Source organism: Astatotilapia calliptera, chromosome 20 (genome assembly GCF_900246225.1).
Source record: "Astatotilapia calliptera chromosome 20, fAstCal1.2, whole genome shotgun sequence".
In the NCBI taxonomy this organism is placed as follows: domain Eukaryota; kingdom Metazoa; phylum Chordata; class Actinopteri; order Cichliformes; family Cichlidae; genus Astatotilapia; species Astatotilapia calliptera.
Window position 1 is genome coordinate 10,367,202 of NC_039321.1, and position 142,127 is coordinate 10,509,328.

The 142,127-nt window shown below is 41.7% G+C and overlaps 7 protein-coding genes and 1 non-coding gene across 14 annotated transcripts; 3 read left to right on the forward strand and 5 right to left on the reverse strand.

Moving 5' to 3' along the window:
• The first annotated feature begins 3,572 nt into the window (after nt 1–3,572).
• Nucleotides 3,573–17,711, forward strand: zhx3b (zinc fingers and homeoboxes 3b). Its single transcript, XM_026153663.1, has 7 exons — nt 3,573–3,684; nt 9,756–10,669; nt 10,785–10,892; nt 10,968–12,536; nt 13,142–13,858; nt 15,676–15,961; nt 16,437–17,711. Exons 2-7 carry the CDS (start codon nt 9,929–9,931, stop codon nt 16,445–16,447), a joined length of 3,432 nt encoding a protein of 1,143 aa, XP_026009448.1. The 5' UTR covers nt 3,573–3,684; nt 9,756–9,928; the 3' UTR covers nt 16,448–17,711.
• Nucleotides 17,712–22,345: 4,634 nt separating this feature from the next.
• On the reverse strand, nt 22,346–50,434 carry plcg1 (phospholipase C, gamma 1). The gene is made up of 33 exons (XM_026153710.1): nt 50,131–50,434; nt 48,786–49,073; nt 40,287–40,439; nt 40,014–40,107; nt 39,868–39,915; nt 39,245–39,329; nt 39,002–39,085; nt 38,641–38,663; nt 38,483–38,552; nt 38,291–38,392; nt 36,535–36,653; nt 35,945–36,030; nt 35,405–35,525; nt 34,974–35,142; nt 34,754–34,876; nt 34,299–34,400; nt 33,938–34,125; nt 33,314–33,514; nt 33,103–33,222; nt 32,809–32,989; nt 32,580–32,657; nt 32,378–32,481; nt 32,065–32,158; nt 31,843–31,912; nt 30,490–30,653; nt 30,271–30,367; nt 29,940–30,164; nt 29,678–29,826; nt 28,934–29,048; nt 27,779–27,940; nt 24,223–24,311; nt 22,686–22,951; nt 22,346–22,581 (listed from the first exon to the last, which is right to left on the reverse strand). The coding sequence occupies exons 2-33, from the start codon at nt 49,000–49,002 to the stop codon at nt 22,545–22,547; spliced, it is 3,936 nt and encodes a 1,311-aa protein (XP_026009495.1). The 5' UTR covers nt 49,003–49,073; nt 50,131–50,434; the 3' UTR covers nt 22,346–22,544.
• A 2,229-nt stretch (nt 50,435–52,663) lies between these two features.
• On the reverse strand, nt 52,664–68,478 carry top1b (DNA topoisomerase Ib). The gene is made up of 21 exons (XM_026154477.1): nt 68,300–68,478; nt 67,963–67,987; nt 65,840–65,936; nt 65,158–65,290; nt 64,808–64,863; nt 63,822–63,926; nt 63,648–63,738; nt 63,459–63,544; nt 63,223–63,338; nt 63,015–63,136; nt 62,807–62,929; nt 62,545–62,732; nt 61,504–61,648; nt 61,198–61,341; nt 59,797–59,982; nt 59,209–59,277; nt 58,973–59,087; nt 57,151–57,278; nt 56,893–56,987; nt 56,500–56,649; nt 52,664–53,885 (listed from the first exon to the last, which is right to left on the reverse strand). The coding sequence occupies exons 1-21, from the start codon at nt 68,330–68,332 to the stop codon at nt 53,783–53,785; spliced, it is 2,310 nt and encodes a 769-aa protein (XP_026010262.1). The 5' UTR covers nt 68,333–68,478; the 3' UTR covers nt 52,664–53,782.
• Nucleotides 68,479–72,032: 3,554 nt separating this feature from the next.
• ncoa6 (nuclear receptor coactivator 6) lies at nt 72,033–86,794 on the reverse strand. 2 transcript variants are annotated; one of them, XM_026153820.1, is made up of 18 exons: nt 86,685–86,794; nt 86,131–86,207; nt 83,184–83,521; nt 82,590–82,745; nt 82,322–82,444; nt 81,955–82,077; nt 81,052–81,858; nt 80,804–80,935; nt 78,393–79,689; nt 78,171–78,289; nt 77,410–77,921; nt 77,080–77,316; nt 73,920–76,947; nt 73,505–73,561; nt 73,361–73,391; nt 72,866–72,907; nt 72,484–72,617; nt 72,033–72,393 (listed from the first exon to the last, which is right to left on the reverse strand). In XM_026153820.1, the coding sequence occupies exons 3-18, from the start codon at nt 83,479–83,481 to the stop codon at nt 72,347–72,349; spliced, it is 7,143 nt and encodes a 2,380-aa protein (XP_026009605.1). In that variant the 5' UTR covers nt 83,482–83,521; nt 86,131–86,207; nt 86,685–86,794; the 3' UTR covers nt 72,033–72,346. The 2 variants fall into 2 exon arrangements, with proteins under 2 accessions (XP_026009605.1, XP_026009604.1); XM_026153819.1 differs by lacking the exon at nt 86,131–86,207.
• A 2,497-nt stretch (nt 86,795–89,291) lies between these two features.
• ggt7 (gamma-glutamyltransferase 7) lies at nt 89,292–101,491 on the reverse strand. Of its 4 annotated transcripts, XM_026154635.1 has the most exons (17): nt 100,853–101,189; nt 100,312–100,538; nt 99,949–100,199; nt 99,606–99,832; nt 99,272–99,423; nt 99,065–99,182; nt 98,887–98,954; nt 98,313–98,386; nt 98,018–98,211; nt 95,492–95,579; nt 94,945–95,072; nt 94,749–94,837; nt 94,497–94,649; nt 94,261–94,375; nt 94,028–94,165; nt 93,823–93,922; nt 89,292–90,953 (listed from the first exon to the last, which is right to left on the reverse strand). In XM_026154635.1, the coding sequence occupies exons 3-17, from the start codon at nt 100,163–100,165 to the stop codon at nt 90,781–90,783; spliced, it is 2,034 nt and encodes a 677-aa protein (XP_026010420.1). In that variant the 5' UTR covers nt 100,166–100,199; nt 100,312–100,538; nt 100,853–101,189; the 3' UTR covers nt 89,292–90,780. The 4 variants fall into 4 exon arrangements, with proteins under 4 accessions (XP_026010420.1, XP_026010421.1, XP_026010419.1 ...); XM_026154636.1 differs by lacking the exons at nt 100,312–100,538; nt 100,853–101,189 and adding an exon at nt 101,220–101,491 and having other exon boundaries at nt 99,949–100,242; XM_026154634.1 differs by lacking the exon at nt 100,853–101,189 and adding an exon at nt 101,220–101,491 and having other exon boundaries at nt 99,949–100,538.
• Nucleotides 101,492–106,251: 4,760 nt separating this feature from the next.
• On the reverse strand, nt 106,252–116,219 carry tp53inp2b (tumor protein p53 inducible nuclear protein 2b). 3 transcript variants are annotated; one of them, XM_026154015.1, is made up of 4 exons: nt 115,937–116,219; nt 111,290–111,628; nt 110,009–110,165; nt 106,252–109,914 (listed from the first exon to the last, which is right to left on the reverse strand). In XM_026154015.1, exons 2-4 carry the CDS (start codon nt 111,411–111,413, stop codon nt 109,650–109,652), a joined length of 546 nt encoding a protein of 181 aa, XP_026009800.1. In that variant the 5' UTR covers nt 111,414–111,628; nt 115,937–116,219; the 3' UTR covers nt 106,252–109,649. The 3 variants fall into 3 exon arrangements, with proteins under 3 accessions (XP_026009800.1, XP_026009799.1, XP_026009798.1); XM_026154014.1 differs by having other exon boundaries at nt 110,009–110,579; XM_026154013.1 differs by having other exon boundaries at nt 110,009–110,582.
• A 6,876-nt stretch (nt 116,220–123,095) lies between these two features.
• On the forward strand, nt 123,096–123,167 carry trnaa-ugc (transfer RNA alanine (anticodon UGC)). Its single transcript has one exon. It is a non-coding gene; the product is annotated as a tRNA-Ala (tRNA).
• A 9,906-nt stretch (nt 123,168–133,073) lies between these two features.
• On the forward strand, nt 133,074–134,890 carry snai1b (snail family zinc finger 1b). Its single transcript, XM_026154205.1, has 3 exons — nt 133,074–133,433; nt 133,756–134,292; nt 134,617–134,890. Exons 1-3 carry the CDS (start codon nt 133,352–133,354, stop codon nt 134,796–134,798), a joined length of 801 nt encoding a protein of 266 aa, XP_026009990.1. The 5' UTR covers nt 133,074–133,351; the 3' UTR covers nt 134,799–134,890.
• Nucleotides 134,891–142,127: the final 7,237 nt, after the last annotated feature.

Below are 142,127 nucleotides of genomic sequence, written 5' to 3' on the forward strand. Positions count from 1 at the left end.
ATGATTATTCAGAGATCTCCACATCAGAGACTTCCACAAATAGCACATGTTAGCTCATGGAGCGGCACCTAATGACTAATCAACTGATCTGTTGATCTCAATAAGCCAACCTTTCATTTGGTCTGTGAGACCGCTGCTTTTTCTTGTTTGCTGAAGAACTGTGGCAGCTCTGAAGTATATTGCAAAACTAAGGGATAGTAATAAGGACAGTGTTCTGCATGTCTTGTGGTGAGAAAACATCAAAAGCGCTTCAGTGGATGTGAGCATGTATAAAAACAGAGAAAGGTGTTTCCCTGCATGCTGTGTCAGGACTTCTCCAAGGTATCAAAATAATTACAAGAGGGGGTTTTTGGTCTTTTTTTTTCATGTGAAATCCTGGATTTTTTTCTTCTCTAGCACCAGGTTGTTATATAAATAATACATCATAAAAAATGGTCATTAAATAAAAAGTTTGGGATCTATAGTTATATATAGCCTATGCAGAGATTTCCTAAAATAGCATTTACCACAAGCAAGCTGTAAGATTTATATGTTTTGATTAAAAAATGAAATCACAGAAATAATGTGTGACTTAACGAGCTTGCAAAGAAAAGCGTCTGGACTTCTTTAGTTCTCCTGTGCATAAAGAAGTCCAGACGCTTTTCTTTGCAAGCTCCTTTGACTACGATGACCTGGATGACTGAGAACCTTCACAGACGTGTGACTTAACTGTAATAACTGATGTAATATGAGTTTTTTAGCTGACAAATTGATGAATGGATGCTTGCTTACTTCTCTCACTGGCTGCTCTGACAGTCATAGAGGTACTTCTCTATACTGTCCAGCAGAGGGCTTCATTTGTTTTGATTGAGCTTCACCCCATTGAGTTCAAGTCATATCTCATAGCAACCCCAACGTATACCATGATAACTACAGTAATCGTGATTGTTTAACCTAAACTGACTTATTCGATTAATAAATTAATCAGTGTAAAATAGTTTATTCCTCTTCTTGTTCTTTTGGCTGCTCCTTTTGCCTGCATTTCACCCTATCTCTACCGTCCTTAGGCAACACCCACACATCTTTGTGGTCTTACTCTTTTCTTCGAGCCTGGAACTCCACATCCTGCATCCTATATCCACTCTTTCTAATCAGGAAATGTCCAAGCCTTCTCCAACTTTGTCTCCGAACAGCTCAACCTGAGCTGTCCCTCTGACATATTCATCATGTCCAACCCCATTCCCTTCTCACCCCCACCTCCATCTCTTCTTCCTGCCTTGTTGTCAGTGCCACTATCTTCAAACCTACACCAAAGCAGGTCTCACTAACATACTATAAACCTTCTCTTTCACTCTTGCTGCAAACCTTCTGTCACAAATCACCCCTAGTCTTGTCTCCACCCACTCCACCCTGCCTGCACTCTCTTCTTCACCTCTCCTGTGCACTGTGTATTAGTTTGGGTGGTTGTATTTAAACTCCTTCACTTTCACTACCTCTGATCCTTGCATCATTACTGTTACACCCACCTTTATCTCATTAGCACAAGTATTCTATCTTGTTTGAATTTCATTCCTCTTTTTTCCAGAGCATACCTCCACCTCTCCAGGCTCTCCTCCACCTGCTCCTTACTCTCGCTACAGATCACAATGTTGTCTGTGAACATTATAGCAGTGTCTCACTGTCCCCATACGTGTGCTGCACCATCCTCACGTATTTCTCAGCCAGTTCTGACTCCCTCATTCAGTACCACAGCCCGTCTCTCAGCACCCTATCTTATGTTTTGTCTACATCCACAAAGGTGGTGCAGCTCCTTCTGACTTTCTCTGTACTTCCCCATCAGCACTCTCAAAGCAAGCATTGTACCTGTGGAGCTCTTTCTCAGAATGAAACCATACTGCTGCTCACTGATCACCTTCTTAACCTAGCTTCAGCAACTCTTTACCATTTCTTCATGTTGTGGCTCATCAGCTCTGTAGTTACTACAGCTCTGCACATCACCCTTATTCTTGAAAATCTGTCTCATCACACGTCTTCTCACGCACTCCGGCATCCTCTCACACTCCAAGATTGTGTTAAACAATGTGGTCAACAAGTGCACTGCCCTCTCTCCTAAACATCTCCTCTATACGTATGTCAGCTGAACAACTAATGTAGTCACTGCAAATAAAGCAGTTTGGCAAAATAATTGATTAATGTGTCTGACTAGTGACTCCAATATATTATTAATGGGTCTCTAATGTTAGCTACAGTTTATTTGTTGCACTATTGAAAACCATTAAGAGAATTTCACTTTGACTCTTTTAAGTTGACCCACTGAGCAGTGACTCATTCAGAAAGATGTGGGGGATGTGACATCGTGTTTAATTTGAAGCTTACTGAACATACATATAACAAACAGGGCCCAATGGAAAATCAGTAACACTAGAATACTATATGATGTGTTTTATCTGCTTTATCAGCTACAAATGAGTTTACACGAATGTCTTTAAAGTGATGCTCCCATGCAGCTGCTTTTTGCCGACTGGCTTTGCACTGTGGTCCATTTTGTGAGCATTTCTGACTTTGCTGGGTTTTGGTTGTCTTTCTACTTTAGTCAGTTTAGGGATTTGTGATGCGAGTTCACCAACGTGCATGGAAAGCTCTCAGGTTTAACAAAATACCCGTTACAATGCAACAGGCAGCAAAACTAAATTCTTTTAAAGTTGCCTCAAGTGCTGGGCCAGCTGAGGATGTGGTTTATGTTGCAGTTGAATTGTAACACCAATGTAGAGGATATGCTGGTCTCTGTCCTTTTATATAACAAATGTTTTCAATCCCTTGCACCAACCTCCAAACCTATGGGAACAGAGCCTTCAGTATGCTTTGCAGCACCTCATCACTTCACCAAAGCCTTTAATTTCTAGCCTTTCTGTTAATTTATATACTTTTGTTTATTTGGACTCTTTTTTTTAAAGCTATAAAGAGTTATTATTATTAAACTTTATTGTTAAAGTCAAAGCTGGTGGCAAAGTCAAAGTCATTATTATTATAGTCATTGTTGTGAACAAAGGAAGACTATACAGCAGCCTGACGAAAAGAAATTAGCTTTTACCTCACCTGTACTTAATAAACTGTCATTTGAGTGGTCACCCGGCAAATTTAAATATTTGTCCACTCAGCTTCAAAGCTCGCCACTCTCACAGCACAGATAACTGCCCGCTCAGTGAAATCCATAAATTGCAGGCTATGTAAACTGAGATTTGCGTAATTACAGCTAAAAGGTCACGTGGACTAAAACACGTCTAACTGTAGTGGGTGTTTAATATGTTTGAATGGAGCTTTAAGAGCAGATTCATATTTATTGTGCGTCTTTATTAACCTTTTGCCACGCACCCGTTTGGCTCTATCTCTTTAAGAGCGGCTAGCCCACCTGGGAGGGGAGAGGAGAGGGGGGGGGGGGGACAGGTGTGATGTGTTGTAACCGTTACCGTGCACGGTTAACGGTGCTGTGACCCTTTCAAAACCTCAAACACGGACCCCCCACCTGTGTAGATAGGATGGGATGGGGTGGGGTGATGGTGTTGCTGGGTGAGGAAGGGGGCGTAGGGGGTCAAAGTCAGTACGGGATACGTGAGTCACTTCATACTCTGTGCTCGGCGGAGCTCGAGCTCTCACGCCAATTCCACCGTCAGTGACGTCGGCGTCACGTGTCTGCCTCTTCCCTCGGTACGTCCGTCGTATTTTCCTCCCCTTTCACTGCCTGCTGTAACACAGAGCCACTCGAAATAAACAAGCGCAAAAAAATAAGAGAGGGGCCGTTGTTGTTGTGAGAGGGAGGGGGGACCGGTCCGGCTCCAGTCACGTTTATTATTATCAGCGGCCGATTGTCAGAGGGGTCCTTACACCTATAAGTTACCATCAGAGAAGCCCAAAGCCGACCCCGTCCGTGTCTGGCTCCACTGAACCCGCACCAGTGTAAACTTTTTAATACCTGCGATGCATACGCTGAGCTCCGACGAAGCGAGGTGAGTGTGCTTCACTGATACGCATTTACTTAAGTGTTCACCTTTCCTAAACTTGTGCGCGAGCTGTCTTACCTTTACGGGCTTGTGGCTCAGCGGCGCTGGCCAGCTGCATGTCGCCTGCTTAAAATGGCGACAGCCAACCTGGGGGGGTGGTAGAGAGAGTAGTTTTTTTAAAAGCTTGGAGGGGGGCACGGCTTACCTTTTTTCCTCTCTCTCCGGTATGAATTGGTCGTAGTGTTCAAACCTATAATGCAGACAAGCCCTTTAAGTTGGGGCTCACTCCGCCTAACTTGAGCGGAAGATGAACACGCATCATTTTTCGGAAATATCTGACGCTGCTGCGCTCAGGGACCGAAACATTGCAGCGCAGACTCTTATTGTACCTCCCATTTTCGCGGAATATCGCCGATTAATCACCAAATTAGCGCCAATTAGATGTTGTCAGGGTGCACTGTAGCCCCCACCCGCTTACCCGGAAAAAATCCTGTAATATGTCCTGTAAACAATGCGCTGAATTTCCAAAATTTCTTCCAATCCGTCAATCCGTGCTATGAATGAAGTTTGGGAGTCATTTTTAAAAGTCCCAGTCACTTCCATCATATATCTACCATCTATTTAAATTTTTTTTTAATTTAGCTTGAAAAATCTATGTGTGTGGACCTTGGTTTTAAATGAAAATCACACCTTTTTCTTTTCTTCCACCAGCTGAGTTTATTGTTGTTGTTCTCTAGCAGCCACTTGTCTTATTTGTTATTTCACTGTTGTCATGAGTGAGTTTGACTGCAGGGATTAGAGCAAAGATTTCCCACACCGCTAATTTGTGTCTGATGTCCACGTGAGTCCCAGGCACGGACACTTAGCTTAATCCAGCTCACCTTTTTACACTTTTAGAAACGGGCCAGGTTTTCCACACTGCTGCTCAGATCACACGTGGATCAGCTGTGAGGGGAGCTGTAGGTGATGATTAGTATTGTTATTGTTGTTACTATCTTGCTGTATTTCTTTGTGCTGGTGTGCTGATGGCTGTAGATTTCAGTCAATAGTACACTCTACCCCCCTCCTCTTCTGCCATCATCATCACTACCACCTCCACCTCCTGGGCCCTGTTTCCCTCCCTCCTTTCTCCTCCCTTTCTCTTCCTCAGATTTAGGTTAGTAGCTGACACAGGTTGAGTGGCTTTGTGTGGAAGGATTAATCAGTACGTCACTTATTTAAAATCCATGGTGCCTTTGCATATTTTAGACAACTTTTTAAATGCTTTACTGGCAACCCTTGTTAAGTATTAAATGTTGTGCTGATGATTTAATAAAGCTGAACAATTCTTGGAGGGTGTCAGTCTGTAGGTAATGACTTCCCATCACATCTGTGCCTGCAGACCCATGTAAGACAGTTTATTTACAGATCTCTACCAAGTATGGCCACACAAAAAAAATCAAAAACAGGAGTCATCTGCTACTGAAGAGCCTTTTCACGTTGTTGGGGAAGAGCAGAGTAAGCCACTCGCACAGCCACAGCATTCAGGTCTGGGTCAGCAGCGGCAGCAGCCTCTTGGCTCTGCTTGGCTGGTTAACAGCTTGTGATGTCAGCCATTTTAGGTTGGACAGCACAGAGGCATGGTGCTCCGCCATTTTTCTCTCCCTCCCCTCTCAGCAACCCAATTTTAACGCATGCACCGGCAGCGGCCACAGCAATGCGGCCGTGCACAACCCACACAGCCACACGCTCCCTTGACCTGAGACTCAGGATCACATGAAAATGACACTGCGCTGTCACTGAGGCTCAGAGGCGCTCTGATTGTTGCCTGCATTGTGTGCGAGCCGAAGAGGGAGTGGAAAGAAGTTGGGCTGCAGAGAACCTGTGAGCATTTCTAGTGGTGGGTTGTTCGAGAGCAGGGGTGTATGAGCGAACAAGACCCTGAAAATGATTGATGAGAGAAGGTTAGCAGCTTAAGTCGTTTTTTGTTTGTTTGTTTTGAGGCAGAACAAAACAGCGTAGGATTTTTATTTATTTTTTTGAGGGTGGGCTTGGGGAAAACGCACAGGGGCGAGAGGTTGTCATCTCCTGAAAGGATAGCATCTGGCAGATAGGCCAGGCCTGTTTATGCGCTCATGGCTGCATTGCCTACAGTGACTACAGGAGCCCTGCGTGACTTTAGGGCCCTGTAGGCTGAAACACAGGAGCCCCCAGAGCAGTAGCCCGGGCAGATGCCTGAACCAAGACTCACAGACACTGAGTTAACAGGAAGAGACGCCATCAGCTTTGGAGAGTAGTGTGCCTTGGCGACGGCGACCACACCTACCAGGGAGACATGAACACTGCGTGAGGGAGGCACTGAAATAGGAGCAGGGCAGGGACTCTCCAAATACCACTGACAGGGGCGTGTGGAACAAACAAGCCCCACTAGAGCCAGAGACTGGATGGCATAGGAGACGTGTGCGTGTTTACCCACATGCGTGTACTTCAGAGAAATGAGCTGGTAGGAGAGAGAAAGAGGGGGTAGGAGGTGGTTGCCATGGGGACAGTAACACACCAGTGGCGCTGCCGACCTGTCTCCCTGGGCCAAACTTGCTCTGAGAGGAGGAAGCGGAGGGAGGGGAAGCAGAGGGTGCAGAGGCTGTTGGAGAAAGGGAGGGGGAGTGAGGGTGAAGAAGACGAGGAAGAGCGAGGAAACTAGGAGAAAGCTGCCTGTGCTGTACACCTTTTCGTCATCCTACTGGGAGAACATTTGTTACACGCACACATCAGTGTTACACCTGCATTCTCAGCGAGGTGACGAGATGACTAGTTTAGTTTGTGTGAAGCTATACAAAGGTGTGCGTGCGAGAGAGAGCTATTATTGGTCTGTGCTCAGAGGATCCATCCCCAGCCTAGAGGAGAGTCAGGCCACCGGATGAAAGGAGGTCACGCCTTGCTGAGCCAATGATGACATTAAGAATAATACAGGTTATGAACCGTGAGGTCAAAAATAATGTCTTTGTGTGTCACTGGGAGAGCTCTCTGACTCTCACACACAGGAAAAATTGCAGCCTGACTACCTCGATAAACAAGCCTCACACAGAGGCATTTAGCCAGCCTCCCCCACACGCCACACACACACATACACACACTCACCAAGAGCTCACACGCACCCCACTCCTACCCCCCACCCCCTTTACTCTCAATCTCACAGGAAACCAACACATGCAAATGCTAACACACACACATATAACAGACACGAACCCACGGTCCCCTGCATGGTCAGTCAACGCATGTGCGGCATTCAAATGAAAAGTTTTCAGCTGATGCGCTCACACCCATGAGTCAACAGAGAGCTCATCTGATCCTGGCATGAGCTGCCCATTTCGACTCGCCAATTATAGCTCGGGCTTGTGCTGTTTTGATGCTCACCTGTGTGCGGCTGTATGTGTGTGTGAAAGAGAGTGAGAGAGGCCTCTGCGTCTCTGCTGGTTGCTTTCGCATTCGCTGAGGCCCAGGGCTTATCTGGAGTTGTGTTCGCACAGATGTGGTTTTTGATTTTTCACAGGCCCATCACAGTGTGATGTGTAAAGTTGGTAGTTGCTGTCTGTCAGTCAGAGTTTGCAGCTTTTGATCAGTCGTGGAAATAGGATTACATACTTAGCAGCTCTGACATTGTGTTTTGCTGGGTGTCTTAGTGTTAGTGATTATTTTGCACATGCCTGCTGACTGCCCGGGTGTGCACGCCACATGCAGGCGCTGAAGCAGGACTCCAGGTTATGTCCGCTGGCTGAATGTTCTGGGCTTTTGCAGTGCAGCAGGGAGGGAGGAGAGGGAAGGACTGTGATTGTAGTTTGGAGCTAGAAGGGGGCTTTGAAGCGCGGGGGAAGGCAGGGTTGGGCAGGCTAGTTGGAGGGGGGTATCGGGTAGGAAAATTCCTCACTGAAACACCTCAGTGCTTCCTCAACGATAGTTAACAACTCTCCTCACCCCATACCGACTCGCCCATCCCCCACCGTCCTTTCCCATTCGCTGTCCCTCTCCTCTCGCCTGCCATCCGCACCCAGCAGAACCACGTGATTGATGGTTGAGACTGCCCACCCATAAGCCTTTGTGTCGGTCATGTGACCAGCCAGCCTTGGCAGAGTGGTGCCCCCTGATGCAGAACCCAATGGCAGGGGGAGTCGAAGGGGTGCACAACAGCCCAAGTTGGTGCACGCGGGGTGGGGGACAAGGGGCATCACGTTCCTTCCACAGTAGCAAACTTAATTTGCCTGTTAACCCCTCACATTCAGATCCAAAGAGAGGGGAGCAGTCTTACTGTTCAAAAAAATAAAATACAATAAACAAAGAAGATACTATTTGTTTTGAGTCCAGCAATGTTTTCAGAGACTGCTCAGAAAACATTTTACTATTAGCAGTACTAAGGCAGACAGCAGATGATGGGAACTTTAACTTGCTTTTGCCGCCTCTGTCTGGGTTGTCATAGGCTTCTGAGTGCAGGAGAGTCAACTCTGCATACCTGTGCTCGGTCACAGTTGGAGCCCTCGTCCTGCAATAGTTAACTGGGTTTTGAATTAGTGTACTGTGATCTTTTCTATGGCAAATCGAAGATCTGCTAATGTGTCTGTGGGCACTTTAGAAAGAGGACATTCATCATTAGCGGATTTGTCGAATGGAGACATCGAGCTTGCTGCTCACCTTGTCATAAGTGAACAGCCTCGTGCACAATGAGGCTAAGCATCTGAAGGTATACCACCCCCTCACCCCCCAGCCAAGTTTAATATGAGCATGGAGTTGTTCTGCTTGCATGCACGAAAGGGTTTAAGCTTTTGAGCGCTGAAATGTGAAAACTGGATGTGTTTGTGAAGTATCTGGGCTGGACTGGGTGAGATTTTAAGCATTTTCCTGTTGTGTTTCTCTAAGCCGCTGAACTTTGTTGAGCTTTTGCTGCTCTGCGCATGAGGTGTCATGTCAGGGCAGAGTGACTGGGAGAGTAATTGCCCTAGAGCTGTCCTCTAGTACTGCATCACTACCTCTCTGTGCAAAGGAAGGAAGGAGAGGGAAAAGACGAAGCTTTTTTTTTCTTAATGGAGACAAAGAATCTAAGAGGTGTTGTGAAGGTTTTAAGATTTGAATTCTTATATAGGTGTGATTCCTGTCTGTACAGTGTGTACCATTGTTAGGATGGAGCCATTTTTCCGCAGAACATCTGTTCATCTGAACTGCTCAACTGCCCAGATGTTACGTGCACTATATTGCTGTAGGAATTTAAATAAAGATATTCAGTTAAACTACAGAGGCCCTGGATTAAAAAAAAAAACCAGAATGTGCCCTCTCTGTTGGGGGTGTGTCTGAAAGAGGGGAAGTGAGACCGAGTTGTGTGGGGGGAGGGGAAAGAAGGGGGTAGGACAGGAGCTCTCTCTACAAGCCATCAGTGAAGATGCAGAGTGAGCTTGTGTGTAGGCCTTCATAAGAGAGACAGCCCTGGGTTTCTCTGATCAGAGGTTTTGAGCAGCAAGATCTGTGGATTTTAAAGCGCTCGAGCTCAATCTTTCCACGAGGTGTCCTTTATTACCTGTGCTGTTGACATTTTACCTGGAAACGGTGTCAGCAATGATGTGTTTTCCTCTGCTGAGATGGACCTGGGTTTTGCTGCGCTGAGTAAGATATTTCATTTGCTCTCAGTCGCCCAACTCATTTGCACTTAAAATGTAAATTTTCTCTCTTTTGTGTGTTTGTAACTCACCAAACCACTTGACTAAACTGTTGGCTGGTGATTGACAAACTAATCAGTGTTTCACTCTCTTTTTGCAGGATTTCCCGAAAAACTCAAGTGATAACCACAAGTGGACCCACGGACAAGACCCGCCACCCCCCTTCCCCCATGCCTGGTCTATAGTCAACGAGAAACCCATATTCTTTTTCACACCTCACTCTCAGCCATTTGACCACTCCTCCCACCCCCAGCCCCATTTTTTTTTCACACCATGGCCAGCAAAAGGAAGTCGTCCACTCCCTGTATGATACCTAGCAAGATTATTCGCCCCTTAGAGGAGGTTGAGCAGGACTCTCCTGCTCTCCGTCAGCCAAGGGTTTCTGGCAGTGACACACAGAGCCCCTTAGACCCTGGAGAGTCTTCCAAACCAGAGGCGGGGGATGCAGTCAAAGATGGTGCAGGCAGTTACACATGTAAGCCTTGTAATTTCGAAACGCATGACCTTAACTTATTTTTGGATCACGTCTACTCCGGGCACCCAGACTTCCGTGCTGACCCCAGCTTCTTTTGTGTCAGCTGTGGGGTTTCAGCACCCAAGTTTGAGGGCCTAGCATTGCACAACGCCAGGGTTCACCCCAGCACATTGAACACCACTCTGCGGCTGAGAAAGAGAGACAGGAGGCTGGTGGTGGAGCAACATCTGGTGGCTGGGCCAGAGAGCGGGAAGGACAGTGAGATTTCTATCACTAAAACCCCAATTATGCGGATGCTGAAGGGCAAATCGGAGCCTAAACGGATTGTGGTGTGTCACCCAGTCTCCGATGAGGCGTCCTCAGACCCACACACTATCTCTGCATCTAGAGAGACTGAGAGAAAAGAAACTGCCTCAGTAACAGTCGCCCATGTTCCTACGATTGTCCACAATGGAACAACTAAGGTCACACTTCCTTCAGCAATCCAGATAGTGAATGGCTCAGGAGCATTACCCATGTTAAAGACACCAATCACACAGGTAAATGTCAGTTTTTATTTCTCCTGGGGTTTTTTTTAGATAAAACATGTTTAAAAAAAAAAAAAATTTTTATTGGAGTCACTTGTTCTGATTCTTGAATGTTTTTTTTTTCCAGGTGGTTTCAGTAGTTCAAAACAGAAACCTTCATCATTCTGCGCCAGTCACCGCCTCCTCAAATATTTCCTCCAGTTCCTCAACTTCCTCCTCAGAAAATCTCCCAAAGGTAATTCTTTCTATCCAAATCTTATGAATTTTTAAATGTAAAATCAGTGGCTGATATTCAACCTTTCTCTCTCAGGTAATGATTCCTTTGAGCAGCATCCCTACCTACAGTGCCTCCATGGATTCCTCTTCCTTCCTGAAGACCTCCTTCAGCAAATTTCCGTACCCCACGAAAGCTGAGCTCTGCTACCTGACTGTGGTCACAAAGTTCCCAGAAGAGCAGATCAAGATCTGGTTCACAGCCCAGAGACTGAAGCAAGGCATCAGCTGGTCTCCTGAAGAGATAGAGGAGGCCAGGAGGAAGATGTTCAACACCATAATTCAAACGGCACCTTCCAACTCTCACAACCAGCCACAGAGTCACCACAGCCCAGCCCAGCAAACCATCACAGTCCTGCCTGCATCGCTTGGGGCCACAGGGATCCCTCACATCCTGCAGGGGTCTCTCGTCGGCCAAGGAGGGGTAATCGTCACACAGCCGGTCATGGCAAACGGTATCCAGGTTAACAGTACTCCTGTTGCCCTAGCTGTCACACCTAAGCCCCAGGCAGCAGCGCGGCCTATGATGCAGGCCCGACCTGCAGCGGCCCTGGTGGCAGACAAAGGCGTGAGCATGGTGGTGGGGTCAGTGGGAAGCAGCAGCACAGGAACGAATATCATTAGCAGCTGTAATAGTAGTAGGAGTGGGGGAGGGGGCACTAGCAGTGCTCTTAGCAGCAGTCAAACTAGCGTGATCAACCTCAGCTTGGGAAGCAGTAGTCATAGTAATGCTAAGGCGAGCAGTGTCAATGGTAAAGACAGCAGCGGTAATGTTGACTCCAGCGATAAGGGCAACGGTGATGCAACTGGGCATGTAAATGCCAAGAACACAGATGTCAGCAATGCCAACAACACCAGCGTGCTGCAGAGTGACAACAAAGTAACCACAGAAAGCAAAAACATCACAGACATCAAAACCGTCAATGGCAACAGTTTACCGAAGAGCAAAGATGCTAATGGGAGCAGCAGCAAAAATAGTGAGACAAGCGCAGATGACGTCGACCCCTCTGCCAGTGACTCCCCACCCATGAAGATGGAGGAGGCTTCTTCCCCTGCCTCCAAGTCTTCTTCCCCATCCCCTGCATCTGCTTCGAGCAGCACGCTGGGATCCAGGACGCCCGTCAACCCCTTCCTGGATCCCAGCTTTTACAAAGGCAAAAAGTCTCAGGAGCAGCTCAATGCCCTAAAGGACAGTTTTCAGGTGTGCCAGTTTCCCGACCAGGAGGAGGTGGACCGGCTCATTGCGTTGACGGGGCTCACAGTGCGAGAAGTTCGCAAGTGGTTTAGTGACCGGCGCTACCACTTTCGCAACCTGAAAGGTACACGTGCCGGCTCAGGACCGCAGACTAAACCCGCCACCACACCCGGAACGGGCAGCAGTCCGAGTACGCCAGGAACAAGCGCCGCTGGCAGTGCCAACCCCATCGATCTGTCAGAAAGTAGCAACAACTCTGGTGCGAAAACTCCCCAACACAGCGCTGCACCCCTGAGCCCATCTGCATCATCACAGACACCCACCTCTCCCACCACACCTTCCCGCCGACTCCCCAGGCCACCGTCACCTGATTTCACAGCCATCCGCTACAAGGAGAGAGAACCCCACCAGGTGAGGCCTTACTACGCCAGCTTCCTGTGTAATATAAGTGTAATAAGCTTAGCAGGTGGCCAGGTTTCCTCACTGTTTTTTGTCGTGATTACTCAGTTCTGTGGATTTCCACATCAAAGTCTGTTTATAAATGCAGGGGAGATCAGCTTTCTATTTGTAAGAGTTTACTTTTGTGGCTCCAGATGGAGCTGCACAAAATTAGATAAATAGTGTGTCTCCGGGGGTGTAGACTTCATCTACATTAGCTGCTACTACCACAACAATCTTGAATGTGCAAGTGAAATGTAAACAGTAAAGTTCAAACCTAAAAGAGGATATGTTTTATTTTCTTTCCATGCACAGCTTATAAGATGAATAAGTGAATTAGTTTTTGGTCTTGGAAGGCTTGAAAAATTGTAAAATGAGGTATTCAGAGTTTTGTTTTGTTTTTTAAACTACAAAGATGATGTCTTTAAATATCTCACTCTGTCTGAACTGTTACAGATGCTAGTTTTATTTTTAACTTGAATAACAAAATCATTAATCAAATATCTCACACATGCCAGTTCTTTGTCTTCATTGAAAAAAAGACGATACTAATAATTAACTTGCGTTTATTATGTTAGGTTAAAGCCCTAGAGGGCAGCTTTTCCCAGAACTCAGACCCATCAGGCGAGGAAGTGGATAGACTGCGGTCTGAGACCAAGATGACCAGAAGAGAAATCCACGGCTGGTTTGCTGAGAGGAGGAAGAGAGTGGCAGCTGAGAAAAAGAAAGAGGAGGCTGAGCGGGCAATGCGAGAGGAGGAGGAGGGTGAGGATATCGGGGTTGATGGAGAAGAGAGGCAGAGAGATGAAAGTTCAGGGGAACCAAAAGTCAACCCTATTAAAATAAATCTGAAGATGCTGAAGGTGACAGAGGCCAATGGGAAAACTGAGAGCGAAGGGCTGGATAGTACGGCCGCATCCTCCCTGGGTCCTGCCTCATCTGCCACCCCCAAAACATCGCAGACCTCCACGCCAACACCCAAACCAGCTCACTCCCCCAAACCCACAGGCGTCCGAGGTAAGAAGACAGCGGACCAGCTGCATCTGCTGAAACAAGTTTACGCTCGGACCCAGTGGCCCAGCGCCACTCAGTACGATGAACTCATCTCAAGCACTGGGCTGCCCAGGCCTGAAGTGGTGCGCTGGTTCGGAGATTGCCGTTATGTGCAGAAGAATGGGCAGCTGAAGTGGCTGGAGTCGTACCAGAACATGGCTCTGGAGGAAGACCTACAGAAGGGGAACGTGCACGTCCTCCAGGCTCACCTTGACGTCCACGGAAGGCTGGAAGACTCACAGGTATCAACAGCACCAAACATTTTTTTTATAGCTCAGTAGCTGAGAAACACAGGAACCTGAGAATCAAACGATTTCTCTGTACTATTGCTTTTATAAAAGCTGACAGCATATCCTCTAATTATACAGGCATGTCACTCCTGAAAGTCACACTAGGCTTTTAGAGTTCCACTTTCAAAATGCTTCTGTTGCATTAGATAGATATTTTGGGGATTTTAGGTGTAAATAACTGAAACCTCATATGTGATAGAAAAACCCTGACTCACTTCCTGTTATATCAATGTTAGGGGCATTCGCTATTTTAGCAAATCATCTCCTCTGGTTGGTGTGTGTGGTTTACTCATGATTAAAGTGTTATTTTCCCATCAATTCTTTCAGTGTTGACCTGCGAAGGCAAAAGTATTGCTTTATATATTTTAATTTACATGTTTTTCTGGCAACACACTTCAAACAAAATTAACCCCACTCATTTTTCTATACACTCCTGTATATAATCCAGGAAGTGGATATGGGATTATGTGCTTGATTGGAGATGTTGTGAGGTCATAAGGAAGGTTTTGGGTTGCAAACAGTGAAAATGTTGGATGCATTCAAGGGTCTGTTGGAATTTGATTGGTAGAACTGGGGTCATACCTCAGGAGGGCTCGAGCTTGTGCTTTTTAGAAGAAAAAAACATGTTGGCTAATTGATGCTTTTGTTTATTTGTTTCGTGGTCATTTTACTTTTACATGAAGTAAAATGCATTTATTCCAAACCAAGAAAAGGAAATGCAGGATACAACGGTATCATGTGATGTAATTCTGGATACAGTTCACCAACAAAGCAGTGTGTGGATTATATCTTATTTTATAAGTAAATATATGTAAATGTCTCTGAAGCCACTCTGACACATGCATTCCTTTCTATTAATCTGTCAGTGTGTCACCTAGTAGCATTTGCAAATCGATTTCAATCCACGTACGTTTTAGTGAACAACTAATCCAGCCTGTTTCTAAATTGCAATAAAAATGTATTTATTCATTCATTTTTTTAATGCATTCTTCATGTCCTGTCTGGACAGGAGTGAGACCTCTCGATCTCTCTCAGAACTCGTTCTTGGTGTCAGGAGGAACTAAAACAAAGTCATAGCTACAAGTGCACCAATTTTTTATTTTTTATTTTTTTATTTTTGCACATGTGGCTAAAATTTGATCGTGTTGCTCTCTCCATCTCTGTAAGTAGCTTTAAAGAGCTTTGACAAAAAAGTGAAAGAGATGAAAAAAAGGCATTGTGTGAACAGAAGCAAGCAGTGCTACTTGAAGAGTTTCATTATTACAACATAACATTTTTGTTCAAATTTACACTTGTGTTCACGAGTCACGTAAACTGAGCTGCAGGCTCCTGTGAACATCAGGATCTTTGATGAACATTTTCAAATTGCAAAAAATCTTCAAATTTGATCCTTTTTTTTTTTTTTTGGCCTTAATATAATTGTTGCCATTTAGCATCAGCATCTGTCTTCAGATTTTCATTGATTCCTAAATAAATATGAACTAAATATGTACATGTATATGCAACTATGATATAAAAATGATATTAAAAACTTTAGAGTTCATTGAAAATCAAATAAGACGTTTTAGACTAGTGTAAGATGTAATATTATTGCAATATATTGAGGGTATTTTCAATAACATGTCATTAAAGGAAAACTGTCTAAATTCTAAAAGAACTGGGTTGCAAACAGGTATGAGTATGAAAAGGTGAAATGTGTCATCTAAGTGTCCACTTTGCACCTCAAATAACCGTGAACCTTCCTCTTGATTCCCCTTCTGTATGCACAGTTGCAGGAACTTGCTCAGAGTAGCAGTTTGACAACAGACTTGGTGCGACACTGGTTTACCACTAAGGCGTCTTTGCAACAAACTGCCGCCGCCAGTGCCGCTGCTCATACAACAGGAACGCGACCGGTTGCACCGGGTGTGGCTGCAGAGCCACCTACAACAGGATCCTCCCCTCCGGAGTCGCAGGCAGGAGGTGGGATGGAGGAGAAAACTGAGGCATCGGTGTGCAGTGTCGCATCAGAAGCAGAGGACGCAAACGCTGACGAGACTGTGAATGCTACTAAAGGTAATCTTCATCAGCGTGAGCGTAAGCTCTCCCTGCAGGGTCTGACCAAATATCCTGATTTGAGCAACTAAACACCTAAAGAAAAGCTGCAGAACTTCTAAAAGCAGAAGCAGAAGGTGTTTCATTATGAAAATATTATTTGCGCCTCCGTAACAATTAATTTTATTCGTGGCAGGGTTTAGGTGTTAAAAGGTGATAATTAAACACACCTAAATGTTTATGATCGTCACTCAGGTGATACAGAAGCGCTAAGATAGAATATACAAACACACACATTCATCATAATTATGAGTAATGAGGCATGCTGTGGCAGGTTTGTGTTTCAAACCAGTGCGTGTGTAACTCCAGCACACTGTGTAGCAATGAAGGAAATTCAGACGTGTTTTCTGGAGCGTGTTGTCAGGGTGACAGATTTTTAATTTCTTTTTCCGCTTTTTTTTAAAATTCTTTCTTCTTCTTTTTTTAATTGCAACAGGAACTGATTGAAGAGGCCTTTTTGTGCGAGGATGGAGTTGACATCGCAGGTGGTCTTTGTTCCGGGAGCCTGACTAAAAGACGGCAGATGCGTTTGTAACAAGATCACTGGAAGGAAATGGATCTTGGAGCCACCTCCACCCACCCCTCCTTACTCCCCCCCCACCCATCTCTCCCTCTCTCTGTCTCTCCTTACCGCTTACACCCCTCGAGGTGGGCATGACACCCCACATCCCCCAAACCGCCTACATGAGATGGACGCTATAGCAGCCCCCCCCCCCCCGCCAAAATCCACCCACCCAGCCGCCCACTCCCTTCTCTCCTTCTCCAGTTTTGTCTAGATCTCCACTACAACTCTCCACTATTCTCCCCTCCGCCATTTTCCCTTCAGGAGAAAGTAGACACTGAGGTGCAGGAGTGGAGGTGGCAGTGTAGGCGTTCAGGCTGACAGCGTTTTGCTGCCATGTTTTTTCCAACTGCCTGCTGTGATGGGGGTAAAGGAAGGGGTGGGAAGGAAAAAAAGAGAGGGGTGGATGTGTGGAAGCAGAAGAAGAGGGAGAAAAAAGTGTTTGAGACTGCAAACTTGGCAGATGTTGATCAGGTGGGGGTTGGGTTTGGACTCTTATCGACTAAGCTGAGACACGATTCAGTGAAGCGTTGAGACTGTTCATTGTTTGTTTTTTTTGGGGTACGAAAAACTGCAGTTTTGCTGCAGGGTGCTTGCCTAGGCCTTAATCGTAAATCAAATCAACCTTATTTTCCCATTGTGCCGTCTTCATGCTGCTTTTTTTTTTTTTTCCTGCATCACAAACTCTGACTTCATGCTTGCAGTTTATTTTAGAAATGTGCTAGCTGCCCTGTTCACAGCAACAAATGTGAAAAGCAGCACTGACGCTCATTCAACCCGAGGTTATTTTGGAACATGTTTTTGTTCACACTTTTTGTATCTGTACATACTTTTCATTTAACATGAAATTGCTCAGCGTGGGACGACATCGGGGATTGTTTCATCCAAAGAGGGCAAGCACCCTTTAGGGTCTAAAACAAACAAACGAACAAACAAAAAAGTGACACAGTATATTAGACTACATGACATACGGTTTGTGTTGTAGCATCAAGTGCTTCTTTACCTATCGGATATGTACGTATATTTGTTTTTATGAGACTTTGTTATGAAATAAATCACACTGTAAACAAACTGTGAACTACCAGAGTTCCATAGGCTTGATGTATAATTTTTACAGATGGCATTTCAGAATAAAAGCAATGTCAGAAAGCTGTGGCTCAGTGTGTCTGTTCATAAGTAAAGTTTTCTACATGGCTTACAGCACTGAGGCAAATTAAGAGGACTAAACCTCAAATAAGAACACTGAGGCCTTATGATGAAAGATTTACCTCATAAGTAATTTTAAGTCCCTGTCGAGCTAGCTTTGTTGCAAACACTCAGCCACTTTTTTTAGGTACTGTTGTAATTGCTCATTAACACAAATCTTTAATCAGTCAATGTAAACATGGTCAAGATGACATGCTTGGGTTCAAACTGACTTTAAGTGACTTTAAAAGTAGTGTGTTGTATGGGCTAGTTTAGGGGTGTCCAACTCTAGTCCTCAAGAGCTACTGTCCTGCAGCTTTTAGATGCATCCCTACTCCAACACAGTTGAATCAAATGGTTGGATTACCTCTTCAGCATGCCATCACGTTTGGCAAAGGCCCGATAAACAATCCATTTATTTGATTCAGGTGTGTCTTAGTAGGGATGCATCTAAAAGCTCCAGGACCGTAGCTCTTGAGGACTGGAGTGGACACCCGCTGGCTAGTCTGAGTATATGAAAAACTGCTGATTTACTGTGATTTTTTTTCTTTCTCCGTACAACCATGTCTAGGGTCAGAAAAAGAATATCCAGAGCAGCAGTTGGGTGAAAATGCCTTTTGGTGCCAGAGGAGAATGGTTCGACTGCTTTGAGTGGGAGGCAACAGCCACAAAAGTAACCACTTGTTACAACGAGGGTATGGGGAAGAGCATCTTTGGGCGGCAGAAGACCACACTGGGTGCCAATCCTCTGAGCTAAGATTAGGAAACTGGGGCTACAATACGCACATGACTCCATCCTCCCTTTTATCAAAGGTTCAGGTTGGGAGTGATGATGTAATGAATGGTGTGAGGGATGTAGTCTTGTCACACTTTGGGTCCGTTATTACCGAGTTCAGCGCCACAGCCCAAGTATTGCTGCGGTCTATCCCAGATCTTCCAATGGCTTCTGATGGCTGATAATGCGCCATATCACAAAGCTTCTTGAACATGACAATGACTTCAGTGTACTGAAATCAGGCGCCAGCTCTCAACCCAATAATTTTCCCACAAAGAATTACACCAGTTTAGCAAGAACGCAAGTCTAACTCAATACGAGTAATAATGGATTGGATTTATATAGCGCTTTTCAAGGCACCCAAAGCGCTTTACAATACCACTATTCATTCACTCTCACATTCACACACTGGTGGAGGCAGCTACAGTTGTAGCCACAGCTGCCCTGGGGCAGACTGACAGAAGCGAGGCTGCCATATCGCCCCTCTGGCCAACACCAGTAGGCAAGTAGGGTAAAGTGTCTTGCCCAAGGACACAACGACCAGAACAGAGAGCCCAGGGATCGAATCTGCGACCTTCCGGTTACAGATGCGATTCCCAACCCCCTGAGCCACGGTCGCCCCCCTGGTGTATCTACCACAACGTGGCCTTTTGCCCTGTTTTCCAATAATGTACTTATGTTTCTTTTACAGTAGAATTGCCTTCAGATCGTTGGGTTTAAGGTATTGATAATAAACTTTCAGCACAGCAACACTTTGGTCACTTTCAGGCTGCTGTTCACACATTCTCATATTGAAACTACAGTACAGATTTCCTGTGGCGTAGTGTAGTTAGTGACACCTGTTGCAGTTACATTTTGGTCTTGGAACTGAAAAGAATTAACCTCACTGAGTCACACCAGCACATTTTAAAAAAGAAAGGCTAACAAAGATGTATAAGTAATAAGTATTTTATTTACTTTTCAGGCTTGAATATGTTTCATATGAAAGGCAAAATTAAGATGAATACTCTTCCTCTCCATATTTAGGCACATTACAGAAAGGCGGTTGTAAATGGAGCTGTCACTAACTAAACAGACAAGACTGGAGAAAAACAAAAATGCAAAACTCAAATTACAGTTAAGGGCTCTGTGCACCCACACAGGTGTTCTCGGTTATTCTGGCAGATTAGAGCTCATTACAGGTTGGCGGGAGTACGTTTTGTCTCGACAGAAGTGAACAGTACAGTCGGGGGCATGTCAGTCAAACGTGGTCTGCAGAGGCTCACACGGTGCAGAGAAGCAAAGTGACAGCACCTGTGTGGGTGTACCATGGCTGTGCAGGTGATTTATGCCCAGCGGGGCAGGTGAAAGACGTGGCTTCAATGTGATGTGTACACAGATCGAGGCACATAGACATTAGCAGACAGTTCAGCAATGAGAGCAATGCAGCATTGGAGGGTGAGCTCTTATCCATCGGAGAAATAAATGTTACACAGAGGAGCTTTGGGATTAGTATGGGGGTGCAAATGCAACATTTGTCTTTTTCTTTGAGACCTCAAGTATTCACTCCTGACCCTGCCTTTACCTCTAATCATAGCATATGGCTTAGGTGTGCCCCAGTGACTGAACACTGAGCAAGAATATTGAGCTTACATCATATAGTCACCACGTACAAGCAAAGAAAACACTGTTTCGAGTACAAACCTAGAAAGATAACACCATAAGTGCTCCTTCTGGGTTCAATGAAGGCGCAGATTACCTTTGTCATCCATGACTAAGCTACAGAAAAAAACAAAGAAAAATTCAAGCTTTAACTCTGCCTGTTCATGTCAATCTTGCTCTTACCCCAGAATCACAGGAAAGAACATCTCCCTGAACTTAATGCACAAGGGAGGTCCTGATCCACCAGCTGGACAAACGTTCACAATAATGAAATGTAGCATTCTGCATTCGCTTCGATCCATCAGTCAGTGTTTTGCACAAAGCCTCCATTTCTTTCCCTCTTGTTTTGTTTGCACATTTCATTACAAATAAAACCAAGGGCAGTGGCAATTTAATTACCTCTTAGGCAGTGTAATCCTCACTGGATTCTGGGAAGCAGCATGTAGCTATGACAAAGCTGCCCAAAAATACCACAACAGCACAAACACGAACGGTCCTTTATGTCGCTGTGGCCCAGTGATGGGTACCAGATGGCACGATTACTTTATTCCCAACACTGGCAACTCAACCCTTCTCACTCAACCACTGCTGGTCAATACAGATTTCCTTTTTAACTAAAAAACAAAACAAAACAAGAAACAAAGAATATCTAAAACTGTTTGGTTACAGTAAAACACTTTCTTAGAACCATTTGAATACATATTTGTTGTAATCAAAACACACTTTCTTTAATATGAACTGTCCCCGATCTGTGGCCATTACGCCAAGAGATAATGTGAACAAATTAAAATGCTCAGAATAAAGTGGCCAGACATAGTTTTACGACGTGAAATCTGAGTTCAAAGGAGTATCCACTGCTTCATAAATCCTGGCAACAAAGGGCTGCATAGTTAAAAGGGTAACTATTACAATCATCATAATTACAGTAATCATGGCGCACTGACAAATTTAAAACATTTACAGTGTTCCCTGTAAATTAATCTAATTAGATTATTTTTATAGTAGTTTGAGGCACACATTCATGTCCCTCATATGAAGTCTGACTGCGACTGTAAATAATAACCACTGCTGAGGGGAGTGAACAGGATAATGTTTTGGCTGTAACCCACAGCCCTGTGACTCGTCCCTCTGAGTGACAGGACATCTGTAAATATGGCCTGTAACACATTGGTAGTACAAGTAAGAAGTGGAAGGAAAAAAAAAAAATAAAAAGCACATTTCTCACAATAAGACCTTTTTTTTTTTGGCTTAACGTTTATCCCTGGTCCTGCTTCATCACACAGTGAGGTGTTGGATTCCCAGGACATGTCTCAATGTGTCACACTGGCTTGTAAATGCGTGTGAAACGCAGCAAACACGGAATGATGTGCACTTTTTGTTTTTCCTGGAATGTAGGTTAGAAATAAGTGTGTATATGTGCAGGCATAACATATGATCTGCTCTCTCACTGCTCCAAACACAAACAGGAAAAAAAAACAAAACATAAAATAAAAATTTAATATCACTCCAAGTTTAGGGTAGGAGATATGCTGGAGGCACACCATTTCCTCTGCAAAAAAACCCCGAAAAAACCCCCCAAAACAAAAGAAGAGAATTTTTTTTTAAAGCAGTGAGAGCCCTCATGTTTTACACATGTACATAAAAAAAGAAATCACATTATGAATGTTTAAAGGTTTAAATAATCGTAATAATTAAAAACATAGAGACAGGAGCTCTTTGAGAGCAGGTGAGCTGGTGCTGTTCTCTGGCCAACAGCACAGCAGGAATAAATATATATGTGTATATATACATATACATATATATATATATTCATATTCGCCAAATAGAGAAGAGCAAAGAAACTTAACTGGAAACAGTTTCAAACTGATACCTTCTATAACTGTCCCCTTTCTTCATCTTAGCCTTCAAATTAAGCAGCTGTGCACACTGAAAACACGAGAGATTACAAACAGTCAGGCCAGAGCTGGAACTTTTTCAGTCTTGCTTTTTGTTCTACTGTGAATGTCGTTTCTTCTTCTTGCCCACAGCGGTCAGCTTCCTCTTAGTGACCCCCCCTCGCCCCTCTAATGTCCGAGTATGCTCCCTTCACCTTCTCGTCTGGCAAGTGGTGAAGAGAGGCTGGGCAGCAGGCAGGGAGGGGCAGAGACAGAAAGACAGTGTGGGAGAGAGAGAGAGAGGGGGGGGGGGGGGGGGGGGGGGTTGGGCGAATGGAGGGAGAGAGAGCTGCCTGAAATGTAGGCCAAAGCGGTGGTGGGCGTTTCCATGGAAACTGTTCACAGCAGTCAGTGACATCATCGGTACGGGGGAGAGGCGACTGGGTGGTGGGGATGGGGAGGAGGAAGGGGGGGTTGCAACAGAAATGCGTCCTGATTGGCTTGGACTTAGACACGGTTCTCCACTCTGGTCCTCCGCGGGATCCTGAAGTGAAGACAAAGACAGGATAATGTCTGTAATCTTCTACACGTCCAAAACACTCTGGACAGGCATCTAACACCACAAAGAGAGACACACCACACACACACCTTCTGTTTTGCGCGTCCATGTCCAGCAGTGTCTCCTGGGACACCCTGAAGTCATCTATGGGGGACTGGTAGCGGGATTCAAAAGAGCCTTCCCTCCCTCTGTAGGCCATGGCCTGGGCTGGAGACTGAGGCAAAGGAGACATGCTGGAGGACGTTGAGGAGACTGAGCTCAGCTCCCCAAAACGCTCCCGCACTGACTGAGCTGTTGCCGACACTGATGAGGCCCCGACTGCAGCGAATGGGCTGAGAACCTCACCGTTTTCATCCTGAAATAAAAAACAAAACAAAGGAGTAAACACTAGTGGTTCTCTGTATAATCAAAGATGAGCTTAAAGTCTTGCATTTATAATTTTGTCAGGTCATTCAAGAACATAAGATGAACTATAAAGGCAAAAGTAAATGGGAAGAAAAGCTGGGGAGGGATTAAGAAATAATTTGAGGGAGGCAGCTACAGACAAAGAACATACAAGCACTTAACTCAGACAAGCAGAAGTGTTTTTTAAAAGGACTCATTTTTCCAAATCTGTGCTTTATATTGATGCTCGAGATAAAAGCAGTAGAGTCCCCTGCAACAATGTCCACTAATAGCAAATTCTGGGACCGCTAATGAAGCATTAGCTTTAAACAAAAATAATTGCGTTCACCTTTCGTACACAGAAACATCAGTCCACTGTACTGAGAGGCCCAAGGGAGATATTTTTTCATACATGGAAGCCTTTTATGGCCCATTTGGGTGTTTTTCACCATTCACTATCTGACGAATCTCATTGCAGACCTGCCGGCTAATGTGTGACTATACATTTGGTGGTTTGTTTTTGTTTTTTTGTTTGTGGCTGCTCGTATTTCAATTGTGCGATCCCACCCGAAGCTCAGTCAGCCTGGGGTGGTGGGCTGAGTTAAACGAAGGGTTATGTTTGTATACACAGGGTGTGATGGGGTCGGGGCTCATGGTTTAAGTGTTAAAATAGTGATGCATTTCTTCTTCTTTTAATGTCACTGCCTTTACATTTTTGCACCAGTTAGTAGCTAATTGTTTTTCATACAAATCATGTAATTCAGAAACATGTACAGTATACTATCACTACTAAGACATGAGGTACACTCACCCCTGCTTTTAAAGTAAGAATCAAAAAAAGAGGCTGTCCTGTGGTATTATTAACATACAGGAAATTAAACACGATGGAAATTAAAACCTAGGTTAGATGCAAAAAGTAAAAGCACTCTCATGTTTGTTCAGTAACTGTACAGCTACATGTTCACCTAGCTTTACATAAAGTCATGAAACAGGGTAGGAGTACGTTTACCTCGATCCAAAGGTAACGAAATCTGTGTAAAGCTCATTTGACTATTTATCCTTCCATAAAAAAAATTAAAAATTTTTAAAAAGCAGAAAATAAAAAAAATAAAAAAAAATCAAGATCTGGCTTTCACAGCACTCATTACTAATTTGTCAGCAATATGTCTGCTTGGCCTTCTTCAAGTTGTGTCTGCATGTTTTTGAGTGGTTTGTTGACAGTACAAACATTGTGGAGCTCACCCTTCCTCTGGTTATGTCCATGTGGACTAACAGAGAAGCTAACTCCAGGTCCTCGTTGTAGCTGTTCGTCAGAGGTACTGACCGGTAACCTATAAAGACAGAAGCAAAAGATTTATTTATTTATTTTTTATTAGTGGTCTGCAAAAAGATCCATCCATCCATTTTTTGCCAATTGGGGAGGCAGTCTAAGCAGGGAGGCCCACACCACCTCCTCCAGGTCTTATGGGGAGATACCCTAACTAGTCAGATATGTGAAACTCCTCAGCTGGCTCCTTTGAATATGAAAGAGTAGCGGCCTTCTCTATGGAAGATATCTGCCACACTACAGGGAGTGCAGAATTATTAGGCAAGTTGTATTTTTGAGGAATAATTTTATTATTGAACAACAACCATGTTCTCAATGAACCCAAAAATCTCATTAATATCAAAGCTGAATGTTTTTGGAAGTAGTTTTTAGTTTTAGCTATTTTAGGGGGATATCTGTGTGTGCAGGTGACTATTACTGTGCATAATTATTAGGCAACTTAACAAAAAACTAATATATACCCATTTCAATTATTTATTTTTACCAGTGAAACCAATATAACATCTCCACATTCACAAATATACATTTCTGACATTCAAAAACAAAACAAAAACAAATCAGCGACCAATATAGCCACCTTTCTTTGCAAGGACACTCAAAAGCCTGCCATCCATGGATTCTGTCAGTGTTTTGATCTGTTCACCATCAACATTGCGTGCAGCAGCAACCACAGCCTCCCAGACACTGTTCAGAGAGGTGTACTGTTTTCCCTCCTTGTAAATCTCACATTTGATGATGGACCACAGGTTCTCAATGGGGTTCAGATCAGGTGAACAAGGTGGCCATGTCATTAGTTTTTCTTCTTTTATACCCTTTCTTGCCAGCCACGCTGTGGAGTACTTGGACGCGTGTGATGGAGCATTGTCCTGCATGAAGATCATGTTTTTCTTGAACGATGCAGACTTCTTCCTGTACCACTGCTTGAAGAAGGTGTCTTCCAGAAACTGGCAGTAGGACTGGGAGTTGAGCTTGACTCCATCCTCAACCCGAAAAGGCCCCACAAGCTCATCTTTGATGATACCAGCCCAAACCAGTACTCCACCTCCACCTTGCTGGCGTCTGCGTCGGACTGGAGCTCTCTGCCCTTTACCAATCCAGCCACGGGCCCATCCATCTGGCCCATCAAGACTTGCTCTCATTTCATCAGTCCATAAAACCTTAGAAAAACCAGTCTTGAGATATTTCTTGGCCCAGTCTTGACGTTTCAGCTTGTGTGTCTTGTTCAGTGGTGGTCGTCTTTCAGCCTTTCTTACCTTGGCCATGTCTCTGAGTATTGCACACCTTGTGCTTTTGGGCACTCCAGTGATGTTGCAGCTCTGAAATATGGCCAAACTGGTGGCAAGTTGCATCTTGGCAGCTGCACGCTTGACTTTTCTCAGTTCATGGGCAGTTATTTTGCGCCTTGGTTTTTCCACACGCTTCTTGCGACCCTGTTGACTATTTTGAATGAAACGCTTGATTGTTCGATGATCACGCTTCAGAAGCTTTGCAATTTTGAGACTGCTGCATCCCTCTGCAAGATAGCTCACTATTTTTGACTTTTCTGAGCATGTCAAGTCCTTCTTTTGACCCATTTTGCCAAAGGAAAGGGCGTTGCCTAATAATTATCAGGGCTCTAGAGTGCGACCAATTTGGTCGCAAATGCGACCAAATTTTTCAGTGGTGCGGCTAAAAATAAATAAATTTGGTTGCACCTGTGCGACCAACTGTTTGGGTAGCAAAAAAATATATATATATATATATATCTGCAACCTTCCCTGTGGTCAACAACAGACACACATTATGCCCCTATCGTGGACTAAACCAATCAGAGATAGTAAGGGGCGGGACCTCTCTGATTGGCCGTGGTCCAGTTGAAAGTGCAGGTGGATAGATGGAGGTGAGTAGCTTGAATAAAGCGATATCAATTAATTAAATCCTGAATCGACTTTTAAATATAACTGTGTTTTGTCATAAACGCCAGATTCTCAGATTAAAGCTCACAAAACCATTTCAACAACAACCAAACAGCAGATGAGAGCAGGTAAACGCACTCCACACACAGACGTAAACACAGAATGGACCGACGCATCAGAATCAACTTTGTCTTTCTCGGCTTTCTCACCTGACGGCCCGCAGACGGACACGCTGTCGGAGCTTAGCGATCCTGATGCGTCCGGTCCGCGCTGTGTTTACGTCTTTTTGCGCTGAACCAAAATTCACCGAGCCAGCAGCAAAAGAAGCAGCAAACTGCGCTTCACATTTGGTCAGTGTCATCATGAATTTTGCTGTTTTGCTTCCACGACTATTAAAATCACACTTCATGCACAGCTAGCTCTCTCTCTATCTCTCTCTGTACTTCAAGAACAGTTTCCCGTCTCCAATCTCTGTTTTCTGTTTTATTCATTCGCTTATTGCCCACCAGTCTACCGTTGTTTACAGCGCTGTCGGCTGCTGTCTTTTTCTTTTCTTTTTTTTCACTTAAATGACCTCGGACAAGAAAGCCTATTTTTTCTGTTGTTCAATACTGAAGAAATTTAAACTTTATATGCAGAACATTGTAGAATATTTTTAAGGTTATCTGCTATAAAAAGCCAGACCAGGAAAATCTCCTTCATGTTTTTCTGTGTTTTATTCTCAGTTTCACACAAAGGCATCTGCTGTGATGTTCACAATTCTGATGAAGTCAGTACTGATAAATGATCAGAATTATAATATTTCTGACTGTCTGAGGCTAAGTTGAATCGAATCGGGACTTTGAAAACCGGAATTGAAGGGATTATAGAAATCAGTGATGATACCCAGCCCTAGTGAGCAGCCTAGGCACGACAGAAGTGGATGTAGCTGTAATAGGAAAAGAACTATTGCTAACTTTTCTGTTAAGGCCTGATCCTTCTGAAATTCATAGCCAGTGCTCTGACACGGTGTCATCAATCTTTGAATGCTGAAAAAGCACAGTGTATCCAGAAAAACACATTATATTATATCAATTATTATAAAATTTGTGTGCGCCTAACTTTTGTGCCGGCACGCCTAACTTTTTAAAGTTAGGCGTGCCGGCACGCCCATGGCAAAAAGTTAGTCTAGAGCCCGGATTATGCACACCTGATATAGGGTGTTGATGTCATTAGACCACACCCCTTCTGATTACAGAGATGCACATCACCTAATATGCTTAATTGGTAGTAGGCTTTCGAGCCTATACAGCTTGGAGTAAGACAACATGCATGAAGAGGATGATGTGGACAAAATACTCATTTGCCTAATAATTCTGCACTCCCTGTATAGAAGAAGCTAATTTCCAGTGCTTGCATTGGTCACTACCAAAGCTCATGCCTGTAAGTGAGCAGATAAATGTAGATCGACTGGTAAAACTCACTTTTACACTCAATCCCCCGCTCTACTCACCCCTCACCTCAAACAAGACCCCGAGATACTTAAAGTCAGCAACAAAACATGTAAAAACTATTTACAGACATGTTGAAGGCGTACCTGTCTTTAGCCCGTGAATGGGGAACGTAGCCTGAGCCAGGAAGTTTTGGTCGTTGAACATGTCGATCTCATACACCACAAAACGCAGAAAGGCAAAAGCAGAGTTGCACACGGTGAACTGGAATGTCTTTCTCGGCCAAGTGGGATTGAGACCATTATCAGCTACAGAAGAAAAGAAATATTGAAAATGTAAAGGGTGTATTCTCAATTCTCTAACATTTGTGCAATTATATTTCCCTTGTAACAGCAGTATAAAGACTTCTGTAATTAGCTGCTAGATAAAGGTTGCACCTCTACATTACACGGAAATAAAACCCTTTCCAGGACAAAAAAAAAAAAGAGAGAGTATGTCATTAACAGAAAATTATTTTTCCTTGGCTCGCTGCCCTTTCTGTAGAACCAGAGAGCAGTGAGGAAAAAACAGCAGAAGGAAATGCCAAATGTGTTAAAATTTTGAGTTTATGTTTATGTATTTATATTTAAAAGATAAATATGAGCTGGGCTTACATCAGAATCTGCCATCTAAAGTAACAGAAGTTATCTGATGACCTAGTTTTGAATAAGTGCCAAATTCAAAGGGGTGATGAACTTCACTGATAAAATGATTGACATTTAAAAAGTGTGTGTACAACCAGTACAGGCAAATAAATATAAATGGGAACAAATGCTGCTAGAGCCCACAGTACAATATGCCGATATACCACTTTTTAGTAATATACTGAAAAAAAAGTCGTTATAAGTATAGATTACATTTCTTAAATTTGTACTAAAGTAAATCCTGTCCTTACTCACTGATGGGAATTTTAGAGAATAAAGTATAGGTTGCAGTAAAATTTCCCAGTATCCACATCAAAGTATGTAGCAAACAAAATCTATGCATTAAACCATCAAAACATTAAAAAAAAAAAAAGTGTTTCTTCTGTCATAACGACCTGATGAGAGCTGTGCGAGTTTCAATGTTTTCCCTTTGTATTCCCACACATGGCACAGTTGTTTGTATAACTTCCTGTTTTTCCTCAGACCATACAGGAAATTACACGAGGAAAATATATCCAGTAAACAGCAACTGCTTTTTTTTTTTTTCTTCCTCCCCAGTTTTGGCAGGGCCTGTCTTTACTGGCAGAGGAACTCGTGTTTAAATAAGAGCAGCTTCACCTTCAGAGTCTGTTTTTTGCTTGGCGCTGTCGTACTCCGCTCCGCACACCTCGATCTCAATCAGAGGGCAAACGATGCCACGTCCATGCTTGGGCAGATGCCGGGAGCCCAAGACCTTCAGAGGACAAAAAGCGATTACGTCTTTGGAATTTTTGTTTACATTAACATGTTGCTACACACAAACACACAATGCTTTTCCATCAGTGACATCTTATAATGTGTTTTTCTGCTCAATTGCTAACTGAGTGTTTGAACTACAGGTTGAACTCCTCCTTTAAACATGTGTAATTAAAAGCATGACTATGAGCAGTGTTTGCAGTACACCATTGGAAGCAGTCAGTGAGTCTCACAGTGAAGAAACAACAATGAGCTTCCTGACTTGATTTCTAAACAAGTTCATGAATGTTTATTCATAATTTATGAAAAGTGAGTTACCTTTAATCAAAAAATATTATTACATCTGCAACTAAAGGGGAATGTATTTACATGTAAATTGCAGCAATTGGTTGCTAGGTTTTGTAAAGTACCTCGGTTACCTCTCCGAGCTGTGTTACAATCACTGCTGCTGCTCCAGTGGGCAACTACAATCACACTGTTAACAAAACACCACCTGTCAGTTTCACCTTGTCTGTCTCCATAACCACCACCCGCTTCATTTATCCCAAAGAGATGAAGGGCAGACTCCTTTCTGCACAACTGCATCACACCCAAAAGCAGAAAAATCCAGTCCTCAGTCTACTGTACCTCAATCTCTAGACTGACTTGCTCCACACCCCGTAGTGTTTGTCTGTCAAAGGGATCAAAGTTGTCGTCCCTCATGATGGGCGGCTGAAGGACGTAGCCACTTCTTCCGTTCAGCATGAACAGGGCCTGGTTCATCTGCATGGGCTTGTCTGCAGGGAGGGAAAGAGGAAGGAATAGAAGGAAAAAAATGTAAAAAACACGTAAACAAATGAAATGTACTGTCTGTCTTCCAGCTTTGCTCTCAGAAGGGAAGAGAAGATACCTCCTGTCTGGAAGTTAAGTGCTACCAGCTGAGATCCGCAGAGCCACATGGGGAGCGGGTCATAGTTAGAAGAGTCTAATCTCTGGCCTCTGGGGTAGATCCTGGACAGCTGCAGCCGATTGTACTGCAGGAACTTCTTCCCCTTGATTTTGTTGACGTATTTCTCTGCCTTGGTTTCAGGGAAGGATGACATGTCCCGGAAACAGGCTCGCTCTGTGCCAATCTCTAAAAAAAAAAAAAAGCGACGACAAAAGAGAAATGTGACCCCATCTGCATTTGGTGTTTTTCTTTTTATTATGTGTGCAGGTGAGTGAGTGCACATAGTTCTTACTTTCTTCATCAAATGGCACAGGCCTACAGTAGATGACAAGGTCAGATAATTCCAGTGCAATCTTCTTCCTCCTTTCCATCATCTTCCCCTCTTCTATCTGGCCACAGACATGGCACAAGTATAAATATAGTAGTACCAACAGTGAGGCACATCACTGCTCAGCTTAAACCCAAAGTGTGAGTGCATTTCATGTGAAGCATATTATTTCTGTATATTTACCTTGGCCTCTGAGGTCAAGGTGACCTCACGGATCTTGAACACCCATTCCTTGAGCTCTTCTTGCGTGTTTGCAGCGATGTCGAGCGGTATGCCTATCCGCACAGGGGTATTCTGTGTCAGGGTGAAAACATAAGGCCTGCTGCCTTTCCCTTCGGTACGAACATCTGAAGAGAAAAAAAAAGAAAAAAGTTAGAAAAAGGGAACCAATAAATGGAAGTAATGACGGTTTTAAAAAAGTAAATAAATGAGGCTGGTGCTGAAATCATGGACATACTAGACTAACAGACCATAAGCAAAGGAAGAAAACATGGTGGAGAAGAACCACCTGAGAAGAGCCCAAGATGACAAATCCATAGCAATTATTGTAAACCATCTGTATCATCCAGTATTAGACAATAAGTGATAACATTCAGCAAGGAGTTAGTTTTAAAGAATGAAAGGATTATATAAAACCAAATAATCCCTTTTAGAATATAGTTGGGTTTTTTTTTAATTAAAACATTCATGTTTTTGTACCGTAAATGAATGCAATTACTTTCTGAGCATTTTTAGCTCATCTTTCATACTACCACTAGATGGTGCCAACGAGCCACCCAGATGGACAAACGGACTCAGGTTAACAATGCAAGGCAGCATGTGCCAGACCTAATAGGGGTGTACTGACAAGGCTGCAGGATGTCAATAACATATCAAATGCAAATCGGAGAGAAAAGCAACAGTAATAATAAAAACAGAGAAGACTTATTAAACTAAGAGGCTGATAATGGAGAAAAATAACAATAAAGAGAGTGATGACTAGGGCCGGGGCGACGTGTCGACGTAATCGATTACGCCGACGCGTCGTCACTTTCAAAACAGACATGGCGGCAGTGAGTAGCGGCAACACGAGTGAGGCAGCCGCAGTCGACTTAAATCATTCCACCCGAACACGCAGTTCTACAGTATGGGGATATTTTAACAGAAAAGGAAGCACGACGGCTATGCACTTTGCACATTTCATTTCTTGTTAAATGCTATCTCTAATATAAGATTGTACTACTACAACTTTATTTTGCAATTTTTTTATTAAAAGGTGTTGAAATGAAGAAATTTGTGTTTTCATTGAGATACATAAATTAGTAAATGTGAAATTGCTATACAAGTCAAATAATGCGGAAATAATCGATAATCAAATCAAATCAAAACAGAATCGGATTGAAAAATTAATCGGTAGATTCATCGATTAGGAAAATAATCATTTTGCCCAGCCCTAGTGATGACTGTGTCCTACAATTAAATTTATTTTTAAAAGCAGTTAGTAGGGGTTTACTGCTCTCAAGGTGACTTGCTACAGGAAGCGAAGGTGCTACTTACTAATCTGACAGGCAGACACATCAAGACTTCCTCTCAGCATATCTCCAAGAGGACTGTTTTCTGTCATCTCCTGTTGACAGAAAACAGAGCACATATGTATCTTTGTAAATGAAGACATGAATGACCTCACTGTGGTGGGAGCAGGTGTACTCATTTCTCTTTAAATAAATACAAAAAAAATGTGCTTGAGTAAGCATCTCGTTTTAAGGGTTTGATCCTCACAGTTCTATCAGGCTCGGCTGCTGACGGACTGATCTCCTCCACGTAGTTTGCCGGAAACCACATCTGCTTCTTTCCTCCACAGTCACCCTTCCACCTGAAAGAAGAAGAGGCGGGAGGGGTAAAGAGACAAGGGATGTGGTTTGTAAATATTTAGAAGCCTTTCATATTTAGAAAATGATCCCAGGACAGCTAAGAGAATTTTAAATGTGTCATTCACTAATTTACCGTAGTTCTCTAATGCTAAGCACGTATTTGCAGTCTAAATTAATAATTAAGAGCTACTTCCTGAATGGATTTGATGCCACTCACTTACCATCCCCCTTCCTGTTTTTCCACATTAGAGATGATAGCATTCTTAGTGAAGGAAAGCTCATCGTCTCTCTGGGCTTTATACTCATACATGGCTCGCACCGTGCACTGAAAGACAGCACACAAGGTTACGTCATGTTTACATGTCCAAGTGTTGATGTTGCAGATCTCAGCTAACTGTCGATTTCTCCATCCTGCACTCTTACCTTAAATGTTGGCATTTGATTAGCCTCCACATAAAAGCCTGGATTCCTTCCCTCATACAGTGACCCGTAGTCTGGCTCCTATTGGGCAATACATTATGAGTTTGTTTTTCTTTTTGCTAGGCTGGTGGTGATTTCACCACAGAATGAAACTAGCATAATGCCATGAAACAATACAGCATTTTTCACTGGCCAGACGTTTCCTTTGTAGACTGTATAATGTGGTACTTACAGCAGTGCCTATCTTCTCCAGTGTGTCCTCGTTGATGGGATAGCGTAGTTTCATTTTACGGTACAAAGGGTGCTTCTCATAGTAGCTAATAAGATCTACAAGGCTGTCAAACTCTGAGGTGCCCAGCACCACGGTCTGACCCTCCTGCTGCACACGACAGTGCTTTATTTTACCCTCGGCTCTGTGAAGAAACCCAAAGAGAGAACTCTGCTAAATAACAATGATACAAGGCATTTATGTGCATGTACACTCAATATGCTGATCATCTAAGATTTAAACTGGCAACTAAGTTACCTGAATGAAATGGCAAAGGAGTTGGGCTCTGCCCTTTTCCTGACTAGAAAAGCCCCATCGCGAGGAACCCTCATCAACATGTTCTCTGCATGGCTCCTGGAGAGGTTGGCGTGGTACCACCTGCGACAAACAAAAACAAAAATATGATGCACATCACGTAATAAATTCAGCACTTTCTCAGTAATCTTTGAAAATGCATATGTGTACTCACTCTTTGCTCTCGTGAGCATTGGTCTGAGGTACCGGCTCAGTCAGCTTCATCTCAAATTCGTTACAGCGCAGCGCCACCTGCTGGTAGTGGGTAATCAGAGCAAAGAGCGTGTCAAATACCAGGTTGTCAGTCAGGTAGAACTTTGGGCTGCCTGCCTCCTGACGAGAGTGGATGCGACAGTGCTGCACCCGCCCCGAGCGCCTGTTGCAGAGATGGGAGGCATGGAGAGAGAGAGAGAGAGAGAGATAGAGAGAGATACAATGAAAGGTCAGTTTTTCTTCCAGTTTGATAAACAAGTTAAGAACACGTGAACTCTTGTTCATCTTTAACAAACTGCCTTGTGATACCATCTCTACATTGTTCCCATAGCTTGCAGGTAAATAACAGAGACTGATCTGTCCTGCCCTCCTTTCACAAAGAGCTCATAATATCAGACAGATCACACGCCACACTGTGACTGATCTGCCAGTGCGACACTTAAATTTGGTTATATTTTAGTGGCACGTGCTAGTTTTCTACATACAAGTTAAAGTTTCCTATACTTAAAAGTGATTTCCCCTAAATTACCGTTTCCACCCTGAAATCCAATAGATGTTTTTTTAAATACAAAATATGTGTACTTACCAGAAAGACAAGGTGTAGTCTCCGACAAAAGTCTCGCTCTCCCGAACTAGGAAGGAGCCATCAGGAGCTCCAGTCTCCAGGCAGTACTCAGACAGCAGCCTCTCAGCTATCTGCCGTCCATCCCGCCCAGCACCAAGCTTTCCATGAAACCATTTCTCTGTCACATGTTGATCCATACCATAGGACACCTGGGAAGATTCAAGATGTGTTCACTTTATGTGTATCTACATACTTTATCTCTAAATAAGAGCCTCCCACAGACCTCTAAATATTAAAATTGCATCAAATTCCGAACAATGCGAACAAATGTTCACGCTCAAAAATAATTTCTGTACTTCAGCAGCAGGTCAGACCTACTAACCTCTCTGTGCTCCTCCTCATCATCGTTTCCCGGGTTACTGGAGGTCTCTTCTGAGTAGTAGATCTTACTGCTGGTCAGAACAAAAAAATGAGGGTACCACTCCTGGGATGAAGGGAGAGAAATGAGACAGATTGTTAGTTCAAATAGCTGGATCAAATATTTACAAGATCCATGTGTTACAGTGCAAAGTGGCACAAGATGATACAGAATAAGAACTTGATATCCCAAGGAAAAAATGCTGATAAAGCATGTCTGAGTTATAATTGTAAGTGTAAGAGATGATAAAGGAAGACTGCAACATAATTTGTCTTAACTTGATTTTTCATGTTTTTACTGATAAACACCACATAAAGCATATGTGCTACAGAAGCTAGTTTTTCTTTTCTGACCATTTCTGCCCAAAAATTCTTTCTCGTGCAGGATTCAGAAACTATTTATACACTGAACATGCTTACATGGTTAATGGGATCTTCCAGGTACAGGATGCCATTTTTAATGGAGTTGCTGATATCATTCTCTGAGTAGGGAGTGGTGGTGGACACCTCCTCATAGGCACTGCCTTCTGCGAGCTTCTTATGCTGCATCAGATAAGAGGAGAAGGACAGACAGAGTAAGGTTACTAATCCCCACCCCCCAAAAATCAAAAGATTTCTCATGACTCCAAGAGGCTCTGACCTTGATGAGGATCTTCCTCTTGAGCTGATTGGGTGAGGGCAGCCCATCTGCTGCGATATCCACTGCCTTGGTTAGAAGCATGTCTCCAAACACCTTCTTAAAGTGAGTGGCCATATTCCTCTGCTGCACAATACTACAGTGGTCCTCTATGGACAGGATGATGGGATATCTGTAAAAGGGACCACCGATTCAACCTCAGAGGAGTGGCAAATCCAAGGAAACCCCTTGTTTAACTTTGTTCTGATGTGACTTTTATTTTCTCACAGTGATGTCACTGTGGCCTGCCTACAGTGTTTCTACATTAGTGTGTGCCCGTCATCTCTTTATCTTCACCATCTCTTAGCTTGTTAATCACCACATCCCCACTGACAGTCATAAAAAGAGAAGAAAACAAAACAAAACAAGAATAGCGCGTTGTCATGCACACTCACTCAGATGTGACAAAGGCGTGCTCTTTGATGGTGGTCAAGACATCAGAAAACTTGATTTTGGTTGTAAGGGTGTGCCCATGGTAGATGACTGGCATTCCCTCAGGGCCATCCCAGCAGTCCACTGAAGAAAAAAAAAAAAAAAAAACATAGACACATGCATGTAACATCATTTTATCTTTTATCCTTTAAGGATAAAGAAAATCAACAGATGTGTGTGAGTGACGAGACAATTGCAGGATCTGTATGTTTCAAGGCAAACAAGATCTACAACAAACAAGTCTTATTTATAGAAACCTGCCTGACAAGGGTTTGCTGAAAAGCAATATCGGGAACGGTTGCATAAGTATTTGCATGTGAGGACCTGGTTAAGGGTGTATTAGCTGGGCTTAAAAGTCGAGCTGTGAAGGATAAGAAAGTGGGTAAAAGTTAATTAGTTGGTTAAAAGTCAAGCAGTGGTGATTTACTACTCGTGGGTAAACCGTACACCTTCCAGTGTGTGTGTGTGTGTGTGTGTGTGTGTGTGTGTGTGTGTGTTCCTACATTCAATACAGCGACAGCCCATCCTCAGACAGCGTGCGTATGCCTCCAAGGACGATTCACTGGAAAACTGGTCTCCTGTCAGGTAGCTAAAAATAAGCACACATTGTCAAGTACGTACACAAAACACACAGCCACACAGGATTAACATGTCAGGGAGTGTCTTAACACACGAACACACTTTTTATGGTGATTACATAAATAAATCAATACAGTCATATCAAAAGGGCTCGTTCTCCTCTGTTGACCGGATAAATACTTCTTACTCATTCAGTCAGTCAATTCAAGCCTAATCAAAGCAACATGGGAAACTTTCATTCCGTTGCTCCAATGAGCATTGTTTCACATTTAGTACAGAATTACTTGCGCTGACTTTCACACACTTTTCAATGGGAGGAAAAATACATTTTCCTGCAAAATAAACGCCTGGATCTCATTCGGGAAAGAGATTGTTAAATAATACGCTTTTATCTGATGTGTGAAGCCAGTTCAAAAGACCTCTTTTTGGGCAGAGGTTTCAAGAACTCCAGCATTCCCAGGGCCCAATTAAAGCAGGCAAACCAGACACATGCATAAATGCCCTTCATGCTTACGTGTTGTGCGAAGAGGAGATCCAGTAGTGAGACAGGGGGTTGTTCATATTCTCAGGACACACTTGGTCCAGGGAGGAATCCCAGATGGTGTTCTCTTTGGAGAACAGGTATGTGAGGAACTACACAAGAGAGAATGAGGAGCAGTGAAAAGTGGGAAGAATTGCAGACCCTAGCAATATACCGACGTGGCACTGAAATGATAATGATCAGATTCTTAAAAACATCTGACCTAAATACTCAGGAATCAGGGCACCGTTGCTTAAGGCATTTAAGAAGTGGCTCAACACCTGTTTGTATGCACAGGCATGCACTAGAGCCCCCAAGGAGAGGCGAACTGCCAAGTTCTGATCCAGCCTTTGGACTGTGAGAACTGTTGAGTTTGTGTTTCCACCAAAATTATTGTTATTTTTATGTTACTGGTGAAAAGGTCTATCTTGGTTTCAATATAATTCTAAATTCCAAGATATAAAGTAAAAAAACAAAACAAATACAAAACCTAAACATTTCACTGCACGATCCCATCTATCCTGTAAGCAGGTACACCTTGCAAATATACATTTTTCTGGCACATTTCCTAATGCTTAAACAACACAAATGCTCTAAACCAACGGTCTCCAACCTTTTTTGCGCCACGGACCGGTTTATGCCCGACAATATTTTCACGGACCGGCCTTTAAGGTGTCGTGGATAAATACAACAAAATAAAAGTAGTACCGGTACCGAAAACAAAGAAGATTTATTCATAACACACGTGAAAAGACCCAGGAAAACCGAGTTAACGATAAAAACGATAACAAAAAACCCTGAAAACTATACATTTCACACCTGAGCCTCTACTCTCGCGGCCCGGTACCAAACGACTCACGGACCGGTACCGGTCCGAGGCCCGGGGGTTGGGGACCGCTGCTCTAAACCACAGGGCAGTCAACTTGTACACATGCTAACAAGTAGGAAATTACAAGATAAAGTACTAAGATAAATGTTTCATGTCAAAATAATATGAATGCTTCTAAAAAAAAAAAAAAACACTGTTAAATCACTGACCATGCACAACTGCCAACATGAATAAATTACAAAAACTAAGAAAAACTGAGATGGAACATCTGGGGAACATGTGGGGTTCAAAATGTCATAATTATTGTCATAATTGCTTAATCCAGATTCTTAGATTTAACTTGTGTATTAAACACATAATGACATTGGATTCCATAATCAGCAAACAAAAACATCACATTAGAGTAGGATTTATACATATCAGATTCCCATTAAACTTCAACTTTAATAATTTCCATGTAGTGATAATATTTAAAATAAAGTATCTATTTTTTTTAACTATTCATGGGCTTTTCTTTGCACATAATCAAGGCCTGGGCACCAGTGACCTAACATCCTCTGGCACGAAGACACAGCATCACCTCCTGCAGGCTCGCTTGTCCCACTTTCCTCTTTTATTCATGATTTACGGTGACCACAAAAATCATCCTTCGCTTTCTGCAGAACTGTCATGCCGCACTATACTCAATAACCTTTTATATCTGTGTAGGAGGAGGTGCTTCAGGGCCAAGATCATGGCCAGTCATGTTAATTTCTGAGCATCTCCCTCCCACACTAACAACACAGGGGGGAAATCGGAAAACATAACCTATGAAAACATGGTACATTTTTCCGTTAGTGAGCGAAGACCCAGAAAAAAAACACAAGAACACAAGTGAGAAAAGGGGGGAAAAGAAAGAGTGAGGCATCGAGGTGCGCATACCTCGTCTTGCTGGAAATAAGGCTGCTCCACTTCCCTCAGGGGGTCTTTCAGGTAGCCGAACATAAACTCTTGCACTTTGTTGTTATCTGTGGCCCACATCTCCTGCAACAGCAAACACAAACATGCATTAGAGCATGGAAAGAAAACAAATCGGCAATAAAGTATGTAAATGTCCAACAACCGAGAGAATACCTTTTGAGACTCCAAGAGGAAGCTCTTGAAGTCCTCCAGGGAAATCCTCTGTTCTGGTCTATCAATGAACCTGATAGAAAAAGTACTGGTTAATTTCAGCAAACAACCGTGATGCAAGAGAAAACATCACTGTATGTGTGTGCGTTTTGTATGCCTACCTTTGAAGAAATGGGATTTCCATCTAAAAGATAGTAAAGAGACAAAAAACATTTAAAGTAATTAATCAAAGCGCTGCACTTTCAGTGTTAGACATCCTGTGAGGTGGGGGAGGGCACTGAGGTTATCCATTTTATCTGACCCCTGCTTGCCTGCCTTCTTATCTGTGTGTGTGTGTTTGTGTGTCCTAATGGCTTCCACCAGAGAGGTTTGGTGGGTTTTTAGCTGGTGCATATTGATCTTGAAGCCATTTGAGGACGGACAGATGGGAGATGAAGTGAGCCTTGGCAGAGCATCAGATGGGGTGCTAGGGGGATGAAAGCACAGGGACTATCTGTGGATACATAAAAAGACTGCACTTACGTTTTTCTGGGCATCAAACATGAGACTACGATAAAGCTGCGCAAACTGGCTGAAGGACACGTCTCCATTCCTCATCTCCGAGTCCTATAAAAGAAGCAGAGAATCAGAAAGAAAACTGAAATGACTGTTAACGGCAAATCATAAATCTTTAGCCTCAAACAACATCATCGTGAAAGGGAAGTTGGCGGGGAGATGGAGTGGGAAGGAGGTTTGTGATAAGAAAAGTAAGCAGCAAGAGGTTACCGGAAGTTTCTCTCGGAGGAACCTCATGTTGGGCACCCTGTAGTTGACCTGGCTCAGCATGCTCTTCAGATCCTTACAGGATATCCTAAACACGTTTTGTTGAAAAATAAAACAAACACGGATAAGCATGTGCAACATGTGCAAACACTTCTACTTGTAGATACTATTGTGAGGCAGAAATGCCATTTTGAGTTTACAGATGGGCTGAAACCTTGTAAACAGACACCCTGCATGTTCTGTTGAGTGGTTTGGGCTTCACTTCTGCTACACAGCTTGGAATTTTGGCCAGAAACGACAATACACGGCGCACACACAGTAACAAAGGCCTGTCAGGGATGTAACAGACAAACATCTCTGTACATCTCCTCTCCATTCTCTGCAGTCTGTTTCCTGCTGCAGGAAGAGTTGTTGGTGTGCGGCTGAGGGGTTAGTTCCCTTACTACACCTCAACTGAGCTCTCTCAAAGACACCTACCAGCCAGTTGCAGCAAGTCTATGTGCTCTTAGATGAAAGGGCACACAACTGGTGTAGCAAACAATTGAGTTACATCTTATAACATCCATTTCTTGTGAGGGCGATCTGATTAACTCTGCAGCTGATATCCTTTGACCGAGTTTAGTTACCTGTCTTCTCTGTTGCGATCGACTGCGTAGAACTGCTTACGTAACCACCTTAAAATTAAGGAAAAGAAAGAAAGACTTAAGCGATTTCTTGCATACAGAAAACAGATAATGCCGTCTATTTACACAAACTTTGAGTTCAGATTTACCGCTCGATCTGAAGAGGTGTTGGAGACTTCAATGTGTCAGTCACAAGCGAGGTTAACCCTTGCACCCACATGGTCATCTCTTCATCAGATGTTGCTGTAGCAAAAACAGCTGATCTAAATAACTCAATTCTGTCACAGGCTAAAAATACAAGAAGCCTAGCAACAAACAAAATGTGAAGATTTGATTTATCAATGGTACTAATGATCTTATTGAGGTACAATGGTAACAGGCTACTTCTTGTCAATGTGTAAGCAGTCCTTCTCTGAGCATACCTGCCAGGCTGAGTGATTTAAGGCGAAACTCTGTGCCGTACAGAATAACAAAGCAGTGGGCCTGATCGAGCCGTGCTGCAGAGTCCTCCACATAGCGATCAAAGTCCCGAGATTTCTGTCCAGAACGGATCTCCTTGATTTCTCGAATATCAACTGTAGATACAGACAGATATGTAATAGTTAGCAAAACACAAAGCTGCAGGTTCCCAACACATGACACGGTAATATTCTGGTGTGAATATGGTGCGCAAAACTTATATGCAATGATATGTTAATAATCAAAATAACAGTATCTGGCACAAAACTGCAGACTTAGCTCCAAGCTCTCCTTGTTTTCTAATTCCATTTCATGTAGGAAACATGAAACACTTCAGTACTAACCCTAACAGTCTAACATACAAAAAATAAAAACATTGTGCAAGTACCTGCAGCCCCTCTGACCACATAAAACAATGAAGCTGAGGCGGTGACCCAAACCACATTCAAGTATAGATCAAAAACCACCAATTAGTAAGCAATGGGGAGAGGGCAGTTTTTTTGTTGTTGTTTGGGTTGTTTTTTTTAGAAGCTACTGGTCAGGTCTAAATGATTGAGATTTCAAATATAAATATACATGACAAATATATCACAGTATGTACCTACCTGTGCTCGTAAGTGCAGGCTGTTAAGTGTGCGTGTTTAAACATTTAAACAATATATGATCGGAACTATGATCATGCTAACGTTTTCACACAACGGCTTCACGGTTTATCTGTAGACATGACAAATGAGGGAAAAAAAAAAAAAGACCAGATATAATTTTATCTCAACTCCATAAACAATCATTGAGAAACTTTACAAGTGTGTGGGCTGCAAAGTAGCACAGCGGGTTCCTATCAGTGTTACATTAACTGCAGTTCAAGACCTACAGCAGGGACTCTCTTACTAAGCACACACACACACACACACAGACACACACTTCTTTCAGCTCCTGCTCCTCTTCCTGCCCCTGAACCACACATCCTGTGCCTTTGTCGCCTACACACCACATCTGTGCTTGCGTATAGGTGAGCATGTGCATGTTCTTTTCTCAAGCATAAAAATGTCTTCTCACAGAATTTCACCAAACTGTGCTCTAATCATATATCATATCTCCGTTTACTTAACCCGCCACACGGGCCAGCAGACTTCCGTTTAGACTGAAGCACTTCTGACAGGCTGATCTGTTAGACAACACTTTTAGTCATTTGTGTCAAAATATTTGGAGCTTGCCTCAGACAGATGCAGGAAAGAAAGAGATAGCCAGAGGTGTAACCTTACCAAAAGAGATGAGAGGAGGTATCCTGCAAAACACTACCACACTTCCTTCTGTGCTGTGCCCTGTCTTCCAACATTTTTCATACCCAAGCAAAAGTATTGTCAGTAAAAATATGACAGCCTGATGTTTAAACTTTGGCCAATGTAAAGTTTATCCCCTTCCCCCAATTTCCTTTTTGTTTGTTGTTGTTGTTGTTTTACTTTAAATAAGCCAATGTTATGATATTGTGAAAAAGCAAACGATCAAAAAGAACATTTCTGTTTTTCATCTAAAATGTCAAACTTCTACTGTTTCACACACAATGTCAGGATGTTCTTCTTTTCCATTTTTATACAACTGAAAATACTGTGAACCAAAAATAAAATATAGGAAGAAGGCCCAACTTTCTGACATTTCACATACATTTACTAAGAAAATTAAAAGAAAGAATATCACAAATAAAACAAATCAAAAGTAACTGTCAGCTTTAGTGTTGCTATAAAGCCTAAAATATTGGATTGGATGGGTAAAGACATAAGCATGATTATTACTGAACTGCATTCAACCAGCGACTCAAAATCTTGAGATTAAGAATCGCTTCTGTGACAGTGTCCTTTTCCCAGGTAGCCCATATTTTTCAACTCTGCATGGGTTCAAATTGCACACCTTCTTGCAGTGTTTACAACTGAACCACGGTGGTGTCAAAAGTCAATACGTTCACAATTCGCTTAGAATTTCATGGCAACTGAAAACGTCACACTCGGCCACGCAGACTTAAGAGTTTTGACTGATAATCATGTTCACAATGTCAGCAAAGGACCATTGAGCAATTATTTTGCTAAATATTCTAAGTGAGAAAATATAAAGATGACTATAGAATAAATAAAAACATATGGGTATGCAATATGAACTTGACACTGTAGGATCTTTCTTGCATATGGGGCACATCCACAAATTACCTGGACTGCATATTTTATATTTTTAACCTTAAATAGCCAGAAATAAATCTGTGAGGTAAGCCCCAGATTCATCTTTTTAACTATTAAGCAGATCAATCGTGTTTATATGCACCATCCATTCTAAAGCAAGAAAAAAAAACCCTGAACATTTCCAAGTGACTATGCGGCCTATGTTGTGACAATGTTTCACTGCACACTTCCACATCAGCTGATCCATGTGAGCTTCACTGACAGCATATGGGATCAACTTCAGCAGAAGACTTTTCCTCTGACAAACATCTGACAAGCCGCTAAAAGGGTTCAGTTCCCCTTTCCAACAATCTCTAAATGGAACGAGTCTGCTGTTGAGTTCTGCTTGTTTTCCAGCAACAGCCTGCTCTTTACAACGTTTTCATACAGACAATCAATCTGAAAGCAGTTTCTGATTAAGTAACAGCGTTGCTGCCTGAGGGCTAATGTCTCAGTATTTTGTTGAAAATGTTCTTACATATAAACTACGGCCAGATCCAAACGAGTAACACAAACACACACAAAAAAAGGTGGGTCAGTTAGAAATGACATCACGTCTGAGGTGTTACAGTGTATGCACGTCCTTTGCGGGAGGTATGGAAAAAGCACATCAGAAGGACGACAGTTTTCACACGTGTGTGCAAGTTAATTCCACCCGCTGGTTATGTAACTTAACATAAACAACCCAAAGACTTCTTCATTCTCAAAAAAGGATTTCCAGGCTACAGGTGAGAACATTTATTGGTACTGCTGCTGAAAAGGAACTCCTCCAATGTCGTGGTGCGTGTTAAAACAGTATGTGGTTTGAATTATTGTCAAAACTGCTCACCGACGTATCATAACAACAACGACGACAACACAGTTCTAAATCCTGTCTACACCTGAACACGCCTCACATTCCTGCACCATTCAAATTAAAAGGTTGTCAATGAATCCTTTCATTGTAGATGAATCTGCCAATTATTGCCCCGATGACAGTGTAAAATCTCAGGGCAGCAGTGGAAAATACCCATCCTAGTTTCCCCAGAGTCCAAATTTCAATATCTAATTTTGTCACGATCAGAGTCCACAGCCCAAAGATATTGAGTTAGCAGTCATATTAAGCAAACAACAATGTTTACAGTAGAAAAATCTATAAACATATTTGAGGAATTTTTGTTAAAAGACATAAATTACTATCAAAATAGATGTGGCTTCTTTTCTTGTGCTCATCTAGAATTACAGCTCTTATTCAAATGCCATGAATTTGACCGTTTCTGCATTTATGTGAACTGCCCCTCTGTGACTGAGCAGATCAATGCAACAGTAGATGTAGAAAGTAACTCGTGTCATTACAATGCAACAGTTCAGTGATATCCAGTAGAGTGCAAAACAAATATCTGTGAAAAATATCCCTAAAAGACCAAAAAACTCGAGTTATCCATGTATTCAGTGCACTGTATTGTCAGTGAGTATTATCACAATTTTTCAACTTTTGAATAGTCTGTAAATTCACTCAGTTAGCTCTCCGATTCTCTTGCAGTCTGCCATCGTCGCTTTCCGAGCTGCTTCTTCCTCAACGCAAGCCGGTTAACAACATTCATTTTAACCTCTTTTATTTGCTCAATGTCAACATGAAGAGTCAAGAAATTGTGGCTCTAGCTAAGGAATCCATTTAGATTGGCAGGATGCGCAAGAAGTTTAATTCGCATAGCCATTTTAGCGTTGCTGTAAGCTTTGGAGAAAAACTAAAGGACAGACGCTTGTCAGTTTTTAAAGGTTAAAAAGAATGAAACAATAAAAAATAAAATCACATACTCTGATAATATAGGCTTAGGGGTCAGAGTACTGACTGAGGCCTCACAGGGTTAAATAAAAAAAATTGATTCTGTTGCTAGTGTATTGATAACACCATAGGAGGAAGCGGATGTGGTATACTGCAGCATCGATTTTGTCCCAAACCTAGGAGCAGTTGCAGCACGGCATCATTATGTAGTGTTTATAAAGGGGAAAAAAGTCTCATATTCAAACTTACGATGCGTCAGTCATTACTTAGCAAGTTTATATGCATTTGTCCTGGAATTAATATTACACTGCAGCTTGCATTTCTACAAGACTTTGCCCACGAGTTGAATTTCATGCTTACTGCTGACCATTTATCCTTGCGTGGTTCACACTACATGTGAGAAGTGTTTAATAAAATATGTAATGTTTATATTTAATTTTATCAGTGTCTGAGCTGTGATGTGAGATAGATATATATAGAGACACACACACATTTACATATTCTAAACCAAAAATCTGGGGGGGCTTTTCTGTAATGTTTGCAATAAACTGTTCATTATTGTCCATAATATACATAAAAACTTAATGTCCAACTATACACTTACAGATTTAGAGAAGATTTTCTCAACATTCAACTGAGCAAAAGTGGAAAGGATGTAGAACTTCTAATGAACACCACACCAGGCTTATCAAGATGCAACAAATTTACCCACAGTGGTTTTCTTCAACCAGAGATAAACTGGATGACAGAAACATTTCTACAGTATGTTATTAAATATAACCTGCTAAACAGTGCAGCTAGCCTGTGACGCTGTGTTTGAAGATGAGCAATTTAATGTTGCCCAACGCCACGGCAAAAAGGAAGGACATTAAAGATTTTTCATATCAGGACATAATAAATTACTATTTAGTCTTTACCAGGTCTTACAATTAGGTAAATAGAACTTCAGATGAATAACAAAATAAATAAACCACAATTCAGTAAGAAACTGTGAAATTAACTACATCACATGATTCAAATGCATATAGAGCTGCCTATAGCAGCAATAGCTTGTAGTAATTATTTTCTGTATGCCTTCATGAGTTTCTCATATTGTTGTGGAGGTATTTCGTCCCACGCTTCTTTACAGCGTTGCAGGCATTGATTTATGCACAGCTCTCTTAAGGTCCCACCACAGCATATCACTCAGGCTGATGTCTGGACTTTGCCTTGTCCACTATTCTGTTGTAGATTTGCTGCTTTGTTGCATGACCCAGTTTCAGCCTAGCTTTAGCTGTAGACAGATGGCTTCACTCTAGAATACTTATGGTTCATGGTTGACTCAATGACTGCAAGGTGCCCAGCTCCTGTGGCTGCAAAACAAACCCAACCCATCACCTCTCCACCACCATGCTTGACAACTGGTATGGGGTGTTTGTGCTGACATGCTGTGTTTAGTTTTCACTAGTGGTGGTGCTTTGCATTATTACCAAACATCTCCAGTTTGGTCTTACCTGTTCAAATAACATTGCCTCGGAAGTCTTGTGATTTGCTCACATGCATTTTTGCCTAAGCGGTGCTGTCATGTTCTTTTTATTAAGAAGAGGCTTCCAAACAAGCCATATTTGTTCCATCTTGTTCTTTTTTTACTGTCACAAACTTTAACACTTAAAATGCTAACTGAGGCCTGTACAGTCCGAGATGTTGCTTTTAGGTTTTTTGCAGTTTTCTGAGGATTGCAAGGTCTGCAATGAATTTGTTAGGAGATCCACACTTAAAGACTGATGGACTTTAATTTTTTTGGAAATGGCCTCATATACTTCCCTGATGTCTTTTCTCTTTGCCACTGTGTTAACACACCTGAATTCCCCAGAGCAGTAAATTCCTGAAACATCTGCTTTTGCACACTCACTGATGATCAATTTCAGACTCACAAACAGCTAAGGCCACCACCACCATGTCTTCCATACATACACCTGCCCACCACCCCACTAATGTGAGCCATTGTCTACGTAGCACCTCATCTTTCAGGCTACTTACATACAGACTATATATACGGACCAAGTCCTTTGCAATTTGCCCTTTTAATGAGTGACTTCATCTTGCTTTGTTATTTATTACTGTTGTCCTATTGTCTATTTATATTTCCTTCACAGTTTCGATGTACATGTACAATGACAATAAAGACGTACTCTCTTCTATTCCAAATAAGTGCATCTGATTGGCAGCATTAGTCTTTCACACACTGCTTCTGCATTTTGGCTTCATTTTTGTTAAATAATGTGCTTTTATGCCTTTTTTTGCCAATTGTATTTCAGTTTCTTCAACCAGAGCTTGTAAACATAACAGGGTATGACTATGAGGTTACAAGAACTAAGTTGTTTTGGGGGTTTTTCAAACCAGGACACAAAACTCAAATAAATGGTTGAGAGTATAAAAGTATTCATTCATAAAACTCTAGAAGCGGCTCAGAGTTCATCAAAGCTTGCCAGCGAACTCACTTTCCATCTCCGTAGCTCTCTGATATTAAAATGAGTTGATGGTGCCTAATGACTCAAACATGATTTCGATTCATGTACATGTCACCTGGTATCTGTCACACACTAAACGAGGGGGTTAGAAAATGATTCGCATGATACTGCTGAGTTTTACTGAGGATGCTGTGCAGGACGTGTTGCAGCAGTCTCTTTGAAAACAAACTGTACACTCATGTAGTGACTAACAGAACTGGAGCAAACTTTTTCACTTAAAAAGACAGACTGTGAAGCCCAGGTATCCAAGCTGCATATTTATGACACGCTCAGAAGGCACGTATGTCTACTGACAATCATTCTGCAAGACCACATCCTGCTATGTCAAGCCGCACATACATCATAGTGTGCTGTAGAGTAATATACAAGTGTGCGAGCCACAAATGAGTGCAGCCAATTATCTGATTGGAAACACGGGGCAAAAACTGAAAGGCAAATCACGTGGAGTGGTGAAAAAAAATGCACAAAATACACTTTAAGAGAGGATGGAACAAATGGGTCCACTTCTTAGCACTTTATATTTAGAAGCATACGAGACTGCCGTTTCCACAGTTAATGGACATCATTCTTTCATTGCCATTGATAAGGGGTAAATACACGGGGCCAAATCGTTCCTGAACGATTACACACTTCCAGTAAAAACCCTGGTATTCTATTTCTGAACATTAATGAGCAGCTCAGGCCAATTTCACCTCTCCAGGAGTATCAAATGGCAGCTATGAGCTCATGGGCGTATGAAACCCTTCACTAAGAAGATGATACTGATTTTACCAAAAAAACAAAACAAAACAAAAAAACATCAAAACAAAAAAAGAAAAGAACACCACTAAGCCTACCCTCCTTTGTGTATGTGTGTGTGTGCTCTTTTTGTTGCATCCGGAGCAGAGTGCAGCTGTGCACAAGGCATCCTGCTACCCAAGAGACAGATGACATTACGACTCACTAAAGGCCTGTGCGTCCTCAGTTAGACACGCTGCTTTGTTGAAGATTAACCTGAATGCCAGCTTCCTGGTACTATACAGAATATTCCTATTAAAAAGGAACAAAAGAGCGCAAGGAAGCAGTGTTTCTTCTCTGCGTCGACCCTACAACTATTTGTACCTGACACGTGATTTAATTTCTTCTTCCTCTGATATTCATACCTGCTTTTTCCAAGAGAAATAAATATATTATATTGCAAGAAAATAATCCCAAACAACTGAACATTTAAGCAACCTGTGGTTCAGTAAAGAAGCACTTTAAACACTGATATTACGACACACAGGCGGGGTTGCATGTTTTCTTTCTATCATACAACTTTAGCTATCAGATTGATTTATGCGCTTAAAAAGCAGCCGGTTCAGTTTTACTTCTACCGTACTGATCCCAGTTTCTCCAAACTGTCTTTAGTGTAAAAACCTTGTAAAACCAACCAACCTCTTAAACTACTCATGTATTTGCTCAGTAACTTTAATTTTTAATCCTGGCAGTACAACTTACATTTTTCACAACACAAAGGTTTTGGCATCTTTAAAGGTTAATCAGTTGCCTTGGGTTCCAATGTAGACATCAACTAAAATATCTTACACCAATAGCGACTAGTTACTTGACGCATAAAGCACTTTTAGCTGTAATGTATAAAAAAAAAATAAAAAAAAATCCCACATCTACAATATCACTGCACTACCAGTCTCTTATTGATCAGTGGAATCAGTGGAGATTTCACTGCGTCTTTGCTGTATGAATTCAATTATTTGGGGCTTTTAGATGTGACATCACATCCTAACTGACAACACTATCCAACTGTTCACAATACCATCATGTCGGCCCATCGTGCAAGTCTTTTGTGAGGCATTCAAGCATCTTAAAAAAAACGCTGCACCCATCATATTTCTGACTGCATGCCAACCAACCAGTTCTGGCACATATACCTTACAAATTTACCAGTCATCAGGAGCGCTGATATTTGTATGAGCATGTTTGCACTGACAGAATACTCACTCTCGCCCTCTATTTTATCCGTGCCCCGAGTCCAGATAATAGTCCTGGTCTCCAGCTTTACTTGAAATGTCCTTCTCTCTGGCCGCTGGGACTTCTTAGAATAAAATAGTGTCAGTACTGTCCCCAGCTCCAGGTCTCGGTACAGGTTGTTCATCTCTGTGGCGTTGTCCATCCACGGCACAGGTCCATTGGAAAAGAAGCCAGAGGTCCCAGCCATGTTCACTTCCCCTGTTTGTTATCCGTTTCCTCTCAGAACAATCTGCTCAGTACAGGCTTAGACAGGGATACCTACAGGAGGAGAAGAAGGGAGGGGAAGCCCGTGAAACAACAATTCCTCTGGGACTTCATGTGTGTCAGTGCTGCATGCACATTATAAGGCACCAAAGAGTTTGATGCTGTCAAGAGCCATGCTTTAAACGATATTGCATGAAGTGTAAATGTTTCTATCATCCAATCTTTATAAATAAATGCACACTGTAAGACACTGCTACCCATATGTTGAGATACATGTCAAATATGAACGTAGGCAGTAATAATGCTTTATAATGACCATTTATAAAATTATATTTCTAAAAACTCTTCTTTAATGTTCAGCCCCGAAACCACAAATGACTCATGTCATGTCATACACACACAAATATATATATATATATATATATATATATATATATATATATATATATATATATATATATATATATATCCTAGATATTTTACGTTATCTTCCGTACTTACAAGCTAAACAAAAAATGTGGGCAAAGAATATATTTCAAAACATACCTTTGACCTTATTAACTTAAGGGTACAAGTACTGAGAGCAACGATTAGGCTACAACCTTTCAATCCCATCAGAGTGCATTATGTATCATTAAGAGTGGTGTGAATAAATGAGAGCTGCATCAGAAACCCATCGTGCAACGAGAAATCATGTTGATGTAGATAAATACAACAGAAAGGAGAAACGGGGTTTAATGTTATTTAGACTGCTTTTTCAATTAAAAAAAGAAAAAGACCAACAGGCCTGTAACTCCCTACAGGAAAAAAAGTTTCCTGTGAAAACAGTTTTAGGAATACAACTGGTGGCGAATGGCAGAAGAGTGGGGTTAACGCTGTAACAAGAACCGTCTGGCTATTTTCACGGCGTGGAAACGGGGCCGGTGTGTGCTAGCATTTCGCTGGGCGAAAACAACAAACATACCCTGCTAGACCCGTAAAAAAAACAGGGGGCTGAGGTAGCAGTAGCTGTTCTATTCATTCCTACTCCTCCTTTTCCTTTTCCGTGCGAAGAAAAATTAACTGGGAAAACAACACGTCGGAGAGGGGCTGCCGTGCTGGAACTACCTACCGCCGCAATCTCGGCCCGACCGCACATCTCCAACGGCTGGCTGCTCCTCTCTCCTCGCGTCTTTTCTCCTTCTTTTTTTTCCCACCCACACTCAGGTTTTCCGTGATTAAATCATCGCCGGGCTCTCATAAGGCGCTGCGGTCCGGACAACAACAATTCCCGTTTCCTCTTCTCGCCTCTGGCCGTCCATAGAGAGAGAGGCAGACAGACACCGAAGCCCGTGGTAAGACTACGCAAGTTTGTCTGCTCTCGGATCAAGCCAGCGCAGGCCCTCTCTGGCACGTCAAGCGACCCGGAGTCTGTCACGAGGCTTCCGTCGCGGCTTTTCACAATAAAAGAAGTAATCGCGTCGCGTAAAGAGGTTGAGAATGTAGTTTAAAAAAAGATTAATTTCGTGTAACGCGCCCGTTTCTTAATTAGGGCGACCTGATGTCCCTCTTTATGTGGGACAGCGAGTTTAATTTATTCGTTTTTTGTTTTTGTTTTTTGTTTTATTCCTTGCCCCACTGTCCTACATCTTGAGACAATGTTACACATTTTGACTGGTTCATGCACATTTCTGGCTTTTGCAAAAACTTTTTAATATAGTCAGAAAAAGGTTATCCTAATGCCAGTTCAATCCACTTTTATTTATATAGTGCCAGATCACAAAAACAGTTACCTCAAGGTGCTTTGTATTGTAAAGTAATGACTACATTAATATAGCGAAAACCTCAACAATAACTCGACCTCCTTATGAGCTAGCATTTCGCACAAACTGTGTTTAGTCTGCATTTATTTTATAGCGATCTGGTCGCCCTATTCACAACAGCTGTATGAAAAACAGATACATAACACTTCACATATCTTTCACACATTTAACATATGCATGTTTATTATCATTATCAATGTTTATTATCAAAGTAGTTGTGCTTTATTTCAAATAAACAGAGGCATCACCATGAGTGTTGGCGAGCGTGTGTACTTTTGGTGTTCTGTTTATGCAGTTGCTTTATCATCTGTGGTGACGGTGAAGCATGTTGTAATACTGGTTTTAAATAGGAAGCAACATCCACAGTTGAATGAGGAAGCAGAAAAAACTGCCGCTCCTTGAGGTTCCTTGAAGGAAATGGTGACCCTGTCATATTTTCAAGATATGACAGGGCTCATAGGGGAGAGCCTCTGATTGTTGGGGAGCGTTTCTAATGTTGTAGGGCCTTTACTCTCCTATACAAAACAACATGAGGTGGCTGATGTTGTGAATTGGTGCAACATAATTAAAATTAAAAAACAAGTAGTTGTCACTTGAAGATGGCTCCTAAATGGAGTCCGATTCCATACACTCTTATGGTAAAATGTTCAGCGTCACAACACAAAAAGTATATTTACAAAATAACGTTTGCAAAATACAATTTGGACAGTTTCTGTCTGTTTGGACAGTTTCAGCCCTCATAACAAACTTCAGTGGGGCAATTTATTTTTTTTAGTTAAAATCCAAAATTCCAAAGCCAAGGTTGATGTCATAGTGGTTATGTCCATCTTTGTATACAGTCTATAGTTTTAAACAGGTATTTATCACTTGTATGTTAAGTTTACATCCAAGCCATTTATTACTGATACCATCTAATTATATGCTTGTAATTTTTCTTACTGCATCATTTTGAAACATTCTTTCTTCTTGTTGTTTACCTTGGATTTCTTTGTATGTAGATGTGGAGAAGCAGAGACATCAGACAGTTTGTTTCTCTGATAGTCACACTTATTAGTGGGAAAAAGTGACTAAATAAAACCAATAACTACACTTTAAGGTCACTTACATTTCAGGTAGATAACTTAATCAGACTGATTTATGTCCTTCAAAGAAACCACTGACGCCTGTTTCCCTAATTATTCTTCAGTGTACAGTATTATCAACACCCCGATATTTTTTGTATTTGCTCAACAGAATTGTGACATTAAATTTCTCCCGCTGCCTTTAATGTCCATGTTTTATAAACCCAAGGACTAAGGGTTGTTGTTTTGACCTGATTTGCCATCTCTAAAAGTCAGTCAGTAGCCCTGTATTACAATATTCAGCTAAAATATGTGTATATGGCTGCTAATTGCTGCGAGGTAAAGCATCGTTACCTGATTTGCGTTCTAAATCCAACATCTGCAAAACTCTTTTTGAGGGCAAACGTTTTGACAAAGACATGCACTTAATTTGTAGTCAATCATGGCACTTCCGGTTTGACCCTGCTGTTCTGACTGCAAATAACGGCACAACGAGCAGTTGAAGCGGAATGGTATCGGCCTCTTAAAGACCCAGACCTTTCCTGAACACAGAGCTTACTGTGTCTCCTAAACATAGCCTTAAATAAACTTTTATTTTTTTTTAGTTATTTTTTCCATTATAATTGTACATTTTAAAACATAAGTTGTTGACTGATTCCTGTTGATTCCCTCCACATCAGGAATCAGACAATGATTACACAGACATGTGTAATCAGACAATGAGCTTATTTTTAATGCCCACTTGAAAACTAATCAAAGCTGGCAACAAAAAGACGAAAAAGACAAGTCTGATGTTTTATTCTGAAACCTACAAAGCTCAAAACAAGCATTCAACTAACCAGGATTGCGATTGTGTGGTACAAGATCATATAGCAAGAAATATTAATGACAAAAGTTAGAATATCCATTCACATTTGCAAATGAATTCAAAGACACGTTCTGCTTTATCAGAGCAATACAAAAACAGCACGTTACAATGACAGACTTTTGAGATCTTATTTGGCAAAAATCCACCCCCCTTTTGTCAGGAGGAGCTATCCTGTATTTATTTTTTATTTTTTTTTAGCTCTGGCATACAGTACATACACTGCCTTTCAGCTGCTTCAAGTAACCAAGATCCATATTACACAGAGTTCATCGTAAAACTGAGGAAACGAACACGCAAAAGTTGCATTTGAGCAATGAAAAGCCTTCTGTTATAATGCTTACAGCACACATTTTAAAAAATACTGAATCAGTCACTAAAAGAACAAAACAAAACAAAAAACAGACAAAAGTATATGTACATCCCTGAAAGAAACAGCAAACTCAGAGAGGTGATGGAAAAAAGGACGACATTCTGTGCGCTAATAGTTGTGCGAGCATAGTGCTGGGGGTTTTCTGATCTTCACACTGTCACCAGTCTGTCATTTCATTTCATCTTTCACACTAAAATTACACAAATGAAAAGTCATCACATCACCTCTCTCTCGTGTTGCGTCTCACAGTCTCCCATACAAACATTTGTTTAATTCATTATTCTATGACAATATAGATTTATTTCTCAATAAATCTGATGGCTTACAAATTTCAATACATTTTATCTCACAAAAGATAATACTAATGCGTCCGTCGCTGCTGGGTCACAGGCAGATAGCTGCAGCTACATACGCAATACTGTAGTTTTGTAAGAGAGAGATGCCCTTCGGCAGCTTGGTCAAATGGTTAAGGAGTTATTTTCCTATACATAGCTAATCCTTATGTACAGCACAATTATTCACCTGCGATCGGCTCTCGAGCAGAGGCTTACCTTCCTCCTTCACTGCCCTGCAGCAGCAACACAGTGGAAACATTTTGACATCTCCTGCAAACCATTTTCATATCAAAGGCATGGGTATAAAAGGTAAAACATTAAATAGGTTTAAAACTCATAGTCTTTATCGGCCATGTCGATCGCCCAGGCGAACTTCTCTCTCTGGGTTTTGTTGTAGATTTTCTCAATGGGAATACCGAACTTCTTGCACCTGGGATTGGAGGAAAGACAAGACAGAATGAAAAAAGAAATACTGTGTGAAATGCAACAGTGGCAGTTCGACAAATAGGTTGATAAAAGAGTGGTTTTGTTTCAGCTGATGGCTGCTGTCAGGTCTTGCGAGCTTCCGTTAACTGCAGTTTTCTTACGCTTCTGTATAATTACGGTTTCAGATCCCCTCGCTCTCTCTTTTGCTTTTTGAGTGTTTCATTTGACAAAAACAATAAAACACAATATGAACGATTTCAAGATTAAGAGATTTGACTTAATTTTTCATATATTCTCTACATATTGTTATAACTTGGCCACAAAAAGCATGCAGTGAAAGTCTGCTGTCACGTCAATACTAATACTGGATTTTATTTTTTGTTACAGTACTGGTAAATTTGCAGCAGTTTGTTGGATATCAGTAGGACATCACATCGTCTTTGGCTTGGAGACTGACTGGGCCGTTTGTCCTTGGTTTGCAGGCAATCTAAACAATGTGGCATGAAAGTGTCCATGTGACTCACTGAACAGGAAAGTCTAAGAAGAATATTAGAGAGCAAATCAGCTGCAAACAGAAAATTAGTTTCTGTTTTCTAAGAAAGGTTTTATGCACACATTCACAGAACACTGAACTACTGGTGATGGTAAAAAAAATGATTCACTCTGGTTACACGGCCCTCGTGTAGGCTTCTTTTTCTACCACAAACTTATCAGTAGAAACACCTTATACCAACTGTCAAGCACGGTGGTGGAGGGGTGATGATTTGGGCTTGTTTTGACCTGGGAACTCAAGTATTCTTGAGGGAGATGTCAGGCCATCTGTCCAACAGCTAAAGCTCAGCACAAGTATGGGCAATCGCAATTCCAAGCACAGCAGCAAATCTACAAAAAATAAGAGTCGAGGTGTTGCAACAGGCCAGTCAAAGTCCAGACCTCGAGCCGAATGAAATGTGGTAGGCCCTTAAGAGAGCTGTGCAGATGCCCACAAACCTCAATGAACTAAAGCAAAACTAAAGCTGTAAAGAAATGTGTGACAAAGTTTCTTCACAACAATGTGAACGAGTCTTACAGAGAACAATTACTTTAAGTTATTGCTGCTAAAAGCGGTTGTTGGGGTCGAGTTTTTGAAAGCTTTCTTTTTCACATCATTGTGATCTGAGACGTCTGGAACAAAGGTACTTAATTGACACACAAGATTTTACAAGCCTGCTGCCTGTGGCAGGACATAAAACATATTTATCCATCCTTTTTTAAATCTGTTTATTCAATTCAGGGTCGCAGGGAGGCTGGAGTCTATCCCGGCTGTGTTGGGGTGAAAGGTACACAGTGGACAGTTTGACAGTCAATCGTTATGCTCTCATATTATTTCTAATACATAAAAACAAACACACAGCTTCTGATTTTGTAGTTTTTACATAAAAAACAATTACGGTTTATAATTGAAGGTTAAACCTTACCATGTGGATCCAATACTCTAACAAACTAACAATCACACTTCACACAGCTTTATGTGACTGTTGAGGGCAAAGTTAAAAGCATAAAATGTGGCAAGAATGGAGTAGAAGAAGAATAAAGACAGAATGAAACACTTTTGATTAGACAGCTTTGACAAAGATTACTTAATAAATATTACGATGTATATTAAGTATTTATACTTCTTCTGCAGCGCGGTACTGTTTATGTTATGGTCTCAAGGGTCTTGTGTATTATTTGGACCCTCAGTTAACATTAGTGAAAGTCAGTTTCTGTTTAATTGCTGCTGCTGCTTTTAATGTTTAAAGTTTTTGATCTTTGTGCTCAACTTCTGAGTCCTTGCTTCAGATTTATCATTTTGTTGACAGTTAATTTTGAAATTTGTAGATAAAGACTCAATAAAGACTTTCCTGGTTAAGTCATCCAAAAGCTAAAGCTGTTACTGAGATATAATAAAATGAGAGAAACCATGATTAACTAGCTAAAATTTTAATTTCCTAGCCGTTAAGCCAGTGTACCTTCACCATACCATTACTCACAAATACCATAGTTTACACCATGTTCCCATGCACCACCCTTTATTAGGATCCCCATCCCTTACGCCCTACAACCAAGAAAATCACGGAGGATTCCTGTATCCATTGTGCTTGAGGAGGAGGTTCTCCATAAATAGCTGTGGGGCATCGGTTAAGGAGGGCGGACCGCCATGTTCCCCCTCTCTATGGCCAAGTCCCTCCATTCACCCACAGACAGCACCTCATTGCCTTCCCACATGGAGGAAGGAGGGCTGTTTTGCGACGCTCCCTAGCTTTCAGAAACAAACCCCATTGTTCCTCACGCTCACACGCTTTTCTTCCTCTTATTTTCCTTTTGCAGCAGTTAGCTTTTTTGCTTGAGCTGCTCCTTTTCCTACAATGCAAAAGCATTTCCTGCCTTTCTGTCACCAAGGGTAGGTATGGACTGCACATACCCACCCACCCAGAGGCTGCCTGCCTATTTATCAGTAGGGGGGTTGCTCATAAAGTCATAGTATAAAACAACAAACAAACAAACAAACAAACAAAAAAAAAAAAGATGCTCTGATTAAATAATAATTAACAGCTAATAAACGCAGATACAGAATGTCTTCTGTGCACAATAAATACCATGCCACAGAGATGCGTGGATCCAGGTAATTAAGCTTGGAGGTTCCCAGAGCAATTTGTTTGTTCTCCTCTCTGTCTGTGGCTTGCACCTGGAGTTTCATCAGCTGCTCCTCTATCCTCTGTACAGCTTTACGCTTCATCTCCACAGCCCTTACAAAGAAAAACAAACACAGGGCAGAGAGAAGGAAGAAGACAGATACACAAGATGCAAAGGAAAACAAAGACGGGGGTGTACGAAGGCGGGGAGACAGAGAGAGACGAGGAATTATAACGACAGACTTTAAATGCCCTGGACACCATTTAAACTTCGTTGCTGAGGAGCAAAGATGTTTAAGTAATTAAGTAATTGATCAAACTCTCTTGTACTCATTAGCGGTGCTAATGTTTTCTTACTTTTTGCTCTTGTCATCATGGGAAGCCTTGTGATCAGCTTTGGCAGCCTTCAGCTGCTTCCTGGCTGCTGATAGTTGATTTTGTTTCTCATCGATCTACAATCACAACAAATGCACACAGAGTGAAGTCTAAAAGCTGCACCACCAAAAGAGTGGATAGCTTTACCTTTAATGGGTACAAAAAAAATGCCTGTTTACTGAGAACAAATTCTAATGGAGGAATAACAAAACCAGAAACAATCGTAACACAGACGTTTACCTTGTTCTGAAGATTTTGCATGGACTTCTCAAATGTTTTGGGCGGAGCTCTCTGGTGGTTGCAAAGAATGGCCACGGCCCGGTTGGCTCGGTTGTACGATAGGATCTTTGCTGGGATGCTGTCATCAGCTGTTGATCCAAAAACAACATAAGAGGAAAAGTTTAGACTGATTTAAATTTAAAATGACCCAAACTTTGCTGTGTAAAGGGTTTAGCCAATTTGCTAAATTGCTGCTAACCTGCTGTTACTATAATTCTATCACATAATGTAATAAAGTAGTTATTTTTGAATGGAAAGGCCCAAAAAGGCATTAAGTGTACAATGCTCATGTGAACAGTTATTATTAGTCATTCCTTCTTCCTTTTTCACCTTTCCTCTGCGCTGTTGCTCTCCCAGGTTTAATGAACAGACACGCGTATAATGACATCTGTCTGTACAGTACAAGTAGACTGGTATACAGCTTAAAAGTACAGGCTTAAAGTTACCTGTGTGAGAGGAGCAGGAGTCAGTACTTTTGTTTACATGGTGGAAACAATACTTTAATACCTGCACTGTCATGAATATAAACTCCAGAGTCCAGGTGTCACAAACAGTGACTGTAGAAAACAAAATCACTTCTACAGTCACTGGTCACAACACAGCACAGAAGCCACCAGTTACAGCTTCACATACACTCCCAGGTCACTTTATTATGCAAACTTGTTCAGCTGCTTGCAAATATCTAATAAGCCATGGCAGCAGCTCAGTACATTTAGGAATGCAGACACGGTCAAGTTCAAAGTGAGCGTCAGAACGAGAAAGAAAAGTGATTTAAATGTCTTTGAACCTGGCGTGCTGGTTGGTGCCAGGCTGGTCTGAGTATCTGAGAAACAGCTGATTTGCTGGGATTTTCCCATACAACTATCTCTAATGGTACAGAGAACTGTATAAAAAAGAAAAAATATCCAGTGAGCAGCACTTCTCTAGGAAAAAATGCCTTGTTCATGTCAGAAATCAGAGAAGAATAATCTGAATGCTTCGAGCTGACAGGAAGGAAACAGTAAAAGTTAAAGAACCAATTGTTATACCCAAGGTATGCAGAAGAGCACCTCTAAAAGCACAACACATTTAACACTGAAGAAGACGGGCTACAGCAGCAGAAGATGACACCGGTGCCACATCAGTCAGCAAAGAACACGAACATGAGTCTACAATTTGCACGAGCTCACCCAAACTGCACAACAGAAGATTGGCTCATCTGATGAGATTTGAGTTCATTCTGTAGAGTCAGAATTTGATGTACATGAAAACACTGATTCATCCTGTCTTATAATAGTTCAGACTGCTGCTGCTGGTGTAATGTTGTGGGATATGCTTTCTTGGCAGACTTCGGGCCCCTTAATACCAGCTGAGCCTGCCTGAGTATTGTTGCTGAATCCATCTAACCCCGCTCCTGTCAGGATAAAACACCATGCCACAAAGCTCACATCATCTCAGTCTGGTTTCTTGAACATAACAAGAAGTTCACTGTACTCAAACAACCTCCACAGTCACCAGATCTCAAACCAATAGAGAAACTTTGGAATGAGGTAGAATGGGAGATTTGAGTTATGGATGTGTGGCTGACAAATCTGCAACAACTGATGCCGTCATATGAATGTGGACCAAAATCTCTGAGGAATGTTTCCAGCACCTTGTTGAATCTATATCATGAAGAATTAAGGCAGTTGTGAAGGCCAAACCTGAGAGTAGCAAAGAGTACCTAATGAATTGAGACTAGCACTAACTTATTTAATGATGACAATGAGTTGCTATAAGACTACATGAAACCATTTTCACTCACAACAGGTCAGCTCCTTGAGCTGCTGTTGCAGGGTGATGGAGGCGTTATAGGTACGGAAAACTTTGGCTGTAAGTCCATCCATCAGCTCCTGTAGGTGCTTATTTAGAATAGATGTCTGCAGGAAACACAGAAAAGAAGAGGGAACAACAGTTAAGGAGGGCAGGTGAATCAGAATTATACAAAGTAGTTAAAGTAAACAGTTAACGTGAAGGCAGGTATTCTTGTGTGTTTCTCACATTCAGTCTGTCAAAGAGGTCGTCTTCAGGCTGTTTGTTTTCCAGGAACAACTGGAGGTTTTTAAAGACCTGACAGGAAACAAGAACGAAGATGTACTCAGCCTCAAATCAGTCACTTACATTTAACTCTTAAAACTGTGGCCATGGATGCACTGACACATTGTTACCAGCAGAGGGTGTGGGTTTATTTGTGCCCATGATGACAAGTGCAGGTGGTTTATAGACTGCAGGTTAGTGTGCTTTGTGTGAGTGCTTTTTAACTGGTACTTCAGAGGAAATGCAGCCAAACAGACAGGACCCAGACGTGCTGAAGAATTTGCAATTAAAAACGCGCGTGTGTGTGTGTGTGTGTGTGTGTGTGTGTCGTTTGTACACTCTGTTAATGGCAGGAAACAGACCACCCTGTGAGGCAGAGCTGACGGAAAACTATTTCTTTCTGATCACCTGCCTGTACAAACATCCTCCATAGATTAGAACATTTTTATCTCATCAACACTAAATTCCACATCTGTCATTACACAACCAATATCTGCCACAGCACCTCTTTCTTCCCTCATTAACTCCTCCCCTTCTCATTTCCTTCCTTACCCTCTTCTCCACGGGTATTTTGTTGTAGTAGCGGATGGAGTCTTTTCCTAAAAAGTCAAACTCCACAACGTACTCCTGGTCGTCCAGCTTGGGGTACAGTTTGATGTGTTCCACTCGCAGCGAGCAGCAGCCAACGGTGTCCGCCGTCTCGCCTTCCTCCTTTTCGTTACCTGCCCTCAGAGCCAGCTATGAGAAAAACACCAAACATCACAAACATAAGCAAAACTTCAGAGCAGAACATTTGGTCAGGATTTATGTAGGCCCTGTGATGAACTGCTGAGCTGTTCGGCATGTAACCCGCCCCCGGCCCAGTGACAGTTGGGATAAACTCCATGTCACCCATGTGACTCTGAACAGCATGACTTGTTAAGAAATCTTAGACTTAGTTTACCAGTGGAAGTAAAGAAGGACCTATGATTTGTGTGACAGTAAATGTCATTTGCTGACACAGACTGGGTAATGTGTTAGAAATGAAAGGATACCACATTGTTTGATGGAAATTAACATTTTCAGCCTACAGAGGGCTGAATTTAAAGACATCCCAAAAACCACAAAGATGCTGGTCTTCTATGGCAAATGCCAATCAGGCTCCACAGTTTCATGCAGTGAGCACAGAGCCCAGCTCACCCTGCCCCTTGCACAAAGGAGCAGATACTGGTCCTACTGATGGGTTAAGGACTTTCTACGGTCAGCAAACCTTCTGGTAATGACACGTATTGATGTGCCATCCTGGAGGAGCTGGACTACCTGTGAAACCTCTGTAGGGTGCAGGTGTTGCCTCATGCTACCAGTAGTGACACTGACCCCAGCCAAAGAGGGAGGAAGAAGAGGGGAAGCCGTCTAAGATAAGATTTAATTGCTGGGATTTTTATAGATGGAGATGATATGACGTATGATAGGGAACTAGCCAAAGAAGCAATGTTGAAAAAGTGAAAAGTAGATTGAAGTTGGAAGGAAATTCATTCTAATTTGGTGGGGTTTATATCTCAAGCACAGACATCAGGACTGCCTCTGCACGTGGGCCCACGGCCCTGGATGTCTGGAGTGAGAGATGAGACGAGGAGTCAGCAATGGCCTTATGGTGGCCTGGAATATGTTCAGCTCGGAATAGGAACTGGTGAGTGACTGACAGCTGTGGAGGACAACACATTAAAGGGATGATGGACGGAAATGAGAACGTAGTGCTTGGAGGCATAGGGAATGCATGAGATGTGAAAATTCAGCTGAATTATCTACAATAGTTCACGTCACTTTACAGCGATTTCCCTTTTCAACCTACTACTTCCACTAGTTCTACTTCTACTACTTAAATCAAAGCTGCTGTACGTTCTTGTCTATAATCTACTTTATCTATTTTATCACTTGGTGCAGTCACCATAATTTTATTGTATTCTTATTTACCTTGTCTATGAAGTACAGCGCCACAGCTCTCTGTCTGATCCTCATCTCTTTTGACTTCCAGTCCTCTCTGTACTGAGCACGGATGCGATCCACACACTTCTTTAAACGCCGGGCAGTTTCATATTTCTGCCAGTCCTTCTCCCCCTGCACACACACACACACACACACACACACACACACACACACACACACACACACACACACACACACACACACACACACACACACACACACGTACGTCCCATCATTGGGAAAATGGTAGAAAAAAAAGGTTACTGGGGGAAAAGGCGGCGAGAGCGCGGGTACCTTGATCCTGGAGCTCGGGTTTAACATGATGTACTTGATGGAGCCCTGGATGTTCTCTGTCCAAGATGCTAACCAGGTTACTTTGTTGTCATGTCGAACCTCCTTCCATTTTGTCCCTGGGGGAGGTTTGGGGTGCTTGGAGTCCCTACATAAAAAGAGCCAGAGTTACCAAACAGGTGCAAAACATGCTGGCACATTTCCACTGATCTATGTTTGGAGCTGTTCCCACGGTGGAGCTTTGTGCTGATTTAAAAGCGTTCCTCAGAGGTACCAAAAATTAAATAACTGATCTTTTTTCTGCAGTGTAAACACCACAGCTATGAGACAATAGTGCAAAGAGAACATAAAATCCCACCTTCCAGTATGCGGGGGTGAACATGTCCTCCCTGGCTTGTGTTATTGTTTGCACAGATACAGTTTACACTGACAGGAAGACCACCTTTGACATGGTGCCAGAAGCGCATGTGTGTGTCAGTGATACATCTGCCATACTGTATATGCGACAGGCAGCACGTACAATCTTTTACCCAGTGTTTTTTCTTTGATGGCAACTGACCGCTACAATTTAGCTTTCCCATAAACTCTCCCACACATCCCGCCTCCAAAGCAAAAACAACATCATTTCCACAGTCTGTAAATAAATACGGTAATCACAAAATCAAAAGACAGAAGCACAGATTAACAGAAAACAAGGCAGACAGGTGGTAAAACAAGGTGATCGGTGTGGGGTAAATGCCTGTGACCTCCTGACCAAACACTTCATCAATACTCAAAGCCTCATCAGTTGCTGCTTATTATATCCTTTCACATGCACACATCCTCTTATTTTATCCCTTTAACAACAACAGTCTCATCATCTTTCACATGTCCTCACCTAAAATGGTTTTACAGGGCCACCTTGTGGTAAATCTCATAACCAAACACGATAACAACAACTTGTGTCCAGATTTTATGTTTCTGCTATGCTTCGCCTCTGAAACAGGAACGGTTAAAGATATGGGCAGCTGAGGTGGCGATAACGGTGACAAAGAGATTTCCTACTTGCTACAGTTAATAATGATGTCTTCGGGTCTGATGCGCCGCTTCAGCATGCCCATCTTTGGATGGTCCCCCCGTCCTCGGAAAAGGCCCGGCGGCTCGATGCGGAAATTTCCGATCCTCTCCTTGTGGTTGTCCATGATGCAGAAACCATACTCCTGAAGGAGCCGTTCATTTTCCTCTTTGATTTTCTACAAGATGTATGAAGATATATTGAGAAATCCCAGAGTTCTCGAGGTTGGAAGAGTGCACCTAACTGCAATACCTGTTTCTCCTCTTTAGACATCTGTTTCCGAGCTTCTGACTGGGCCTTGAAGTACTCGCTCATCTCACTGAAGTCACATTTATTCAGGTCAGTAATCACAGACTTCTCCTCTGATGTCATTTCCTAAAATAAAACAGAAGACATGTGAAGCCCCATTTAAATACTTGGAAATTCACACTATCTGCAGAGCCATGTCCATTTTCCTCACCTTCCTCCAGTCTTTAAAGAAGTTCTTCCTAAAGATGTCCTTCGTGGTATACTCATGATCCAACATTTTGGCAAAAAATGTTGCAACCTCTTCAGCAGGAGCACTCAGCTTCATAGGCTTACCTACAAATACAGGAAATTACATTATTTTAATAAAAGATAATAATAAGTACACAAAAATAAGTTTTCTTTAATACAAACTGACTCACCACCATAGTAAAATTTAACTTTGCCTGGCAAGGGTTCGTATGGAGGCGCAAACACTGGACCTTTATGTTCCAGGAAGCGCCATTTGGAGCCGTCGGTATATCTTTCCTCCTCCCACCTAATCATGACAAACAACAACACAACACAACCGATGAGAGAGAAAAAACTGCACTTTATCTAAATAAGTGGTTTGTAATTTCCTGAGGAAAAGATCAATTTGTGTCTATAATTAACTCACCATTTCCACTTCTCTTCTTCTTCTTTTTTCACTTTCTTCCCGTCTGTTCCTTTTTTGTCTTTTATCTTCTTTTTGTGCTTTATACCCTAAAAAATGGATTCAATTAAATAGATCTACAAGGAGATACACAGCAGATGCCCCAACCCGGAAAATATTTTTGTCATTACAGTGTATTAACATGTAATAAACCTCATCTTCCTCGTCTTCGTCGTACTCATGTTTCCTCTTTTTGGCCTTTTTGTCGTGTTCCAACTTGACTTTTTTGGGCTTGTATTCATATCTGTAGAAAATTACACCACTACATGAACAACCAAAGCTGAACTGCAACTACAAGCGTATTGGATTCATTTGAATGACACCTACTCTTCATCATCATACTCTTGTCTGGAGCTCTTGTTGTGTTGGGGTGAGGGGTAGAAGCCATTGTCTTCCTCAGGTTCACTCTTAATGCCAGCAGGGCTCCTGTCTCTAATTGGCACGTCAAAGACATTGAACAGCATTTTAGTAAATGACAACAAAGCAATAACTGCTCTTTAGTATAATTATTTTAAAAGCAAATAACAGCTGATTCATGAGTACTTTTACTGCATGATAACTGCAAAGGTCTTTAGCCATCTGTCATTTCTTGTTATTTTGCTAGAAAAACAGGAAATGGGTGCAGTGATGGACTGAAACGTGCAGGCACAAATGACACTGCAGACTATAAGTCAAAAACAGAGTTTGTGCAATTCTAAAATGAAAGTCAATATTTGGTATGACCACATTTATAAAGTCTCTTAGGCAAGCCTGTAATTTCTTTAAATCTTCAGGAATCGTTCTCCAGGCTTCTAGAAGGACATTCAAAGCTCTTCGTTGGATGTTGGCTAATCCATGACTGACCGTGTTTCTTTCTGCATTTTCTATTTTTTTTCTTTCAACTATATTAGTAGTGTGTTTTGGAATAAATAGCAAGCTGAAAAATAAAGGATTTGCCAGACACTTTTCAAATGATATTCCAGGTTCAATCAAAATCTGTCACGTTACTGTGTTCATAATTTTATCAATTTTGGCAAGTGCCATTTTTATGCTTGAATCATGCATACATCAGTGTTAAGTGTCTTAAAAAAACAAACAAAAAAAACATTCCTCTGAAAATGGTCAGGTACAAGGACTGGACTGAAAATAAGTAAAAACACAAAACAAAAACAAAAAATCAGCCAATGTTCAAAGTAAAACTTTGAAAAACCTTCGGATATAATGGAGAACTGTTGTTCAAGAGCATTTTACCACTAGAAGTAATAGATAAAGAAATGAAATGTGCTTCAGGACTTGTGCAGAGTCTGTAGCTGCAACAAAGCGATCATGTTTACCTCACATATCCATTTTCCTTCTCCCTTTTAGGCTTCTCTAAATGAGATGATTGAATCTGAGAAATGAGAAAATATAGAAAACCATGTTAAAACGTATGCCACACCTTTGCCAACTTTAAAAACTAATTTTAAACTTTAGCATATAGTCAGAGTTAACTGAAAACCAGAGGGGCTCTGGTTGCTTGTCAGTGTTTGTTCCTAATGAGGCCAATCTCTCTGGAGGATTTTAGAAACGTTAAAAAAAACAGGACCAAAAACAATTTGTCACAAAAAATAACGACTCACAATCTTTACTCCAAACACATATAAAGCTTTTCATTTAAAAGCATACCGACGACCCATAAACAAACCTTCTCTTCTCTCCTCTTGTCTTTGTCCCTGTCTTTGTGTTTTTGTCTGTGTTTGTCTGAGCTGCTGTCGCTGTGCTTCAGTCGCTCTTTGTCTTTGTCTCTGTGTTTCTTCTCAGAGTGCTCCTTATGCTCACTAGAACACAGAAGACACAAAAGGCAGAGATCAAGCGTAAAAGGTCAGACGAGGTCTGGATGTGCAGACACAGAAGATGCCATCACAAAAAAACCCAAAAAAACAACCACCGGCAACGTACGCTTATCGTTTTTAATCACACAAAGACAGAGACGCGGGCTGTCAACAATAACGGACAAAGTAATGACAGCTACTTATGACACACAAAAAGAAACCATAACAAATCCACAATGGTTCCAAGATTGAAAGATTTCATTAAGAAACTTAATTTGACGTTGCTGTATTTATTTTAGTTAAATCAGCAGTCACTTATTGAGTCTTTCATATTACTGTGTTTGATACTGACAAAATGAAATTTGGATTTTGTCAGGATCCTCCTCATTTAAAATGTTCCCATAACACCGCAAAAGTGAATACATACCATTACAAAGACTTAACTCTGAAAACCGATTATTTCAAGAGAGTAAGGGAACAGCCAAACATAAAGGCAGGTGTGAATGATGTTTAGCAGATCACCAAATAACTGAGACAAAGAAACAGACATCTTACCTGTTGCTGTGCTTGAATTTCTCTCGCTCCTTGTCTTTTTTGTGATCTTTGTGTCTGTGTTCCTTGTCTTTGTGCTTGTCTTTATGTTTGTGTGTGTCTACAGTACAAGGGAGAAATCAACTTGTTGAGAAGCATTTAAAGATATCAGAACAAAAACTTTTTAAATGATTCTTTCACAATTAGCTGTTTGAAATTTGCATGATTTGTCAGGATGTGTCACCTCCAAGGCAACATTCACTTACCAACACTTTATTAGGTACACTTATTCAATTGCTTGTTAATGCAAATATCCAATCAGCCATTCACATGAAAGCATTTATTATGTATTCAGGCAGCATCAAAAAGGTGAGGAAAGGTGAAGTGATTTTTGATGTGGTGTGGTTGATGGTGCCAGATATCCCAGACATTTCAGAAACTGCTGATTTACTGGGATCTTCCCATACAACCATCTCTAGGTTTACAGAGAATGGTCCAAAAATATTTACAGAGAGCGGCAGTTATCTGGGAGAAATCGTCTTGTTGATGCCACAGATCAGAGTAGAATGGCCAAAGTGCCTATAGGAAAGGAACAGTAAGTCAAATAACCAATTGTTACAACCAAAATGTGCAGAAGAGCATCTCTCAGCAGCAGAAGACCACACTGGGTGCCACTCCTGTCAGCTAAGAACAGGCTAAAATTTGCACAGGCTCACCACAATCACCAGATCACAAGTCAAAAGAGCACACTATGGGATGCATGGCTGGATGGATATGCAACTTACAAATCTCCAGCATCTATGATGCCATCATGTCGACATGGGCCAAACTCTCTGAGGAACGTTTCCAGCACGTCGTTGAATCTATACCACTAGAAATTAAAGTAGCTCTGAAGGCAGGCCACAGCCTGCGCAAAGTGTACCTAATAAAGCGGCAGCTGAATGTACATGCCTTGGTAAAGCTGCAACAAATCTACTGAGAAGTGACATCTTAAGGACGAACTGTGCAACAAACGTCCGTTCCCTTACTTCTGGTTCCAAATCTCGGAGAAACACTTTGTCAACAAACATGCAAACACACAAAACAAAAATCTCTTAATGCATGCAGAGATAATTGCAATGAGACAATAAGAGACACAAATCTCCAAAAGAAGAACTTGGCTGGTGAGGACTGGGGGGGGGGGGGGGGCTAAGTATGTTTCATACCCACCCAGCAAAACATCATTCCTCCACTGGTATTTTCCACATAGATCAATTTTGTTTTCATACACTCCTGCTGCCAGCCAAACGACTAGCCCGTAATGATTCTGCATGTTCTCCTAATATTAAAATGCTTCCTGCTGAGTAAAATCCCCCCAAAGGTAGACCTGAAACAGTCTGATCATCACCTTGTGACTCTCTGTTGTCATGGCAGTTTAATAACCACATAATCAGCTTTTGTAATATATACCACATTTTAATAAGAAACTAATTTCCCTCAGACAGCTTTGCTTTGCATCAAATAAAGCATTTAAACAAAAAAGGCTGCTCCCAACTTAAGTGTAATTTAAGTATAATTTGTGCCAAAAAAATAAAAAAATGTGGATGTTTTTAATAATGCCGTGCAACTTTTTTCAGTGTGTGAGAGGGCTTGAAGTTTGGTGTGAGTATTCCTCGTTAACAGTGCAGATAAATATCTCTTAAGGAAGGATGGAGGCAGAGCACAGGTGGTGGTGAGATAGGGGCAGGGAGAGGCGATAAGCTCCCAGCTCTCGCCTCCATATCACGGCAGACAGTTGGCTCTGTGCTCGGCGCCCTGCCTGCTTCATACAGAAAAAGAAAATGGCGCAGAGACTAAGTCCTCAGCCCCAATTCGGCCACTTTCGGCTCCAAAATTCGCTGCGATTCCACGCACGTATCGCCAGTCTAAAGCATGCAAAATTTACACGACGCCAGGCCCTTTCGGAATACCCCGTCAGATTAAAAAAACGAGACTGGCAAGGGTGCATTTCAGACCCTCTTTTTGAACAATAGCCGCAAGAGAGTGGAGGAGAAGGGACTTAGTCTCTGGGACGCCATTTCTGTCCTTTAAAAAAACTAACAGTAGACAGATTCCAGCTGGAAATCAAGAGTCAGAATGAACAAGAAAATCCTCATTAGAGGTCCTACCGCTTCCTTTAGATCCGGAATTGACCTGAAAATTGTGAAAAAATGTTTTTAATATTTCAATTTTAAAAACGCCGGTAAGCTCGCTTATTCAAGTTTCAATAGGAATATACGCTGAGCCTAGGAATGTGCGTATTTCTGCACCACAAAGACCCGAGAGAGCACAAAAATGTAAAAGTTTTCTCCTAAAATAAACAGAGCAGCCTAACTTGCAGCGACAGCTAACGTTAATTTGCGCTCATTTCATATCCTGATGGTTAATACTTGTGTTATGTCTGTTATTGCTGAGAGAATTGATCCAAAACTGTACAGAAGACACTAATTATCGGCCAAAAGCTACCTGGGAGTCTCCGCGTCCGTGGTCTCCGCTCATGGTCAAGTTGTTTTTGTTTGTTACGCAGGTAAAGTTAAGAGTAGACAGCTGTTAAAGGATGCAGCCGCACAGGATGCGAGGCTCGGGGAACCCTCACTGACAGCCTGGAATGGAGTCCCGATGTTTACCGACTGCGCATGCGCAACCCAACCTGGAAGAAGGCTGTGCATGGTCCTTACCTGAACCGCTATCATAACACCATTTTTACCGGGTTGGTGAGGACACTGGACATAAAAGATCGGAAAACTGGAAATTGTGTTGGAGCCCAAAGATTTTGAACTTTTAGCTGTTTCACAAGTTTTTACAGCTTTTCCTGTTGGGCTTCAATTTGATAAATATGTGTGTAAACTTACGGAAAAAAGTTATGTTAGCTCAGTGTGAACATTTGTTGTTATTTTATAGCATATTTCTATAGTACATATTGGAAAAACCAAACCAAAACAACAACAAAAAACCCCACACTTTGTTATGTTAAGTCCAAAATTGATGTCATGTCCAGTGGCCACATTGAAGTCTTTTGATCCTCGGGCCCCATGTTTGACATCTATGAACAAACATTGAAAATGTGACGTCATTCAGGGGTAAAAGCGCAAAGGATTCTGGGAACGAGTGGCAAGTGGTACTAGCGCATGCAGGCTTTCACATGAAAACAGTCACACAGCGATAAAAAGAAACACAAAAAATGGCAAGAATTTGTTGTATTATTAACTGCAATAGCCGGTCGCATGACAGCCACGGGAAGCCGACGGTAAAGAGATCGGTTTTTATCGGATTACGTCGTGGAAGAGAAATTGTTTAACCCTTGTATGGTGTTCGGTCTGTGAGACCCGTTTTCAGTTTTTTTCAAAAGAAAAATTAAACAATTAATTATTTTTTCAACCTGAAATTAATTGGCTTTGGCTTATTTTCTGTGAAGAACATAAATCTGGACTAATTTTCAATGACCTCATACTGTACCTCCCCCCACGCATTTACATTACATACAAGGTGTTCGGGTCCACTGGACCCAGGTCTAATAAAAGTGTTGAAAGCGCAGGTCCTGTGTTCCCACACTCTGTCCTCCTCCTTTCTGGTGCTGCTGATAGTGTTTTCTTCCCCTCCTGCTCCCGCACAAAGTTGCAACATTGTTGAAAATTCAACTATCGACACCGTCTGCTCTGACATTCCCACACATTTTACCCTCTTTCTTGAGGGATCCAAATTTTATTTTCTCATACCCTGTCCCACCTGCAAATTAGGGGCATAATACTATAAATAAGACTTTGCCAGTGTGGTTCTTTATCACAACTGATCAAGATGGCAAAAGATTATCTGCTGCGAGGGCCATCCAATTGATTTTGGAAAAGAGAGAGGCTTCGGATGATGATGTTGACAAAGAGGTTTCAGAATATTTCACATTTCTGAAAATTCAGAGTCTGACAGTGACTTTGAAGAAGAGGACGAGGTTGATCACCATTTAGTAACAAAACGAAGACGAGCACCCCATCTGCAGCCAGCTCCAGGACCAGAACAAGCCCACCAGACAGCAAGTGAAGAAATATGGATGTCAATAACTGGTGAAATTGAATGGTCTTCTTGCCCAAGAAATGAGCCACCCTGCAGAGCTGTTACTGTGATAAGCCAGGGCCAACACGGCTGACAGTTACTCATGTGCAGGACATCAAGTCTTCATTTGAGCTTTTCATCCCAGATCCCATCCAGAAAATTATTCTGGATTGCAGTAATCTAGAAGGAAGGTGTTTTTTTGGAGAGAGGTGGAAGGAGATGGACCAAATTCATCTAAGAACCCCAAAGGCCTACTTTGGGGTTTTTATCCTTGCAGGAGTTTTCAGGTCCAAAGGGGAATCCACCGAATCCCTGTGGGATTCAGAAACCGGCACGAACCTTTCCGTGCATCAATGTCTCTGGAAAACTTCCACAAAATTTCCAGGATTATCTGTTTTTAACCGAGACGACAGACCAGCTCGACGGCAGAGAGACAAGCTAGCTGCCATCAGGACAGTGTGGGATAAGTGTGTGCACCACCTCCCCTGTTTTACAACCCTGGGCCTAATGTCACCATTGATGAGCAGCTGATCCCATTTAGTTGTGAAACATATTGCTTCACGTGTAAATGTGTTGTGTCTTTCCACTCACTCCACTTGATTATAACTGATTTATTTTTTTTATAACATTTTATAAAAAGAAACAAAAAACGAGAAGCACATTAATTCATAAATGTGATCTAACAAAGGTAAAGGGAAAAAAATAACCATGTTTGCTGTTCATATGGCTTGTAATTGGGATGAAGTAAACATCTGTTGAGTAATTTAACATAAAATTGTTTGATAGTGTTAATTTGGAAAGCCAAAACTCTGGCGGGTCCACCAGACCCATGAACACTGGCTGAGTAACAAAACTATGAACACCACACAAGGGTTAAGCCATGTTTCCGAAGTAACAAAGAGCCGACGGATGGCCTGGATTGCAGAGCAAATATAACGTTTCAGAACACTCCAGCTCACATGTTAGTCTGCTCCAAGCATTTCCACGAAGGTACGTCTTCTGTTGTAGTTGTGATTGTGTAATTTATCTTAATATAATTGTTGATGTAGGTTACAAAGAAGTCTTATATTGATTTGAACTGAATTTGTTGCGCTATGCTGCTTTGTTCACTGTGGCTTTGCGGGCTAATGTTTGTTGTGTTTTGTAGGAAAACCAGCCTACAAAATGCTGGAATGCGATCCACCCTCTGTCAACCGGGGTCATACCGATTGGAAAGCTGCTACCACAGCGGGATTTGATCGGTTAAGACAGAGAGCGATATCAAAACAGCCACGAAGCGTCCCGCATATATGTGCCCAAGTGTTGTATTGAAGCAATCAAGTGATGAATAACGATTTTCCAGTATGTTGTTTTGCAATAGTTTTGTTTTTGTTTTTGTACCGAAGCAGCTAATAAAGCATAATGGAATACAATTTTGCCTCTTTCTTGTAAGATTCTATAATAGAATGAAACAATAATGCCAGTTATAAATAAAAACAATAAATTGAATGAATTACGAAACACTCATTTTATTTATATTAGATCTGAAAATGTTGTGTAATACTACAACCTGAAAAGACGTTGGCCTGTACAGGAGATAAAGGGGAAAAAAACAGCAGCTGTTAAATGGAATAGTCCAAATCACAAAAGTAAACTGGACCTGGGCTTGTTGCAGGGATCTGAAGTTACTAAACATATTGTGAGTGTATGCACTCACACTTAGGACCATATAATAATAAATAGGTGCGTGATGAAAGTTGGGCACCACGCTAACGTCCTTACTCCACTCTGTATGCTCGTATGGGTCTGACCATTTCACTCCTTTGATTTTTTTCCTCGTCCTTTTTTTGCCATTTCGTCAAGTCTGTCTTTGTTTGGACCTGCCGTGTTCTCCGTCGTTTTGTACATAACTGTTTTTGGGGCGAATAAAATGCAAGTAGGGATTAAAACCGCAGAATTAATGATTACCGATGCTGGAAATACTAGCGCTTGATGCAGTGTTTTTTTTTAAATTTCTGCCACAGGTACCCACAAAACAATGCGCGAAAGTCACGTGGTCTGTCAATCTCTATATAGTTTTACTGGTCTGGCCCGCTTAAACTCAAAGTCTGACATTCCTGTTTAAAGCAACTAAAGAGTGAATTAAGGGCAACACACAGATCAAATGACTCATTTCCACAGAAAAAAAGCGGTAGAAAATTTTATTTGTTTTACATTATACCGTCATGACAAGCTGCACCATCTATCTTCACATGATTAATCCAGCATTTCATATAAAAAGCACATTCACACAAACTGTATGCACACCTAACTACAATCTCACGTGGACACGACAATAGCATGATTCCTTTTAAAACAATCTGTACACAGGTCTCTTCCTCTAGTAAAAATTTATAATCCTGCTCAGAGAAACCATTATCAAGTGATTCACAGCGGGGAAACAAAAACATTTACAGTACATTTCACAGGTAAACACAACTGTAGTCGTGCCTACTTAGACTTCCTTCTCTTGGCCTGCGTGGGGCTCGCTCCAGCTTCTGTCAAAGAGAAGACATGCATTTGTGTCGGGGAAATGGTAGCAGGCACAGCTTGGATATAGTGATTGATACGGTGTCTTTTTTAATTACCTTTCACAGCAGCACTGGTTGCAGGCCTGGCCGATCTCTTCCTAAGGCTGCTGTCTGCTACTGGCTCCTCCTCCACCTCTTTCTCAGCCCGGGAGCTGCGCCTGCTTGGCCCTTTGGGCTTCTCCACAGCAGCTCTGGGAGAACAAGATAGAAAAGGGGAAAAAATGGAAAAGAAAAGGAGAACAACACAAGAAAGTTTTACCAAACAGACAACGGTGTGAGTTAACTCTGCTCTAGTCAGAGAAAGATATAATACCAATCAGGACTCTGCTGTTTTTCCTCGTCTACCACAGATACTGTCCATCTTCATCCCGACAGCATCCACTACGCTGACATGATCACTGCTTGTGTCTTTTCAGCACAAACGTGTTAAAATACATACCTTGAGACTAAGTTGATGGGCGCCTTTCTTTTCTTTGCCCATCTGTGATAGAAGTGGAAAAACAGCGGTAAACTATACACTGTGCTGAACAAAACATGGCTTCACTTCCCCCCACCACAACACGACAATCCCCAGGAAAAGAAACATGGCCATAAAGGTCAGTGGGAGAGCTGCAATTTGTTCTGTGATGGGCTGCTCATTGTTCAACCTTTTGACATGCATTAATATAATTATATTGTTGCATGCTTATCATACGTACCCATTGCTGGGGCCATATGGCTCATTGATTTCACCATGTATCCCTCCGTGGCCAAGCAAATGAACTCCCTGAGTTTCAGTGAAGCTTGAAATGTCTAAGCATTTCTTCTTCAAAAGCATCAATCTTAAGATTAGGCCAGCTTTTTCAAAGATCAGCAGTAAGGGACACCTTAAAAACCCTAGCCCGTGACACATTACACAGCAATTAACAAACCATAACAAAGAACATGATCTTACCCCTGTTCAGAACCGGTCGAAGCCTCTTCACCTGAACAAAACAAAAACAGGAATTATTCACGTGCAATTTAAATTCCAATTGCTTATATTCTATTTTAGAGAGAAGTATTTTAACAGCTCAAAAACAAGGATGACAACACTAACCGGTCTTCTCGGTAGCAGTAGGTTCCTGTGACTGTGGAGCTTCTTGTTGAATAGGTGCTGGGAGGTGAAAGAATAAAACAGTTCAATTGACATATCTAAATAAATAACACATTAAAATACACACCACTAACTGTTCACATATGGGCACATATGATATAGCTATGTAATTGTATATAGGGAGCTAAGCAGTGGATTCTTCCCACTATGGGAATCAGTTGCCAGAATATTTGCACAGAGAAACAGCCTTTTTCTATCGAAAAAGACATAAACATTAAACAATACTTCATACATAAGCTAGCATTATACACGTTTTTTGTAACATACAATAAGTGGACCTAAGCACATGACTGACATGTAGTGCATTAAGGTGCTCATCAGCTTCAAAAATTAATGTAGCTCACGGCTGCACATTTACCTGCTGTGGTCTGAGTGGTTTCAGCAGCTGCTCCAGCTGTTGGGATGGAGGGCTCCACAGCTGTTGCAGGGTCAGACTGGCCTGCTGGAACTCCGCTTGGGTTAGCAGCTGGAGAGGATGTGGTCTGGGAACCCTCGCGAACAGGTCCAGGTGTGGCAAGGGTTGGAATAATGGACGGTACTGGACTTTGCACAAGAGGAACTGTGGAGAGCACAGCTGAAGAAGAAACACCAGTGGGAGTACCAACTACAGCCACAACAGGAGCTTGAGATGTTACAGCTTGCATTGGGGTTGAGACTGAAGCTGGTGCATGTGCTTGAGTCTGGCTTATAATCTGAGTAGGAGCAGTGACTTGACCAGGAACTGGGACTGGAGATGAAACTGCAGATATAGCAAGGGTGTTTTGGGAAACAGCAGTAGTATGGGGGGCTTGTGCTTCAATCTGAATGGCTGGACTAGCAGGAGGATGAAAGACCTGTGGTGGCACAGCCCCTGTGTGCCCCTGTGCAGGCCTTTCCACAGGACTTTGCTGGGAGTCCGCTGTAACAGAAACAGCTACAGCAACCTGTGCAGGCTTACTTCTTAACTGGGCAGTTGGAGATGAAGAAACAGGGCTTTTCCGGACGGTGTTAACAGCCCCAGGACTAGAGCAGGGAAGAGGAGAAGCCAGAGGTGGCTGAAAGGGAGATGCTGAAGGGTTGGGATGAGGAGATGGCTGTGGAACTGGGTGAGATTTTGGAGTAGAAATAGCCTCACCGGGGCTTTCTGTTTTGTTAGCTGCTGGGTTACTTTGAAGACCTAGGGGAGGTGCTGGGGCCGGTGATGACATACTAGTGGCAATCTGAAGCTGTCCAACAGCATTTCTAGTGGGCTGACTGCTGGTCATGTTAGTCCCTGAGGACTGGATAGAGCTTGGAGCAGCAGAAAGCTGGATATTTGCATTTGACACTTGGATAGACCCCACCATGGTGACTGACTGAGATACCACTGTAGTATTGGGAGCCACAGATGAACTTGGGACCTGGAAAATTGGGTTGATAAATACAGGGGTGGTTGTGATGAACTGAGGAGGTCGGGATGCTGAGCTCTGCTGCCGGATGTCCTGAGGTCTAATGTTCCTGTGAGGGACAGCCACCATAGTTGAAACCATAGATGTGGGCGGCTGTGAAGCAGGGGCAGAAGTGATAGGGTTTGAGGCCACAAACACAGTGATCTGGTTGGGGGAAATGGTGCTAGAAGAGGCAGGGATCTGTATGACTGAGTGTACACTTGTCACAGTTTTAGGACTAGGGCTTGGTTTAGTAGCCGAACCAATTGGGTTTACAGCAGAGCTAGAGTTCGAACTACTACTAACTGTGGACGCAGAACTAATCTGACTGGAAGCAATTGTACTGGGGTTTACACTTGTGGTGGCATTAGTGTTGGTACTGACTGTGTGTGTAGGTGTTGCATTTACATTTGAACTAGGAATGACACCAAGACTGGAAACTGGGTTTTGATTAAGGCTGGGAGTGGTATTGGAGTTCATGCTATTGGGAGGATGTGAACCAGGAACTGAAACAGGCAGTAAGTTAGGACTGCTGGTAGGGACTGGGACAGCAGGTTTGAGTTTAGCTTCGGTTTCTGCAGTATTAGCAACAGACACTGCCACATCTGTGCTTTGGGAATTACTGTGAAGTGGTCTTTCTGGATCAAAAGCAGACTTAGGACTGTCCTTTCCCATTACATCCCTAACAGTACTACTCTGTACGGTTCTCAGGGACATATTTGGAACACCTGTGTTATCCAGTAACTGGTTTAGGGAAGTCGGGGCTGCTCTGATAGCAGGTGAGACCTCGGACTCCTGTACAGGCGCTGAATGCGTCAGCTGCCTATCAACAGTGCAAGCCTGCAGTTCCAAGTCAGTTTTAGGCTGCTGAGGTGCAGGCAGACGAGGGCTAGTCATTCTGGGTGCTGATAACTCCCTTAAAGGCTGTGGCTGTGACTGAGACTGTGGTATCTGTCGCTGCTCTGCTGTTATCATTCCCTGACTATCCCTGACTCCATCAGCAGGGTTACCTTGAATTCCATGAAGGTTGCTCTGGGTCTGCTGCGCCTCCATGGAACCAGTCACTTGTGAAGCCATAGATACTGGACTTGGAGGTACTGAGGTAGGGCTTAGCATCATTGTTTGCCCCTGAGGACTGACCAACTGCTGCTGGTGTGGAGGGCCAGTGACAGCCATTTTTGCCCCTTTCTGTCTTCCTGGACTCGGGGTGGCTGACTTACGACTAGAGGCTGGGCTTGACCTCCTACTATTGCTGGGACTTGCCCTCTTACCCTGCACTCCAGCTGGTTTGTCCTGTTTAGCACCTACCATCCCAGTACCAGAACCAGCAGAAAATGCCTGCTGATTGTTGTTAGTGTTATTTCCACCAGCACTGCCATTGTTGTTTCCTGGTAAAGTTAGGTTAGGAGGTGCCTGTCCAATGGCTTTCAGAGTTGTTGGATTAAGACCTTGCTGATCAAATCCCCTGTTTAGGTTTGGTTGCCTTGGAGGCAAAGGAATGTTAATTTTGGGAGGAAAAAGCCCTGCAATAGAGGCATTTAGCCTCTCGGGTGAAAGGTTAATTTCTGAGGGTTCAGTACTGGGTGGACGATTGGTTGGGGTGAGGGGATGGTGGTATGGTCTGGGGCTGGCTCTGTTGGGGGTTTTAGGTCTTGAACTCTGTGAGGTTGTGGGGACATTGGGGAAATGAAGACCAGGCATGGGACCTCCTTGTTGAGGTTGAGTGGGTAACTGCTGCTGAGGACTAGCTCCAGTATGCTGGGGCATTTGCGCTGAACCAGGGACTTGCTTCATCATGTGAGTGTTGGAGGCCTGATTGCCCACAATCTGTTGAGTGCCATTTCCTGGTTGTCCCCCCATTTCTGGGCCACCAGGTCTGTCCTGCTTTGAGTGGGCACCTGAAGGGGCTTCTTCAGATCCAGTTCCTTGGGGAGCCTGTCCTGCATCAGAATGGGACATTCGTCGTGCAGCCCCTGCAAGCTAAAAAGTAGAGAGGAAAAACAAAGGCAAATTGTTCATATTACATCTTTGCACTCCAAACTTAAATGCTAAAAAAAAAAATAGATGAGAATTTCAGCACTATGTTAATGTATGTCCCAACAGGGCCCTCACCTGTGGGTTCACTATCAGGGGCATTCCTCTGGCTTTGTCAGGTGATGGTGGCACCCCTCCAGGTCCTTGAAGGCTGATCATCACAGGCATGTTGCCTTGCTGTGAGACAGGATGTCTTTGCACCTCAGTTTGATTGCCCATTCCTCGGGGAGGTAGCTGCCCTCCTGGAGGGATGGGCATACGATTCTTCGCCTGCTCCTGCTGCATCTTCAGCATCATCATCATCTGCTGTTGTTGCTAGAAAGAAACATGAGGCTCACTGCTAAGTATGAACTGACATATTGTTATGCTAATACCAAAAATTATCACCAATGTACATAACTTTATTACCTGCTGTTGCAGGTGTGGTTGCTGTTGTGGTTGCTGCTGTAGCTGATGAGGGTGCATTTGGGGCTGGCCTTGACCTGTAGTCTGCTGTCCTGTCATTCCCTGCTGTCCTTGTGCATTCTGGAGACCTTGTATCTGTTGCATGTGTTGCATCTGCTGCTGCTGCAACTGTTGCTGCTGCTGCAACTGTTGCTGCTGTTGCTGTAACTGTTGCTGCTGCTGCAACTGTTGCTGCTGTTGCTGTATTTGCTGTTGCATTTGCTGCTGCTGATGCTGCATTTGTTGTTGCTGCATCTGCTGTTGTTGTATGTGCTGCATCTGTTGTTGTTGTTGCTGTGATGGTGGTTGTTGTTGCTGCTGCTGCTGCTGCATCTGCTGTTGTTGTTGCTGTGATGGTGGTTGTTGTTGCTGCTGCTGCTGTTGTTGTTGCTGCGATGGTGGTTGTTGTTGTTGCTGCATAAATTGCATGGGTACTTGCTGCAATACTCTTTGATCTCCAGGCTGGCCAGGAAAGCCTAAGTAAAAGCATAAAAAGATTCACAAACAAACAAACAAACAAACAAACAAATATATATATATATATATATATATATATATATATATATATATATATATATATATATATTTTTTTTTTTTTTTTTTTTTTTTTTTTAAAAGATGCAGTAAAAAAGTTTACTGCAAATAAATAAAGTTAGGGTATTTACCCTGGACTGAATGCAACTTAAATGTGCACAAAATAACTGGAAATGTATGTTGCTATTTACCTCCAGGCCTGTTAGCAAATTCAGGGTGTTTCTGGCCTGCGTTGTCTAAGCCCATACCATGTTCACCACCAAGATTTGGCAGTTCAGCATCCTCCATGCCAGCAGCCACTTCAAGACTACTAAGAAGAGAAAGAAATTGTTGAACAATTAGACAATTAACCAATGAGTGATGAAAATAAATTGCATCCCATGGCAAAAACTGTTACAAGTACAAATTATTACCCAAGTCCCTCTACTTGCTGTTGACCTTCTCCCTCTTTGGGCTTCTTCTTGCGTGCTGGCTTCTTCTTTTTGGGTTTGGCTGGATTTCCCCCACCTGCTCCTTGTTTTCCTCCTGGTCCAAATTGGCTGGCTGAAATATCACTCTGCAGCAGATTGACCAGCAGTGGGCTAGTCAGTGTAACATCTTTGCTAACAGGAAAGCCACCTGGCTGTCCACAAGGTCCTGCAATCTGCATCTGACCTGGAAACTGTGAGTTGAAATTCATGCCATGACCTGGAAAGTGCCCATTTCCCATCTGCATGTGCTGGGGGCCTCCCATCATGCTTTGCTGTTGCTGTGCCTGCATATCAGGAACCATTTGTTGTACTCCCAAATCTCCTGTCCCACTGTTTGGATCCCCCATGGCATGTGGATGTTGCTGAGCTGCCTGTTGTTGTTGTTGCTGCTGCTGCTGTTGCATCATGGCTTGTTGTTGCTTCTGCTGCTGTTGTAACTGCTGCTGTTGCAACTGTTGTTGAATGAGAGGGTGCCCTGAAGGCAGTCTCATCTGTTGCCCATGCATGCCCATAACTTGATTAGGATTTCCAGCAACAGGAACCTGCTGAGACTGTTGCTGATTCATCTGCTGGTGCTGCTGTTGCTGTTGCAGCTGCTGTTGCAGCTGGTGTTGTTGCATTTGCTGCTGCTGAAGTTGAGCCATTTGTTGTTGTTGCTGTGGAGTCATCTGCTGTGGGCCAACCTGACCCTGGAACTGAGCCATGTTACCTGGTACATTTGGAGAAGGGCCACGCATCATCTGCCCAGGCATAACCCCGGCTGGCATCTTGCCCCCGAAAGCCTGCTTGTTGCCTTGCATCTGGTTGGCAACCATTTGTTCCATCATTGAGTTTTGTTGCTGCTGTTGTTGTTGCTGCTGCTGCTGCAGGAGCATGGCCTGGTGCCCTTGGCCTCCAACCATCTGACCCTGCCCATGCATCACCCCCTGGCCTTGCTGAGGCATCATCTGCTTGGGTGGGGTCATCCCTCCTCTCTGCCCTTGATTGATGGGCCTTGAGAGGACAGTCTGACCTGCACCCTGGCCTTGAACCATCTGGCTGGGGGAGGAGGACACAGGCTGGGCCTGATGCTGGAGGCCCATCATCTGGGTCTGGAGGCCAGGCTGTTGCTGGCCCATACTAGGCCCAGCAGTTGTACCAGGTGCTGAACCTGCCATGCTACTTTGAACACCCATAACATTAGGTGGAGCATGGGGTGGTCCCTGCATTGAGTTTGGTGTAGAGGCTGATGGTTGAGCTCCTAATGCAAAATGGGTTGGGGAGGGACATAAAGACAATAACTTAATGGATTTCATGTGAGGTAATCAGCTATTATGCCTTCTGCTAACTGCACACAGAGCCATGCTTTGTTAAATTAGATTATAAAGTGTCCAGAGATAAGTTACTATTAGTCTACTATAAGTCACCTACTATTATGTGAAAGGTGTAGTTAATTTGTTTGACATGAAGTTCACACAAAAACTACCATATCTTTCATCTGAATTGCTGGAGAAGTGAAACATGTCCAAAGGAAGAGTCGATTAAATTTTGGTGTGAATTCTCATCACTTTCTTTAAAGCCCCAGTTGCCGATTCGGTCTGCGACGAATCGGCAACCACTGATTACTAGGGAAAATGTGTTATCGCTTATGCCAACCACCTAGGTTGCTGAGTTGCTACGGGCTTGCTGATGGGTCTCTAGGCCTGCTTGACAAAATGGAGCACTGGCTTTTTGCAGACTTAAGATCGTGCTCTTATTCAATGTGTCAGTCTTATGCATGTTGCACTGACACTGACAAATACATTCTCATCTTTATCAGAAACGGCACAGGTGGATCCATAGCATAAATAATTTAAAATACATTACTCTAATATTTTAATGAAAAACTTGATAAAAAAAAAAAAAAGCCAAATTGTGACTTGGTCTTAACAAGGGTAAACAGAATACATTACTCTTAACAAAAAGGAAAATAGATTAAGCTACTTACTGATGCCATTTTTTTAATGAACCCTTTTATTTTAGTACAAATGGCACTGTATGGCCTGCCGACCGCTATTAAGTTTGTCAAAATCAAAGTTAAGGCCTATAATGAATTTATTGCTATTTATTATACATTATTGCATTATTATACATTATTAACTATTTTAAGCTGTTTCTCAGTGATCTAATAATGCTAAACTACAAACTCTGCAACTATACGCTCTAACAATACAAATATATTTATTAAATGTAAAAAATTCTGATTGTCTTAACAGTTTAATGGCCAAAAGAAAATAAATAACTATATAAAAGACGCCCATGTATTAGAAAAGCAGATAACTGTGTTGCACCTAAGACATAAATCCCACATGTGTGCAGTGTTGTAGACATTTTACCTGTGTGAGCCATTGCTTGGCTGCTCTGTAGCTGCTGGCCGGGGCCTCCAACAGGGGTTCCTGGAGTGCTAGCACTCACCTGACCTTGAACAAAGTTTGGGGTTGGAAAGCCTATGGGTCGCTTTGGCATACCTGCATATATAAAACATTTTGATATTTTAGACATCTTAGAACCAAATACGTAATGTTTTTCTGATAACCAAAAACGTGTTTTTAGTGTGACAATAAATAATTATGAAGCATCTCACCTGGGTGAACTTGGGCCCCAGGCTGTCCATGCTGGGGCATTCCCATGAATGCCTGTTGCATGTTACCCTGTTGACTGAGGGCTGCCCTTCCTGGTGAACCTATACCCTGGGGGAAGCCCTGTGGAGTTGTAGGTCTCTGAGCCATCATAGGTGGTGTCCCTGGTGAACCCTGCTGAAAAGGAGATGAGGACGAACCAGGGGATTTGGCAGTGAGGTTACCCTGTGGTCCAGTAGTTGGTGGTAGGGGTGGAGGGGGTCTTGGTGGCCCTGCAACACCAGTGGCAGGCTGTTGACCTTTAGGCTGGGGAGCAGCAAACTGACCCATTCCAGCCTGTTGTTGTTGTTGCTGTAATTGTCCCTGTCCCATCGCACCGAATACCTGCCCAGCCTGCTGGCTGCCAACTGGGTAGGGGGGCGGAGGATGACTGGGGGTCTGAACTGTAGCAAGGGAAGGTGGGCGTTGAACTATCTGTGCTTGGGGTGGGGGCTTTCTCCAGGCAGGGCCTCCTTGGGCTGTGGGTGGTTGGAGGACACCAGGAGGCAACTGATTCCAGCCAGAGGGCGCAGCCATCTGGCCTGATTGGTTGAATGGAGGTCTAGGTCCAAGTTGGGAGAGCTGAGCCTGTTGCTGCTGGTGATGCTGATGTTGTAGCTGCTGCAGTGCAGCAGGATTGAGCGGTCTCCCAGCCTGTAGAGCCTGCATGTGATGTGCAGCTTGAGGAGGCATGGGGCCTGAGCCATGGGGACCAGCCTGTTGGTGCTGAAGCTGTTGCTGCTGTTGGACTGACATCATTGGATCCATCGCATCTGTGAGTCAGGAAGGTGCAATTTTTCCTGTTACAGTACAGTATAAAATGCAACATATCCTAAAATGCAACATGTAGAGAAATAAGAAACCTGAACCTGTTTGTGAAGGTGGTCTCTGAAGTCGAGGGTGGATCTGTCCACTACTACTTGGTAACATAGTCTGACCTACCATGCCAGGCCCTGGAGGAACCATTGATGGATTAGCCATTCGAACCCCTCCTAGAGGAAATATAAGCATATTTATTCATTATGAAATACAAAAATAAAAATAATACAAAAATGTGTAAATACTTCTTTGAAAACAAAACAAATTCACAATTACTAACAAGACCACATTAGGGATAACAAGAACCAAAAACGAAGTATCCAATACAAATTGTAATTTATTCAAAAAACTAGTAAAAGAAATATTAAACAAATTTTCAAGAACTTCCTCTGTGTGTTAATTTGAGTAAAGTAATACCTGGACCAGGCTGACCAGGAAAACCAGCATCCATTCTTATCTGACCAGGTGCACCCATTGGTCCATTCACCCTGACTTCTTGTCCTCGATTTGGTCCCATAGCCACATTGATGGCACCTTCCCCTGAACATCAATGGACAGAAACAATAAGTAACTTAATCTGTACAGAAAGTCCTGTTTGCATGCTTTATATTGAAGTGCCATCGACAAAAATGGTCTCATGCATCCTGCTTTGACGTGCAGTGAACCGTGAGGACTGTGCCGTTACCTTCTATCTGGACAGAGAGAATCCCCAGGTCTCTGAGCTGCTGCTGGTTGTTCTGGGCCAACAGACGGAGACGCTCAGCAGCATCCCGAGGAATGTTGAAGGTAACCCGCACACTGTTCCACGGCTCCACATGCTGTGGTTGAAGCCGCTCAGGGCCTAGAGGAGCAATAATTAATGAGGTGGTCTTGCAATTACAGTGCACAGAAGGGAATTTTTTTTCTGGTTATTGGGGGGGAAAGACCAGGACACAAATGGTAACATGTCTGCATTTGCAATCCTTGTAAAACTTGTTTTACAAGACAGAATCAAAGTCAGTGTACCATAGATCGTTAAAGATTCATCACATTAGAATGCCATTTTATATTGTCAAGTGTCAACAGACCCCTAAGAGTCAACATTACAATCAGAAACATGGAAAGATCCAAGTGGATTCTGCTCAAGACTGATATAAATGCAGACATCAGTAGAAACAACTTTCAGTAGCACTTGAAAGTTTGCATTTGTTCATCTATTAATGAGCAGCTTTTTAAAATGCAAATTGTCAAACACAAATAACTTTTTCAAAATAAAAGCATTAAAGGAAATAGAACTAACCCATATCAAGCACGTTTGGTATCCCTCTGAGGATTGTCTCAAGTTTCTGAATGAAGTCTTCATCATCCATATTTCCTTGAAAGGCAACAAAGACTGTAAAATCTTCTCCCTCCCCACTTTTTCCTTCCCCGCCATCGTGGTTCTCAAGTTTCTCTTCTTCTGTTACTGTGCTTTCATGGCAACTGTCAGCATCCTCTCCTGCATCATCCCCAACACCAGAGTCCCTGTCGGATTCATTATCAGCCTCTAGGTACTCCGTCCTCTGGGATGTCTCAGGTGGGGTGCGGTGGTGTGCCATCCTCCCTTCTTAGTAGGAGTGGCGTATGAGCTGTTTTATGCTGCAATCACACATTAGACATAGATTAAGAGTATAATAGGGTAGGCCTGACACAAAGTTTATGTTAAGCCACATGATGCCTGATAGACAGTATACAGCCAATTATTTTATTTTACATTTTACCTATTTTAACTGATATGTGACCTCTGTTGAAACCCAAACCAAACTAACTACACTGGTTCAGAAAAAAGATTAAATACATAAATAATCCCAAATTCATTTTATAATCCAAAATGTCTCAGTTGAAAAAATAAAATAAACTGGACAGCATCAGTGTTTGTGACAAATAACTGAAAATGTGAGTTATAATTGAATTTTTTTAAATATGTATTATATATTAGTATAATATATATGCTTGATGGCTCAGCTGTAGGTGGTAGGCACCAATCTTAAAGGGAAACAAGGTAAGGACACAAAGTTCTATGAAAAAGAGTTGCGTGACCCCTCATTTGTTTATATTTTCTTTGGAAACACTACACAAAAAGGCCCTGGCCTGATGGTAGATTTAAACTCAGGCCCTTCTTGCTGTGAGGTAACAAATGCTAACCGCTGTCACATTGAGCAGTTTCTGAGTGGAGTTTACATGTTCTCCCCACATCTGTGTGAGTTCTTTCTGGGTACTCTGGCTTCCCCCTACAGTCCAAAGACATGCAGTTAGGTTTGGTTAACTAGTAATATGGTAATTCTAAATTGTCCATAGTGTGAATTTGAGTGTGAATGATTGTCTGTCTCTCTGTCTGTCCTGCGACAGACTGGCAACCTATCCAAGGCGTACTCAGTCTGTAGCCCTATCGCAGGTTGGGATAGGCTCCAGAACCCCCAACAACCCTGCTAAGTGGACGAAAATAGAAGGATGGAGCTACACTTGCTTTTATTTTTTTAAGTGGTCTCCAGCAATAGTTCTCCAGGCTTTCTGAAGGTCTTTCAAAGATTTTCACTGGTCTTTGGCTTTTTCATTCACTGTCCATGACCATTTCAGAAGAATGTGGTTTTATTTGTGAAGTCAATTAACACTGACCTATGAATCATTCAAACATAAAAAGGCACCCAACTAAAGGAATGACCCGTGTTGTGTCTACACATAACAAACAGCAAAGAACCTGTCTAAAATGTATCTTAAGGCACTTTGTTGCAAGCAGCCTGTTGCAAAAACATAATTTGTTCCCAGGAGACATCTTGTTTTGTTTGAGGTGAAACAAAAAAACTGTCCTTAAAAATCTGGGGTACAACAGAAGTGACAGGGCTAAACTGAACTACATATTGCAAAAAAACAGTACCATTCTTAAGGAAAGGGAAAAGAGGAAAAAAGGCAGTGGTATGCCAAATTACGCCTGAAATGGACCAAAAATTAGAGTGATGAACTTACAGATTGATGAACCGAAATTTGAAAGTTCTGCAGGGCTCTAGAGTGCAACCAATTTGGTCGCACATGCGACCTAATTTCTTAATGGTGTGACTAAAAAAAAATTGGGTTAGGCTAGGTTGCACCAGTGCGACCAACCATTCGAGTAAATAAAAAAAAAGTCTCTGCGTGGTCAGCAACAGACACACATTATGCCCATATCGTGGTCTAAACCAATCAGAGATAGTCAAGGGTGCAGGACCTCTCTGATTGGCCGTGGTCCAGATATTCCTGTAGGCCTACGTGTGTGTGTGTACATTTGAAAGTGCAGGTGGATAGAAAGGGGTAAGTAGCCTAGGCCCGATAGAAGTGGATGTAGCTGTGGGTAATGAGAAAAGATGAAAAGAACGCTTGATAACTTCTTCGTTAAGTTAAGGCCCGATCCGTCCGAAATTCATAGCCAGTGTTCTGACACGGACCCATCATCCTCTCAGGTTATGTCTAATACTGGTCTGGAGACGGCATCAGATAATGAGCCACATACGATCAACTCCGGGCCAGAGCCTACTGAAAGTAAAAGGGGGAAAGTGTATACATTTCGAAGAGAGTGGCTTGACCAGTTTCCCTGATAAGATACAGTAAAGCTAACAACATGATGCACTGCAATGGAGGATAGTCCATAAGCTATCAAGCTGTTCTTTTGTGCTGATCCACCTAAAAAAAAAAAAGTTAGACGCACCAGTGCAACCGTGGCAAAAGGCTAGTCTACAGCCCTGTTCTGTGTCAAATGGCAGATAATGTATGGGAGAAGTCAGGAGAGAAAAAAGTATCTACAACCATCTGTCAAACACGGTGGACCACTCTGTCTTGGTTTAGGGCTGCATTGAGGAAAAGCACCGTCAGATTTTGATCCACTATACAATAGCATGGTGGCATGGTTGTTAGCTCTGTTCCATAGACCTATTCCTAAAGGCTACTTAAGGAAATTACTTGCCTAAAAGAAAGCTTGCCTAAGAGTTCAGGCTGTGTTGAAGAATAAACGTGGTCATATCAGATGTTGACTTTCAAGCTTTTTAGAATTGTACAAACTCTGCTTTCACCTCATATACTGTATTTTTCCACATGTTTAACTAAATCTCTGCACCATTTCTCAAGCAAACTGAACAGAAATGAGTAGTGGCTCAAGACAATAGCACAGTACAGCAAAGACCTATAAATTCCCGTCAAGTATGTAAATGGCCATCATTGCAAATCATACGTTAACACACCTGTAATACAATGACGTCACTTTGACCGGTGATGGTGAAGTTATTATCGAAGACATGTCAAATAACAGAAGATTGTTCTGTAAGAGGTACAGTTATTTGAAGTATAGGTTAATTTCCATCACTGCCAATTAAAGTGTTACAACACATAAATTTACTGCCATGAACCGTAACTTGCTTTACATCAACGGCCCAGCCGTGGCACAGGCCTTAGCGCAAACATAAGCTAACGTAAAGCGATCAAAATCCGCAGGGCGACCACAGATTGCCCATATCCTATGCTGCTATGCATTTTCTTGGCCTCTTGAGCACATTTAATAGCCGAAAGTAACACGGCTTTCACCACACTGTGAAAGACGTCAAAATTAACGTCAAGGCTGTTCCCCCTGGCTTCTCCATAGGCTCCAGTTAGCGATCGTTAGCTACGTTAGCTGGTTAGCACAGAAGGTAATTCAGCATGAATGCATTGAAACGCAATGCATTAGCTTTCCAATTCCCTAAGTTTAGCTTACAACATATGATAAGTAAAATAGGCGTAAGAAAAGCAAAAGCCTTACCACATATATTCATCTGAAAATAAGTTGAAGCAGTCGGCATCTGCTTGCTAGATTAGCTAACAAAACATGAATCAAATACAGTGTAAATTTACAGCAAGTTACAACTTCCGGCGATGATTTTCAAAATAAAAACAGAGGAAGTAACAACGTTTTTTTGTAATAAAGGTAACTGAAGTAAATAAAAATAATTTACATCATTCTAAAATTGTAATAATAATAATAAATATTATTATTTTATAATTCGGTTTTGTAAAATACCAGCTGAATAATTTTAAATGGGCATTTTCTGTCAAATAGAGTAGTGGGGTTGTCACTACTTGTTACTACCACATTAGAAAGCACTATGGAATTCTGTCAGTATCACACATTTGCACTTGTATCTTGTAATTTTAATTGGTGCGACTATTTTTTGTTTTGTTTTGGTATTAAAAGATCCCATAATATTAGTAATTAAAAATAGACACTTATTAAAAAGCTCAAAGCAGTAGCTTTGCTTTGAAACAGTTTTTCACAAGCCGTGGTGGTAGAAAAGTTAAAATGTTTAACAAGAGGTCAGTTGGGGATGGTTGTCTCACTGGTCTTAGGGTTGGTTCTCACAGGTATGACAAATCTTTTTGTTTGTTGGTTGGCAGAATGGTTTGTGTTAAGTCATGCACAAATAGCCAGACCAATTTGTTGTCTGAAAAAAATAATCTCACAAATATTGTACCAGTCCAGGGGTGTACATTTGTCATAATTGACCTGGGTAAGTTACAGGGTTGCTAGATCTTTAGAACTTTAAAATACATCTCTTTCCTTACATGTATAACTGAGCATCCATCCAGACTTTCATTCTTCTTCTGACATGTTTACACTGACTTGTTTACTATTGCGTAGATTACCTGTGGTAAAAATCCTGCACAAAAAGATTTTAAAAAGATTCTGGCTGTTTTAATGATATCAGTGATACAAAACTTCAGAATACACTCATGAATGTGGAATCTGTTCTCATTTGTTTTTGTGGCTTTAATAAAGGTTACATTGTCAAAACACTGCAAATTCCTAATTTTAACTGCTCATATGTAGAATAAGTCACAATAATTATCACTGCTTCAAATTCACAGTTTAAATACACAGAACACTAGGTGGTGTTCAAACTTATTGATGGCTCTATCTGAAAGGCAGAAAACCCCCTCACAACATTACACATTCTTTTTTTAATCACAATTTTTATTGAAACCCAATTAATAACTATAGGTACAACCAAACCTGCTATGGGGTTGGTTGTCACAAAGTGTCAGTGCTGGTGATGGTTAATTACGTTTTGTTGCAATTAATTGCAAAAATGAGAAGGACACACATTTTGATTGAACAAAGGAATGGTTACTGAAGGAGTACTGAAAGAGCAGTTTGTGCAAGAGAAAAGCATGTGAGAACCAACCCTGGTCTACCAGGGTCTACCTTATTCCTTCAGTTTTTGGTCAAATACAGTACAGTACAGTACAAAAGCCTTGACCCACCCCTCATTTCTTTATACTTTGCTTGGAAAATGTTTGCTTTCATGCATCCATATAACTCTTTGCCACTGATTTTCAGTTCAGGTCTTGCATAATTTGACATCCCTCAGCATTTTCTCCCCATTTCCCTTCTCAATGATTCCTTGATGACACCCTTCCACTAAGATCATTTGCGATCAGGCTTCAGTAGATGTATTAACTGCAGGGATTTTTTTTCTTTTTCCACCCATCCATCCATTCACTTCCGCTCATCCTTTTCAGGGTCGCGGGGGGCGCTGGAGCCTATCCCAGCTGTCATAGAGCGAGAGGCGGGGTACACCCTGGACAGGTTGCCAGTCTGTCGCAGGGCTAACACACAGGGACAGACAACCATTCACACTCACATTCACACCTAGTGGCAATTTGGATTATCCAGTTAACCTATCCCCACAAGCTGCATGTCTTTGGACGGTGGGAGGAAGCCGGAGTACCCGGAGAGAACCCATGCAAACATGGGGAGAACATGCAAACTCCACACAGAAAGACCCCGGCCTGATGGTGGAATTGAACTCAGGACCTTCTTGCTGTGCGGCAACAGTGCTAACCACCGTGCCATCGTGCTGCCCTTTTTTTCTTTTTGTTAAAGGTAATCTTTATCTGGTAGTTTTCTCAGCCTGGCACTTCTTCTGTCCTCCACTTATCCAGTTTACTCAAATTTTTTTTAGGGACACATTGCACACAGGACCAAGATAACCAAAATTTTCAGCACTTTGGGAATCACCTTGTTAAATGTTAAAAGAAAATTTTATGCCAATTAAACTTCTATATTTTGCATTTTTCATAGTCATGTAAAGATACAATTAAAAATCCTTTGCTAAGGTTTTTGTTGTTTGAATGATTGAGAGGTCAGTGTCAAATGGTTTAACTGACAAAAACAGATTCCTCAGTTAAACAGATAGGAATGAAAATGAGTGGTAACGTCCAGAGAAACACTTTGAAAAGTCTCCAAAAAGCCTGGAGAGCTACTGCTCAAGACCAATTTGTAAAAATTACAAGAAAATCTGCTGGAAATAGGTGGTGGCTCAAATGTTTTGCTCAGTGTATGAAGACTCAAAAAACAGATAAACAATCATTACTGTTTAGGATGTGTGCAAGCTTTTTATTTGTTGGGTCTGAACAGTGCCGATCTTTGTTAAAATCAGCAACAAATGCAAACATAAAAAAACAAACAAACAAAAAACCAGACAGGTGCAACATCAGACTGTGCAAATGTGTGCCTTAAGGCATGGCACTCTACAGTACAGGAAACAAGTATCAACAGTCATATTGCACTGGTGAGGGAGAAAACAAGGTGAAAACCCCAATTTGATTAGTCAGCACTGGCCGTTCTGGACGCAAAGATCAAACCCATTTTGTGTACAAGTGCAATGCTTTACAAAAGTTGCTGGCTTCTCAAATATTCTGGCTAATATAACAACAAAAGTAGGCAAAAAGTAAACAGAACATCCCTTCCTAAATATGTGCCGAGTGAATGTATTGCTCCAACAGTAAAAATAATGTGTACAGCACAACAAATGTTCATATAAAAATAGTCATTACATTCATTCCATCTCTAAAGAATTTGATCAATCCAAATTTACGAACAAGTGCACCCAGCTCTAGAAAAAAAAAAGCCTTCACAGGTTCAAAGTGAGAACAAAATGATGCAACAACTCAAATTTCTTAAATTATGTATTTAAATACGTTCACTCTACTGATATTTAAAACCCTTTAAACTGAATCAAATCCACTTGATGAAGGAAATCGATTGAGATAGGACGGTCTCATCACATTTGTGTACAACATATAATGCTAGTCTTAAAAATGGTCCAGAGAGCCACTGATTGTTTGCAACAGTTAAAGCTGCAGCAGCTGTACCAAACAACATCAAATCACAGTTACACACCATATAACGAACAGGAAAGTAAAAGCTTTAGCCTCTGTGTTTCAGTTCAGGACAGTCTTGTTCATGCGTGACAATACACGTCTTAATCACTTTCACCACTCCACTTGATCTCACGCGCAATCTGGTTTAATGGTGAAATGTAGTGCAAAGGATGAAAAGCAATCCGATGGCTCATATGCACTTTGCACCATGCATGTGTCGTTTAAATGGTGTGGCATCATTTCTTTCATTAATTTATATAAAACCGCTCACTCAGGTCTCAACTAGCTGCTACTCCCAATAATTTCTAACCTTTAAAAATTACTGTTTTCATCACCGACCTCGAGTGTGTTGGATAATAATTAATGAGCACACCTAACATTTCTTTACCCTGCTGTGCATAATGCAGGCTGCAGACTGATGCCACTAAGGGTAAAGGTACTGAACACACATTTTCAACACTATGTACACCGTGACTGGACGTTATGTGAGGATGTGGCAGAGTGACTGATATGCAAGATGGTGACCAGTTTAGTATTCTTGTGAGCAAAACAAATTAGTATCAGAGGATCCCTTTCAGAATCTTTTGCCTATCTACTTTTATCTGATCAGCAGCCTTCTTACTCCCTCTTTAGGCATCATACAGAGTAAGTCTTACTATCTTGGCATTATATGTTTGTAAAATTGGACGGATGCACTAAGGCATATTGGACATAGTAAGGGCAGAGGCATCTGCACTACGGGGGTCCTTCACTCCAATGATGAGGTCATTAGTTCTCCGTGTGCCCTCCACCAATGACAAAATATCTCTTTTCTGAACTTTGTGACCTTTAGCTTCCAGCCCCTCCACATCCTCTTCTAAAAACTTGGCTGCAAGAGAGAAAGAGAAAGTGTGAGACAGAAGACGGTACTAACATAATGTTGAGCTAATAAACACAGTAGCTGTGGGATCACAATTAGGTTAAACTCTAATTCTACAAGGACCTAGTATATCATGTTTGTAACCAAGCACGTGTTTTTTGGCTTTTGACTTATGAATGGATTCAAGGGCAAGATTAAGACAAGTGAGAAGTTAGCAGAGGCTCTGATTGAGCCAATGATCATCACTCTGCTGCTCATATACCAGTCAATAAGCTCTGGTAGGTGAGAGATGGACTATTGCCCCTGATCCATGGGCGACCGTGGCTCAGGGGGTTGGGAACCGTATCTGTAACCGGAAGGTCGCCGGTTCGATCCCTGGGCTCTCCGTCCTGGTCGTTGTGTCCTTGGGCAAGACACTTTACCCTACCACCTACTGGTGTTGGCCAGGAGGCTGGCACAATATGGCAGCCTCGCTTCTGTCAGTCTGCCCCAGGGCAGCTGTGGCTACAACCGTAGCTGCCTCCACCAGTGTGTGAATGAATAGTGGCATTGTAAAGCCCTTTGGGTGCCTTGAAAAGTGCTATATAAATCCAATCCATTATTAATTCAACCAAGATGATAATTTGTGATTCTACATTAGGATCCCTTTGAATTAATACCAATAGATTCAGGCTACCTAGATTACCTGGTCACATTTTTCTTTTGTTCTTTAGTGAACTGATTGGAGCCAAATGCTGTAGATTGGTTAGATCTATCTAGAAGCTTTCAGTTAGTAGTTTGTCCCTCTTGCTATAAAAATGGAGCCAGAGGACAAGAATTAAAGTGTATAAACCAGATAATTTTTTTTTGTAACACAGTATTCATCCTCACAATTTTCCCAGGCAATAATAGATATCAAACTGCCAAGCTTCATTCTTTTTTAAGAGCCCGTGCACCAAGTTGCTAGATTACGTGGACATGTTAACTGTGGGTTCATTATTAGCCAGATCAATGGCTGGCTTCAGTTAGCAGCCATCAGAAGGTGTGTACACTTTGGTCATAACAGTTACCAACAATACTCAGTTAAGCTGTGACATTTAAATGAGGCTTAATTCTTACTAAGTGGCCCAAAGTGTGGCAAGAAAATATCATCCCCATCATTACACCACCAGCAACAGCCTGAACTGTTGAGGAAAGTCAGGCTGGATCCATGTCTTCATGTTGCCAAAGTATGAATCTAAATGCTGCAGCGCAAATCAAGACCCATCAGAGCAGGCAATGCTTTTCTTCTGTAGTCCAATATCGGTTAGTCTATGTATAACTAATGAATTGGCTACTGATTCTATATTATTATTCATAAACAAAATTCTCATGGAATTTCCACATATGACCTTAAGATTTAGGGGGTGGGTGTGGCTCAGGTCGTCCACTGATTGGAAGGTTGGTGGTTTGATCATCGGCCAAGTTGCTCTCGATGGATCAGTCTGAGTATGAGGGTGTGTGCGAATGTAAGACATAGTGCTTTAAGGTATAGAATGGAAGCGCTGTGTGAATGTGTGTGACTGAAAGAATTAGGCTTGTAGTAAAAACCACTTTGAGTGCTCAGTCAGAGAAGTGCTATACAAAGTACCACTCCAGTCCACTTATGCTACATCCTACTAAAACTACAGAAGACTGATCTTTTAATCAAGACACTTCGCTGTTCCATGGAAACACTAAACCTCAGCATCTGCTTCCCATTACAGCAGAAGTACCTGCTGCTTTTCCTGCTCCTCCTCTACTTTGCATAGTGTACACAGAAAACACAACCTAAAGACAACGTAAGCAGAGGTGTATGGCGTTATTTTTGTGCCACTATTCTGAGCGCACGTAAAAAAAAAGTTTGCAGGTGCAAGTGTTGTATTTTGAGGAGAAATTTATTTTGAGCAAAGAAAAGCTGAATTAGAGCGAACAAAATTCATTGCTGCGTGCAAAAAATGTATTTCAGTGTTTGCTATTATCCACACACACACACACACACACACACACACAGTAGCAGCCCCTCTCGCTCAGTTTTTGCATTTGCACTTGCTCGCAATGTTTTGCTCGCGCTCTCAACATTTCTGCCCGTGCGCGCTCAGCTCTTTCTGTACACCGTTATATTTGTGCCACAAAACCAGCCAATCACAGACTTGGATGCAAAAAAATCTGATTGGCTGTTCTGGTCTCCAATCAGCTCGAAATGACAAAATGCAATATCCCAAAATCCATTTCGTCCAAAACTCAAACGAGGCAGTGGCGGAGTTTGAAATATTACTCTTACTGGGTCACAAAATAAACTTTTAAGATATTTTCATGCGAGAATGGTGCTGTGTAAACTTCAAATACCTGCTCGATTTATCAAGGCATCACATATTTGCACAAATGCTCTCAAAATATAAGTTTATTTTTTTGCATCCAAGTCTGTGATTGGCTGGTTTTGTGGCACAAATATAACGGAAAGAATTGAGCGCGCACAGGCAGAAATGTTGAGAGCGCGAGCAACACAATGTGAGCAAGCGCAAATGCAAAAACTGAGCGAGAGGGGCTGCTATTGTGTGTGTGTGGATAATAGCAAACACAGAAATACATTTTTTGCAAGCAGCAATGAATTTTGTTCACTCAAATTCAGCTTTTCTTCACTCAAAATAAATTTCTCCTCAAAATGCAACACTTGCACCTGCAAACTTTTTTTTACGTGTGCTCAAATTTTTTTTGCGTGCGCTCAGAAGAGTGGAACAAAAATAACGCCATAGAGGTGCAAGGGTACTACAGGACTCTCTGCATGGTGTATACTGCATGTCATAGCAGTAATGGTGAGCCAACACTGTTATGCTTGGATCAAACCTGATAAAAGAGGTTATCAGTAAGAAAAACTCACAGTCCACTAGGAGGGTGTTGGGCTGCAGCTGTGGGTGGAGTCTTCCATATGCTAAACTGTCACTCATGTTTTTACGTGAAGACAAAACATTCATCAGCACCTACGAAGGATCAGAATAACATCAAAGTAAACTTCTGTCAACGTGTATTTCCACATTTATAAGAATAACTATGAATGTTACAAATTCCTCCAGAAATCAAGCAACCTGTGTTATGCCGCTGAGAGCCTTCTCTCCATTGGATGATCCAACGGCCACATATGTGCCACATAACCCCACGGCTGGCCTCACTGCTGTGGGCATCAAGAAGGACATGGGTCTTTTCCCAGGGTGGAGGTTGTTATGCTACAGCCAACCAAAAGAAAACAAAATCCATAAGAAATGCTGCAAATGTGTTAAGAACAAATCCGTTAACACTGAAAGAAAAAAGTCGTAGTTACTGGGTTGGGTGATGAGCTCTGTGTTTTATTAGTCCATGAGAAGTCCAGAATCTGGCTATTCAAAAGGATTCCTGAAGGAGTCACAATCCCACTGCCAAAGGGCTTGTTTAGCGAGCTAAAACAAGCAGAAGTGAGGAAAAAAAGTCTTAACTTGTATTATTCATGAATTTTAATCAACGCTTAAACATCTTTGGGATTGTTTAAATCCCCTACAGTCCTTTTAAAGGGTTGCATACCTCATTACAGACACAATGAGGTCGTCTGGGCCCATGACCATGACTTGGGCCGCTGCTGCACCATCCTCCAAGGTAAAGGTTGTTGTGTAATGCTGGACAGGGAATGCCTGAGAGTCACTGATCATCTCGCGAAGTTGGGAAGCCTGGGATTTACTTGAAGGTTGCAAAAGAAAGGGCAGGGTTCAAATAAAATATCTTACTTAATTAGGCTGTATTTATAAAATATAAAAGGCAGTGGGAGCTGATATCTACCTCAGCATCTTATCAACAATCTCTGGAACGGTGGAGTCATACATGGGATCTCCCAGCTTACTAGCCAGGCCCAGAGATATTTTCACAGCCTGGAAGATTAACGCATAATTAACATATTTTTTTTAATCCTGTCAATTAATTTACTTTACACACATTTAATAGGCTTTGTAAATTGTGCTAAACTGTTTTGCATTACCTCTGCAATCCAGTGGTAGGTAGTGGTCCTCGGCATCTGGCTGGTGATGTTGTACCCTTCAAGGATGTTGAGTGCAGTGATCAAAGCAACGCCTGCATGTGGGGCTGGGGCTGCCATCACGTGGTGTCCTTCAGAAACACCAACAGATCATTAGACAGAATAGATATACATCGGAAATGTGTTCGCCAAGGGCACCAACTCTCATTTCTGCCATGGACTTCTTCACTCTATACACCTGATCTGATCAAAAAACAGGCCAAAGTCTGGTCAGGGGCTGGATTTTATCTAGCTGCAAAACAGAGCCTGAAGCCCGGAGGCGGTGCAGTTCATTTACAGATCGGTTAAATAACAATATGCTGAAAGGCTGTTACGGATTTCGGTCTGATGATACCAAAAACATGTTGCCCAACCCAGCTTTAACCCTTTAACCTTGTCAACTTCAAATGTAACTGGCTGTTACTAAATAAATACTGGAAGGACAAGCTGTGTTCACAGAACTGCTTCAGATCATTGCTGTGTTCTTGAAAATAGCTGAACTGGTATTTACCCTGATAGGTGATTTCTGCTGGCTTCTGTATGATTGAGCTGTAGTTTCGAATGTCATCCTCTGTGAGCACTCCGCCTCTCGCTTTCACCTATTAAAAAATGAAAGGATAAACTGAAATTTAGAGGCGAGTATTCTTTATCCTGTGTGTTACTGTTACTAACTGGACATTTTAAGAGTCAGGAACATTTCATTTACCTTACTCTTATGCTTATTTAGTAGGGCTGTGCGATATGAAGAAATATATTGGATGACGAAATGAAAACATCTATCTTTTGAAATTATACGCTATCGTTGTTTCATGTTGTCGCAAAATACACTGTTAATACCAGCATAGCCCGTGAAGATGAGGCAGAACCAGATAGCTCCAAACAGAGAGATCAGTCAAAACAAATCGAGGACATTATTCCTAAACAAGAGGCTACCTCTGTAGCATGGACATGGTTTGGTTATGAAAAGTCTGACACGGACCAGAAAACTATGCAAATTATGCCACAAACCGATCCCAACACGGACTCAAACACGACAAACCTCGTCAACCACCTATGCAAGAATCACATGAAAGAGAATGGAGAGAGTTTACGGATAAGAAACAAAAAAGAGGCATCAGGCGCTCAAAATAAACCCTAGACTCAAACGTTAGAACAGGCTTTCCTCTGCAGCACGCCATGTAATAAATACTCACAAAGAAAATGGTAGCTGTTACAACTTATGTCTAAAAATATATCACTTCATGCATCGGTCAAAACACTCGACTCCAGGTACATGACGCCCAGCTGAAAACACTTCACATAAGTCGACTTGCCAGAGATTCACAGAATTTACAGAAAAAGCACTATTTTTATATATATATATATATATATATATATATATATATATATATATATATATATATATATATATATATATATATATATGTATATATATATATATATATATATCGTTATTGGGATGAGAAATATCTTATATTTGGTAATATCGCACAGCCCTATTATTTAGAATCTCAGGATTAATTTAAGATTGTGTAATTTATGATTTTGTTTACAGAAAAAAGTAAAAAAAACAAACAAACATTTGAAGACTGAAAATATCAGGTCTGGTATAACCTGCTGTGATGCCTGCTACCCCACATGTTAAAAAAACAAACAAAAAAACCCCCCAACAACTTATGCTTAATTAGAGAACTCATATTCAAATTTCATTGCAATGAATTATTTTATTAAGCTAGTGCTGCTTGGAATATCATTAAATCTACACCAGTCACTGTCACAATAATTGCGTGTAATGATTTTCTGTTGTGAGATCTGTAATTTTTAGCCCAGTCTCAGAGCAAAATGTGAAACAATCACAAAAAAGCAATTTCTGTCATCATCCATCTTTGTTGACCTGAATCATGACATCACTTATATTGTTCAGACAAAGTGGGGATGGATCACCTTGGCAACCAAGAAATCTGCGCTGTAAAAGAAGTAGCAACTGTTGCATCTTATTTTTGTTAAACCTAATCCACTAGTTTTTAATCCCCAGCTCTAAACAAGTTCTTTAAAATGTCTAATCCAGTTCATGTTGATTTTGTGTAGATTTACACACACCAAAAAGTACTCTTTTACACAATGTTCATTATTTTACTGAAATGTAATGCAGTATTTTACTCACACAGTTACTCACCGGAGAAAGTAATTTGTTACACTACTTGTTGCATTGCTTTCTAGTTATTATTAATGAGGACACACCTATTACTACCTACCAGATGCTTGCAAAGAGCAAATGCTGTGGTTTGCATTTTGCTCTTCTCAGAAAAAAACGTGCAGTAAAGATAAAAGTCGTCTCAACATCTCCACTCCTCAAAGAGTGGAGACCGCTCCATCATTTCCCTTCTGACAAACTGAAATCAGCTGATTGCAGCGCAAGTGTACAGGAAGAAAAAGGCATATATTTTTTGTAATTACTTACAGTTATTAGCGCAGCGATACCTGTAAGTAATTACTGGACTAACTGTACAAATAACTGTAATGTTATTACTGAACCTAGACCTTTACTGAAAACTGTTACACCCAACAGTGATGGACACGTTTCAGGACATATGAGGCAAGACTAATGAAAAATTATGTTCAGGGGCCTAAAAGTAATAGAAATTATTGCCCAGGAACAGGAAGAAGTAGATTAGAGGTCATGGCTATCTCATGAATTGCTATGAATATTGAATACTGCACTAAATATTTTTGTATTTATGTAAGCTTTTTCTTATATGTTTTAATTTTGTAGACATGAAAGTACTTCCAAAAAGAAGCAATACTTCTAGTTTATAAAATGTGTTTATTTTAATCTGAAGATAGGTAGTCGAGAGTCACAGTGAAGTTGAATTTCTCTGAAGCCTTATTTCCCCGAGTCGTACAGGGAACAAGAGGGCAAGTATAACAGTGACTTAGCATAGGAGAGGGAAAACGACTCGCCACTGAGACTATGCAGGATTCATGACCACTTACATAATCACATCTGTAGCTTGGTGAAAAAAATGTTTATCCTTACTGCAGATGCCATTTTCTGAGCCACATTTCCACTATAGAACTCTGATATCCCTTTAACAGCGACAGCATCGAGAACAGCTGCTAAATCGAGGCGTCTGGTGAACTGTCCGGTGAGGGGAACCTGGTCTTTGGGTAGGAATAAATCCCGAAATGCAGCCGACATGTTTTGGCTCTTAACATTTGCCAAAGCTTCAGCTGTGGAGAGAACAAAAGGGAGGCAGATGAGATAAAAAAAAAAAAACACCCCCACTGATTTCACACCAAGCAATTTGTTCTATATATTACCCTATACTTACCAAAGTCATGAGTAACGTTAAATCCATTTCTGGCCACATCTGCTGCCATGGCAACGACATCTTTCCAGGGGATCCTGTTGAAATCAAAGGTCATACAAGTCTGCCTTCTTTTACAAATATGATATGTTTCATACAGACACTCCTCATTTTCAAAGAGTATATTTTGCCAAATTGAGAAGCCACATTTTCTCCCTAAACGGATCAAACAGGTTAGCTCTTAACAGCCGAGGCCTCTGGATCAGGATAATTACACAGCATTAGAGTAACTGCGGCTTAACAATCTGACAAAAATAAGCTACTGGCTTTTCTTTAAACACAGCTGGTGTACATTCACAATGAGTCACTGCTTAAGTTCTGAACAATGAGAGAAGCACAGTCATTGTCAACAGCTCAAAATATCAGTTTTTGCTATTCTTGCCTTAAAAGAACAATGAAAGAAAATGATTTGTTTCATTGAGGAGTGTCACAAACAAAGTGAATTAAACAATAACCAAGAAGAAAGGAATGCAGATAATCCAGAAAGCCGCAACTATTTATGGCATAAGAAGAAAGGACTGCATGATATGCTGTTTACCTGCCATAGAGCTGGTGTGCCTGATGCAGCCCACTGAGCATGCCAGGAACTCCTACCAGCAAGCCATTCTGAAATGCCAATGCAAAGTAAACAGTGCATAAATAATCAAAAGAGTGACAAGGCTCTCTGAGCAACCCCATATAGGTATAATAAAGAGACCTCCAGAGTAATTCCTTACATTATCTTGAAGGTCTGTCAGCAGCATCTTCTCGTCGATTGCCGATGGTGCTGTCTCTCTGAAGTCAATGACCCTTGTCTCATTCTTACGGATGTCGTGCACCAACATAACGCCTCCACTGATCATCAAAAGAGCAAAAAGTGGTCTTCAAATTCATACTTAATGGTGGTTCTGCTTAGCAGAGATTGATCTGTTCCTATAACTCACCCTCCAATACCAGACGTGTGAGGGTGCACAATTCCCAAACAGAGAGCAGCGGTGATGGCGGCGTCAACGCTGGAGCCCTGCTTTTCAAGAACGTCAAAGCCCAGAGATGTACACTGAGCCACATCTGTCACCACTGCTCCTTGGTTAAAGACCTTGCAGTAGACAAAGCAGAAAGGGAGAGAGGCAGTTAAAAAACATTCAGAATGACAGAGGCTTGCATGTAAGGAGGCTAAGAAGCATGTGGAGTCACCCATAATCCTATAATAACCCATACTTATTTGAGTGAAGCAACAGTATTGCAACACGACTACAGAAAAATGACATGCAACCCTACCTGTGGATCTCCAAAGTAGATCTGCATGATGAGAGCCACAGTGACTCCTGTAGCAAAGGTGAGACAGGCCGTGATGATGACTGTCAAGCCATCTCGCTGGCAGGCACATTCTTCTGTAAAAGGGTCTCTGTTGGTCTCCTGCAGCGACACAGCATCATGGCTAGCTAGGTCTGAAGCCGAGGAGGGGAGGCGCTGGAGGCGAGCCGACTTCAGAAACAGATCTGGGTCTGAGACACAGCACCACCATACCAAATGCTATTAGTCAGCAAATCACAAAAAAAGCTCCCTTGTAACCATGACTGTGTGTGAGATAAACGATTTTCTTTGATAACTTCTGTCTGACCCGTATCTTGCTCACTCAGGACGTTGTCATCATCCTTGCGGGATTTCAGGGTATTTTCCCCAGACACGTCATCTTCTGGCAACCTGGGGAAGCTGGTGATGCTCATGTAGTCCACTGGAGAGTAAGCGCTCCCCAAGGTTGTCTCTGGATTGGCATCTTTATCCACCACGCTTCCACTCGGGTATCCGGCCACAATTTCTGGAGCAGCGTTGTGCATGACTTCTACGTACTGTATCTTTATCTTTGAGGACCTAATGCAGGATATCCATATTCACTGTCCCACTTGTTCCTTGTCTGGGATAGTAAGCCACACACATGCTACTATTATCCACACTAAAACACAAATAAATCACTAAAATATACCTTTATGGACCGCTAGTGTTGCTGTGGCGCTGAAGAATGACCTCATCTGCTTTATCTTTAATGTCCCAATAAATCACAGTTTTCTTACCGTGATCTGTAAATCTCTAGTGTGACATTGGCACCCTTACAAAAAGATCACAGCAGCCTCATTTGTCCTCCTTAGGGGAATGTTATTAATAGGCCAAGACGCGGATGTGTAGCTCCAGTGATGGTGCATTTTCTACAACCTGCAAAGACGAGAAACCACGCAGAATAACTAGTTTTTGAGGATGAATTTCCTTAAAGACGCACATGTTCATAACCATGCTTATTATGTATCTAAACCCTCGCGAAATATGGCTTAATCTAAATATTTTCATGCTTGCCTATAACACACACAGACACATAAACTATTACTATTGCAGAATAACAGCGTTATTGCCGGTTAAACACGGACCTTCCTCCCTCCGCGGCGCCTCCACCACCGCGATGCCACAAGCTAGCACATCTCCTTTTTTAAATTCAGCTACAAAGCGCTCGGAGCTCGGCTAACGTCACTTACCGTCGTTGTAAGGTACCTCCAGTCAAATAATACCAGTGATACTAAAATAAAAAGTCGTTCCCGACTGGGTTGTTTTGGATTTTTAAAAGCAGCAGGTGAGCTGAGGTGAACGCAGCTCCGTCGCCAAAGCTGAATCACCACCGCGCAGCTCTGGGAAGCTAGCTTCGTGTTACAGCCCACACCAAAGCCCCACAGCTCAGGATAACCGGCTGGACTTGTTCGGGATAAGGGTGTTTTAAATATACATGTGAGTGCGAACTAATAACCGAGGGAAGCTAATAATTTAAATAAATTATACTGTAAATAAACATTATTAAACAATTATTAAATTATTCGTCGACAGTCCCCCTACCAATATTAAACTTACTTAGATAGCGTTGGGGCCTCGAACAGCTGAAGACCATTAATCCAGTTCTGTTTTCACAAGGGTCGACCATAGCACACCGTCCACCTCCACCCTGTGTGTTTGTGAGCTGGACAAACAGGTCACAGCAGGTGCACAAAAACCTGTTCTACTCACAAAACTTCGGTCCCTCCCATGAAGCCTTATTCTATTCTTGTTCCTCCGTCTGTGAAATAGGAGGCAAGAGACATGAAATTACTTCAGTGATAGAGTTGCAATAGTGGCCTGCTTATGCCATCTCTTAAGGGGAAATTCCTCTGTTTATTTCTTTCAAAGCAAAGCGTCTGGGACTAGATTGACTGTGATTGGGGGGGGGATCTTATGCTTCATATTAAAAACAACAACAATAAGCCTGATTAAAAGAAAAGTAGTCCAATTAAGGGCTAAAATAATCCATATTTAATACATATGTTAAAACAAGGACACTAAGGATATGAATCAGTGTTGAAATTGTGTAAAAAAAAAAAAACATTTATAACGCAGTTTATGGATGAGGTATGTGTTATATGTTTATACTTTTGTACTGTGCATTACAAAATTGATATTTACATATAATGATTTATTTTAAAAAGCAATACTTTTGCATAAGTGTAGTTAAATAGTTATAGATCAATGTGTAAAGATCTATGTATCAACATAGCATGAATCAGTGTGTTAAATGGGCATATTTAAAAGTGGTACTGTTATTAACTGAAACCAGTATAGAAGATGAGCTAGACAGGGGTATGAATTAAAAAGGATTTGCTTCCTCCTGCTTCTTTTGAACTGGAAATGGTCAACATTTTCTTTTTCATGTGAATATGATGCTTTCAGTTATTATTTTATATGTATGAACATTTGTTACTTATATGTTTGAAATAAAGTTTTGGTTGACTGATTGAAGAACCAAAGTTTTACTGTGGTAGATCAGTAGGAATATACCAAATCCAATAGTGGTAGAGGCAAAGGGGTAAAGAACTTACCTTGAAAAATTTGACAGATTTCAGAAACAAGGTGCAGAGGAAAACAAACAAAACCAAATAAATTATATTCACCAAGCATGTAAGCTGCACGCCAGGAGATTATGGAGGTCAGGTCGCTACTTCAGTTTATTCCTCTTAGTCTGTGGTGTAAGTCTGTGTGTTTTTGCGTCATTTCCTGATGATAAATGAATCCCATGACCACAAATGAAATGGGATTTTGTGTAGCTGCTACTCTGGGACTACCATTGCTTATAAAGTGTTGCCTTGAAACCTGATATTTAAAAAAAAGAAGAAAAAAACAGTGTCAAATGCAAAGCACTCATTATACCATCACGCCCCTAGCTTCAGGCTTCACAACAGAGAATCCATATGCATGTACAATCAGTGCACATTCTCTGTGCCCAGCAAACACATACATTTAAAGTCATCCTGACCTAATTTTCCACTAACTGAAGTCCCCTTTCTCGAGTTACATTTTATCTGTGTTCACTTGTCTCATTCAGCCTTGTGGTTTCTAGTCTGAAGATCTGGTTCATGCAGCTTCCTGCTGAGATATGTATCTGAACTGTGAAGTGTTGACGTATTGTATATATGATCTAATCTCATACAGTACATCTTCTAACGTTCAGATTAAGATGCTTGGGGCATGCTTTGCAAATTCAAGAATCACTGTATATTCTCTGTGAATGGAGGAATGATATATTAAAAATCACCACATAGTTTAATTTCTGTTCTCTATATCGAAGCATAATGTCGTGTTTTATTTGCATTATGTGAACCCTGAGCTTTGCATTTTTTTGTTTCCCTATACTTCAAAAACCATTAGTTTGACTTTTTTAACTGTCAGTCCCCAGTGTCTAATGAATACATCCTCTGTAGTGATTAATCTTACTTTCTTGCACTCAAAGACATTTTTAAAGTTCCTGAAAACTTCTTGCACCAACTAAAGGGCTGGACTGTGGAGAAGTAGTAACTAACTTGATAAGAGTCTTGTTAGCACGATTTAAACAGGAAAAAGTAAACAAAGAAGTGTTTGCAAATGTTATCATGGTGACCTTTATGTCTCTACATTCTAACTTGGATCCTCTTTTGTTGTTAATGATTAAAAATATTTGGAGGAAGCTTTGGGGGGCAGGCTCTAACTTGCCATATCATAGAGCTGAGTAATAGCGGAGAACTGTAAAGTCAACAGATGTATGAGTAAGGCACACACATTAAGAGAAATGCGCTCCATACATATCATAAACAGTGAATGACCGCGAGAAAGAAACCGGAAGTACTCCTGGCCGCTAGGGGGGAGTAATGGGCCCGATGTTGACTGGCAGCAAACCCCTCAGAGGTTAAAACATTGCAGGCGCTGTCCTTGTTAGAACATTCAGGGTCATTGGGTTAGGTTTTGAAACAAGAACATTTTAAGGTACGTGAGGCGCTATCCAAATTAAGCTTCATTTAGATTCTTTTGTTCACTTGTATTTTGCACATTAGTTTGCATTTTTACCAGACAGCAGCAGTCTGTGCTGGATCAGGACAAACACTAGTGGCATCTTTTTTTTTTTTTTTTTTTTTTTTTTTTTTTTTTTTAATGACATCAGAAACAGCAGTATGCGACATTACGTGATGGCAGAGCTTCAGTTCATCCTTTGTCATTTTTTTTTTTTTTTTTTTTTCCGGGTACACACCGGCTCACTCCTTGGTGGCCGCTTGTCGGGGCCTGGGGCCTGGGGCTCGCTCGGGCCCCTTTGGAGGTGGGGTGCCCCCGGCCTCTCGGCCTGGGGCTCGGTCACTCAGGCACAGCTGGGGGCCGGCGGAGCTCACGGGCGCGTCACTGCAACTCCCCCTGACTTCTGCTCCGCGGCTGCTGGGCGAGCCCTCATCTGGGACTCTCCTCAGCTCTTACTGGAACAGTGGCGCGGCTGCCCCTCTGTTGGTCTTCCATGGTCTCTTGTGTTCTGGGGGCCTCTGGATGTCTGGAGTTTTGATCTCCTCCATACCCGCTTCACACCCTGGAGGACGGGGCTGTGGCCCCCCCACACTCCCTAGCAGATCATTACATGGAGAAACCTTTGGAATGCAAGCATGCTGATCCACACAGGTATGCACACATGGGTATTCACAGACGCGGACTAAAGCTTTCTTGGCTGCTGCCTCAAAGCACACTGTGCGCTGTCTATCTTGCGTGCTGCACAATATCGTTTATTATTTAGTAAATATTGATATCTATGACTAGCTAGTTTATTGTGATGGTGCTTTGTTTTCTCTATTATTATGTTGCTCTTTGTTGTTTGCTGTCTCCTCTGTTTGTTTTTTTTGTTTGTTTGTTTTTTTTTCTCCATACAGGTGACCCAGGAGTTCTTTTTTTTTTTCTCTCTCTTCCCCCCCCTTCTCACCGTCTCTTCTCCCCTTTGGTTTTCTTTCTTTCTCTCCCCCTCTTTCTCTCATTCATTCCCCCTGTCCTATTTATTAAAAACAAAAAAAACAAAAACAAAAACAAAAAAAACTAGTGGCAGCTTTGAGAAATCCAAATAATAAAAAGTATTTTGGTTTGTTTAAAACAATGAAAAACCCTGCTGTGTGACATAATTATTTTATTTTATTTTTTAAATCCTCGTCAGCCTTTTAAGTTTCCTGCTCAGCTTGGACTAATGTACTCAAAGCTAAGCATAACAGGACTCCACCCAGTTTCAGTCCACAGACAGTACTCTCTTTAACCACACCTGTCTATTTGCTTGTTCCCTTTTTGCAAACAGTTACATCTGCCTACAAAAAAAACCCTACTTTCATCAGCAGTTAAGACACTTAAAGAACTGCCTATATTCAAATAGGTGTACTTAAAGGTACTTGCTACTTGGTAGCCAGGTCTCAGCAAACTAATGCAAAACAAACACTGTGTTTTTGGTGGGCAGAGAGGAAAACATCATCAATGCCACCAATGAAATTTTCACGTCTAGCTTGCAAATAGAAATTTGATAAAATGTGTATGGTTTTATATTGTTAACAGCAAGCACATGCCAAATATATCCCCTGCTCTCTCTCCAAACAAATACAATGTGTCCATGCTCTCATACGACAATCTTTATAAATTCCACTTTATATATTAAGTGTTATTTCAGCTGCTCTTCTCTATGCTAACACGTTCTTACTTTCAGTTCATATTTGTCACTAGATTAGCATACCTTTTTGAGTGTCACTGCCACTGCATGAAACAGAAAAATATACTTAAGGGAAAAAAAGACAAAATCATTAAACAGGCATTAAACAAACTGACCCTCTGTGTTTTGAATATCATAAAAAGTCTTCCCTTCACACACGTCTGGTAAAAGAAAGACTTTAGAAGGAGTGTAGAACAAGTCAAAATGTGGGACATTGTCTCCAGATGTGGGACAGGGGGACAAGGAATAAACATGCTAAAGAGGGACATCTGGTCACCTTAACCCTACACTGTACAATTATTTGGTTAAATACTTCAGCTATAAAATTTTATAATCCAACCAATTTGGATATTTATAATGCCAAGTCATAAGCCATATAGCGGGTGGCTGTAGCTCAGGTGGCAGAGCAGGTCAGCCACTAATCAGAAGGCTGCCTCCTGGCTGCATGCCAAATATGGCACTGGGCAAGATATTAACCCCATGTTTACCTACTGGTGGTGGTCAGAGGGCCAGTGTCCGGCAGCCTCGCCTCTGTCAGTGTGTCAGTGCGCCCCAGGGCAGCTGCTACAATGTAGCTTGCCATTGCCAGTGTGTGAATGTGTGTGTGAATGGGTGAATGACTGAATGTAGTGTAAAGCGCTTTGGGGGTCCTTAGGGACTGAGTAAAAGCGCTATACAAATGCAGGCCATTTACCATATATAGTTTAATATTCACAATTATTGCGCTTTCAACCAGGTGCTTATGCATTATTCTAAATGTTAGGCTATAAAATAATAACACTGAGTGTTATAATAATAAGTACTACGGCCTTTTTAAGCTTTCCTATATAAGACTGCATTCCAACACCTCTTTTTGCGGTCCCACATGAAAATAATGACACGAGATTCAGGTGTTAACCTGAGCATTTATTGTTGTTATTGTCGTGGGGGGTATTTTTGGCGGGTACCTGTGTTTTCTGAATGGATGTTGGACAACCCATCCGTTGATTTTTGCATAGGTCTTGCCTGTCAGTGGACAACTGTCCGCTTTGGGTGTGGAAAAAAAAAAATCAGTACATCACAAAAACCATGCAGAAATAGTGAAAGGCACAATCACCATAGATATCAGATACATCAAATTTTATATGTCTATATCTTTCATTTTCATGGAGGGGAGGGAGGGTGTACTAACTGAGATGTAACATGGGGGGGAAACCCCAAGTGTTTTGAAGCTGCCGTCATATTAGGGCACGACGTAAAACATGTGAAACTCCCCAGACATTCAACGCTTTCATTTAAAAGATTATATTGTCGAACAACTCTTCTAATAACTATATGGGAAAATACAAGCATGTTCTATTGTATTTTTATAGTACATTTCTTTTTTTTTAAAATATATAAACTATATGTCTACTGCCTCATTTTGTCACTATCCACATCCCACATCTGCTATAGGCTCAACACAGTGGGTGCCCACTCCCTCCCCTGCAAGTTTTGAATGACCTTGCCTCCTAAAACCACACATTGCAATAATCACACACAACATACCTAAACATGTTTCCTTTTTACATTTCATTGCTGATAAAGGACAGAAAATAAAAGTAAATGAAATTTGCAGCATCAGAGGTATCTGTGGCGATTTGGCATGCACCCATAATCCACCTGTGATCTCTCATCATTAACCTGTTTTTACTGTTTTCCCCTCAAACAAGATGCTTCCTCTGAGGCACAGTGAGAATAGTAAAAGCCCCTTGGAGAGAGTGTGAAAGCCTAAACAGAGATATCTTGATGTGTATGTGTGCAGGCTCATCACCTCAGATACACCCGCTGCACTTGAGAGACTGACAGGATACATTATAGCCACCCTTAAAGCAGAAACATTTGTAATTTAATAAAATTAAGTAATTTGTAGGATTATTGACAGAAAAAAAGGTTTAGCATGTGACTCAAGAACCACACAGGACATCTATTTTCTCGATGTATCTCAGTCTGTCCTTTTAACACTTCAGTACGGTCATAAGACTGGACCCTCAACAGCATTTACACAGCAGCTGGTGCTGTGTCGAGTGGGCCCTCTGGAGGGCAGTGTTTGCCTATGGCACGTCAACTCTGAGCCTATATCTTTTTTTTCTTTTTTAAATGGTGCATCTCAACAAGGTGACACTGAAAATGGAGCAATGACACCACTTGTGGCCCTCCTGGTTTAAAAAGCGAGCACAGAGATGCGGCAGAGACTGGATTCTCATCAGTCCCGTTGGACACGAGTTCTGAGAGGCTATGACATCTAGCAAAGCATTATAAATTGTTCTGTAATATTTACAAGAAGAAAAAGATGACAGATATTTGTGTCTTTTTCGTAGGATTCAACGGATCGGGACACCTCACACACAGTCCGGGTCAAAATGAAAAGAAGAAAAAAAAATGATCACAAAAGGAAAAAACAAAACAAAACAAGCACACGGCACACCGCTAAAACTTTTTGACTCACAAAATGTATGACAGTGCAAACGTACATCCATTTCTCAAATAATTTACAAACATCAGTATACACTTCAGCACCATTGTTTACTATTGTTGTTGAATACATATCAGTAAGCTAGATTTTTAAGTGGACACTGTTAGAGCTGCATGTGCTAATATGAAATATGAGAACCATGAAGGAGATATCAGCAATGCGCTGCGCGTCCATGAGGAAGATGATATTTGTTGAAAGTGTTGAATCTGGGGTGAAGATGCTTGTGTTAGGCTTTGAAAAAAAAAAAAAAAAAAAAAGTCCCGTGAAGACAGTGCTTTTATCCATAAAAGGGACAGACGTAAAAATGCTCTCTGTGTTGGTGTTCACATGGATAACATAAGATCACAGCACACACTGTGTAAAAGAATGACTGATGTGTGTGCTGGGCACATTGCTTTAGTTTACAGAGGACACAAATAATGATAATCGTGCTGTTTTATGATCTGCGGGGGGAGAAACGATTATAATGTGTTGACTTTAAAAAGCCCAAATGTCTACTTTCTGTTTATCTGGCAGGGAACAGTTTAGATTTTCTCTCCGGATGGAATCATGCAAACAGAAACAGTCCAATAAAATTACTGTTTACGAGACAAAGTAAGCAGAAAAACACATGACAAAACAAAATAATGAGTTACCACCGATACCGCTCTGCACTTACTATGACCTGCCATACCCTGTAACCCAAAGGCTAGCCTTGGATATTTCCACTGCATTTATAATCCTCACCTTTAATGACTATAGAAGTGCCAACGACAACTATTTGAATATGCAAAAGCAGCAGCTGTACTCTAAAAGCTCTCCAATAAAATGTGATGTTACATTTTAAGGACTCAGGCTGCTCAGAGGGTTACGTTACACTTTCCTGTGAACCTTTCTCGTTAAACCACCTCAGTCTTCATTCAGTTATGTTCCAATTCATCATGTCTTTTTGCTTTACTCTTTAATCTGTTTTTCTCTCGCCATCATCAACTTGCTGTTATCCTTCACAAAGTAAGAAGAGAGAAAATCTCACAACATTTGGTTTCCTCTGATGAAATCGGTTGCTTCATGTTTCCTGGGCTTTGTCGTGTACTTTGCTCATTAGCGCACCAAATTGGAGAGAAACAAATGTCTAGTGAATTTCCTCTCCCCCTCGTCACACACGGTATATCCTTCCACCTCTTCTGAACTATTAAAAAAAAATCATATTTTGATTGAATTCTTTTATCTCTTTAACATAAAGCTTTGAAGACATGATGACTTGTTTTTGGTGTTATAAAGACAAAATCTGTCTTGCATTGTTTCCACTGGAAAAGTCAGAAAACTGTTATTCCAGCCAGAGAAAAATAAACTTCAATTTGAATTTATTGTCTCCAAAATAATTAAATACATTTAACGGAGGTGTATTAGCTGAATTAATCTCTCTAAAATAAAATGCACTGCGGAGGAATGAACTTGGGGAGGCAAGATTGGACAGAAACTTTATAGAAATCAAGTTTTTCGTGCTTTTCAAGCATTATTATTACTACGAATAGCTTCTTTTAAGATTTTAAAGACTTTTTTTGTGGTTTGGATACTGCGTCGGACAATAAGTAGTAAAAAGGTCAACAATATCTACTCAGAGGGTTCGGTTTCATAACACCAGAATGGGAATTGAGCTACCAGGTGAAGTCAGATTATGTCTAAACAACAAAACACTACTGTTATCTTAAGTGCAACGGAAATTAAAAATGCTGTGGTTGACTGCGTTTATTCATGTGTGACTACTAATGCCCTCAGAGTAAACAATGCCCCATGTGCGCTGGGGAGTTTAGTGGCAGAAGTTACGCTTGCTGGGCTGGTGAAGGAAGGTGTTTCTGCTGTGGGCTGCGTGGCGAGGGATCTGCTCCCTGGTGCGGTTTTGGCGTTGGATGCGGTTGCGCCCCAGATGGCGGCGTTCCACTCGGGCTTTGCTACGCTGGACCCTGGCCACTTGGGTGACCTTGGCCAGAGCACCGGCCTGGGCAGCTGCTCCACGGCTCACCCTGGTGGGCATAGTGCCGTGAGTGGCGGGGACCGAAGCTGGTTCAGCCGCTCTGATGGAAAAGAGAGAAAAGATAACATAGTTATGCTGATGCTGGGGAAAAAAGTGGATAAAGGGCAGGTATATTTTTAGCCAATCGCTCTCACCTCACGCTGCCCCCCAGGCTAACCATGCTTTCCTCTGCCACTGCAGACAGGTTGCTGTTGGACACCATGGACAGGTTGCTCGGGGAGACGTACACAGACATGCTGGGGTGCTCTATGAGCAAGTCTTCCATCGGGCTGGCCTCTGCAGTGGCTCCCTCTGCAGTGAAACAGGGGGGAGGGGTGACAAACCAGCTCTCATCCATGCAGCCTCTCTCTGAGCCTGCCCTACTGCTACACCCACTGCCCCCACACTCACTCCCAGAGCCTGGGGACATTGACGGCGTGGAGGAGGGCGTGGACAGTCTGACCCGTCTTGGCAGGGTTACGGGTGTAGTAGCACCCATGTCTGATGGGCTGGGGCTGGGACAGGACACAGGGTCTACTAATGCTACTGCACCTTGTGGCCGGCCTTTATGTGTCCTACGACGCTTGTGAGGGGGGTGGGGGACAGGGGCCGGGCATTCAGTCCTTGTACGTGCGTCTTGACGATTTGACAAGTTATTCTCTGGGAATGATTGTGCGATCAGTGGGATTCCTGACTCATCATCAACCTGCATCATGCAGTCAGACTCTTCTGAGCACATGGCAGCGATGAGATGGTTCAGATGAGAGGGGGGTCAGGGTGGGGGAAGATGTTGCACAAGTTATGCAAATGTGGCAGATTTTTCAAAAAGCCATGCAGGTCAAAGAAGGGATCACATACGCACGCACACACATACCAGTGTGAGGAATGTAAGGGTATTTAAAAAAATTGGAGGAAAGGAAGAGGGGGGAGGAGGGGTAAGGAAACATAAAAGAGTCACATCATTAGTTGTGTTGACCCTCTAAAGCTGTGATTATGTCATTGACATAATTTCTGCCTTGACTCTGCTGAGAGGTACTTTTATGTTATGTTGTTTGCTTGGCTTCTTCTGAGCAGGCATTAAAGCACATTCTCATACTTTAAAATAGTCTTTGTCATGATCAAGATCATAAACAAAGTGGAAGGAGATGCATGTTCACAGGTAGCTATGTGTTTCCGCCATTTGACGGACAACACAACCTTTGGCATGGCAGCCATATGGATGAGCGGCAGTGTAGCTGAGCCACGCCCTTATCATAATACTTCACCCCATCTCATCATCCCACTGTTGTTATCACTACACTTCATATATTAGTCAGTATCATAAACATGCACAGCAGCACACAAAGCATAATTTGACTATTTCCTCACTTTTGATGTAGCTTTTAAAATAACCATCCCTTCAACACAAGCCCAGCACAATGCTCTCTCTGACTCACCAGGCAGATTGACAATCATCCATCCCTCCTCGTCGGCCTCAGTCACACATGGGTTGGGTCCCTTCAGCTCAGCTACCACCTCTTCCACCTCCCCAAACAGCAGGTTGCTAAGACGCTGAAACATTGTCAAGTGTTGACGACTCTGGTGCTTTTGTTGTGGTGCACAAAGAAAAAGCTGTAGCTGCCTTTTTGAATTTCTTGTCGGTTGCTATTTTACGCTGTTCTTTGATTATTTTTTTCCCCAACTTGAAGCCTCTTGCTGGACCTTGTTTTGACAAACAGGTGTGGACAGGCTTCTGTAGTGCAAATATAAGGTTTCACTTGGTTTGGAGCAAAGGCCTGAGGGAGAGGGAGAGAGGAAAAAGGGGATAATTAGTTGCAATGAAAAGATGAAACATACATTAGATAAAGAGAGTAAGAAACAAAAGAGGTCAGGATTATTTAAAAATGCAATGCAGTCATTGTTTTTAGCGTGAACTCAAACCTTAGTGGCATTAAAAGTGTTGCTCTTTTTTAAAAAATTACTATTATTATTTTGAACATTAACGTGTTAATTAGAAGAGGTGGGAATCTTATAATGAGTTTATAAAACAACAGGGCTTTTTTGAAAAAACAAACAAACTTCAACACCACTCACTTTAAACACTTTATATCTTAACACTTCTGAAAGGTCACAGAAAACTGAAAAAAAATGTTTTGACCACTTGGGGGCTGCACATCAACACTGTGCCTGTCATTCATTTGGCATCTTACTTCTGGCTGCTGTGTTTTTGGTTGCCATGCACCCCTGAGGGAATATTTGGCCTTAGCAGCTAAACATCTCCTCATATTTCCAAGATAGTTGCTAATTTTGCCTGCCTGTCCAGGTAAATGTGTTAATGAATGCGTTTTTTTTTAACAGTTACTGCAGTAATAGTAGATGAAACTAAACAAAAGGACAAATACTTGAAAGATGCTGAAATATTTTTTAGAGCTGAGAACGATCGAATAATAATTACAGGTTTGTTACTACAAGCAATCTCGTGCAGTGATTTCCAAAATGTGGGTCGGGCCCCCCTAGTGGACTGTGAAGGTACTGCGAAGTTACATAAGAAACAGGAGTTAATGAGTTAATCAGCAAGCCAGTGTGTAATAACTACACTGCCCTCCCCTATTAGGTCAAGAAAACCAATCAACTCTCAGTTTCTAGACAGATGGGCAGAGCACAGAAGAAGAAGAAGAAGAAGATGATTTTGGTATTCATCTAATACCAAGTAAATATAGGGCCAGTATTACTGATATCAGTATCAATACTGATACTTCTCACCTATAAAGGCAGCTTATGTAGGGGAGAGCAGTGTGTCATGGTTTGTGAGTTGAATCAACATTCATTTGCATTTCTGTGCAAATTTGAATGAAGACTTTTCATTGTAATTTATTGTGGTTGTGATTAATTATTAGCTAATAAAACAAAACACACCTTTCGGCTTTTCGTGTATTTAGAAATTATTAATTTTGAAATAATTCATTATTTAACACAATTAAGAAGGCAACATAGTGAAACAAAGTATCTGTCCAGTGTTGGTATCCACCTCTAGAAAAAGGTAGGCAAAACTAAAAAAGGTATATTTACAAAGAGCCACACTCTTACAAAACCAAGTAATGTGTGTGCACACATGTGAAAGATGCAAAGAAAACCAGAAACATTGTGACAGCAGGTGCTGAGGCCAAAGGACGAGGATGTGAACTACACGTGAACACACTGGTGTAATGTTAACCTGAAGTTTAGCTTATGTGACAACGCTCTGCATGTTCGAAGGTTGAGTTTTATTTAAACTGAGTATATAGGGCAAAGAGACCCAAGAGATCACAGAGTTCAACACGCTCTGCAACTGTCTGACACAGTTATTTTTGTTTGTGAATTCAAGGTTAGTGTTTATTTACTAAAGGAGAGGTTCGATATCAGGCCATAACCTATTTAAGTAATCATCACATTCAACCACAGTCTCATTTGCCCCAGAAATCTCATTGACTATAATGTAAAGTGTATGAAGCTGAACTTTCTCACTAAATAAATGAGAAGGTTAGTAAAGATAAGGTGAAAGACAAGGATTTATAGAGCAAAGAGTCATGGGAGCAGATATGCATGGATGCATGATGGGTTTCTGTCCTTATTTGGAGAATTACCATGATAACGGAGCAAAAAAGGGAAGACACATCCTAATTGCAGTCATACAGAGCATGCTTGTGGGATTGCTGATGTCAGGTGCTTGAAGTGATACGATAAGATATGAGATAAATCAAGTGAAGCAGTAACTGGTGCAAAAAGAAAAAAAGCTAAACCTTATAAGCCTTTTCTTTAAATGATGAAAGCTATTTAACTTGTTATATATATAATTAAGTTACTGTCATACACTCATTCTCTTTTAAATTTATTCAGTTAAGTTATTGTCTTGTGTTGTGTTGTCTTATTTGTGTTGTGTTTTGTTGTGCATAGTGCCGATGCAGGACAGTTTCCAATGTTGTTGTACTATTGTACTAGGTATGACTGTGCAATGACAATAAAGACTTATCTTTCTTATCTCTTATCTCTTAATTAAAAAAAGATCTGGGTTGCATGACCTGTTTTTTAGATCTTGTGAGAAAAAAAACATTCAGTCACTAAACAATGACTATGAAATGTTTTTGAGGAACTGTCTTTCAGCTGATGCGGTGCAGTGCATACCTCAGCACAAAGATTAATGCATTCCTTGACTAATAAAGCATTAAGTCATGGGACTATGACAAGTAAATTCTGATAAACAATGTTTTTCAGGCCTCAGTGCTGCTTTGCATAAGGTGGAGAGGAGATCCGCACAATAAACACCCAACATGGACTCGTAAGAAGCACTTCCCTGACCATTTTGTTAGCTTGCCAACTGAGAGCTACTGATTGGCCTTATAGGTACTGACACTGCCAAAAGGGCCCAAAGAAACAATGATAGCTAATGACCAGATGATGTATGTTTTGTGGAAACCTTGTCAAATCCACCCATTAACACAATGACAAAGATTCATGATGCTGACTGTTTTGTAAAAAAGCAGAAAGATATGCGTTATCTGAAAGTTAAAAGCAATAAAAGTGACTCTCACTCATTACATTTTCCCTTTCTTTTTCTTTATTATCACTGCTTGTAGCTGAGCATATGTACAGTACAGTAGGAAATAGAGCTGATTGAATATTTCTTGTGAGGTAAATAATATTTTCATAACACATTTTGTTTTTTCTATTTTAGGATACCTTATCTGGCCAGGGACAGCAGGTGACATTTGGCCCTCTAGGGTAACTGTAGCCCATTTATAGTTTATATGATCACTGATGCTGTTAGATAATAAGGAGACCTTACAGGTCAAAAGGAACAATATATATATATATATATATATAGGCATGAATAATGCAGAAGAAAGCCTTCTTACATGTTGAACAAGAAGTTTTGTGGATTTGTTAAAATGTGGCAGTAACACAACACTATATATTTAATATGTTCCGGATGTATAGGCAGCTCTATTGATTGAGGTTTTTTATTTTATTTATTTCATAAGAGGAGTGGGCGGGGCTCCCGAGAAGTAAAAACAAGCTGCGTCTGACGTCACGCCACTGACACTGACGGAGAGGCTCCAGCCTATTTTGCGACCGGAGGAAAAAAGAAAATCGGTCAGAATAACAAACAGGGGAAAAATATCAAGATTTTCTGATCGCGTGTTTGCAGTCGACATGGTTTTCGTGTTTGATCTGCATTTTGCAACACGGTACCGAAAAACCATCCGTGTGAGAGCGGCTGCTGTTGTCGACGGCTGTCGTCTGGACTTGAAACGCTTATGAAAAAAATATGCAGCGGTGTTTACGTTTCCAACACAAAGAATAGGCTCTTCATGTAAAATAAAACATCGACCTCGATGCCAGAGCATCGACGAGCCCAGAGAAGACGCGACTTTCTGCGCAGGGTATCCAGGTTAAACATGAATTATCCGTATAAGCTCTGGCTACAGCTGAGGGGTCAAAGCAATGACAGTTGTGGCTCAGCAACACTGCACGAAAGACAGGAGAAAAGAGGCTCCTGAATACACAGCGAGTCGGTTATTTGACAGAGCAGCTCAGGTTAGGCCTGGTGTATTTTTAGTGGAAATCAAAACCTAAAAAGGTCGACCTGCAACAAATACATCAACATCCGCCATCGACTCCACACCAGCATTTGGTGCAGTTTGCAAAACAACGACTGCTGGCGTCCTATAGGATTAATCTATATGCAGGCTGGTGTCATTTCTGCAGATGCAGGACGTCGAATCGACCCAACTAAGGCTGTTTATTTGGGCCTATAACATACTGCTTCCCCATCTATTCATGTCCTATTAACAGGTCATTTCATAGTATAAGAAAAAACACACACTCAAAGGCAGGCCAAGACAAAGGGATGCAATTCAATAATAAGAATCTCTATGATTCACGACAGCTGATATGTAATGGGTATTTTTTTATGAATAACCTTAAAAGGAAAGCAGCAGGTTCAATTGCAAAGATGTAGGTTAGTCTGATGCCTCTTTATAAGCACAGTTAGACACAAAACACACCGAGCGTTTAATCTGGAAAAAGAAATAGAGATAAAAAATACAGAAAATGAAATAGCTTACCTGCCCTTGCAGTGTTATTCAAGTTGTAAACGAGATCTCACACACAGTAGAAACGACAACTCTTAAAGCATAGCTTTAGATAGCCTTTATGTGAGGTAGTTAGAACACCATTATATAAAAATAAAAGGCTTTCTTCTTAGAAGAAGGGCTTCGTGTAAAAATGTTTACACGGACGTTTTCAGATCATAACATCTGCAGCTTTCCCCTCCTTTCCTCTAGTTTTTACGCTGCAGATTTTCCTGTTTATCGCTGCCTCCAGCTGATCCTCGGATCAGAATGTAGAGCGTACAAAACAGCTGATTGTGAGATCACTCAGAGCCACGCCTATCACCCCGCCCACGCCAAAGAAAGCGGCCAATCAGAATATTACACCCGATGCAAGCCGGTCTACTTGGTGACAGGGTGGGGGCTGGGCAAGATGAGCCGTAAACCTGCACCCAGATGGAAAGGGTGACTTCACTGGGAATCTGAACTCTAATCAGCTTCCACGAACAGCATCCGTGGTTTTTGAAAGCTTGGCTGGGGGGAGGTAAACTGACTCTGGGTCTGTTTTCACACGTCTTTAATATAGGACTAGGAAAAAGTAGGATGTAGAAATGAAAGTATTTAAACTATCAAGAGAATGAGAAAGAGGAATCTGATGCAACAAACCGGTTATGTCACCATCTGAATGGAATTTGAACCACAGACACAACATGTTTGCAATAACTTTGTGTGATCCAGTTTTAGTGAGGCCTTTGCAGTTAATTTTTAACATATTAGGGGCCCAAATGTGATATGAGGTGAAATCCTATAAACAAGATATTTAAAATATGAAACAGTATCATTTCCGGTGTAGTTTTTACTTCTACTCATATGCTGGATGCTGGACAACACTGACAACAGCAATCTCATTTGCATGTTTTTCCCTGAGGGTGACTTATTTACTAAAACCTCAAATATTCAAATCATTTAATAGCCGCAGTTTACATCATGTTAATTTTTTCTTGTCAGGTGATGCTGGTGGTTTTACTTTACATTTCAATAGTAAATAAACCTCATTCTCTTCCCCTTCACCTTTTTTTTTTTTTTTCATTCCACTGGTGGGGACGACTTTTGCTTTTCAGCCTATATCGGCCAATCATATTTGCTATTTTGAATGCAGCTTTTGTGTAACCAATGGGATTTTTAGATGTTTGAAATACCCCTTGTGGTCACTTTTGTACCCAGCAGTTTGTAAAGCAATGAGATTATCCACTGCTCTTTGTGTTAGCACATTGTGACTGTTGCCATTACTGTGTGTGTTTTATACATGTGTGTTTCTTTAGGTGTTGTGTTTTTTATAAAATACATATTGTATAATGATTAATAGAAATGGTTCTTGTTCGCAACACGCATGTTTATGTCTCCATGGGTGTGTACCTGCATGCTTCGCAGTCACCATTCAGGGTGAAACATACTTCTGTTCTTCTAGCTGAAACTCAGCCAAACACATAATGACTTATTTAAATTTTATAACATGGATGCAATAAATTTGGGAATTATTCAGTAGCAGCTGGTCCTCTTTAAATAAGTGGATAACTGTATGTATTCACACCTTATCAGATGCAACTTGCTAGTACTGGATTGGAGCTCCTTTTCCCCCCTGTGCTGCTTTAATAGTTCATGGCACTGATCCAACAAGGTGCTAAAGGTTCCACACAGTCCATATTAAAATGATACCATGCTGCAGATTTGTCAGCTGTACATCCAAGATCAATCTTCGGTTCCACCACATCCCAAAGGTCGTCTATTTAAGATAAGATAAGATAAGATAAGATAACCTTTATTAGTCCCACACGTGGGAAATTTGTTTTGTCACAGCAGGAAGTGGACAGTGCAAAAGTTATGAGGCAAAAATTAGGATACAATAAGAATAAATACAGTACACCAGTACATTTGACTGAGGTTCTGCGACTGTGCAGACCACCTGAATACATCAAACTCATTGCCATGTTCAAAAGACTACTTTGAGTTCATCTGAGCTTTGTGACATGGTGTGTTAACAAAATGATGGGTGTGCTGTAGTCATAAAGTGTTAGGCCTGGTTAGCAAGAATAGTCAGGTAGGCTATGGCATTTAAACAAGGCTTCACTGGTGCTAAGGGAACTAAAGTGTGCCAAGAAAATATCCCCACACAATTAAACTACCAGCAGCAGCCCAAACCGTTGATAAAAAACAGGACAGATTCAAGCTTTCATGTTGTTTACAACAAATCCAACAGACTATGTCTGATTTTCCACAGCAGAAATCGAGACTCAGACCAGCCAACGTAGGTGAGGCCACGCAGTCTGCTGCTATATCTGATTCAAGGTTTGCTGTTTTGTGCAGCTGCTTTTCTGCTTACCTTAGATAAATATGTGGTTATTATTTGAGTTACTAGCTCAAAGCAGTCTCGCCATTCTCCTCTGACCTCTAACATCAATAAGGTATTTTCACCCAGAGAACTGCTGCTCACTGGATATTTTCCCTTTTTTGGGCCATTCTCTGTAAAACTCCAGAGATAGCTGACACTGACACTTGCTTTCAATTTCTGATGCTTAGTTTGAACTTCAGGAGCTCTTCTAGACCAAAATGTAGATATGCACTGAGCTGCTGCTATGTGATCGCTGACTAGATATTTGCACTAAAAAGCTGGCGAACAGGCATACCGGCAGCTGAGTGTGAGAGTTTTTAATTGTAAATCTGTTGGTGTATTTCTTAAGAATAGATTATAATAAACGTGTTATTAAAGGCCTATGCTTATGTTTTTAAGTTAAGAAGCTTTTACACAATGACAAGAGCATGATCTTGAAATTTCTCCATAGTTGATTTAGCTGGAAATGCTGTCTTATATTTTGAAGCATCTTTGACTGGATGTCTCAAATGCAAACAAACAAATGTGCCACACCTCTCATGTTTCACACACATTCTTTGAGAGCTAGTTTTTTCTGCTTTAGACATTTGGTATGTAATTGCTGCCTGGTCACAGACAATGAGTTCAGCACGAGCTTTCTAACGTCAGGTTGATAAGGTATCGGCCTATATGGTTACCAGGTGCTTGGCAACTCTTGAAGACACAGACTCATTCACCCTGCAGTGATGATGATATCTCAACCCCAGTAACACAGTGAACACAAACATTCAGGAAGAGCTATCTGTGCTTGTGTTTGTGTAATGTCTGTGTTCTCAAACTAATCAGTACATGTCACTGGCTCGCTCCTGTGTACGTCCTTGTAAAACACTTTGTCAGTCGCTATGACGTGCTTCAGATGCTTTTTAAGGTGTTAGCAATATGCTGCAATGAATAGCAGCACAGCCACACCAGCTTGCTCACAGAGAAGAGAGGCTCCGGTTTTCTATTTTCTGCCTAAGGCTATAGAGCTTTTTCCTGCATTCGTGGATTCCCACAGTTTCCACTACCAGCTGGAAAAAATATAGGCGAAAGGTCAGGGCAGTATTTCCCTCTCTAGCTCCCTTATTCCCCCTCCCTGTTTGGGTTCACGTTCATGGTCATGTTCCTATTTCACAGCAAACCTGTTCTTTTCCTGGCCAACACAGCTAACCCAGGTTCCCAGCAAGAGAAGGATAACACTGTGGTGAAACACCGAGGCGCAGCAATGATTCAGCTCACTCGGAAGTCCAGCTTGTTGCCTGTTGAAGCTTGAATCAGACAATAAAGTGAGTTCCTGACTGGAACAAAACAAATACTGATGGGACTTGCTGGGAGCAGGAGAGACGATTAGGACTTAGTGTTAACAGAAATTTGTGTCACGGTTTGCCGGGGCAAGCCGTGTGGAGTTGAAGAAAGGACCCAAAAGACGGCAGCTCTGGTGCAGGTGGGTATTTATTTACAAGGGTGGGTACAAACAGCAATGGTGGGAAAACATGAAACCGGAAACCTAAACTGGGTAAACTAACAACACAAACCAGAAACGAAGATGCAGGGAGATCCGGGGAAATACACATGGAGAGATGCAGGGAGACCGAGGGGAAACAACACAGACGAACCAGCAACTACCATGACAGAAGACACAACTTAAATACACTCAGAGAACACAGGGAGATTACACACAGGTGGGGAACACAGCTGGGAGTGATTAACGTGACGAGACTAGGGAGGCAAACTGAAAACACTCACATAAGACGCAGACCTTCACAATAAAACAGGAAACACATACACGCAATGACATAACCCACCAACGTAACACAGACTGGGGGACACAGAACATAGGAACATGAACCATGAAACAGAGGAGTACAAACACCCAAGGCAACCAAAACCACAGAATACTAATAAACTAAACATAAACACGGAGTCGCAGACTCCAGACCATGACAATTTGTGTTTTACTTCTAAACAACATTTTCAGTTTGATCTTCAGAGAATTTATTTTCTTCGTGGTTTGCATAAAATCTTTTTGTATTTTGGCTCATAAATCAAATCGACTGATCTGACATACTTTCAAAAGTATGTCACTTTGTTTTGAGTCGACTCCCAGCATTACCTTATTCACCTCTTCTTCACCCTGTTATGAAGGCTTTATTTTTGGTGCCCCTCTCTTCTTTCGGGCCTTTCTGCTTCTGCTGGCTGTCAGCTGATGATAAGACAGCAGCCCCAGGAGATAGGAGGTCAGACAACTTAACAGTACCAGAAGTAAAGTAAATGACACACATTACAAGGGGTGGAGAACTTAAAGGACTAGCTGGATAATCTGCGAGTTTCTTCTGATATTTGTATAAAAAAGGTGTTAATGGCGGCAGCACTGTGGCACGGTGGTTAGCACTGTTGCCGCACAGCAAGAAGGTCCTGAGTTCAATTCCACCATCAGGCCGGGGTCTTTCTGTGTGGAGTTTGCATGTTCTCCCCGTGTTTGCGTGGGTTCCCTCCGGGTACTCCGGCTTCCTCCCACCATCCAAAGACATGCAGCTTGTGGGGATAATCCAAATTGCCACTAGGTGTGAATGTGTTAGTGAGTGTGAATGGTTGTCTGTCCCTATGTGTTAGCCCTGCGACAGACTGGCGACCTGTCCAGGGTGTACCCCGCCTTTCGCCCTATGACAGCTGGGATAGGCTCCAGCGCCCCCCGCGCCCCTGAAAAGGATAAGCGGAAGCAAATGGATGGATGGAGGTGTTAATGGCTTAAAAAGCTTACCAATACTATTAGGGGGAATCTGAGGTGCCACACTCTTTGGAAGTCATCTTTCTGATATAGGTCACTAAAAGAAGTGATAATGCTAATTTAGTAGGTACTAGAGCACCAATCATTAGGATTTATACTCTAGGAATTATGAGCCTCTGTACAAAAGATATTTTAATCTGTATAAAAATGACAGACTGACTGACATCGCAGTTTGTAGGGTTTAACAGTACGTTATATGTTGAAACAATTCATTACTTCCTACTTCCTCGAACATCTTTAGGTAAAACAAACACAGGCAGAGGTACAAAACTGGCTGCACATCTCTATCCAGAAAAACAAAAGAAAACCCACAAAAATCTATAAGTGGTATCATCGTGCCAAAGAAGCTCGAGGCAGGTGACTGTAATGTTTAGTGTGATTCATCCGTGTCCTATGCAGTCGAAGAGCTGTCGTAAGTAAGTGAATTTCATAGTAGCTTGTAGCCCTGTTTTCATGAGTTGTTGAATATGTGGCGTTATGAATACTTTGTCTACATCAGTTTGATCATATGGGGGAGAAAAAGGTTGCATAATCCTGCCTCAATGAGGTTTGCAATGCAGCCAGTGGAGGGTAGTAATGACACCCAGATGCAAAGCCACAATTTGATTGTGAAGAGAAGACTTGCTAATAAATGTATTTATTTTTAAGGCTTTTAAGTATATTTTTGAAATCTGGTAAGAGCTAGACTTACTGATCAGCTCTGTTTTACTTGGATATGGTAGCTCTACCACCAAAGCTCATGCACAGGTCATCTAACTTTGCAAGTGTTAAGACTACAAGAACATTGTCAAAACATAAATATCAAACCATTCTTTTAAAAATCCACACTATAACTAATCCACACTAACTGTATGAAACACTTGAAACTCCAAAGTTGGGGTCTTCCTCTTTGACACTGTCCAGTGTAACGTCTGGAGGTCTGTGGCCTTAGATAAAGAATTCCTTTTTGGATCTCATATTGCATACAGCCTGTCTGTACATGCAGCACTCTACAGTCCCCAGATAACCCTCACCACATAACGGTTGTCAGCCTTTCCTTATTACTCAGCACAGACTCAGCATGGTGGCGTTCTGTCACCAGTCCAAATTTACACAATTTACACAATAACAGCATCAGTGGGTGCCCATCCCTCCTCATCCTGGGAGAGCCCTGTGTAGACAAAGGCTCTCACCCTTTCTCTTCTCCTTCCTTCAGCCCTCCTTCAACCCTCAGGCCATGCGTGCATCCCATGGGTCGGGTCTGTCCCTACATGGGCAGAGCAAACAGGGCCTGTAAGTGGTGTCCTTGGCAAGGGTGTGCAGATAAACACAGAATGAGTGAGGACAGACTGTGCTCTCCAGAGGGGGCTGACAGCCCCTCGCTCGTGCTCCCCTGGAGAATATTATGAAACTTAATGAGGGGAGCTATTTTAAATTCTCTGAAGGATTAGGGTACCTAGGATGGTGAGAAGGACCTGCTTTTCAGCCACTCGTGTCAAACTCACTTCATTTCAGAATTATTATAATCAGGCTTTGTGCCTGTGTCTTTCAGTATAGTTTTAGCCCTCATCACCACCATCAGTTTATCTGCTTTACAGATAGCATGGAAAATGAGGAGCAGATTGCTCAGATGTGCAGGCTAAAAATAGCACAAAACAAGGATACAAAAAAGCAGATACATTTCCCATTCATCCATCCTGACGTCAGTTGAGTTCCTGTGTTTACAAAACCACTACTAAAAAAAAACAAACCCTTTGAGCTGGAGTACCTCGGGACTTTTCTTCATCCATTCAAAAAGGTAACTTACAGTAATGTACTTGTACCCAGAGAAATACTGCAAGGGTCAAAGGCTAAAGCTGTGATCTGAAATTATATAACCTGGTCTCAAGGAGAGCAAAAATAACCTGCTCAACGTCGACTCATTTTACAGAAGGAATATCAACTTCCGGTTCATGAATGCGTACTGTTATATACGTAATAATGCGCCATGATTTCCAACAGGGGATGTAGCTCAGTGGTAGAGCGCATGCTTTGCATGTATGAGGCCCCGGGTTCAATCCCCGGCATCTCCACTTGTTTTACCAGGGTTTATATTTTGTGTGTGTTGTGAGTGGGGGAAGGCGAGCAAATACTGCGATACCTTCTCTTTTTACGAAGCTATTATTGAACGATAACGTTTATTTTAGCAGTGATCTGATTTGGATCTAGCACTCAGGTTAAATCAGGTTGAGATAAACTGTTAGCTTTTATCTGAATTTATTTTCTGAGTAGAAGCCTAGCAGCTAATCAAATGTACGCCTGTTTATTTTGCTTACATTGATTAAATCGCGTTTGCTTTACTTAGAATTTCAAGAGGAGGGTGTATGTGTGTGTTTTTCTTTTTTTGGTGTGTGTGTGTGTGTGTGTGTGTGTGTGTGGGGGGGGGGGGGGTGCATTTATATTAAAAAACACGCGGCCTTTAGCAACCTAAGATCCACAGTAAAACATAATTAAATAAAATGTTGTTATAAAAATTAAACGATACACTTTTAGCGTGTTTTTGATTGGCAGGCCCTTCTTTCAACCGCCAGGAGGCGCTGAATCACATTTTATTCTTCAGCCTAACAAAGAATGTTACTGTATCTAGTCACTAAAACGTTGAGATTTATGAAAAATGGAGCAGAGGAGCAAAACTTTAACATACGGAGTAATGAAATATAGGGTACTTTATTTTTTGTACAAATAAAAACTTGACAAGTCTGTGCTCTACGCCATTAAACGTGAATATTGGCTATTTGATTTAAGCTTAAGTTTTAATTGCTATTTTAATTCATTAGATAACCTTATAAAATATGCTTACATGCTGTGCTCTAATTTCTGCACCTGTATTTATATCTTTATATTACACAGTAATGTTTTGCTAATCCAGATTATTACATTCTTCACACCATCATCAGGTTCTGCACGTCTACATCTTTATGTTTTACTTAATGTCCTTTACATTTTTGTATTGAGGGGTCTTGAACTTAATCTTATTATCTTGTTTGTAGTTTTTATTCAGTTTGAGGAAAGGGTGAACCCAGGGACGTGAGCACCAGAGCCTCTTTGTTACATTTGTGTGTTAACAATCATTATGCAAAATACTTCCAAGACATTTTTCTGAGAAACTGAAGGGCCGGTTTGGACAGTCAGGTCCATCTTTTCAGATGCCTTTAACTATAAATGAATAAATATAAAGGTGTGGTACACATGGTGATTTTCATGTACATGAGTAAGTTGTGCTGAGTTTTCAGACAAAAGCGCAACAGCCACACCTAATCACCTGCATTTTCTCGCAGTATGTCATCAGGTCGTGTTTGTCTCTTAGTTCTTGCAAGTCTTAATTATTAAGAGGCATAGAGTCTACAGTTCTCTTACCTAAGAGAAAACTTTGTACGTTAATCTAACGTAGCTTAATCATTAAAAACAACCAAACAAAAAACTATGTTTATTTTACACCCACTGCAAACACAGATATTTACATATGATTTCTATTGGTGTATATTTGTCTTATTTTTTACAATTTTGAAGCAACACTTTAAAAATGACCTATATTCCTTTCAAAATGCTTCCTAGAAAATAATCTAGATCCAGCCTGACCCACATAATACAGCACATTACGAACTGAAAATGTTGTATCACAAGAACCTTTACATTTCCAAAGTGTGATACATGCATACAAAGTGTCATGCAAATATTGCTGAAGGTGGGAAAGGAGGAGAAACGTCAGTCACTTTTAACACCCCAGCTGCCTGCTGCACCACGTGTTTGTCCCATTTGAAATGCACGTTTAGATGCGTGCAAAAAGTGTACCTTTAAAAAAACACACAACAAAAACAAAAAACAGAAACGCAGGAGCCACAAGCTCATCAGCGAAACAAGTTAATAAAGGATTTGTAGAGGAACCATATTGCCTACAGAGATCAGAATCTTATCAAAAACGTCTTATCAAAAAGGTCAGTGTTTTATTTATCAAAGTGTTACATAACATGTTTTCTACAGAACGCATGCAAGTGTCGGTTTGCATAAAGATTTTCATTGATAACCACTAAAGAAAAAAACAACAACCCACCAACAGTGTGTTTGGTGTGTGTTTCTGGGCAGGTAGGATTCTTGTACTTCACCCTGTCATCAGCTTAAGTGCTGTTATGATCCAACCTGTTTTCTCACCTACTAATCACACATAACAGGTTAATGCGGAGCAGCCAGATTATTGGCCAGATTATTTGGTTGTTTCTGACCTGATAATTGATTCGTGAACAGCAGTGTTATTTCTGGTCTACAGTCGCCCCCCTGTGATTAATCCTAGAATATCCCTTCTGTATATCAGTTCAGTTTATGAAGAGTAGGGGGCGCCAATTCCTCTCCTGAAAAATCACTAAATTAAAGTGGAAAGAGATATCAGAGAATTAGTGATTGTGAAGGCTGTGTATGGGGAAGGTATATTTATCAAGACTCAAAAAATTTATTGTCTTAAACACTGTGAAACACACTGGTTACCCTGGGGAACGAAATTATTATGTTGCGTGTGAAAATAATGGTCAGAATATAATGTGCATTGAGTTATGCATGTTAAAACATTCAGAGTGTATGAGTGTTATATAAAACTGTTTAATGTTTATAACAATGATTAATATATTGTGTGCACAGTTGCAAAGGTACAGGTTAGTATTGCCAGTGTAAACTATTTGTAGGGTATTATTTATAGAGTTCGTGTAGATATCAGACCGTATGATCAAAACAGATGTTTAAAATGTGAATATGAAGGTTTTCCCAGGTTTCATGTTCCGTTTTTTATGCTTATCAATGCTTGTCACTTACATGTTTTAAATAAAAATTGTATTGAATTTTTTATTGATTTAATCCCCCAAATTTGCATATGTTTTTATAAAGTTGTTAACTTTCTTTCTTTCTTTCTTTCTTTCTTTCTTTCTTTCTTTCTTTCTTTCTTTCTTTCTTTCTTTCTTTCTTTCTTTCTTTCTTTCTAATTAACACATTTTCTGCAAACATATTTAACAAAGCTTTACGTGAGACATGAGCTTTGGATGAAAAGAAAAATAAAAGGCTTTCAAAGGAGTAATTTAGATTAGATCACACTATGCTGTAAAAACAAAGCAAAAAAGAAAAAAAAAGCATGCACTTTCCTTATGTGCTCTTTGCAAGAGCTTTAATTTTGCCTAGAAAAAAACTGGCCATCAACTGACCTTTGCTTGTAGCATATATTACATCAAAGGTTGCCTGTGATTGGACTGTGGTGTCTGCATGTTATCCAGATAAGGGTAGAACAGAAGCTTGCAAACAGACGCACAGAAACAGACGCTTGAATGCATCTGGGCAAATTCCATCTCTGTCAGCATCTGGAGATGGGAATTGATCCGAGTTTTAGGATTGAAGGAAAGAAAAGCAAATGTAAAGGCACAGAAACTAACTCTGTGCTTCAAATTTCCAGAAGTTGTTTTAAACAAACATCAGCCTTCATCGCCTCATTTAAAGAAAGAAAATGTTTCCATCTATGTGTTTTCTCATTACCAAGTCTGTTGTCTTGTCAAATGTTTGTTTAGACGACCGCCGTGCAGCAGCAGAAGTCTATTATCACCAGAGTTATTATCTGGTGGTGACAGGTGTATGAAAACTGTACATAATGCAATACGCTTGTGCAGCATACGCACATTGATGAGAATAAGAATAGCGATGATACTTATTATTCAGCATTTTAGTAGTTCCCGAAAATCGGTGTTTAATATAATAGTAAAGAGTAAACAATCTCACTTTTATTTGTTCATCTGACCAACTTAGCTCTTCATATTTAACATAAAAACACTGTTAATTTGTATTTTCATGGTAATCACTGACAGTTTGTCAAATTATTATTTCAACTCTTTAGACTTCTGCTACGTGCTGATTGTAAAGAAACAACTGTCATTATGATATCTGGCATTCAGCACAACAAACTCCACATTTGTAGCATATAAAACACAGTAAATGAATTATAACTGATGAGAAAATCAAAGTCAAATCTGACCGCCTGATTTGGCCACTTCAGTTCGACATCGTCATTTTTGTGCTGTAGCATTAATAGTTTATTTAAAGTTATGTTATGCAAATCCTATGTTATTAGTATTTATCCTGACATGAAGTGTAAATTGTGTTATGATGATGTGTTTTTTGTTTGCATGTATGTTTTGTTTTCTTATCCTGTATATGTCTGTATGTTTCATAGTGCACTGTCAAAATGTAATATAAGGAACACAAAGCATCAAATCCAAGAAAAACTGCCTTTATAAAGTAGCAGCTTATCTTCCTATCATATTTTCATGGCAGGGGTGGAGTTCAGAAAGACATTGCAAGTTTAGGATGGAGATGGCACACGTGAGATTTGAACAGTCTGAGTCTGGTAGAAAAGCACAAAAAGATTTTAGAACCAAAATGTAGTTATTGTCTCTGTTTAAGACAAAACCCGTGGTTAAAGCATACAGAGGATACAATGTCAGTATCACAATAAATAAAGGTGACATAAAAAAAATGAAATAAAGTCTAGTAACCCTTTCACTACAGATGTTTAACCATTTAAATGAGCTAATTCCCGAAGCTCAGGCTTTATTTATCATGATGCATGTGTCGCATGGTTTATTGTAAGACTCGTAGGTTTTGTATAAAGTTGTAGCTGAAGTAATGCAACTTTTAGTTACATTTAGTTGAGTACAAAGTACAATATTTACCACTAAAGTAAAGCACAAAATGTCTTTAAATATGTAACTTGACCTTATCCTTACTATAAATCTAACGACGCTTTTGCTCCACAGTTTCAGTGGCAGACTGTTATTGTGAACTGGCGCCATTTAAATGAAAACTAATTGAACCGAGCCTTTGAAATTGTTAGTGATGATTGAAAGAGCCACTGTAAATGTAAGTGAGTGTGCAATTCACTTGGCTGATTACAAAAACAGACAATATCCAGTCGATTGCATAAACTCCTGGTAGACCAGCTTTAATCTGCATGATATGTCGGTTTGCCTCCCCACATCAAAATGTGCTTGAATGGGCCGGAGTTTAACCACCAGTGATTGTGTCTTGGAGAAAGAGACTGGAACAGAAACATGTGCAATCCACAGAACATATGTGTCGGAGTCCACCTCTGCATTCCTCTGGGATAATCTTATCTCCCTGCTGATGAGCTTAAAGACCTCTGAACTGTAGGGCAACACTCTCACATGCACAAGCACAAACAAAGCAAACTTGTGGTGGTGAAAGGATGGAGCATTTTGTTCAAGGAACAAATATTTTCCATCCTGTGAATTGAAGATATAACTGCTCAGTTTAATATGTGAAAATGCATCACTTAGTAGATGAAACCCTTAAAAAAACTCAACAGAGCCAAAAATTAAAGACTTATCACCTTTCTTCCAGATTAAATTAGAGGCACACCAGGAGGGCTACAGTATTCCTGCCTATCATCAATTGTTGTTCAAAGAAGACTTGACCTGTTTTCAGCCTGGAAGTCAATATGCATAAACAAATGCTAATGTGCTTGAGTGGCTGTTACCTGCTGCTTGAATAGACTGAATGGTAACAATGCACCTGGCTGACCAAAGGTGATCAAGGTGGTTTTAAAATGCAAAAAAAGGGTTTTAAGCTGCACTTGAGCAAAAAAAAAAACACATGTCCAAGCAAGTGTTTGGATGTTGATCTGATGTGTGATGTCAAGATAATGAAATGGTGACTTGCTCAGAAAACAAAACAAAAAAAAACATATCAAAACATTCTAAATAAATATGCTCAGCTCCAGTAAAAGTTGGCTAAATAAAAGATTTAGGAGCTTATAATGTTTATCCTTATTGTATTATGAGATGGGATGTGTGCCTTTATTTTAAAACAACGACAACACAGACCCCCGCCCCCCCCCCCCCCCCCCCCCCCCCCCCCCCCAGGGTAAAATGACAAATCTTAATAAATAACTTTACAACTGTTTAAAATGAGTACGAGGAGACAATCTTATTTATTCCCTCTACTTTGAAACTATTTAGTAACTTATAACCACAAGTTTCCCCCTGTTTTTGCCCTGTCCTATCATAAATCCTTTCTTATAATTTGTTACATGAATTAGGTTTTATAACCTCAGTAACATGAAAAGAGATTTAGATATTTACAGATGTATATATACACATAAATGTACACACACATACATGTATAAACACACATAGTGTTTAAATAGTGCACACTCTGTACCTTGCAAAAACATATTTTTGTGCTGCTTTTTAATAGAGTCATGCTGGGACGGTTCATCACTCAGTGTGTTCCACAGCTTCACTCCTTTTTTATGTCGTACGGATACATGAATGTTTTAAATTTAACTTATTCTCTAGAAAACAATTTGAGCATACTGTGAGTAAGTAGATTGTTTAAAGCTTCGTACATAATTTGTGCTCCTTTAAGATTTATATCCAGTATTAAGGAGCCCCCCCACACACACACACCCTTCTTCTCTGCAATATGGAACATTTATAAGCACTAATGAAACCCTCTGCACAGTAATTTGAATACAGTGATATCAGTCAGCAGTAGAGAATGTGAAGTGATTTGAGATCCAGTATATGTTTTGCTTTAGTTAATACTGTATGTTTTATATGAGATTTACAGCTTATTTTATCATTTATTATCACACCAACAAACCTATTTTCATGAACTTCTTCCATGTCGAGCCCATCTATATGCACTTGTTAATTTCTTTTAAAATTCCCAAATGACCTTATTTAACTTTCTTTAGATTTAATGACAGTTTGTTCCTGTCAAGCTTCTTTTTTTTTATTTTGCACATTTATGAAGTGATCACAGTGGCTCCTTTAGATTAGCCCCAGAGAAAAAAAAATATTTGTGTGATTTGCAATAAATACTGATTTAAAAATATCACATACCTGACATATATCACTTATATAAATAATGAATAATTTTTGACCCTGTACAAAACTCTGGATCTTCAATTTCAGGATTAAGTGCTCAAAAAATGAATCCTGAAGTAAAGGTTTGTGTATGACATTAGAACAGACTGCTAATAATTTCTTGAGAAGAACAGGGGATAAAGGTGCAGAAAAGCCACAATGTGATGTCCCCACACAAGGACACAGAATCTAATGAGAATGAAATGGGGGCGGTCAGCAGTGGTCAGCAGCTACAGAGGTTTAAAATGTCAGTTTGACTCCCACTGATTTTATATTGTATCACTTTCACAACTCACGTTTATAATACTTGATATATGCTTTGTTTACATGCAGCTGCACAGGTAAGGCTTGCTTTGAAATGTTCCATTCAATGCCAGAAAAAAGTTATACTTTATAAATGAATGAATGCATTCATTTATGTGTGCATACAAGAAACACATTTTATCTACAGTACACTGGTGATGAAATATTTACTAGTTTAGCAATGTACAATTCAATGAAATGACCTATTCCTGTCATTATAAAACGGTCTATCCTCATACAGAAGACAATTTATGATGCTTTATAATGTCATAGAAAAACAGTAAGTTGTTCTTTGTACTCTGAGTTTATTGATAAACGCCCAGAGTTTAGTTTTTGTAACCTGCTCTGTACTACAGTTTATCCTGGACTGTGTGACACCTTTTCTTTTACCCTTTGGTTTCATCCATATCTTTATTCAGTTTTCTAAAGAACCCAGTTAACGTTAGACAGACAGCGTCTCGTTTTAGTTTTGTGGTTCTCCACCAGTAAAGCCCTTCTAAGATGATTCTGAATTAAGACTCGTCCTCCACAACAGTTTCCTTTTGAGGAGGCTTTGAGAACACTGGCTGCTTTATTCTGGAGGCCAGAAAAAAGAATAACATCTGTTCCAAGCAGAAAACTTTTCATGTCTTCGTGTCCCCACTGTGTCATGAGGTCACTCCAACCCTGTTGTGTCACAAATTGTCCGCAGACACACTGCTCTGCACGGAGGGGCAGATTCAGCAGTGTATAATCAGCTGTTTTCACTCTTACTTCTTCAAAAGAGAAAATCTTATGAAAGTGTGTCAGGGTTAGACACACACGTAATCATATCACTGCGCATACCTTTAATGTCAATTATTTCAACTGACTTTTAAGAGTCAGGTTAAACATGCACAGAAGCACCGCTCAGATCACTTTCACGTGTGTCTTTGCTATTTGCTTTTGTTTTTACTGCCGACCTGCCCTCATGACCCTCCAGCCTACGTGGCGTCGGAGTCAAGGAGCGCTCTAACGATGTGTGAACTATCGGGCCTGCCATGACAATGGCGCCTTTAGACAGGTGTATATACACCCTTCACACACTCTCTTTTGCAGTGCTAAATAGGACCAGTGAAGACTGTGATGGTCTTGTTTAGTGAATGGCATTCACGTGATATTCACACTTAGAGGGTGCACAGTGACTGCTGGCATTTGCAAAAGAAAAAAAAAAAAAAGATTGTGGGTTTTTAACATTTTGTAGATAACCCGTCGACATAGAGTCTTTTAAATATACATCTGTCATTTCAGGAGGATGCTTCAAAACAGTTTTTGGCAAGGTGACTTTTATCCTTTATTTATCCAGGTAAAAAGTGTCGCTGCGATATCTGGTCAAGAGAGCAGCAGAAACAGCAACAAATAGAACACAACAGTACCATAAAGGTATTTTATCTGTCCATAAATTACACTTCTTTTGGGATTGATTATTACGTAAAACACAGAATGGGTACAAGTAATAAGGATATTTACAAAAAGAGGTAATTTCTTTTTTATATATATACATAAATCTTTAAGACTAGACAATATTTACCACTATAACCAATCTAAGCAAGGATATTAGAGAAAAATACAGCTTTCTAAAGTGATCAAGGTAAAATAACTTTCTGGTATGTAATAAAAAAATATAATAATAATAATAACAACAATAAACCTTTGCCTGCTGATCTTTCCAACGGTCCCTGTAACCCACGCTCACTTTAGTCACAAACACAACGGAGACAAAGACATGACTTTTGATTGGAAAACCTTGGGGTGAAGTCTAAAACATCATGTGATGCTCATTCGAGAGAAGCGCCTAATGTGGATTTAATAGGTCTCAGTTTACATCATCATGTGCTCCTGTCGGCTCTGTTAATTTTTTACCTTATATCACGCTGTGAGCAATCTGGAGAACAGCGGCGCCTTTATTCAAACGGACGTGTCCCCCGCAGAGAGAGAATGAGAGGGGTAGTCAGTGAGGACAAAACCTCAGCTTATTCTCATTTGCTTGTAAAAGTCATGTAGTGTCACTTGTTTTGCAATGCAATGATAATGGTGAAATTCTCAAACTGCTTATGCGATTACTTCTGACATTTTTGCACATTATTGTGCGGGTTGTACGTAGAAATAACAATATTTTGTGCAAATCAGTGCCACAAATCTTATTTTTTAACACTGATTTTCGGGTATTTGTGAATATATATATTGTGCAAAACATATTCTTCCACCACAAACCACTGACTGCATTGCAGTATGGACCAACAGAGGACGCTCAAGTTTTTGGTAAGGTGTATGATTTATTTCTTTGCAAAATTATTGCAAAAATGGGAAATGCTTTGGTTTTGGTGCTTTTCCTGCAGGACGCCCCGTTAGGATTACCGTGGACATATTTGAACTCATATCAGGATCTTCGACTGAACACAATATAAAAGTAATTTTTTGGCCCTGAAGGCAAACTTCTCCCCCTCCGTCTGTTTTACATATTCACTTCTCCCTCCGGGTCTTCCTCACAATGAAAAGCATTGATATGCACATTTCAGTTCAGGTAGGCTATGAAAACAGTTCGGCACATTGAATTGAACACTCGGCCGTTCACATGACAATACGCGTATGCCCGATGTTTGAAAGTCAGCCATTAGAGGCGTGAAATGCATAATTAGATCAGGGCGCTGCAACAGCTTTTGGCACATTGGTCACCTGTGATGAATGGAGCCGGTGGCGCCCAGCCCGGACACACGGGGGTGTGTATGTGGGCGGAGACGTGCCCACCCACTCCGCTGCTTCTCTCCTCTGCTTACTATATGAGGAGGCAAGTTTGGGATCCCCCAGACAGATTCAACTTTGGTAGTCGTCTTGTCAATCTTCCAAGAGTTTTCTCTCCACCCCGACAGGAATCTGCTGTTTGCTCAAGCTGTGATTAGAGCGCACAACGCCTTGGACTGTATTTTTCCCCCCGTTTTTTATTTTGTATTGTTATTCCATCGGTGAAGCTAGAGCTCAAGATGCCTCGGTCGTTCCTTGTCAAGAAGTATTTTCCCTACAAGAAGCAGCATAATAGGGAAAGCTACCCGGAGAGCCACACAGGTAAGTTTGCTATTGTCCGTGATTGTATGCAAGATATTTGCGAGTGCATTAGACACATAGGGAATCACAGTCATGAGCTCCCCATCAAGTTACCTGCAGACACATAACAGTCATGTGGCAGACGTGATAAGGTGTATACCTGTCATGTAGCAGCTTGGGCATTCCTAATTCTTGTCCCTGTCACCTGGAAAAACTCATGATAAGAAAGCTTGTGATTAAAATAGGCTGTAACGTGAACCCGAAGAATGAAAACAGGTTTAGTGGTTTATTAGATCGTCTGTCCCATTTAACTAACCTGACTTCATTTCCTTTGCATCTCCAGCTTTTGTGCCAGAAAATTTTCCACTGGCTGAGCTTCCATCAGAGAACAGCTCTGCACTGACCTGCCAACCCGCCACGCTAATATTCAGCGTGGACATCCTGCCTCGACCTCACCCCCTGATTTCCCCAGAATCTCTCCCCCCTTCACCCATGGGCCCTTTGGACCTCAGCAGCTCTCCCTCCTGCAGCAGCGGTGAGGAAGAGGAGGACGGCGGACGTACTTCAGACCCACCAAGCCCAGATACAATTCAGCCAATCTATCACTGTTTGCACTGCACCAAGAGCTACACCAGCCTCTCTGCATTTTCCCAGCATCAGATGTCCCACCAGCTCCCCCCCTGTGCTCCCGAGACTCCTATGACCACAGAGGCTTCAGCACGCCCGGTCTTCCACTGCAAACACTGCCCCAAGGAGTACAACAGCCTGGGTGCCCTGAAAATGCACATTCGATCACACACGTTGCCCTGCGTGTGCACCACGTGTGGCAAGGCTTTCTCCAGACCGTGGCTCCTCAGAGGACACATTCGCACACACACAGGTATGTCAGACAATTGATTTTTCCAAGATCTGTAGGCTTGTTAACTTAACAGCTGGTTGCACCTTGTTCTCATTGATATTCATTGATGTTTCCTGATGTGTGAGCAAATGCTGGGGGGGGGGACATAATCTAATCTTCCTCACAGGTGCTTTGCATGTTAAAAGGCACTCTGCATTAATGAAGTTAGTGTGTCCTACCACTGTTTTCTGTTATCTCTAGAGTATCTGAAAAAACAATGACTCGGGGGTAAACTTTTGTTAATGTGTTGGGAATGTTGGGCTGGCACTGATTGTCTCTCTCTTTCTTTCTTTTCTTTTTAACCAGGTGAGCGCCCCTTTGCTTGTCAGCACTGTAGCCGGGCCTTTGCCGATCGCTCCAATCTGCGCGCCCACATGCAGACCCACTCTGAGGTGAAGAAGTACCAGTGTGGCTCCTGCTCCAGGACCTTCAGTCGCATGTCTCTTCTGAACAAACACAGCGCCTCCGGATGCTGTCCTTCCTCGTAAAAGTCACATTCCTCCTGTTGTCCTTTCAGTTGAAGCTACCTGTTGTGATGGGAGCCAATGCTATTAGCTGCGCACACACACACACACACACACACACACACACACACACACACACACACACACACACACATGAAAAAAAAATGCAGTTATACTTTTATGAAATGTGCCTTAATCAATTAGAGGATCAGATTGAGGTCCTATCTGTGGCACAATTTTGTCTCATCCATTGTGATTTGAGAGCAGGTGGACATTCAATTAATTCCCAGGGGAGCCCATTGGTGCCCGCCAGTCCGGGACTTTGGCAATGTTGCAGCTGCTTGTGTTTGTGTGTGTGTGTGTGTATGTGGGGATGTCCTTCCTCACTATACTATGCATACATGACATGTGTGTATCTGAGCAAATGTGAGTGTTGAGACAGCTGTCTGCATGGTGCACTGTGGAGGCAGGGCGCCGAGGGATGTGTTAGCTGTGACCTCGACAACAGGTGACACCCCCCGCCTGGTGTGCCTCTCTGCAAGCCAGAAACACTTTCAATAGGCACTCCAATATATGTGTGTTATAGGACCAAAAATACACCTTGCCTTTTTACAAATGTCTCATTTGAAAAGAAAAAAGTTGTCATTTTTAAGTGGAGAGTCACAGGAAATAGTGGAAATATACAACAGACACTCATGACGTGCAACAAATGGTTCAGTCAGCCAGGAATTGAACCAGGGACTAACTGCTCAGGGCTATTTTACAATCTAAATGACATTTGTATTTAGGATAAGTGTTGACATACAGTTTTTATGAAACATTGAACTGAATGTGCCTTTTTTAAAGGTTGTGAATTTTTCTGTCATTTGTAAATAAAAGCATTGTTTTAAAATAACAGCTCGTTCTCGTCTGCTTCTTGTTCTTTAAAGAAGTGTGTCAGCAGGCTTCTTATTTAAATACAAATGAGTTCATCAGGACAGACATGACAGTTTCTGAATGGGAAGATAGAGCTGTGCGTTGTTGTATATGGGTTCATGTGTGTTAAGGGGGAGCGGTGATGGGTTTGTGTGATGCTGAGTGATGAGGGGAACACCTGCGCACACCTGCCAGGCTGTCAGCATGCACAGATGGAGGACACATGCCCAAGAGGCGGGGAACACTGCGGTTGCAGGTGCGGGGGAAAAAGGCAGGCAAGTAAACTGGCGTCAAAGAAGATGGTAAGGATGTGATTTTACTTTTCAGAAGAAAATTTGTGTGAAATCAGCTGAGAAGAGTCCCACTGACCCACGTCCAGCTTTGGGAGAGGAAGGAGCGCTCTGGGGTCAAGATGAGCAAATGCAGAAATAACTTGCAGCTTGTGCAGGAATGGTTAATCTCTGGGTTACCTGGTAGGAAGTTCTGGTGAAAGTGCAGTCTTCCACAACCTGAATGTGAACATTCAGGGTGAACACATGGCAGCAATGTGTCTCCAATCCCTACTGCCCTCCTGACCCACACACACTGACGCCAGCATGTCTTAGTGAGGTAACAAAGTGTTTCCTCCAATAGCTCACGGTGTTGAGAGGTGGATGCATGTGTGTGTGTGTGTGTGACAGGGGTTTGCGGGGGCACTCAAAAAGCTTGAGATCAGATTGCATGACTTAGCTTGTCCAATGTAAACAGCACCCGAAAGACTACACACGTGTGTGCACACATTCAAACACACACCGGCTGAATAAAGAGGTGATCAAGGGGGATTTTTTTTTAAACATTTGTCTGTCCTGGGCTCCTGTTAATTGTGAGGTGAGAGTCATTTAGTCATTGCACACCTACGCAGGCAGTGAGTCAGAAAAGCAGAGAAGCACAAGGGACTGAACTGAGCTTGAACTTGTCACTTTTATGTGTTAGATAGATGCAAAACATGTCAAATAATGCAAAAAAGAAAGATAGAAAAGAAAGATATTGCATTTTCTCCTTGGGACATTGAAGCTCGGCCAAACCAAATTTATCCAAAACAATGCCACCAAACAGACTGTCATTTCTTATGTGTTTCGGCCGTTTTGAAATTTAACTCTGACATCTTGCTCAGGGGGCATTTTTCCTGGTTTGCAGTGTGTGGGAGGCAGTCTATCACTCTGTAGCTTTGAGGCAATGAGATCACTGGACCTGTCACCTTTCTTTTTCGGTGTGTGTGTAATATCATATTGGTCTCCTCAAAGTGCTTTAATGTTCACATCGTCACGCATGTAGCCCCTGACTAATTTAACATTCCTGAGCCATTAGTGACAGACATACAATACCACAGCCTAACACAGAGAGGGCTGCTCTGTCTACTGTCATTGCAGTTTGCTCCTGAATTAAAGTAATAATTAGATTTTCCAGTAACAGGAAATAATGTAATGCTGAGATGATTACGAAGAAAAGGGGATTGCCGATCATTTAAATATACCACATGTGTTACTGTCATGGAAAGAATGTCTGAAGTGTTATTAGTTTGCTCCAACAAATGAAACAGTGAAAATGTATTCACTGATAACTCTGTGATTTTAAAAGCTGGACGGTGTCCAGTGAAGAGCAAACCCTGCTTTTGGTTTTGTGTATGCAAAAGCTGATGTTTGACAATACGCAGCGGGATGAGTTTTATTTTGTTAGGATGGCGTCATCCTGGAAACACAAAATATATGGCTTTCTCTAAACAATCACCCTGACTCATAAGTGGGGCTTTGCATGAGTGTAAAAGAACAGATCACAAGGCTGGATTAAGCCGGGTCTCTGGATTTGAGAAATGGTAAGCAGCAGAGGATATCAACAATGAAATAAACTTTTTTCAAATGTGTAGCATGAACATTTTTGGGACCCGATATGTTGAAAGGTTTCGGGTAATGTTTAGGACATGGGAAGTGGCCTGTCGGTCTTGTACAAACACAGCCTGCCCCAAAAAGTGCTGATATAAAGCATCTGGGTGCGGCTACGGCTGTTTCTGTGCACATACTGCATGAGAGCATTTGTGAGTCTCTGTGAGGGGCTGATGTGTCTCTGCTGGGATTTTACAGTGGTCCATATTGAAGAAGGTATGTTGCTGAAATCAGAATTGGCAGGGGTTGCAAAACCAATTCACTAGAGGATCAGATTCAAGCCAGGAGGGTTAAGTCACTGGGTTAAAGTTTCAAACTTTTTTTTTTGCAAGTGGCTCTTACACAATGCCACCGCTCTTCTCCTGGAGCTGTCCCAATGGACTCTTGTCTACCTTTGTCCTTAAAAAGCCATTAAAAAAGCTCAATTTTTTCAGAGGGCTGACAAATCTCCACCTCTCTACTCCAGAAAATAATGCAGGATGGGGAAAGTAATGGCTTGAGGTTTGCATGGGAGGGTGAAGTAAGGATAAGAAGATAATAACGGGAGGAGGAACAGAACGAGGGAGAGGAGACTGGACACTGGAGGAGCGTGGGGGTGGGGTGGCTTGGTGGGTGTCTGGAGAAGAATGACTGTTTCTGTTTGTGGGCCATTAATCAAATCACTAGGGAGTAGAATTTACAGAGGAATGCTACATGTTGCAATGCAGACTTGATCAATGACATGCTGTGTGAGATATGCTGACTATGGAAGGTTTTCAAGTGAGAGTTTCCCACAAACACACAATCAATGTGCAAATCACGTGCAGATCTTTTTTTTAAATTTATTTTTTATTCCTGTGCCGAGTCCAAAGAAATTATTTCTTGTTCCAACTCTGTTTGTTTTAAATTCTTGTTTTTCATTACCTCTCCGAAGACATCCACATTCAACTATGTGAGACACGCGCACGCAGAGCTCAGATCTCTGCACAAATAAACCAGTTTTACCCAAGGACAGGATATGGCCTGCAGGAGGGGGTACACGCCATTTCCTGCCCACCTCCGCACTCCTGCTGTCCCCTTTCAGTGGTGTGTGTGTGTGAGTGTGTGAGTGTATCAGTGTTATGTGGCCAGTGCTTTCCTCCTAAACACAGACACTCTGTCCCACAGGGTCAGAGGGTAGAGGATGAGCCATAAAGAAACAGGAGCGTAAACAAATGAGATACTTTGTGCTTAACAGAAGTTTCCAACTTTGTGTCATGCAGAGCTCTCTACATGAATGTTTCTACTGCTCATAAACAGTTAAAGAACTACTAATCTTTAGTTACATGGGAATATGGGGCAAGAGAATACAGGGGTAGTATAGATGCAAATATCTCTCGTCACAATAAACAAAAATAAATAGATGATTATGTAATTGTTAAAACATACCAATATGTTAGGACAAAATTCCTTTAGATTCAACTTAGATTCAAGTTAGATTTAGATTCAAACAGGTCTGTTAATGAGCCACAACATGGCTGGTGAAATGAGAGACATTCTTCATCTCATCACAGTGCAATGATCTGCAGTGATCTTCAGAATTCACGTGTACGTGACATGTACCACCCACGTTAACATTGTTAAAGACCGCCATGCAAAACCCTGTAGTCAACAGCAGGACAAGACTCCCTGCCACACATAAAGAGTGCTCAAGAACAGCTGGAGGGGGGAAAAAAAGAGCCCAGACTCCCCACATCAAAATCTGATCAACAATCCCTCAAGATGGTGGAATATTCCCGATTCACGGAGGCTCTATCCCAAAGAGCTTGCTGCCAACATCCCAGTGCAACCACAGGAAACCCCCTGAGATCCTGTGTCTTTGCCCCAGTGGATCAGAGTAGTTTTGGCTGCAGATGCTCAGTGTCTACCAACAGATATTCATGTTGAAGTTGTCTTATGTGCACCTTTATTTGACGTTATTTTATCTGTTAACCTTTTGCAACTGCACACTACCTGTAGGTATTGTAATGCATGTGCAAAGGGAGCAGCATGGTTTAGGAAATGGTGGAGGAGAGGTTTTGCATACAGTATGCTTCATGAAGTTCTTACTTGGGCAAAGAGCAGAAGCACTGATGAAGTATTGCCAGAGGTGAAGCGACTGCGTATTCTATTAAAAGTTGCTTTACTTTTTCAGTATCATGACCTCACATACATTTGCCGTGCGGTGGAAAAGTGATTACGGTTTCATCAGCGGTAATGTGACTGAGGCTTAGCACACTTCACTTCACTGATTAGCACGCCTTCGCCCAGAGACAGGAGGAGGGAATGAAAGGAGAGGCTGTGAAGCTTCAATTTGGTGAGAAAAGTTGTTCGAAGCTCAACAGTTAAATCACCAATCTGCTGCTCTGCCAGTGGCATTGGTGTGTATTTCAGCTGTGAGCCAGTTAGGACTAACTGTGATGCAAGAAAAGGAGTGTAAGGGTTGATTGTGAGCAAACCACACGCAGGACAAGCTAGGCAGGGGCCAGCAAGTCGTGACATGAGGGAATAAAGGAGTACTGGAGGAAGAGCAGGATCAAACACTTTCTGGGTGAGATATTGCCAAGAAAGCAGGTATCAAAATGGATATAATATATAAGCATGAGCAACATAATGACTAATGAGGGGGAGGATATTAAAACTGCAATACCTCTCTTGTGTTTTGCTTGGATCTCTCCAGGAGTCTGTGTTTCATTTGGCAGCTGAGAGTGAAAATTATCTTGCGCTGAGTATTATTTTGTTTTTGTTTTTTAAAAATTCATCCTTCTCCCCTCTCTCTCCTCATGTTGTTTCATTCTTTCTTGCCCGCCTGTCTCCTTTTCTTTACCAAAGGTATTCAGGTATTCGCCCCCAGGGTGCTGCTGGTAGTGCTGAGAAGTGCAAGGTGCACTTTTGTCCTCTTGTCAGGGCCTGTGTGGGCCCGGCGTGGAGTGGGTGGGCACCAGCCGAAGGACCAGGACAGTTCTATTGTCCAAGCACATTCCAGTCAATGAAGGATATGGTGGGGAGCGAAGGAAGGAGGGGCTCTGGGCAGGGAGGACAAGATGGGTGGGGGACAGCCTTTGAGTGAGGATCTGGGGTTTGTGTGTGTTACTGCAGATTGCCTCCCCTCTTCTCCTCCTCCTCCTCTTCGTTTTGTCCCGTCCTGTCCTGTCCCTTGAGGAGCCGCAGGGCAGGCACATGCACCTGCCTGAAATCCACACCCCAGGGCCAGACGCCTATCTCCCCATCTCCAAGGTTTTACAGAAATGCCGCATGTGCCACACACACTGGTGTCCACTTACACTCTTTTAAATGGAAAGCACAGAGGGACATGTAGCAACGGTGCACCTTAAGGGTCCAAAATCTGGAATTGAAGTCTGTTTACAGCTTTTAAGGATGACAATAGTGTATGTAAAAAGAAGCTGTATAACACATTTAATGGCTCCAGGGGAAGCTGAGTGAAATCCAATAAATTGCTTCAACTTTGTAACTTGAGTCAGCGTACATTTCAGCTTAAGATGACAAGTCTGCAAAAGCAAAAAAAAAAAAAATCACAAGGGCTTGAGGCTACATTAGCTCTCAGACGAACTCAGAGGAGAATAAATCAGCCTCTGCTGTGATGATATTCTTAGTTAGTCAAGTACTAGCCGTTAAACATTTTGGATGTAGGGCGTTAACCTCCTCATTTCACTGGTTTGCCATCTTCCTAAGTTCATCAACAGAGTCAACACTGATTTTCTGAGCCACATTACACAGGGGAACTTAAGCCACAGTATATTTGGAAAAATTATCTATCACATCCAGACAAACTTTCTATAAGCTGTCTCTCTCTCTTTGTCATGCACATTTTTCATGGTAACCAAATATCCACGCAAAGCTTTGTGTAACATATCTACTGCTTTCTATGGCGCACCAGGTTTGTCATCAATCCCAGATGGCATCAGCGGGTAGATGGTCTAATGGTGCATGTCAGAACACATGGTCTGGCTGATGTGAGTCGTCTGCATGCGAGTCAGCGTGTATTTGTGTGTAACTAGACCCGCCTGTGCAAGGGGGGACAGGTGTGTCACCACCTGACCACACCCCCGGGCCACACGGCACCTCCTGTCCCTAACACCTGTCCCCTTCGTCGGGGCAAAGACCTCCTTTTTGCCTGTGTTACACACGCACGCACACACACACACACACACACACACACACACACACACACACACACACACACACACACACACACACACACACACACCGGCTGTGGCTTGTCTATGAGGAAGGCAGGTTGCTGGGCTGTGACGGAGTGAGAGGAATCAGGTCAGACGGTCTGGTGTCCAGTTTGACCTGGGCACTGAAGCAGCTGTCCCACTGAAACTAGAACTCCACCGACGCATCGACCTCAAGCTCCCTTTCTGCCCTACAACATGTTACATGTTGTCATGTCTACCCACATGGTGACATTACTGCAACCTATTCCTTAAGATGCTTCAGCCCCTGTGAACAATAGAGAAGGGAAAAGGAATGATAGCACTGTTAAGTTCATATAAAC

Excerpts from the sequence above, each read along its gene's own strand:
- zhx3b (XM_026153663.1), top strand. The coding sequence starts at position 9,929 with ATGGCCAGCAAAAGGAAGTCGTCCACTCCCTGTATGATACCTAGCAAG. Across the intron at positions 10,670-10,784 it reads TAAAGACACCAATCACACAG|GTGGTTTCAGTAGTTCAAAA; the intron begins GTAAATGTCAGT and ends TTTTTTTTCCAG. Across the intron at positions 10,893-10,967 it reads CCTCAGAAAATCTCCCAAAG|GTAATGATTCCTTTGAGCAG; the intron begins GTAATTCTTTCT and ends TTTCTCTCTCAG.
- plcg1 (XM_026153710.1), bottom strand. The coding sequence starts at position 49,002 with ATGGCTGGGACCTCTGGCTTCTTTTCCAATGGACCTGTGCCGTGGATG. Across the intron at positions 39,916-40,013 it reads ACACCTCTTCAGATCGAGCG|GTGGTTACGTAAGCAGTTCT; the intron begins GTAAATCTGAAC and ends CTTAATTTTAAG. Across the intron at positions 36,031-36,534 it reads ATCTCCTCTTCGCACAACAC|CTACCTGACAGGAGACCAGT; the intron begins GTAAGCATGAAG and ends GCTTATTTTTAG.
- top1b (XM_026154477.1), bottom strand. The coding sequence starts at position 68,332 with ATGAGCGGAGACCACGGACGCGGAGACTCCCAG. Across the intron at positions 59,983-61,197 it reads CGCTGTACTTCATAGACAAG|CTGGCTCTGAGGGCAGGTAA; the intron begins GTAAATAAGAAT and ends TTTTTCTCATAG. Across the intron at positions 56,650-56,892 it reads CATGATGACAAGAGCAAAAA|GGCTGTGGAGATGAAGCGTA; the intron begins GTAAGAAAACAT and ends TTTCTTTGTAAG.
- ncoa6 (XM_026153819.1), bottom strand. The coding sequence starts at position 83,481 with ATGGCACACCACCGCACCCCACCTGAGACATCCCAGAGGACGGAGTAC. Across the intron at positions 81,859-81,954 it reads GAGACCACCTTCACAAACAG|ATGCGATGGATCCAATGATG; the intron begins GTTCAGGTTTCT and ends CCTGACTCACAG. Across the intron at positions 73,562-73,919 it reads AACCACTCAGACCACAGCAG|CACCTATTCAACAAGAAGCT; the intron begins GTAAATGTGCAG and ends TTCACCTCCCAG.
- ggt7 (XM_026154636.1), bottom strand. The coding sequence starts at position 100,165 with ATGCACAACGCTGCTCCAGAAATTGTGGCCGGATACCCGAGTGGAAGC. Across the intron at positions 99,183-99,271 it reads CACACGTCTGGTATTGGAGG|TGGAGGCGTTATGTTGGTGC; the intron begins GTGAGTTATAGG and ends TTTGATGATCAG. Across the intron at positions 94,650-94,748 it reads ATTGTTGATAAGATGCTGAG|TAAATCCCAGGCTTCCCAAC; the intron begins GTAGATATCAGC and ends GCAACCTTCAAG.
- tp53inp2b (XM_026154013.1), bottom strand. The coding sequence starts at position 111,413 with ATGTTTCAGCGTCTTAGCAACCTGCTGTTTGGGGAGGTGGAAGAGGTG. Across the intron at positions 110,583-111,289 it reads GATGATTGTCAATCTGCCTG|AAGAGTCTGACTGCATGATG; the intron begins GTGAGTCAGAGA and ends CCATGTGCTCAG. Across the intron at positions 109,915-110,008 it reads AGCCTGGGGGGCAGCGTGAG|AGCGGCTGAACCAGCTTCGG; the intron begins GTGAGAGCGATT and ends CTTTTCCATCAG.
- snai1b (XM_026154205.1), top strand. The coding sequence starts at position 133,352 with ATGCCTCGGTCGTTCCTTGTCAAGAAGTATTTTCCCTACAAGAAGCAG. Across the intron at positions 133,434-133,755 it reads CTACCCGGAGAGCCACACAG|CTTTTGTGCCAGAAAATTTT; the intron begins GTAAGTTTGCTA and ends TTGCATCTCCAG. Across the intron at positions 134,293-134,616 it reads ACACATTCGCACACACACAG|GTGAGCGCCCCTTTGCTTGT; the intron begins GTATGTCAGACA and ends CTTTTTAACCAG.